The 125041-nt window shown below is 41.2% G+C and overlaps 1 protein-coding gene across 5 annotated transcripts; it reads left to right on the top strand.

The window, feature by feature from the left end:
* The first annotated feature begins 30473 nt into the window (after nucleotides 1–30473).
* Nucleotides 30474–123463, top strand: STAT4 (signal transducer and activator of transcription 4). Of its 5 annotated transcripts, none has more exons than XM_046019319.1 (24): nucleotides 30474–31296; nucleotides 34623–34751; nucleotides 36217–36361; nucleotides 85008–85106; nucleotides 87294–87386; nucleotides 88280–88358; nucleotides 91537–91622; nucleotides 93489–93640; nucleotides 95462–95620; nucleotides 96349–96441; nucleotides 99559–99618; nucleotides 99921–99938; nucleotides 100025–100118; nucleotides 101954–101998; nucleotides 111712–111795; nucleotides 113312–113410; nucleotides 116010–116145; nucleotides 118311–118360; nucleotides 118821–118915; nucleotides 119212–119348; nucleotides 119676–119867; nucleotides 121166–121232; nucleotides 121613–121721; nucleotides 123207–123463. In XM_046019319.1, the coding sequence occupies exons 2-24, from the start codon at nucleotides 34624–34626 to the stop codon at nucleotides 123231–123233; spliced, it is 2247 nt and encodes a 748-aa protein (XP_045875275.1). In that variant the 5' UTR covers nucleotides 30474–31296; nucleotide 34623; the 3' UTR covers nucleotides 123234–123463. The 5 variants fall into 5 exon arrangements, with proteins under 5 accessions (XP_045875275.1, XP_045875276.1, XP_045875274.1 ...); XM_046019317.1 differs by having other exon boundaries at nucleotides 30475–31829; XM_046019320.1 differs by lacking the exon at nucleotides 34623–34751 and having other exon boundaries at nucleotides 30474–31829.
* Nucleotides 123464–125041: the final 1578 nt, after the last annotated feature.

Genomic DNA, 125041 nt, shown 5'->3' with positions numbered 1-125041 from the left:
AGATGTTTGCTCAAGGCTGAGCAGCCGATGTGTTTGTGGTGCAGCTCTCTGGCTCCCTGGGCCGTGACCCATCCTGCGGTGTCTCCTCACTCCCGGTGTGAGCTCTCTCTCCCCCTGCCATTCTGCCCTAGAGTGAAGTGTTAACACATAAAATTCCGCCTCAGGTCGTGTTTTCTGGGGAACCCAGGCGAAGGCAGCTGTACCCTCAGGAGAGAGCTCTGGGCCCCCATCTATGGTGGTGATCTGGTGTCGCTCATCTCTGGCAGGCCTTGGTGTCACAGTCGCTAAAACACTCACCTGCATCTAACTGGTATGTGGTGTAGGGAGAAGCGCGATCAGGGTGTGTCAAGCGGCTGCTGTACCTCATCGATAAAGGAGAAATGTTGATTACGATCGTCTTGCCGGACGGCTGCTTTTGACGGCATTGGAAGATTTGCAACAAGGAATGAGCAGGCTCTGAGAAGCTAACTGCCCAGTGACAGCGTGCTGAGAACCAGAGGGCTCCCAAGGCAGCGTCTGAAACCCTCTTGCCTCCTGCGGCTGCAGGGCAGACGAGGAAGAAAATCGTGTCCAGGCTCTCTTGGTCTGGGGGGCAAATCTACGAACAAGACAAAACGCAGAGCCTCCACAAGTTCCATGTCAAAGGGAGGGCTCTGGGAGGGACCCGTAAGGAGGACCTGTGAGGAGGACATCTGAGGGGACAGGCCTGATGGAGGTGAATGTGTGAATGTCCCCGCCCCTCCCGGCTATCGGAATCAGCCTGCCTCCCTTCTTAGAGCAGAAAGACTCCTACGCACCCTGAGACAAGCAGTGCGCTCATCTGAGGTCTTATGGGATGATACTTGTCCCCCAGATCTGCCCATTGTCTCCAGGCTGACAATCATGGTTGACATCTCACAGCGATCTGGCCAGGGGGATGTCTGACCTACAGGGACTGCTGGTGATGGGTGGTCATGACCTTGCCAGGAGTGGGATGGATAGATTGCCAGTAGACTGTGGGATTCTCTCTCTCACTTGATCTAACTGTATTCATATACAGAAGGAAGGGCCAGTGGCCCTGTGGCCCAGAGGAAGAAAGGATTTGTCACCAGTCCAGGCTGCAGTGAAAGCTAACCTGCCTCTCAGGCCATAGGACTAATCTGGTTAGAAGGTTCTAAAGGTGTCTGTGGGTAAGAATATTGTGTAGCGCCTCTTAAACGTCTCATGAGAAGAATCATAATATGGATCCTGAAGATTTTGGAATAAAGCCATAGCTTTTGTAGGAGAGAACAAGTCGCACTTAGAAAAATAGCATGACGCGGGTCACACATAAAAATTTAGTCCTCATCGTGGAACACCAAGTGACCATGAGCCACAGCCGCGCGCCACAAGCTGAGTGCCGTCAGACCCGAGTCGATGGCCACGTGGCTGTGACATCGATCCGCTCCGAAATGGAAGGGAGACATTCAGGATTAGACTGAAGTCAGCCCAGAACCCCCGAGTAAATTACGGAGACAAGTGGCCCTGGTTCGCATCCCCTACCCCTGTTGTGCCGGCATCTTTCCTTGAACCTGCATTTCTGGCATCGCTGGGGAACCCCACGGCCAACTGAGAGGGGCAGAAAGAACTCGGGTGCGGCTGGTGTGATATGTTGGTTCTAGCCAGGAGCAAACCGCTGTTGTATGGCCCAAAACCCCCACTCAAGGCTGCCCTGGACAGCAAGTGGTTAAAAGAAAGCTTCCTGTGGGCAGATTTCAGAGCACAGGCCAACGCTAGTGAAGGAGAAGTGGCCCGAGGAAAGGGTATATACTGATCCCTGAGCAGTGGAAAATGACTGGACGAGATGGTCAGTGCTTACAAGGAACAAGGACGAAGAGGAGGCAGGAATGGCCGCAGAACGTCCGCACAGCCTGGGGGAGCGGACAGAGCCCACAGATCCGTTATGGCATGTTAGACCCTCCTAGAGATAACTGTCCTTTTTCCTTTTTCTAGAGACCGCCTATCTCATACGCAGTTTTCCAGAGCCAGGCAGACAATGAAGGGCGTTCAGCTTCTCCCTGAGTCGTCCACTGGTTTCGCCGTGGGGCCGGGAAGCCGTGGTGGCAACGATGGAAACTAAGCGTGGATCCAAACCCACGGGCTCCCTCTCGCCGAGGCTAGTCTAGCTGCTGCCGCTTCTGAATTCCCTCCTTTGGGGATCAGAGAGCAATGCTGAGCCTTTGACCCCGCCTCAACTGGGAAGGGTAACCCGGCGCCAGCTAAGTCACATCCCACCCCTTCCCCCTCAGTAAGAGCAGCGACTCACCCCTGCCTAAGATGATGCCCCGGAACAGTTCGCCTTCCCGCCCGCACTACCTCTGTCAGCACTGCGGTCTGAAGGACCCGCAGAACGTCTGCTCTACTCGCGCAGAGGGACATTCCCTCAGAGCAAAGGACGCATTTTACAGCAAAGGAAGTACAGCAACAGTCGCGTGACTGTATCGCGCACTCGTTTTAGAACGCGTTCTGTCACTCAGAAACAACAAGCTTGACCGAACAGCGGAGTGGCCGATAGAAGTCTTCTGAAGGAAGAAGGCACTAGTAAAAGGACAACAACCGTGGGCTGGGTCCTTCACGGTGTAATTGCTCAGATGGATGGATAGATAGATATCCCATATGGTGCAGGATTAGCCCTGTTCCACCATCAATCCAAGTGACCCACAAGTAGAATTGTAGAATTTGAGTTTCTCATCCCCACAAACTTAATCTCTGCTAATTTAGAGGTCTCCGGTCTCAGGGCCACAAGTTTCACTGAACTGGGGGCTACAATGGCCACCTGGCCCCACTGGGCTCCATATATCAGTGAACCTACAAGGGACAAGAGAAGGACTTTTAAAAGAATTGACTCATGCAATTATGGAGATACAAATTCAAAATCTGCAGCAGGGCAGCCTGGCAGGGTGGAGATCCAGGAAAGAATTGCAACTTGAGTCCAAAGGCAGTCTGTTGGCAAAATTCCTTTTTCATCAGAGGTCAGAGGATGTCTGTCATTTTCCTTTTAAGAACTTCAACTGATTGGACAAGCCCCCCCGCCCAATATGGAGCATAGTATGTTTTATTCCCAAAGTCTACCCATTTAAATGTTAATCTCATCTAAAAAATGCCTTCCTGAAAACACCTAGAATAATGTTTGACCAAATATTTGGGTACCATGACCTAGCCAAATGAAATAGAATTAACCATCTCAAAGAGTAAGTAAATACTCAAACACATTTAAATGGATTATAAAGTTGTCTCTTTGCATTGAGACAGTGAACGTATTTATTGATTCTGCAACATAAATGCTTTGACTTGGTTGTTTAAGGCTATATTTAATATACGTAAGAGTGATATATTCTCTGTGAACCCCAAAGCAGGGTCTGGCTCTAAGAATGGTCAATGAATGCCTTAAAGTTTTGTGATGCGTTGGGGTTCGAAGGTGGTCAATTTGTCCTGGTTTCCCAGTACATTCTCAGTTTTGGTGCTAAAACCGCACTTCTTCAGAGACTCCCCAGAACACCAGTCCCCACAGTGTGCTGGGCTTAAACTCCCTTACTTCCCAGAAGGAAGGAGGACTTAGGGGTGGCTTGTGCTGACCATAAAATAATTTACATCTGACAGTGTGTGAGTTACTTTACGAAGCTTCCCACTTCCTCCTTGGAAAGAGGACCAGCAGAGGGACGTTGCCTCTGGGCGACTTAACCATTTATGGGGCTAACTGGGGACATCACGAAGGACAGTCTCTCATCCAAAGGTTTTGCTTCCGTGGCTCTGAGGACAAAAGTCAGGACCCCCCTAAGGAGGTGGCTGCCCAGGTGTTAGGCATTAAACCGGACCGGTGATTGGTCCTGCCCTCCCCTAGGTCCTAGGGGCCCCAGTGACAACACAGCGGTGGGTCTGCCAGGGGGCCAGAGACTTGCAACAGAGACACATCATGCCACCTTGGCAAAGACACACTCCGTCACCCACACACGGCATCTGACTGCTTCCCCGATCTGTGGGCTTGAATGGTATGTGGAACAATGTTCAAGATTCTAAAAATTATGGTGAGCCACAGAGGTCCTGCATTTGGGGAAAACAGTTGAGAAGAGAGATGGGAGGATGTTGGCCTCTCGTTGATCTCCCACCGGCAGGGGCCCTGAGCAACTGCCCTTTCATTGACTTTACATTCTGGGTGCCCACACCGGCTTTTGTTTAATGACAATAGTCTCTAGATTGCTAAGCCGCTTGAGAAGAACAAACCTATGAGATATACCCATACAGATACGATTATGAGTATTTTAAACCATTGGAGTGCTGAAGTGACCCTATGAGGCAGTATCTTGAACCGCACCAACATTTGTGTCTTTTTCTCTCATTTCTAAACCAGCATTCCGCCGTCCCCTGCCTTGCTTACGTGTAGGGCTGGGAATTTGCATGGTTAGTTTTCGTTCCAGCTCTGCTGTTTTCTAGCAGAGACAAAGACAGAGATGGAGAGTCGCAGAGAACGACGGGGGTAGACAGAGAGATGGGACAGAGGAGGAGAGAGGGAGAGACTGCGGGAGACCAACTGGCAGAGAGCCGGAGAGCAGGGGCGCGAGAAGACCCTCCCTCAGCACAGCTGTCAACACCCAGGCCCCCGGACCAGAAACCTCTCCACACTTCTCCCTCTTCACTGAGCCCAGTCAGTCCCACCTCGGAAACAGCCTCTGAAATGGCTTTTCCCCAAGAATCCTGTTGCCACCGCCTTCGTCCCAGCCTCCACCAGCGCTTGCTGAGACCTCGGCAAAGTGGTCAGTCTGGCCTCTTGCCCTCTCAAACCCACCTGCCCGGGGCTATCCCCAAACTGTTGCTAATCACACCACCTCCTCTCTGGATGAAGCCACAAGCCTTCCCCGATTCGGCCAATATGCTTTCCCACGTGTACAAGGTCCGCCCTCCTACGGATCTCACACCCCTTCCAAGCAAATCAGGCCCTTGTCTTTGTAAATGCAGTTTCCTCTCATGTTTGCAGCAATCATCCACTTGGCCTTCAAAACCCAGCTCAAAAATCACCTCCGTGAGGCCTTTTCACCTCCTTCGGACACTGGGAGCCTATTACAAAGCTCCTACCTTCCCCGTTAGACCATGAACTCTTCAAAGAGAAGTACTCTTTTCTTCTTCTTTTCTTTTTTTTTTAAAGATTATTTATGTTATGCTGAAAATAAACAAATTAAAAAAAAAGATTATTTATTTATTTGAGAGACAGAGCAGAGTGAGCGAGAACATGAGTGGCGGGGAGAGGCAGAAGGAGAAGCAGCCTCCCCACTGAAGAGGGAGCCCCATGGGACTCCATCGCAGGCGCCTGGGATCATGACCTGAGTCAAAGGCAGACACCTAACCGACTGAGCCTCCAGGCGCCCCGAGAAGGACTCTTTCCCACTGATCTCTGGTTTCCCGGGCACAGGAGTCACTCCATGAGTGTGTTGTCAGTGACTGAATTTGCGGAAATGCAGGTAATGGAGAGCCAGAGTGATAGAGCCAGCCCTGTGCAGCACTTGGAGTCCCCGGACGGTGCTGCTGGATTTTCTGTGTCTTATCTTCATCTGCGCTTACATCCGCGGAGCCTCTGGAGGGCCCCATCAGGTTCTCCCCAAAGCTCCTTGGAAACCTCAACAGAGAAGTCTCTGGAAGTGATAGTTCTGGGATGCAAAGAGCCAGTTAGGTGAAGCTGCCTTTCGTCCCTACAGGGATTTGGATGGCCTAGATGCTCAGAAGAGCAGTTTTCTTCCTTTTTACCTGGAATCCTAAGAAAATGCCTAAAGGAAATATGAAAGCTTAATTTTGAAAAGGGAGAAGACGGAAATGTGAATGAATCATTCTTCATGACCTGAGACACTTTTGGTCTTCAATAAAGCTTTGGGGGAGCTGTGGGGAGGAAATCCGAGTACAATCAATGCTGTAAACAATCCTTCTGATGCAGAAACACACCTAGAGTGATTTCTGACCAGCAGATTTTGCATAACTATACAAAACTGATTTTGCATATTTTATCCCCTCTGACGGTGATGACAGAACAAGATTTTTCTCACTACAGGAAGCTCAGTGGCATGCATCAGGGCAATTAACTTGGAAGTTTCTAGTGGATAAGCATGATTCTGGGGCCTATTGAATGTCAATTCAAGGACTCTCATGAATCCCAGTTCTTCCATCGGCTAGAAAAAATACTTGAAAATTTTGAATTGTGTGCTAAATGTTTTCAATTTGCTCGTGACTCCCACTTGAGTCACTTGGCAATCGATGGAAAATGAGTAGGGGCAGATCTCTGCCGGCTGAAACGAGAAAGGCTAGTCTGGGCAGAGCGTTCTGTAGGGAGCAGATCTGAGTGTAAGCCAACTTTTTAAAATCCTCGTTCTTGTAAACTAGCTCATGGCCTCTCTGTAAGGGGGAGGAGACTGGAGAGGTACATATTTGCCATCTGGAGTGGACTGCGCAATTCGTCTAGAAACCTGCATCACTGTGAACTTGAAATTAATCACGGTGATGAACAAGGAGAACATGCCGGGGCAGAAAGGTCAGTTTCATTTGATAAGAACGGAGCACATGGTCTAGCTGGGAATGTGCTGACATTCATTACCTTCTGGAAAGTTCTACACAACTTCTCCCTCTGGAGAGGATTCCTGGGAAAGACAAGAGTTCCCTGTGAGGTAATAACAATGAGAACTGGCTCCAAACCCTGGCTTTGGGGGTGTTCAGAATCACGACCGTCCTCACACCATCAGATGCTGCCCTTTCCCTTCTGGGAGAGGAGACGTCTCTCCATCCACACCCAAGAGGTTTCCTGTGTTTGCTCAAAGCATGTCAGAAGTAGAAGGTCTAGTGTGTTATCAAGCACCGAAGCTGGAGCTGTTGACTACCAAACGCGCGGCTCTCATGTGGCAGCTCTCTGCTCCGTTGTTCAGCAGCGCGCAGGGCTGGTCACTCCACTAACTGCGTCTCCTGCTTTGCCTTGGGAAACTAAGAGCAGATCTGGCTTAAACGCCAAGCAGGCAGAGCCACGTTCATTGGGTTTTGGTTGTTGCTGTTATTTGTTTTTGAAAGAGGTGTGGACAGGAGTGGGGCGGGCATCTGAAGTGTGCTTTCGTGTCTTCGGGAAACAGGTACCCATCCCTAGAAAAGACATTTCCTTCAAAGTGTGCAAGAACTCCCCACTGTTTCAACCTAGCTCTTGAAACTGAAATGTTTGGGGAACAGTAGAAATATGTCAAGCAATCAGAGACTGCAGGGGGTGAGTCCTGATTGAATTCCTTGCTTTAGGAAGGCCACAGTCCGAAGTTTCCTTTTGCAGTGACGCAGCCTGGAAGTAGGTATGTGGGTGAGTCTAAGTCCTTGTACTTCCCTGCTTCTGTGTCTTAGAACCCTCATTCACAGATCCTACTCTCGTGTCTCTGAAGATGGCTTTTGAATCTGTGTGTGCCGAGGAATTGGCATTAAACAGGACTGGGTTAAAATCACAACTTTGCCCCTTCACTGCTGTTTGACTTTAAGTTACTTGAACCCTCTGATGCCCAGTCTCCTCGTCTATAATACGGGGATAATGATAACTATCTTGCAGGGATTATTTTAAGATTAAATGAGATTATGCTACTTTCCGTATTTGGATAATACACACAACTACCTTAAAGTAAAATAATTACGGGGCACCTAGGTGGCTCAGTCAGCTAAGCATGCAACTCTCAGCTTTGGCTCAGGTCATGATTTCAGGGTTGTGAGTTCGAGCCTCAAGTTGGGCTCTATGCTCAGCAGAGAGTCTGCTTGACATTCTCTCCCCCTCCTTCCCTCTCTGCCCCTCTCCTGCTCATGCTCGTTCTCTCTCTCTCAAATAAAGAAATAAAGTCTTAATGTAAAATAATTACGTGAACCGCACTGTTTGCTCAAATTACTCTTATCATCGTGCTACTTCAGTGTGCACATATAAAACTAGATTAAAATTCCTCCGGATAGGGCGCCTGGGTGGCTCAGTGGGTTAAGCCGCTGCCTTCGGCTCAGGTCATGATCTCAGGGTCCTGGGATCGAGTCCCACATCGGGCTCCTCTGCTCGGCAGGGAGCCTGCTTCCTCCTCTCTCTCTGCCTGCCTCTCTGCCTGCTTGTGATCTCTCTCTGTCAAATAAATAAATAAAATATTAAAAAAAAAAAAAAATTCCTCCGGATATATGCTCCTCCCTACTTTCCACCAGGTACAACACAAATGTTTAGAATGAAATTTAAATGAAAATATAATCTATAGAATTCAAATTAACTACACAAATTTAGTAAAATGGAGACTTTGCTGAAATTAAGTGCATTTACAGTGTGAACTTGACACAGGTAAGCAAAGGTCCATTTGAGTTCAGCGAGGCTGTGTCCCAGGAATTCAGCGTCCCAGGAATTTGGTCATGCGCAGAAAGCTCCCTCAGCCTCTTTGCTGTGACCTGATGGGTGGCCAGGCATTGCTTCGTCCCTGTCCAAGACTATTGTTTGGGCTAAAGGGGGATCTTATTTACCCAGCTCCCTACAAGCTCCCTACAAGCCCAGGCAGGGCCGCTGGGGACCCTACCAGGCCAAGCTCAGCCAGAGGGAAATTTCGTCTTGGTGCTCAGTTGTGAAGAGTCTTGTAGACACTCACTCCTGAGCAAGCTGAGGGACTCACACCCTCTAAAACGCACCAAGAACCTTCAAAAGAGGAGCTATATGTTAGCTTTATCTTTTAGGAGATTCACTTTGGTGGAAGTTTTGAGGATGGGTTGGAGTGGCTGAGAATGAAGTTAGGGGAGGACAGTCGGGCCATCGAAACACTCCAAACTCACGACCTTGACATTAAAAAAAAAAAAAAAACCAGCACTCACGCTCACTGGCTTTATCCACTTCTGTTTGCTGATAGGAAGCTTTTGTTCCTGCCAGTACGCCTCACGTTACCTGCCTGAACACAGTGTTTTTCTGTCCATTCGGCTTGTACTCACACCTTCCCCTTCACTTAGAATGTGCTTTCCCAGTCCTCACGAGAAATCCCAACCCGCCATTTAGGGTCCATCTTCTCCACCCAGTCTTCTCTGGATTGTTCGAATTACCTGATACGCGCCAGAGATTACCCATATGGAGGTATTTTGGTTCAACAGTAGCATTTGTCTCTTCCAGCAGTTGGGGTCAAATGTGATGGCAGAGATATGTCCTGCACAAGGTGGCATCCACGTGGTGTTAGCTCATTACAGCTCATTGCTTTCTCGTGGCTCACAGGGATTTATTGAATTAATGGGGGTATATAAACCACCCGCTGATTTATCTTATGGACACCTGCGTACGGCTGTAAGGAAGCTATTTAGTAACTACTTAAAATGTTTTACGTTAAGTTCATAATGAAAAGTGAATTCCCTTAAGCTTGTCAGAGATCTTTAAATAAAGCTTATCCGATGAGTGATTATGCAAGAGAACACGGACAATAGTGAAAAGCCACAGAAAGTGAGCGAGAGAGAGAGAGAGAGAGAAACAGGGTTGTAAGAATAACGGTTTGCTGATTTATAAGAAAGGTAAAAACAGAAGTGAACAGTGAAAAGTCTAACATAATCTTTCCTCCATATTTTTTTTCATGTTTGTTTTGCTCCTGACTGTGAAAGAAAACAAAAACAGAATTGTGGATAAAAGACAGCACTTTTAGCTGGTAAAAGCAGAACACTTGTTGGCGACCTGTTAAAACTTTATGAAGCAACACGTTTTAAAAAACCAGAAATCTGGGATTTGCAGACAAGGCTGGAGTGATACTCTCAACTGTAAGATTAAAAAAAAGGTAAAAAAAGGAGCCAAGTTGTGATTAAAAGAGCTGTTTAAGACACTGATTTTTCTTTGAATTTTTTTGTCCTAGCTTGTATCAGATCTTCCAAGGAATGGAAAAAGTAATCAAGACTTAGCTACATGCTGTTTTCTTTGGTAATCTTTAGAATAGAATAGTCAGTACTGATGAGATCATCATCCCGTCTCCCTGATGCAGCCGGTCTTGCTGGGGAAAACCTCACCAACTGTTTGTCATTTTTATTTTCTCTGCACGTATTAAGGCACCTTGCAAAAACAAGGCATTTGACAAGTGTTTGGTGAGTGAGTGAGTGAGTGAGTGAGTGAGTGACTAAGTCATCGAGCGACACCCCTTTGTCTCAAAGGAACTGAACAATCCCCCTAGGCCCCTGTTTGAGGACTCAGTGTTTTAAGGACAGACACTGGCATAGCATCTTTGACTGTCTTAACACCCTTGGTTTGAGACCCCCGGCACAAGTGTGTCCCCAGCTCTGGTCTCCACCTTCTTTACTCTGAACTTGAGAGCACGGCCTTGCCGCAGCTTCTCTGGCTTGGCTGTGGGATTTGCATCGCCAGTCCCAGCTCTGATACAAAGCTGTAATTTGCCCCATCATTTGTCAATAGATTAAAATATTAGATTGGTCTGGAGGAAAAGGTAGTTCATGTAAAGTCCATACCTCGTTCTAGTTATATTATTCACTGTGGCAATTTTTTCCCTTGCTGTACAAGTTGAGCTCACAGGTCTTTAATTTTCAGAACGAAACTTTTTCCCTTTTATTACACAACCATTTTGTGTTGGCTGTCTTCCCGGGGCCCTGGCACTTCCTCAGTCCGCCGCAAAATGTTAAAGAATAACAGATGTAACCCAGCAAAACTTCGACCGATTCTGCAAGTTCACTGTGAAGTAAGTCATACTCCTTGTAGCTTTGAATACAGCTTCTTTGTAAACAACCTTCTGTCAGTTTCCGGTTCTTTCTCTGGGCCCTCTGTCCTTACTTCTGTATTGATACAGTATCTATCTATCTATATCAAAATTCTGTATTGATACTCTATCAATCGGGCAATACACGGTTGCTTCTGATAGAAATTCATCTGCAAGTTGCTTCAGGGGGAAAAGGAAGGGACTAGTTCCCTAGGTGAAGTGGGAGGTCCAGGGGTCAGGGGTCCAGAGCTTTGGACACAGCTAGACCCAGGGACACATGCTGTCTTTATTCAGTAACATCTTCTGTAGACAGGAGAAGAGGCCACTGCAAATTCCAGGCTTCCGTGGTCCTTACCGCTCACCATTCCTGAGAGAGAGAGAGAGAGAGAGAGCGCGAGCGAGCGAGCCCTGCCTGGGGTCCCACCATGGGTCCAAGGGCCTAGGTCGCTCTGAGGAATAAAACATTGCCGGGGGCGACTTCTGTGTTCTTCACAACAAAGCCCCCAGGGAAGCGGGAATCTCACAGTCAGTCCGGATAGTCCTGCTCCGCCCCCTCTCTCGGCTGTTATAAAACCCACTTTGAGAATTTAAGTTAACTATATATTTGAACTTAAAATAAACCTAGGAACAAGGCAGACTCTCCAGTTGATATAAAGACCAAAGCCTCCGGATGAGAAACCAGGCATGGCAGCGGGGCTATCGAGTAAACTCAGGTGAACAAACAAGGCAGAAACAATAGCGCTTCCCAAGCCAGAATTTAGACAATGCAGACAGTCAGCGAAGGGGAAAGACTGTCCAGACAGGAGGCCTCTCTAGGACCCTTCCTCTGTGCTGGCCTTGCCAAGGCGTTCTGGGTGGTAACCTGACCTTGAGTGCTGCGCAGACATCATCTACAAGAGTTCATTACCTCCCACCAGACAACATTAACGCTATTGGTTATCTGCAAGAAAAGAGCAGCCCGGGATTGGAAGCTGCCATTGACGGAGTTAAGGAGGGCACGAGCCAGCTACACCACCTTCCGTGCTCGGTCCGGATTGCCGGAGGAGACAACGAAGTCAGTGTAGCTCTTACTACTTGGCCATTTGCCTTAAATAGAGTGTTAGATTCCCTATCTGGGGATTCTGCCCTTTGCTGGAAAGACGAGTTGACTGGGTGATCTAATTGCTTTCTCTCCTGTTGCCAACCACGGTATGAAATCCACTGTTCTCATTACTGAGCAATACCGAGTGGATTTCTCTGGGCACAGCACAGGAAGCTGGGAATGTACGGGGGAGAGAGACTTCGGCTATGATGTCCGCTTTTATTTTAGTTTAAACATTCTTAGAGGGTAGCCCAGGTAAGCCAGACATCCTGTTTACAACGGGGCAGTATTGCAGAGTGTGGGCGAGAAGAGGACAATGCGCCTACGTAGGGGTTACCACGGTGCGCTCACGTCAGCTTCCTGCTCCATCCGACACTCACACGCTTCCCCACCCCATGCTGCAGACCGAACGCCGCTGAAGAGGGGGTTTGAGTATCTCTTCGGTACATGGATGTCCGTGTTTATGGGAGCGAATGTTATTTTGTGTAATAAATGATTATGAATTATTTATATCACAACAGTCCTTGCTAAAGATCAGTACTTCTCTTGTAATTTCCTTGTGAATTTTTCTACCCCTTGTCACAAATAAGGATGGGAACTCAGAGGCCTTGCCTTTATATAAGAAATCAATGGGATTTTTAGAGAAACTTCTCTGGAGTAAACCAGCCAGCCAACCAACCACTAAGCAACAGTGACTCTAGAATTTCTCCAAAGACGGAACTTAGAAGTGGCAGCTTATTTGGAAGGGACAGCCAGAGGACGTGTCTGGAAGGTGCATGTGCGTTCGGAGTACCCCGTCTTTATTTAGATGACACATGTTGGCAGGTGACACGGCGCAGGCTGTGGAGAGGCAAGAGATACCGGATATCTTGGCATTCCTGCACTGGGCAAACTTGACAAACCTAAACAAATAAAGTGCAAAGAAAGGTTTTATCTCCATTGACCAAATTCCTGGCTCAGATCTCACCTAGATAGGAATCTAACAACGTCACCACTCAGGTATTCAGGTTAAGCAAAGCCAAGAACAAATCGCTGTAGTCTCTGGACCTAAGTATTATTGTTGGGTTCCCCTCTCCCTACTCCCGCATCCATCCTGCTGTGAAACGCCATCTAACACGTTGGCCAGGCCATAGAGCAAGTCAGCCAGTTTATTAATTCTGTAAACCCAGTGACATCTCAGGGGCAAGACCATTATACAATCCCAAATGACAAAAGCCTAGGGAAAAGCACGTCTCTGGCTTGGACGCGAGAGCAGCTCAGAAGCCCATGCTCAGGCTCCCTGCGAGTTGGCGTCCCCGTGAGAACAGCGCCCTCTGGTGTCGATTAACGGTCCAGCCGCCAAACCAAGGGGAAGAAGAGCTTTGCAACTTGCCAACCCAGATTTATGTCCTTAGAAGAGCACTTTTCCACTAAAAACTGTGTTGTTCCCAGCGTACTAGACTGTCCCCCTTTGCTCTAACCTAGCATAAAACTACGCAGGAATTTGGTAGTCCACACAGAAAGATGCCGGCAGGCAGTAGCCTGACAGGTAAGACACGCATTTCTCGCTCTCATCAGCGATTAGAGAAGTCAAACAATTCTTAAGAGAAAGATAATGGCAAACCCTTCATTTTTAAGATTTAGCTCATTATTTCCACTCAGTGGAGCGACATACATAGGTTCGCCTTCCGTGGGTCTATGCAGGTGTCTCATTTAGTTTAGCTTACTTTAGTGGCTTTTGGGCTGCACAGTCCTCGGTAATTTCAATCGATGGAAGAAAGAAGGATTTATCCTTCTCATGACAGTTTTTGCACAAATCACTTGTTTGTTACAGGTGGTTATTTGCTTTGGGGATTTTTTTTTTTCTTATAACAAGGAATTCTGAGCTGGGGAAGTTCCGCTAGAGACATTTTCTGTAGAGGTGAGTCCTAAGGGTCCCCCTTTCCCCAGTTTCTAGGTAAGGATATGTATGAAATATTGGTGATAAAACTAAACACGATGCCAAAGTTCCAACCAATTAAGTCTGCATCTGGTTCCCTCATTCCATTAGGAAGATCAAAGTGATGAATGAGAAGAGGAGAGAAAGTAGCTGTTTTCGCTCACACCTTCCAAAAGACTTGCGTTCATCTTGTCTTGCTATATAGAGCAATGTTTGCCTTCACTCCCCTCTGACTCCCCCTTCTCATTCTCTCCTCTTTTGGGGACTCCTGAGAGATCACGTAGCTAGCGCATACCAGGGTTTAGGGCTGGGAAGTCGTGCTTTAGGACGAGATGGAACATGAGGCCCATTCATGTCTACAGACGGGCATTATTTGCTTAGGGCAGTATAAGTCGACCCTGTGTTTTGTGAGATGTAGATGGAGATGTGAGTTAAATTTTTAAAATATGCCAACAATTGAGATTCATTTTTTTCCCTAAAAATCTTGATTTGCAGCTTCTCCTGAAAGATTTTCCAGAGGAAAAAGATTTTCAGGTACCTGTTAGAAAAGTTCTCCACAAGCCCCTTGTCTGCCTGTTCCAGGAGGCCTCTAGTCCCCAGCACCGGCTTTGAGACATCCTTCACTGGACGGTGTCTGTTAACAAAGAGATGACTTGATGCTGATGTTGAACGTCAGAGAGGTTCTATCCAAAGCCTTATCCACTCTGGCTTTCTCACCTACTTTGCTCCCCCCAAACCATAAAATTCCATTTCATTCTGCCTCTCCCCAGTCTTTCTTTCCACAGCAGCCCAGTAGAGCAATGTTTGTGGCTCAGATGCTGCACCTTCTAAGATCTCCCCCGATTTTTTTCCCTAGTGACGCCAGCACTGCAGAATTGGCGTCAGAGGTATAGAAGTAATTGTATCGTGACTCCTTGGAAGGGAGATACGAAGCTCCCACCCAGGACCTCAAATGCCCCACAAAGCAACTTAGAATTAGGAGAAAGCATCTCTTCCTCCAATTGGATGAGGCCTTGCATAGAGCTCATGTCCTTGAAATGGGAGCAGTTTAAACTTCCCTCCTCACTCATCCTCCTAACCAGGCACCTTTGGGCAGTGAACAAACTGAACAACTGTTCCCAGATGTCCTGGTACCAACTAACCTTGTTTATCATGACCTGCCCAAGGCATCTTTTCTCTTGTTCAGGTTATTTTCCTCACTGTCTGGAAGGATGCCAGGCTTGATTCTCTATCAGTTTCTTAGCTTCTTTAGGCAGGCAGAACATCCTTGCCGTTCTCCTTACCCAAAACACTCTTTCACCCTTCACTCTTTCTGTGAAACATATCGCCTTTATTTTCTGACTTCAACTCATTTTGGCCTTTAACTCTTCTGAATTCCTGTAACATTTACACTTCGTACTATAGGTCAGCTGAGCACTCATAGTTTCATATGCTTATTTTATCTTCCCTGCCAATTTGGTATATCCTCAGGAAGATTCTTCCCAAAATCCTTATTGTGATCAGCACCTGGTAGGAGCTCGGTAAATATTTCATACCGGATTGAGTAGATTTCCAAACAAATATATAGCTCTGGCCCTTAAAAGAGTGTCTGGGGATTTCTGCTTTGAACATGATGGATTTAACAGGGATTAGAGTTGCCAGATACAACCCAAGAAGCCCCATTAAATTTGAATCTCAGACACATTTGTGCTGTAAGTATGTGTCATCCACATACTAATAAATACTTGCTGTTGATTCGATGTTCAGATTTAACTGGGAGTCTTGTTTTATTTCTTGAAATCTGGCAGCCCTCCCAGGGGTGGATTTACCCTTCTACATTAAACAAGTTAAAAAAAGAAAACATAAAAATATATGAAACAATGGTTTTCGGGCATCCGCAAACAGAGGTAGTGTAAGAGAATGGTCTCCGAAAGAAGTAAAGAAATCAGTCCATCTGGGGCACCTGGGTGGCTCAGTGGGTTAAAGCCTCTGCCTTCAGCTCAGGTCATGATCCCAGGGTCTTGGGATTGAGCCCCACATTGGGCTCTCTGCTCAGCGGGGAGCCTGCTTCCTCCTCTCTCTCTGCTTGTCTCTCTGCCTACTTGTGATCTCTATCTGTCAAATAAATAAAAAAAAAGAATCTTAAAAAAAAAAAAAAGAAATCAGTCCATCTTTCTGCTCCCTCTTACGTTCTGGAGAAAGTTTCCATGGTTCAGCACAGGATGAGGGAACTCAAGCATTGCTTGGCAGTGTCCCAAGATGAGAAGACAGAGTTGAAAGTCTGGGGAAGGCACGTTGACTAAAATTCACAGGGCAGAGCAGCAGAGAAGAGACAGAGGAAGACGAGGGGAGTCCCTCGATTCTTCTGCTGAGTACTGATGAGTGCATGTGTGTGAGGGAACTATCCAAAGCCAGGGATAAAACCACTAGAAAGGAGTGGGTAGAACATCTAGAGCTCATGTAGACCTAAATATAGTACATATTCTCAACAACCAGAGTACAGGAAGCTTATTATACACAAGGAAGGCAGAAATCATTAAATTGGGTGAAAAAGTAAGACCCAATTATATGCTCCTATGGGAAGCCCACACCAAATATAAAATAAATAAAGTGAAAAGTAAAATATTGGGAAAATGATATATTCACTAACTTGAATCAAAGAAAGCTGAAATGGATATATAAGTGTAAAACAAATTGAGTTTAGAACAAAAAATATTATCATAGTTAAAAAGGGTCATTTCATAATCACACACATTGATGAAGAATCATCAGTTGGACAAAAGAATCCTAATGTTTATGCACTTAAACATAAAGCCTCAAAATACTTGAAACAAAAAGTGATGGAAGTGAAGAAAAATTCAGGATTATAGCTGAAGATTTCAACACTCCTCTGATCATAAGAATTGAATAAATAACCTAAAATCCAGAGTGAAACAAAAAAACTGACTAACACTTTCAACCAACTTTATCTAATTAATATTGACAGAACATGCTACCCAACGGCCAAAGAGAACATATTCTTTTAGGTGATCATAAACATTGACCAAGATAGGCCATATTCTGTGCCATAAAACAAGATCAACTAATTTAAAGTAATTCAAATAATAAAAAAAGCATATTTTCCAACCACAGTAGAGTTAAGTTAAAATAAATAAGAAGATACCTAGAAAAATCCCCAAATACTTGGACACTAAGTGACACATTTCTAAAACCAAAGTCAAACCCATACATCATAGAAGGAATCACAAGGGAAATCAGAAAATATTTCGAAGAAAATGAATGAAAATTAAACTCTAATATATCAAAATTTGTGGGATACAGCTAACTCTATGCTAAAGAGGAAATATAGACATGCGTATGTTAGAAAAATCAATGACCTAAGCTTCTATCTTAAACCATATGAGAAAGAAAAACAAATTGAAATCAAAGTTAGCAGAAGGAAATAATAAAGGCAAGAGCAGAAATCAATGACACAAAAAGCAGAAAAACAATAGAGAAAATCAATGAAACCAAAAGCTTATTCTTTCAGAAGATCAATAAAATTGATAAACTTCTGGTCAGATTGTCCTGGAAAAAAGAAAGCCACAAATTACCAGTATAAGACTGAGAGGATAGACATTACTAAAGATAATTAAGAGAATAAAAAGAATTAAAATAATAAAAATAGAATATTATCAACTTTATGCCTACAAATATAACTATTTAGATGAAGTGGATAAATTCTTTGAATAAAACAAGCCATCAAGCTTGCTCAAAGGGAAATGGGTAACCAGAATAGTTTTCTGTCAAAGAAATTAAGAGAGTAGATCCTAATAGTCCTCATTGCAAAAAAAAAAAAAAAAAAAAGAAAGAAATTTTAGTTATGCGTGGGGATGGATGTTAACTAGACTTATTATGAAGATCATTTTAGCAATATATACAAATATAAAATCATTATGTTATATGCCTGACACTAAGATAATGTTATATGTCAATTATAACTCAGTAAGAAAAAAGAAATTGAATTTGCAAGGATAAAATTCCCCATTAAGAAAATTTCAAGCAGAGATAGTTTTATTGGTGAATTCTTTCAAATTTAAGGGAGAAGTAATACTAATTCTATACAATCTCTTCTAGAAAATTGAAGAGGAAGACCACTTCTCAACATATTCTGAGACCAGCATTGCTCTAATAACAAAATGAAACAGACATGGGAAAAGAAAGCTATAGACCAGTATCTCTCATAAAAATAGAGCTGAAAATCCTTTTAAAATAATAGCAAATTAAATCTGGCAATACATACAAAGGAATATACATCACAACAAAATGGGGTTTATTCCAAGAATCTAAGACAAGTTTAACACTTGAAAATCAATGTAATTCATCATATTACCAGGCTAAATAAGAAAAAACATATGGTCATATCAACAGATGTAAAAAACAAACAAACAAAAAAGCTAACAAAAACCCCACCTGTATTTCCATACTTGTTCATGATAAAAATTCTAAAAAAAAACCCCACAAACAAAAAGTAAGGAATAGAAGTGACCTTCCTTTGCCTAATAAAGAGTAAGTTTGAAAAACTTATAGTTAATGTACTTATGGTGAGACTGAATGCTTTCCTCCTAAGATCAAGAACAAGGCAAAGATGTGTTCTCTCATCACTCCTGTTCAACATTGCACTAGAAGACCTAGCTAGTGTAATAAGACAGGAAAGAGAAATAAAGCATATACAGACTGGAAAGGAAGAAATAAAACAGTTTCACAGAAATAAAACATGTTCACAGATGTATGCTGATAATCCCAAAGAATCTACTAAAATCCTCTGGAACTAAGAGGGGAGTTTAGCAAGGTCACAAAATATATTGTCAACATACAAAAGTTCACAGCAATGAACAATGAGAATTTACAGTTTTTTAAAAAACCATAAAAAGTAACTTGATATGGATCTAACAAAAATGTTTAGGACTTATATACAAAATATTAATGAAAGAAACCAAAGAAGACCTAAGTAAATGGAAAGATATACCACACCTCTTTCTTTCATTTCCTTCAATATGACCACAATAAAAACCATACCTGTCATTCTGGAGCCTGAAAAAGAGGAGGTATACAATAGAGACAAAAGATAATTTGATATAGATCATTAAACATGGGCCATTTGAGTCCACCAGTAGAAACTTTTTACTGAGCCCCTTTGCTCCTCACAAGTTTTGTGCCATGTTTTCTTCCATCTCCCGTTTTCTCCTCCTCTTTAGCTCCCTTTGTAGCTTTCTCTTTCCCTTCCATTCTTCTTTCTCCGCTATGTGCTCCACATTCCTGGTTTCTATTTATGTCTTTAAATGGAGCCCTTTAGCTGTCTTTTTTGCTTTCTCTTACTACTTCAATCAGCTTACCCAAGGTTTTTTCCTAAGCAAAGATTGTTCTCTCCCTAAAATATTTGAGACAGAGAGAGAGACAGAGAGAGAGAAAGATGGAAAGAAACTCTCCTTTACCCTCTTCAACTTGGTGTTCAGATAGAGTTGATGTACATTAAATCATTATATTGACTTTATATAATCATTTATAAACCTATAAATGTGAGATATTATTATAATTATCAAGGGTAGTGACAATCTTAGTGAGAATGAAGTGCCTGGACAAGGCAGGTCATCTAAAAGAGTCCTCCTCAGTACTGAATACGGTAATGAGGCACTCTGTCATCCGTCTGTCAGTTCCATAAACATTTTAAAATTAATATATAATGTATTATTTATTCAGGGGTCCAGGTCTGTGATTCATCACTCTTACACAGTTCACAGCACTCACCAAAGCACATATCCTCCTCAATGTCCATCACCCAGCCATGCTATCCCTCCCACCTGCCTCTCCTCCAGCAACCCTCAGTTTGTTTCCTGAGATTAAGATTCTCTTATGGTTTGTCTCCCTCCTCAGTCCCATTTTGTTTCATTTTTCCCTCCCTTCCCCACACAGCCCCCTGCCCTGACTCTTAAGTTCCTCATATCAGAGAGAGCATATGATAGTTCTCTTTCTCTGATTGACTTATTTCTCTTAGCATAATAACCTCTAGTTCCATCCACATCATTGCAAATGGCAAGATTTCATTTTTTATGGCTGCATAGTATTCCATATATATATATATTATGATAGAATATAATATAATAGGTATTATATTTATATATATATATTTATATATATATAAAATATGCGCCACATCTTCTTTAGCCATTCATCTGTTGATGTACATCTAGGTTCTTTCCATAGTTTGGCTATTGTGGACATTGCTGCTATAAACATTCGGGTGCATGCCCTTTCAGATCACTACATTTTTATCTTTAGGTTAGACACCCAGTAGTGCGATTGCTGGATCATAGGGTAGCTCTATTTTCATCTTTTTGAGGAACCTCCATGCTGTTTTCCAGAGTGGCTGCACCAGCTTGCATTCCCACCAACAGCGTAGGAGGGTTCTGCTTTCTCCACATCTTTGTCAACCACTGTCATTTTGACTGATTAATTTTAGCCGTTCTGACTGGTGTGAGGTGGTATGTCACTGTGGTTTTGATTTGTATCTCCCTGATGCCAAGTGATGTGGAGCACTTTTTCATGTGTCTGTTGGCCATCTGAATGTCTTCTTTGCAGAAATGTCATTCATGTGTTCTGCCCATTTATTGATTGGATTATTTGTTCTTTGAGTGTTGAGTTTGGTAAGTTCTTTAAAGATTTTGGATACTAGCCCTTTATCTGATACATTATTTGTAAATCTTCTCCCATTCTGTCTGTTATCTTTTGGTTTTGTTGACTGTTTCCTTTGCTGTGCAAAAGCTTTTGATCTTGATGAAGTCCCAATAGTTCATTTTTGCCCTTGCTTCCCTTTCCCTTGATGACGTTTCTAGGAAGAAATTGCTCCCACTAAGGTCAAAGAGGTTGCTGCCTGTGTTCTCCTCAAGGATTTTGATGGATTCCTGTCTCACATTGGGGTCTGTCATTCCTTTTGAGTCCATTTTTGTATGTAGTATAAGGAATTGGTCCTGTTTCATTCTTCTTTTCATGTGGCTGTCCAATTTTCCCCACACCATTTATTGAAGAGGCTGTCTTTTTTCCATTGGACATTCTTTTCTGCTTTGATGAAGATTAGTTGACTGTAGAGTTGAGGGTCTATTTCTGGGCTCTCTATTCTGTTCCATTGATCTCTTTGTCCGTTTTGTGCCAATACCGTACTGTCTTGATGATTACAGTTTTGTAATAGAGCTTGAAGTCTGGAATTGCAATGTCACCAACTTTGGTTTTCTTTTTCAAAATTCTTCTGGGTATTTGGGGTCTTTTCTGGTTCAATATAAATTTTAGGATTATTTGTTACATTTCCTTGAAAAAAGTTGATGGTATTTTGATAGGGATTACATTAAATGCATAGATTTCTCTAGGTGGCATAGACATTTTCACAGTATTTGTTCTTCCAATCCACAAGCATGGAACATTTTTCCATTTCTTTGTGTGTTCCTCAATTTCTTTCATGAGTACTTTATAGTTTTCTGAGTATAGATTCTTTGCCCCTTTGGTTAGGTTTATTCCTAGGTATCTTATGGTTTTTAGTGCAATTGTAAATGGGATCGACTCCTTAGTTTCTCTTTCTTCTGTCTTGTTGTTGGTGTATAGAAATGCAACTGATTTCTGTGCATTGATTTTATATTCTGATGCTTTACTGAATTCCTGTATGAGTTCTTGCAGTTTTGGTGTGGTCTTTTGGGTTTTCCACATAAAGTACCATATCATCTGCAAAGAGTGAGAGTTGACTTCTTTTTTGCCTGTTCAGATGCTCTTTCTTTTTGCTGTCTGATTGCTGAGGCTAGGACTTCTAAGTACTGTGTTGAATAGCAGTGGTGATCGTGGACATCCCTGCCGTGTTCTTGACCTTAGGGGAAAAGCTCTCAGTTTTTCCTCATTGAGAATGATATGCGCTGTGGGTTTTTCATAGATGGTTTTAATGATATTGAGGTATGTAACCTCTATCCCTATACTTTGAAGGGTTTTGATCAAGAAATGATGCTGTACTTTGTCAAATGCTTTTTCAGTGACTATTGAGAGTATCATATGGTTCTTGTTCTTTCTTTTATTAATTATTGTATCACATTGATTGATTTGCAGATGTTGAACCAACCTTGCAGCCCAGGAATAAATCGCACTTGGTCATGATGAAGAATCTTCTTAATGTATTGTTGGATCCTATTGGCTAGTATTTTGGTGAAAGTTTTTACATCCATGTTCATCAGGGACATTGCTCTGTAAATTTTTTTTTTTTTTTTTTTTTTTTGATGGGGTCTTTGTCTGGTTTTGGGATCAAAGTAATGCTGGCCTCATAAAATGAGTTTGGAAGTTTTCCTTCCATTTCCATTTTTTGGAACAGTTTCAGAAGAACAGGTATTAATTCTTCTTTAAATGTTTGGTAGAATTCCCCTGGGAGGCCGTCTGGCCCTGGGTTCTTGTTTGTTGGGAGATTTTTAATGACTGCTTCAATCTCCGTACCAGTTTAAGGTCTCTTCAGGTTTTCTATTTCTTACTGGTTCAGTTTTGGTAGTTTACACGTCTCTAGAAATGCATCCATTTCTTCCAGATTGTCAAATTTGCTGGCATGTGTTGCTCATAATATGTTCTTAAAATTGTTTGTATTTCTTTGGTGTTGGTTGTGATCTCTCCTCTTGCATTCATGAATTTGGGTCCTCTCTCTTTTCTTTTTGATAAGTCTGGCTAGGGGTTTATCAATCTTACTAATTCTTTCAAAGAACCAGCTCCTAGTTTTGTTGATCTGTTCTACTGTTCTTTTGGTTTCTATTTCATTGATTTCTGCTCTGATCTTTATTCTCTTCTCCTGCTGGGTTTAGGCTTTCATTGCTGTTCTTTCTCCAGCTCCTTTAGGTGTAGGGTTAGGTTGTGTATTGACCTTTCTTGTTTCTTGAGAAAGTTTGTATTGCTATATACTTTCTTCTCAGAACCGCCTTTGCTGTGTCCCAAGGATTTTGAACAGTTGTGTCTTCATTTTCATTTGTTTCATGAATTTTTTAAAGTCTTCTTTAATTTCTGGTTGACCCATTCATTCTTTAGTAAGATACTCTTTAGTCTCCATGTATTTGAGTTTTTTCCAACTTTCCTCTTGTGGTTGAGATCTAGTTTCAAAGCATTGTGGTCTGAAAATATGCACGGAATGATCCCAATCTTTTGGTACTTGCTGAGATCTGATTTGTGACCCAGGATGTGATTTATTCTGGAGAATGTTCCATGAGCACTAGAGAAGAATGTGTATTCTGTTGCTTTGGGATGGAATGTTCTAAATAGATCTGTGATGTCCATCTGGTCCAGTGTGTCATCTAAAGCCTTTATTTCCTTGTTGTTCTTGTGCTTGGATGATCTGTCCATTTCAGTGAGGGGGTATGTTAAAGTCCCCTACTATTATTGTATTATTGTCTATGTGTTTCTTTGATTTTGTTATTAATTGGTTTATAGTTGGCTGCTCCCATGTTAGGGGCATAGATATTTAAAATTGTTATATCTTCTTGTTAGACACACCCTTTAAGTATGATGTAGTGTCCTTCCTCATCTCTTATTATAGTTTTTGACTTAAAATCTAATTTATCTGATATAAGGATTGCCACCCATTTCTTTTGATGTCCATTAGCATGGTAAATATTTTTCCACCCCTTCACTTTAAATCTGGGGGTGTGTCTTTGGGTCTAAAATGAATTTCTTGCAGACAGCATATCGATGGGTCTTGTTTTTTTATCCATTCTGATACCCTGTGTTTTTGATTGGAGTATTTAGCCCATTTACATTCAGGGTAACTACTGAAAGATATGAATTTAGTGCCATTGTATTGCCTGTAAGGTGACTGTTACTGTATATTGACTCTCTTCCTTTCTTGTCTATGTTGCTTTTAGGTTTTCTCTTTGCTTAAAGGACCCCTTTCAATATTTCCTGTAGGGCTGGTTTGGTGTTTGCAAATTCTTTTAGTTTTTGTTGTCCTGGAAGCTTTTTATCTCTCCTTCTATTTTCAGTGACACCCTAGCTGGATATAGTATTCGTGGCTGCATGTTTTTCTCTTTTAGTACTCTGAATATATCTTGCCAGTCCTTTCTAGCCTACCAGGTCTCTGTGGATAGGTCTGCTGACAATCTCATATTTCTACCATTGTATGTTACAGAGCTCTTGTCCTGAGCTGCTTTCAAGATTTTCTCTTTGTCACTGAGACTTTTTAAGTTTTACTGTTAGATGACAGGGTGTTGACCTATTTTTATTGATTTTGAGGGGGATTCTCTGGAATCCTCCTGGATTTTGATACTTGTTCCCTTCCCCCAAATAGGAAAGTTCTCTACTATAATTTGCTCCAATATACCTTCGGTCCCCTTCTCTCTTTTTTATTCTGGGATCCCAATTCTGAACGCTAGTTCTGACATCTTACTAATGTCCATCTTGATTAGGGCTTGTTCTTTTCTTTTGAGGTGAGTTTTTTAGCCATGTCATCTTATCCAGAGAAGAATTGATGTATGAAAGGAGAAAATACTGACAGTGTAGCAACAACCCCAGAAAAATATACAGTAACCAAATCAGAAGAAACCCAAAACTAGGGAGAGAAAAAAGGGGAAAAATATAGATAGATAGATAGGTAGATAGATAGATATAGATATAGATGATTAGACTGGTGAATAGAACAGAGACACACAGTTGATTTTGTGTGTATTTTGTTCCATTAGAAGAAACTGCCTCCAAAAATTTTTTAAAAAGAAAAACTTATATATATTAAAAAATAAGGGTAACCACGATGGGGGATGGAATATGACTGTAAAGATAAAAATTTAAAAAGATTTAAAAAAAATTGAGAAGAAGTTGGTTGAAAAAAGAAAAAGAAAAAAAAAGGAGAGACTTTGATCAGGTTGGAGACAAGAACAAAGCCATATGCTAGATTTAGGGCATGTTTTGATCTGTTAGAAGAAACTCTTATCCCAAAATTTTAAACAAAGAAAACTTATATGTATACAAAAATAAGTTAAATACAATGAAGGGATAGAATATGACTGTAACAATGAAAATTTTAAAAAGATTTTTAAAAAGGTATTGATAAGCTAAAATAGTTTTTAAAAAGGTTAAAATAAGAAATAGGAGAAATTTTTAAAAACAGAATAAGAAAAAATAAAATAAAAAAATTAACTTTGGAAGACTAAAGAATCATGGGGAAAAAGCCATGAGTTTTATGTGTTATATTCCCCTAGCTCTGAAGTTTTGCAGTTCTTATTGATGGTGAACTTGGTCTTGGTTGACTGTTCTTGCTGATTTTCTGGGGGAAGAGCCTGTTGCAGTGATTCTCAAATACCTTTGCCCAAGGTGGAATTGCACTGCCCTTGCCAGGGGCCAGACTAAGTAATCTGCTTGGTTTGGATCTGGCAGCTTTTGTTCCCTGAACACTTTCCATACAGCTTTGGAGGACAGGAATGAAGATGGCAGCCTCCCAGTCTCCAGCCCTAGAGGAGTCGAGAGCTCGAGGCCTCACTCCTCAGCGCAGCCTCAGAGAAAAGCAGTCAATCCCTCCCCTCTCCCTGGTCTCTGGCCATGCTCTGAGCTCACCCGGCCTGTGACCGAGTGTTTCTATCTCTGGTGCATGGCCCTGTTTTGAGTCTCCTAATCCAGGAGAATCCTGCAGTATGCTCCTGTGCCACGCCCCCCCCTCCCCAGGGGAAGATGAGTCTCCCCAGATCTGCCACTTGTGGGGTCCCTGTTTGAAGAGCAGTGGCACGACTGTGCGGGGGATCACAGTTTATGGCAACCGTGAGTTGAGAGCCCATTCCTCGGCTTTCCATTCCATTCCATTCCATTCGTCTTTAAGCCGGCTTCCCCACTCTGCTACCTGGAAGCTCTGCCACACTTGGAAACCCCCAGTCTTTCTGTGACCCCAAGGGACCTGAGACTGCACTGTCCCCGAGAAGGCTCCATCCCCCACGTAGCCTCTAGAGGGATGTCCCTCAGTGGAGCAGACTTCTATAAGTTCTGATCTGTGCTCCTGCTCTTTCACCACTTGGCAGGAGCTGGCCCCTCCCCCCACCATCTCTCTTCCCATCTATCACCTCATATTCACTTCTCTGCACATCCTACTTTCCAGAAAGTGGTCACTTATCTGCTCCTAGAATGGCTGCTCTTCTTCTCTTGGATGTCTTGTTGTGTTTGTAGGTGTTTGAAACGGTTTGATAACTATCTGGCTAAACTCCTGGGATGCCACAATATTGAGGTCTCCTGCTCCTCGCTATCTTGCTCCTCCCCCTCTCCACAAACATTTCTTGAATGGCTATTGTGCTGAAATACAGAGAAAAATAACATTCAGTTCTGATCCACTAAATATTCAATTCTGAAAGAGACCAACATATGAAAAATACATAAATGAAATAGGGTGGTTAACCGACGAGAAGCATGGAATTTTTTTGGAAGAGTCTGCAATTCAAATATCCTAGCTTGCTGTTGAACCTCATTTCTTAATTTGTGGCTCAGCAGAAACGGCCATCGTATACACAGTGTAAGCAAGATGCTCTAAACCACAGAATTTGCTAAATGCTCTGGAACTCTGTTGGCCATGTGGCCACCATCACGACACATGCCAGACTTCTAAATTCATGGCTAACTGTCCATATGTCTCAAGGGAAAGCTGGAGAATTGGAGTATATCATCATCTTGAATTAATAGATTATACAATGAGTCTCTCTATTTTGGAATTCATGTTTAGATCATTAAACTTACTTATTCCATAGCTCTCTTGAGACATTTATTGCTTTTCTTATATAAGCAGATAAGATTTTTAGTAAAGTCAAAAGGTTCCAAGTGTTTCTGGAGCCAGACGGTCCTGAATTTGACTCTGAACCTGCTCCTTACCATCTGATTGCCATCACCAAGCCCCTGTAGCCTCATTAATCCCAATCTCTTTGTCTGTCAGTTAGAAATAAGAATGATACTGAATGCCATGGAGCACGGTGAAGACTAAGTAAAACACTGCATGTAAATCCCAGCACTTTCTCTGGCATGGAGTTAGAGGGGAAAGAGCTATGGTTAGTGGGAAGAATGTTGTTTTATAAATTGCAATTGTCCTGAGGTGGCAGTAGAGGGAGCACAGTCATTGGAAACTGGAGCTGAGGATACGAACAAGATAGATACTTAAAGCCATTTGTAGAAGATGTCGACCCTGTTCTGCTGGGCTGGAGGAACCCGCACTCAGATGAGCTAAGACCCACACCAGACTGTCTTGTCCTAATTATCCTTTCTAGTATAGAAACTAACATACACTACAGTAAAGTTCAGTGTGTCTTTCTGTATGGACAGGTTCCCTCCATCCAGCACCAAACACTAACTCCACCTAGTTTCCGTAGGACGCATTAGAGAGGAAGCTCAGATGGAATCAGTAAGGTGCTTCCACAAAAATGAAAACGAACAAATGTTTACACTCTTTGTCCAAGAACTGGGAGAAAGTGGAGCTGGCTTACAACGGGCATCAGGAAAGCCATAGCCTCTTCTCTTCTCTCCCTGACTCCCACACAAGCAGCTGGGCTTAGACGTGGTAGAACAAGCAGTCAAGATCTGCCTGAATCCTCACTGCCTCTGACACACAGACGTGAACCTGCCTCTCTCACTTGACTCTCTTCGTCTCCACTTGGGTACAGTGAGGAGAGAAGGTCATTTTCAAAGTTCCTCACAACTGGTTATTATTATTCTATTAATAGCAGCTATTACTGAATATTTTCCTTTATCTCATTCCTTCCTTAGCTCTTGGAATTTTCATGTGGGATGTAATATCCCATTTTGACAGAATTGGGAGTTCAGAGAGGTTAGGTAGCTGATCCGACTTTGTACAGCTAGAAAGTGACATGATCAGACTTAGAATCTATATTTGTGCCAGTCTATAATCTGATATTTCTCTGTTAAGATGAAGCAAAAAAAAATTAGAAATAAGGATTTAACTAGGGCAAATGGGACATCAATTACAGGAGGAGAATCTACTGTACACTTTTGAGTTTGGCAAACTGGGGATTTTGCCTCAGCATGCTTTTCTCTGGTTTTCTTCCTCTTCCCTCCTTTCTCCTTCTTCTCCTTCCTCCTCCTTCTTCTCTATTCCCCAACGCTTCTTCTTTGTTTTTGACTCTAAGGGACTCATGAGGCCAAGGTTAATGTAGGGCCAAGAAACTGGGAACCTGGCTGTTTAGACTTGATTCTAAAAAGAAAAGTAAAGTGGACATAGAGATACCTGTTCTTAGAAGCCTGGATTAGTTCAAGAATCAGGAAGGTAGGCAGAGGTTTAAGGGAGATGCTTCACCCAAGGAAAAAAGTGTTCATTTGGGCACAAAATCCCTCATGATATACCACTGCACAAACTGATAATGGTGGATAGGATAGGGTAGACAAAGCAGAGGTTACAAAGATGTCTGCAGATTCTGGGGTGTAGTCTCCAAGACTTTTTTTTAAGGAAAGGCCCTCTGTCTGTGAAAATAAAACTATTGTTATAATAATGTTTTGCCTTTTCACTCTGTCGACATTTGCACTGATGGTACCAAAGCCAGGATGGGTAATGTTGGTGCCTCAGTGTGAACCAAGGCAGTGATGGCAGATTATTCTAGAAGTTATTGTACTCTTCACCACCACACACGTTAAACTGTTTAAATGCCAGTTTAACTTAATAATATTCTCAATGAAGCGGGGAAATTAATTTTATTAAAATTTAAATTAATGTTCCCGTAATATTCTGTCATGAGAATGAGAAGTATATGAGAAGAAAATGAGAACGTCGAGGTACGACGACTGTCTCAAAGAAAAACCCTTGTGTGATCGAGTGTCACAGAACATCTTCTTATTAGAAGAATGACTCAACAAACTGTGGTTATCCAAGTCTGGATATCTGGAAGACATTTTCCTAAAAAGGAACAGGGTATGACTGTAATTTCAGGGAAAACACTTGGCAATGTCTGTTTCCAATAATAATATTGGAGTTTTCAAGCAAAAATCAGAATTTGCAAAACTTGCATCCTCCTTCTGAGCTTAACAATTTCCCAATACTTAAAAATACGTTTCTAATGAGATCCATGGTAATATTAGCTGATAGGATTTTCTGATTTGTACGACGAAGGGTGTCAGCGTTTAGAAGACCTGCGTAATCTAGTAGTCATGTTTTCCAAATAACCAGGGTGTGATATTATAAAATCACGTGTGGGTAAAATTTCCATTTAAAATACAAGATATGCCAACAGATTTTAATGTAACACTGTAAGGTTTGCCGATGGAGTTTCACATTCCACAGTGCACCAACCCTTAAAAAACTACCACTTGTTGAATTTTGCTGTCGTGTTGAAGAAGGATATCCACATTACCTACAGAGGCTATTAAAATGCTCCACCTTTTCCAATTATGTATCTGTGTGAGTCCAGATTTTCTTCAAATACTTCAAATATTTCTTCAAAAACCAAACAATTGCAAAAGATAAATGCAGAAGCAGATAGAAGAATCCAGCTATCTTTTCTCAACGTATACATTAGAGAGCTTTAAAAATGTAAATCTGTGCCACTTGTTCTGAATTTTTAAATTTTTTAAAAAATTTAACAAAAAAAATTGTTTAAGATTTATTTACTTAGGTTATCTCTACACCCAACAGGGGGCTCAAACTCAACTCTGAGATCAAAAGTCACGTGCTCCACCGACAGAGCCAGCCAGGTGCCCCCCTCACTAATTTTTTATGTTAGAAATACGGTTTTATTTTTCATTTAAAATGGTTTATTTAAACACATGATGGGTTTATGATTATAATTTTTAATGAATAAACATTTCCATTCTTCTCTTCAGATTTAGTTTTAATAGAGTAAATATGAATTTAATATAGAATAATAATACACAAAAATTCTTTGTAGTTGTCAACAATTTTTAAGAGGATAAAGGTGTCATGAGATTGGTTTGAACACTGCTGAGGGAGTTCTGAGGTGAGGGCCTTAAAAGGAAGAAGTGAACCAAGTCTCTACTTTGTACAACAGGCTCTCAACAGTTGAGTACAATGATGATAAAGACAAGCAAAACCAGTATGACTAACACTAGAAGGCAGGAAGTGAAAAGTGCTAAATGAGTGGTCGAGATCTGCGCTAGGAGGGTAGCCACCAGCCGCAGGAGGCTACTGGGCATCTGAAATGCGGCTAGGCCAAAAGGAGATTTCCTGAAAGTGCCAATGACACACCAGACTTCAAAGATTACGTATGAAATAAGGAAAGCAAAGCATCTCATTAAGAATTTTTATATTGATTATATGCTGAAATGTTAACATTCTGTATTATTGGGTTATTGATAGTATTGAAATTAATTTTACCTGTTCCCTTTACCTTTTTTGATGTAGCTGCTGGAAACCTTAAACCTGTGGCTTGCATTTTATTTTTCTTGGACAGCTCTAGTTTGGATGGGAAGTGTGATGAGAATTCAGAGCGGGGAAAACTTGCTGTGGGTTGGGGTCATGGGTGAAATCTTCACCAAGGATAAGGAATTCAAAAAAATAAAGACAAATTGAAAAACAGAGTCTTAACTATAGAGAACAAACAGAGTAACCAGAAGGAAGGTGGGGGGGGGGGGTGGTGAAAAAGAGGAAGTCCGGATTAAGAGTGCAGTTATCTCCCGGAGCACTGAGTAACATACAGAGTTGTTGCCTTGTTCACTCACTCATATATTCTGTGAAACCAAGGTAATGCTGTATGTTAACTACACTGGAATTGAAATTAAATTCACTTTAGAAAAAAAGAGGGTTAGGATTTCAGTAAATAGACAATGAGGGGGGGCAGTTGAAGGGAGCATCAACACTGAAATAGGAGAGGTTTTTCCAGGGAGCACGACAAGACAAGTGGGTCTACCTGGGATCGGGGCTCCTGGGTAGGGAGTGCGGGTGGGCAGAAGGGGTTGTGAGGAGAGATTTCAGGTAGGTTGGGGCCAGATTGTACCCAAGTTTGAGTGCCGAGAATCTGGACTGTTTCGGGACAGACTGCTTCCCCAGAGAAAACCAGACTCAGCTTTCCTTAGGTGGGGACGGGCAGCAGAAGCTCCTGGGAACTGCCCAGAAGGCAAGCCGCAGACCAGGCCTGCGTGACCCGGGAGGAGTGACGCGGAGTGTGACTTCGGAGCGGACAGACTTGTGTTTGCGCACTGGGGGGCAGGGGCGGTGAACGCGAGCCGGAGGTCAGAGCTGGCGGTGGGGGGAGGAGAGCCCGCGAAGCGCAGGGCGGCCGGCCGGTCCGAGAGCGGGGAGGCCTCCACCCGGGCCTGCTGCTGGGGACTCACGCACGAGCAGGTCGCGTCCTTGTCTCTGCCCCGCTCAGTCTATCGTCCTTCGCTTTTATCTGTATTTTCCGCACATTGGGTAGATCGTGTGTCGCGGGTGAGGACGGAGCTCGGAGCAGATGCGACGAAAAGCCCACCAGGGAGGGCGGGCCAAGCCGCTGCGACCGGGCTGCGAAGCTGACTCCGGCCACCTCCCCGCGTGCCCCCGCCGTGTCCTCGGGTCGGAAAGAGGCGCTGGACCAGCTGAGACGAAGGTCCCTCGGGCTCTGCGGTTCTCGAACAGGCCCGGGTCACAAGGGGCTGAGAGGCCCCGCGGCAACCAGGTGCGCGGCGGCGCGCGCGGCGGACGGAGCGTGCGGGGCGCGCGGGGCCCGGCGTGACGCCCGCGGCCGGCCCGAACCTCCCGCGAGTCTGTCCTGCTCCCCGCGAGCCGCCCCTGCACGACCCGAGAGTTTGGTGTTCGGGTCCGGCGCCCCGTCCCTCCAGGGGGAGAGGACCTGGGAGCAGGAGGCGGGGAGCTCCGGGCACGTAAGTCCCCGGGGTGGTCTCAGCTGCGGCTCCCGGAAAAGGGGGGGGTGTCCCCCCGCCGCCCGCCGCCCGGGGCCACCCGCAGGCCCGCGACCGACGCGCCCTGCGCAGGGGCTCGGGCCGGGGTCACCGCTGCCCCGCGCGTCCCGCTCGGGGAGGGGCGGGACCCGACCCCGTGAAGTCCCGGGACTCTGGCTGTGACGCACAGGAAAGCCTCCCGTGGGAGGGACATGCAAATGCGCCACGACAATGGCGTCAGCGGCTCCCGCGGGACGGTGAGGGCGACTCCGACTCGGGGCCGGACGCCGACGGGACGCCGCGGAGCCAGGTAAGGGGCGGCCCCCGCCTGGAGTCGCTTCCCGGCCGCGCTGTGCGGGCCGCGGGGCCGCGCCGGGACGGTCGCTGCGCCCTGGGTCGCTGCGCGCGGCGGGTCCTCCGCGGCCCCGAGGGCACGAGGTCACGGACGCCCCGGCGCAGGCGGCGCAGGTGGCGCAGGTGTTGGGGACACTCGGCGCTCAGCCCCCGGATCCGCGGCGGGAGGGACGCCGGTGGCGACGCGGACGCGTGTCCCCGGGAAGGGACTCCCGCGTCTCAGGCGGCTCCTCGGCGCCGCGGGCCGGGCCACGGACGGGGCGCCTGGGTCCGGAGAACCCCGGAGCTGGGGTGGCCGGTGGCTGCGGCTTGGATGAGGAGGAGGGACACTGAGGGCATGTCCCCTCCTGTGCAAGCCACAGAGCCCGCGTGGCCCCGTCAGCTCCCAGACGGCAGGACAAAATGCTCCTTTACCTCGGGCCGGACGTTCAACGACGACAGACAGGCGCCCGGTGTCCAAAGACACGCGCTGTCGCCTTCCTGTGGTGGGAGGAGTGGCCCGGACAGGGGGCCCCCGCAGAGCGCAAGGAAGGGAGAGGAAGGACTAAAGGCCTTTCTAGAGGCTTCAACAGAGAGGAGGGCCCTGGGCTGCGCCCCTTCCCCTTCCCGGCTTCAGCCTCAGGTTTGGCTCTCTGGGAGGGGGACCCTGGTCCTGGGAGTAATGAACCGAACTCTGGGACACGTTCCGTCCAGTTACTTCTCAGTGGGAAAATAGATTTTCATCTGAATCACAGCGAGGATTTCAGAAAAATAGCGATCATGACTGTAGTGGTGTTTCGGCTCGTGTGCTCTCGCTGTTGTGGAGAACAGGTGGACAGGGATGCCCCAGGACTGTGTCCCAGTAGCCTGGGACCAATGGTCCGATTCTGTGTGATCTACAAGGACAGGCAGATGCCCATGGGGACAGGTGGATGCATCATCTGCAAAGAGGCTGAGTCTGTTTTCGGAGACCTCAGCTCCGTCCTTAGGAGCCATGCATCTTGGGTACCAGTCATTTTGCTTACTTGTTCCTCGGATTTTTTCTCATTTTTAAAGTTGGGGTAAAACTAATCTCCGCCTGCCCTACACACAGCCACATCAGAATTGCCGCTCACTTAACAAGCACTTGCTGAGAGAGACACAATATGCCGAGAATGCGGCATGTACAGGTCTTCAAGATATCAAGTGAAATGAAAATAAAACTTTCTTTTCCCGGTTTCTTTCTTTTAGCAAAACGTTCCTCTGTAGCTTCAGATCAGGGAGAGTGTGCCCCAGGATGGTTCCATTTGAAACCTGAGGATGTGAACTACACGAAATCGGTTATCGTGCCCTTCTGTAGGCAAAGGGAAATCTGAACTTACCTACAAGATAGGCCGAGATATTAGGGTGATTCATCGTGTAAAAGTTTTGTTCCTTTATCTAAAATTGCTGATAAAACTATCAGAACTTTGACTTTGGAAAAAATAAAATACTCTAACTTCAAGATGTCGTATTCATCTCCCTGAGTTTAGAAATGTCTAAAGCTTCTAACTGGTGAGAGTAGGATAAGGTGGGGAAACACATACTTTTGTTTTTTCGTGAGTGCCTCTGCCAAACCTAGTGTGGTTTCCTCCTCAGTTAACCTGAGGGTTTAACCGCTGTCAGTCACACACCAGAAACTAATTAAAAGTCGGCCTTAAGGGGCACCTGGGTGGCTCAGTCAGTTGAGCAGCTGCCTTCAGCTCAGGTCATAATCCCAAGGCCCTGGGATCGAGCCCCGCTTACTGTTCCCTGCTCGGTGGGGAACCTGCTTCTCCCTCTCCCACTCCCCTGCTTGTGTTCTCTCTCTCTCTGTCTCTCTCTCCATCAAATAAATATATAAATATTTTTTTAAAAGTCGCCCTTAAAAGCTCTGCCCAGTCATAGTGGATCATCACACAGAGAAATATAAATATGTATGGATTCAGAGAGATTTCAAGCTGAAAGAATTAGAGCCCACAGAAATGCGTACATGAAACTCTTCATAAAGCTAAGACCAAATTTGGCTGGAGTATGACTCGGGAAGCCAGACAACTCTGAAACAGAAAAACGATGGGCGGTTGGATGGATGAGGTGTGCTCCTCACACAGAAGGTCTACTGAGGGTCTGAGAAGGCACAGTTTGCCTTCAGGTTGCTCAAAGTCAAGAGTGCAGAGGGAACAAGGAGTAAGAAAGGAGTTTGTTGAGAACACAGATTCGTGCAACAGATCGGAGGGGTTGGGGGGATGAACGCTTTCTGGAGAAAGTTCTGGAGTTCCTGTTAGAGCAAAGCAGGACATGCTTAGGGGATAGAGAACTTTTTTCCCCTTGATTAGTTATGACTTAGGAAAAAACTGAGGATGCTTTATCTTTGGATTGAAAACATCTTCTCTTTACTGTTTTCTTATATAAGGTGACTATAAAAGAAAAATTTTTTTAGTTACTTAACTAATGGACAACACTGTCTTTGTTTGAAACCTAAGGGAGGGGTGCCTGGGTGGCTTAGTCAGTCAAGCATCTGCCTCAGGCTCAGACCATGATCCCAGGTTCCTGAGATCGAACCCCACATCTGGCTCCCTGCTCAGTGGGGAGTCTGGTTCTCCCTCCCCCTCTGCCTCTCCCCTGCTTGTGCTCACTCTTGTCATGTCTCTCTCTCTCTCTCCCTCACTCTCTGTCAAATAAATAAAATCTTTCAAAAATAATCTATGGGAGAAAAACGTACCACCATTATGAACATTATTTTTAAACTCTAATTCTACCTCTTCGTTTATAGCATGTCTCAGTGGAATCAAGTCCAACAATTAGAAATCAAATTTTTGGAGCAAGTAGATCAATTCTATGATGACAACTTTCCTATGGAAATTCGACATCTGTTGGCTCAATGGATTGAAAATCAAGACTGGTAGGAGCAAGCACTATTGTCTTTTCCCTAGAGGTTGATGTACAAATGCTTTATACTCTCTCTTTGTGAATTCATACTTTCATCTGCTTTTGACTCCGGAGATGCGTTCTTTCAGATAAAGAATTTTCTTCAAGCATTTGGAAAACTTCTTCAAAGGTAGAGAATCCTTGTTCTTTCTGGTTTCATCTGTTGTAGATGAAAACTAAATGCTTCTGGGCTTTGGTTTGTTGGTAAGCCCAAATCCCAGTCATTTCTAAATATTAAAAAGCCATGAGGCGCCTGGGTGGCTCAGTGGGTTAAGCCTCTGCCTTTGGCTCAGGTCATGATCTCAGAGTCCCAGGATCAGGGAGCCTGCTTCCCCCACTCTCTCTGCCTGCCTCTCTGCCTACTTGTGATCTCTGTCTGTCAAATAAATAAATACAATCTTTAAAAAAAGCCACAAAATGAACCTATTGTTTAATCTCAGTTTTCAATTTATAGTCTCAATGTAAATATTTTTTCTTACTGTGTTTTAAAATCATTCTTTAAACACTGTTTACCTTGTACGATTAATTTTTTTGTTTTGAATAGTCCTCTCTCTTACTGTGATAAAATATACATAACATAACATTTGCCATTTTAACCATTTGTTATAAACGGTGCACAGTTGCGGGGCATCATGCACATTTCCCTTGTTGCACAACCATCACCCCCGTCTGTCTCCAGAACTTTTTTACCTCCTCAAACTGAAACTCTGCCCTCATTAGCCAAGAGCTCTTCACTCTCTACCCCAGGCCTGGCAACCACCATTCTCCTTTCTGTGTCTTTGCCTGTGACTACTCCAGGCACTTCACGTCCATGCAGTCACACAATGTGTGTGCTTCTGTGGCTGAAGTATTTCACTTACCATGTTTTTTCAAGATTCATTCCTGTAGCGTGAATCAGAATTTCCTTCTCTTTTTAAGGCCGAATGATGTTCTATTGTAGATGTGCTACATTTTGTTTATTTGTCTGCCAATTAACATTGGAATCGTTCCTACCTTGTGGCCATTGTGAATAAAACTAATATGAACGCTGATGTACAAATATCCCTTCAAGGTCTTGCCTTTAATTCTTTCGAAGATCTACCCAGAAGGGGAACTGCTGTGTGTAATTTTCTGCTTATATTTTTGAAAACTCTCCATCCTGTTTTCTACAGTGGCTGTGGAAGGGGTCCCAGTCTCTCCACACCCTCACCAACACTTGTCGTGTAGGCTTGTCAGTAAATGCCATTTGAAGGGGTTTGAAGTGGTAGCTCACGTTTTGACTTGCGTTTTCCCCAATGATTAGTGATGTTGAGTCTACTTTGATGTGTACAATTTAATTTGTAAAATCCCTTAAATTCTTGTCACTGTGGAATAGATCGATCTCTTTTAAAATTTGTATGGTAAAGTAGTAGACATTTTACCGAGTTGTTTCCTGCTGTGCGGTAACTTCTGTTTTTTAGGGAGGTGGCTTCCAACAATGAAACCATGGCAACAATTCTTCTTCAAAACTTGCTAATACAACTGGATGAACAGTTAGGTCGCGTTTCCAAAGAGAAAAACCTGCTCTTGATACACAATCTGAAAAGAATTAGGAAAGTTCTTCAGGTGAGAATGCATTCTGTTTTTTCAAAAATGTTTTGATTTATGTGCCTTAAACTCAGCTAAAAAGTCAAATATGTACCCTTATATTATTTTCAATTCAGATTTAAGAGGGAAAATTTATCATTTTATGCTCTATTTTATCTTATTAATTCATGTTTGTTTTTCATGAAATTTTGGACCGAAATACACCGTACATGGGAGGAATGGGAGGACGTGTGTGATTTTCTTGTGACCGTTGACTGGTTATGTTCAAATCTGACAATGCTGAAACAAGGATTTCAAAGATTGTATGTTCACGGCTCGTCCTCTCTTGCCTTCTCTCTCAAGTAACAGCTTAGTTGGTATGGTCCCATCTTAGACGGAGGCCTCAGTGTTGTATGTATCCTTCTGGATTTGGCTCACATCTTACCTCCTCCAAAAGATTCCTTGATACTCTCTGGCCCCTGGCTCTAGGTCTCCAGCCTCTCGCTCTCCCAAAGTTCCCCCAGGCACAGCTCTTCCGTCTGCCGTCTGTGTTCTCACAACATCTGCAACACCTCTGTACCGTGGCACTTAGTGTAGCCTTCATCGGTGGATTTCTTTGTGTGTGTCTTCTCCTCCAAACTGGGACTTTAATATTCAGCTTTGAATTCCCAGCGCCCGCCACAAGACTGGATATGTAGTGGAGTGTCATATTCATGGACTACAGGGATGAATGAATGAATGGGAGTGAAACAAGGATCTAGACAACTAAGGGCAGGCTAATACTGAGTTAACTCAGAGGCGCTAACAGGCATACTGAAGTCTGAACGTGAATTGCTGTTATTTCCTGAGTGTCTATCCAGTGTATTAGACAACAGGAAAAGCGCACGTGCCATCTCTCAGTGAGGCATTCTTAAAATCCCAAAGTTATAATGAACACATTTTTAGAAAATTTTACCTAGACTATCATAGAAGGGTGCTGGAAGTTACTAGCATTTGTGGGAGGGAAATATATGTTGTTTTTCCTACTGTATGAATTGCACTGAGCTGTTTTTGCCCTTGTAATCCCCTACAGATTTGCAAAACACGTGGCCCAGGTAGAATAGCTTGTTGCCAACAAAACGGGATTTTTCACAGCATAAAGCAGTCTCTTACAGAGATAAGACGTTTAACCTTGGCTTCATTAGCTTAGGGCTCCGATCAATAAACTTAAAACAACGGTGGGCTATTGCTCCTCACAAGTCAAATGTGAGTAAGTCCTTGCCTGTTTGAGAGCCCGTGACTAAGCATGGCTGTTATAGTTTTACCTGGTTGAAAAAGAATAAAAATAAAATAAATACGTTTGTGACATGAAAATTCCACGAAATTCAAATTTTTGTATTTTAGCAGAACACAGCCACGCCCCTTCATTTACATATGGACTCGACTCCGGCTGCTTTTGCGGTCTAGTGGCAGAGATTGGCCTCCAAAGCCTAAAATAAAAATGTGTGTGTGTGTGTATTGTGTGCTCTGTGTGTGTGTGCGTTTGAGTCATTGTTAGCTGGTCTAAAAGCAAAGGTCCTGAGGTCACTGGGCTGGAGGGACGCAGATGGGTAAAATGAATGACGCATGGTATCTGGAAATTCTGAAGTTTAAAATTTTCAAAATGAGACCTTGGGCAATCACTTCATCTTTCTCAATGCTCCCATCTTTTCGTGTAAGTGGGAATGAGCCGTATTTATTTTGGGGGATTCTAAGGAAGGCTGGAGTTTTTATTCTGGCAAAAAAAAAAAAAAAGTAGGCTTCCAATAAATGGTTTTTATTGTTGATGGAGACAAGAACAGGATTTTCTTAGGCGAAATCAAGGGTAAACTTACAGCGCATTTTGGTTGGGGGGGTGGAGATAAGATTTTGAGGGAGTTCAAGAACCGGCAGTACCTTTTATTCACATTTTGGCTCCAGCAAAAGCTCTTCTGTGTTTGTCCCTGGCCCTCCATCATCTTCTCTCTGCAGACCCTTCCCAGCAAACTGCCCCAAGTCCTCGACATCTTCGCCCCAGAAGAACAGACCACCTAGTCCCAAACTACCAAACTCACTCTTCAAAGGCTCTGAGCCTCTCTCCATGGCTAAGGACGCAGTGCCTTCCCTCTCACGCCAGCCCAGCTCCCAGTCCTTCCTGGAGGACCTGTGCATGTCCCAGCGCCTCAAGGAAATCTTCACCCTCCTTCACGGAGCGTGGGTTGCAAGATAACCAGCATCTCCTTTGTGCTGGATGTATCTAAGCAGGTCACGCTCTTTGAAGTGAAAGCCTGACCTCCTTTTTTGACCTCCCTACTCCCTCCCATACCCACTGTGGTTCTCCTGCAAAGGAGGAACTCAAAAAACAGTTTGGTTGCTTAAGATATTTTGAACTAACCAAAGAGTTGCTCTTTCCTTCATTTTATAAGCTATATTTCTCGGGTATTTGTATTAATTCAGAATACAATAAAAAATAGTAATAGAGAACATTGTCAACTATGGTTGTAGACCTAAACAAACCTGCATTTTATGTTCTTTTTAATATAGCATATTCCCACTATTGTTTATTTTTTTAATGTCTTTTTGATAAAACAACATCTCCTGCTTACCCAAGAATTAAAAGAGAAAAAAAACCTCCTATCAAAAGACTGTTGACACTGCGCTTGTCTGGTTTGAACGTTTTCATCCTCTGAGATTTTAAATGCAATCCGTGTTAACTATTATAGCACAAAAGAGCAAGCAATACAGTTCCAGGGGAATTAAACCAGTGTAAAGCAGATTTATTTTAGTTCTTTACAGAGCAGCTGAGGTCTCCAGTTTCAATATTGTACTTTACTCTGAGGTGGGGAGCGGTTGAACACTGATGTCCAGCTCACCTTTGCCCCTTTAAGGGGAGGCAGGGTCAGGTCAAGGCCAGGAGCAAGGACTGCTTCAGGCTGAATCCTGACTCTTGGAAGCACATGCCGTACAACCCAGGGCAAGATGTGTACACTCTCTTGCCTCAGTTTCCTCAGCAGTGGGAGCAGAATCACACTTGGATATTACCCAGGGGTGTTAGAAGCATTAAAAAATTCTAAAGAATGTGGTAAGCTTAGGAATTACTAAAAAGAAACACCTGCCCTAGATATTGCAAGAATGCTATGCCTTATTCTTGGGCTTGTTTTTCTTTTTTAAACCAATAGACTGTTTTTCTTTCTTTTTTTTTTTTTTTTGAAGATTCTGTGTTTTTGTTTGTTTGTTTTGTTTTGTTTTGGACAGAGACACAGAGAGGGAGGAAACACAAGTAGGGGGAGTGGGAGAGGGAGAAGCAGGCTTCCTGCCGAGCAGGGAGCCAGATGTGGGGCTCATTCCAGGACCCTGGGATCATGACCTGAGCTGAAGGCAGATGCTTACCGACTGAGCCACCTAGGTGCCCCTAAACCACTAGACTATTTTTTTAGAGCAGTTTTGGATTTATAGAAAAGTTGAGCAAAGGTACAGAAAGTTTCCTTATACTCCCACTCTACCTGCCTCTCCCCAGTGTCCCCTATTAGAAACATCTTGCATTACTGTAGTACATTGGTTACAATTGATGAACCTGTTGTGATTCATTGTTTTTTTTAATTTGTTTATGTTAACAGGCTCTATTCTTTTGTTGTTGTTGTTGTTTATTTTCAGCGTAACAGTGTTCATTGTTTTTGCACCACACCCAGTGCTCCATGCAGTACGTGCCCTCCCTATTACCCCCCACCTGGCTCTTCAACCTCCCACCCCCCATCCCCCCGCCCGTTCAAAACCCTCTGGTTGTTTTCCAGAGTCCATAGTCTGTCATGGTTCATCTCCCCTTCCAGTTTCCCTCAACTCCCTCTCCTCTCCATCTCCCCATGTCCTCCATGTTATTTGTTATGCTCCACAAATAAGTGAGACCATATGATACTTGACTCTCTCTGCTTGACTTATTTCGCTCAGCATAATCTCTTCCAGTCCCATCCATGTTGCTACAAAAGTTGTGTATTCATCCTTTCTGATGGAGGCATAATACTCCATCGTGTATATGGACCACATCTTCCTTATCCATTCATCCGTTGAAGGGCATCTTGGTTCTTTCCACAGTTTGGCGACCTTGGCCATTGCTGCTATGAACATTGGGGTACAGATGGCTCTTCTTTTCACTGTATCTTTGGGGTAAATATTATTATTAACTTATTACATGAAGGCTTTCTCTTGGTGCTGTCCACTTCTATGGGTTTTGACAAATGCATGATGTCATATACCCAGCATTTCAGGTTTACTGCCCTAAAACCTCCTCTGCTCTACTAGTTCATCCTTCCCTTCCTTACCCCAAACTCCTGGCAACCACCGATCTTTTTAGTTTTTCTCTGTTCTGCTTCTTCCAGACTGTCATATAGTTGGAACCATACAATTTAGAGACTTTTCAGATTGCCTTTTTTCACTTAATAATATGCTTTTAAGCACGTCTCCTTGTAACTTGAGAGCTCATTTCTTATATTACTGAACAATATTCTCCTGTATGTATGTACTATAGTTTGTTGATCCATTTTTAGCAATTATGAATAAAACTGATATTAACATTCATGTGCAGATTTTTGGGTGGGCATGAGTTTTCAGCCCACTTGGGTAAATACCTAGGATCTTGATTGCTAGATCTTTGTTCTTGGGCTTTCTATCACAAGACTCCTCCTTATTCATCTTCCTCACTGTATCTTTCCCTGCTAAGGCTGCTGTAAATACAATTGATTAGGTAGATTTGAAATAAGAGACGTTTACTTCTCACAGTTCTGGAGGCAAGGAAGTTCAAGGTGCTGGCAGATTTGGTGTCTGATTCAGCTTTCTGGCTCAGAGACAGCTGTCTTTTCACAGGACCTCACATGGCACAGTGGGGAGAGAACTCTCTAGGTTTTCTTCTATAAAGATGCTAATGCCATTCATGAGAGCTCTACCCTTATGACTTAATCACCTCCCAGAGGTTTCACTCCTAATAGCATCACATGAGGGGTTAGGACTTCAACATATGAATTAAGGAGACACAAATATGCAGTTTATAAGAACTTTCTTCTTTCTCCCTCAGAATGACATTTAAAAAATTAAAATGGGGGCACTGGGGTGGCTCAGCTGGTTAAGCGTCTGATTCTTGATTTTGGCTCAGGTCATGATCTCTGGGTCATGGGCTTGAGCCCTATGTTGTGAAAATTTTTTCTCTTCTCTCTCTGTTCTTCCCTCCCCATGTATGTATGTGGGCACTCTCTAAAACAATAATAATAATAATTAAAACTGCACATATTCATAATAAAAAATTAAAGTAATACAGAAAAAAAGGCAAAGACCATATGAGAGAATCCAAAATCTACTGCCTACATATAACAACATTAGTATTTCGTGAATGTCATTCCAGATATCTATACATACATATGCAAATGGAAGACTGGCTGTTGACACTTTGTACCCAGTGGTTACCAGAATCTTAGAGTCTCCTGTGCCCCCTCTCCAACTCCACTCTGCTTTCTTCCCATCCAAAGTAACCACAAATCTAATTTTTGCATTTATCCATCTCTTCGTTTTTGTTATAGTTTTACCGCATATGTGGGTAAACATAGTGTATACATTTGCAAGTCACTGAATCTTACATAAATGGGATCAAAGTATATTTATTCTTGATAATTTTCTTTCTTCACTTAATCTTGTTCCTAATATCGATCCAGGTTGATCTGTATAGCAGCAGTTTATTCATTTTCATTGCTACATAATATTCCATTTTGTGAAGATATCGTGACTTATCCATTGTACTGTCAATGTGCATGTGGGTTACTTCTAGTATTCATTCACTATTTGAAACAATGTTGGACTGATGTTGGACTGAACGTTCTTGTGTGTGCTGCCTGGTGCATGAAACATGCATGAAATTCTCTAGGATCAATACCTAGGAATGGAATTGCTGAATCATGGAGTATGTACATCTCTACTTGAACTAGGTAATGCCAATATTGTTTTCCAAAATGGTGATACCAATTTACACTCTCCTATTTGGGTAAGAGCCCTGGCTCCATATCTTTGTGCATACTTGTAGAGGTCATATATCACATACCAATCTGGGGGTGTATCTGTCTTACTTCTTCAGTTTAATTTTTTCTTCTTTTTCTAACTACTTTATTCAACTGCTTTATTTATTTTAAGCCTTTCTTTTTTTTCTTATAAATGAATTTATATACTTTTAAGAAGTACTTTATGTACTTTAATATGTAGTCTTTTTACTGTTCATTTTGAAATAGTCCATAATTTCAGTATTGACTTATAATTTCTAGATAAATTTAAAAACTTTTCAAACAAAAATGCATAGAAATGCTAGATAAAATAGAACAAACTTTTAACTGCATAGGTAAGCTCATCACATTAGAAGAAATTATAGAACAAAAAAAATTTTTTTAACTGCAAGTAGGAGCTGTACTGGAGACCGTCATACATTCTTGGATTCTAGAAATACAGATCTCAAGCATGAAGGACACCAGAAGGAAAGAAAAGATCCCAAAAGTAACAAGAGAGAACAGATTTATTACCTACACAGAAATGAGAGGCAAACAAAGCCAATTTAAAACAGAAACGAGAGAAGAGTAGAAAAAATTTCTCCACAGAGCTGGCATAAAATATCCCTCAACTTAAAATTCTATACCCAGCTAAACTATTATGCAAGATTGAAAATTCACCACATAGATGTTACTGAAGGAAATTGAACACAGATGTTATGCATGCATGGTAAAATTTCAAAAGTATCACTACAAGTGAAAATAGAGTGCAGAAGAAATTAAAAGAATTAAAAAAATTAGAACCTGTAAAAAAAATTGAAAGCATAAAATGAGGTATCAGAAAAAATCCAAATAATGTCTACTAAGTGGACAAAACTCAACAGTTATTAGACAAATTGTGGATTGCATCTAAAGTATGAAATAACAAGAGATGATGAGATCAAAGAGGTGTGTGAGAGCTGTCTTGTAGAGAAGCTTGGGGGAGCCTTAGTAAGGAATCCAAATCTTATTCTGAGTGTAATGGGAAGCCATTGACAGGTTTGAGCAGGGGTATAACATCAACTTCTCTCTGATTTAAAAAGTTCACTCCAGGGACACCTGGGTGACTCAGTGGGTTGGGCCTCTGCCTTTGGCTCAGGTCATGATCCTGGGGTCCTGGAATCAAGCCCCGCATTGGGCGCTGTGCTCAGCAGGGAGCCTGCTTCTCCCTCTCTCTCTGCCTGCCTCTCTGCCTACTTCTGCCTACTTGTGATTTCTCTCTCTGTCAAATAAATAAATAAATATTTACTATGTCGAGGGAGTATGGATACAAGACAATGTTGGTGAACCAAATTTTAAAAAACCAACTTAAAATATCCTTCTTCAACCCACTTACTGTTTTTTATCTTGAAATTTGTGGTGTAGTTTTCTTTTGTTACAATTTTCCAAGTGGCAAATGAATTCATCTGTTCATTTTCATACTTTTTGTGTTACTTTGTGCTGGGCTTGTCTTTTATGAATATTATATAGCAATCTTATTATTCGGTCAGCAAATATTGAATAAGTCCTTGCTCTGTTACTGGTCACATTTTAAGCACTAGTGATGTTATTGGAGGAAGTCATGAAGCTCACAGTCTAAACAATTCACACCTCCTATGTTCTGGTTTTTAACTTAGAGGAACTTCTGTGGCCATTCCTCAAAAACTAGTGTTTGGCAAATAAGGGAAAGCAGGCGTCAGCAAGCTTGTCTGATAATAGAAAAAAATTCTCCATCAATTAGAAGGCTGTGTTCAGGGTTTTGGCATTAACTCTGTGGTTAACAATCCCACAACCCACGAGGCATTTTTCACCAACCAGGGTAACTATTCTGTTAATAAGTGTTTTAGACCCTGTGGGTGAGGGGGCACTTGCAAGTGTAGCCACATCTCACAAGTTCTGCTCTCTGCTTCGCCATGGCCTCTTCCTCAAAGGGTTTCTCGTTTGGGTTTGCCTGAGCAATAATATGGGCTAGAGCTGAAAGCTCCTCAGAAGTTGAGAGGATGATGAGTTCCTTCTCACCCAGGCTGCAAAAATCCTATAACTGGCCCCTAGTACCAGGTGAAGTGAGATTTTTGACTTGACAAGGTAGAGGATTAGAAAAGTTTTTGCAGGAGGAAGAGAGGGGGGAAAATTGCTTTAACTGCTGATCTGCTCTGAATTTGCCAGATCTTACCTTCTCACTCCTGCTACTTTCTCAGTTCACTCCTCTTCCTTCCCCTCTGTATACCACACGTAAAGAGACATGAAGGGGTGACCTCAACCTCTGACCTGAAAACAACCCGGTGTCGCCAGTTGGTGTTAACTCTGAAAGGGCTGAGTGGAGGGTTCAACCATTCACGTCATCTGCTGCCCATGGCGGGAGCCAGTTTGGCGTTCACTCTCAGTTCTTTCCCCAAGTCCCCTGCACACACACCCCAGCTCCGTTTCCATCTGAGCTAATGACCGCGAGCTAGTATCACAATGCTTCTATCTCAGAAACCTGGAGACCTGCAGATTGTGCTGTTGAAGCTGGAGAGGGAATTATTTGTTGAGGTTTTGGGGGCTGCGGAAGTTGGAATAGTCAACCGAAGATGGATGGTGTGCATTGCCATCCCTCATCCTGTGTGCTTGACACTAAAACGGAATTCAGCATGACCAACCCAAGATCCTACCCACTGAAAGTCCATTCATGAATCCTTTCTCTTCTCTTATCCAAGGCTTTCTCTTCTCTTATCCAAGGTTTCCCAGATTGGTCTCCCTCCTTACTGTCTTTCTCTACCAGTTTATTACTTGAGTCCATAGTGATTCATCCTTTCTCTGAATTCTACTTCTCTTTGAAGTGTATTCCAGAGCTTCTTTATGTAATAATGACTTTGTGTCTAGTGCACATTATGTTTTTTTTATTCTGAATGACAATTTGAGTTTTTGAGAGTGAGGTTCATATAATTTGCTTTGGGGTATACTGTATCTATTCCATAGATGTTTGTTGACTGAATATTGGCTTCGTCCTATGAATTTTAACATCAGGCTCTATTGATTGCTGAACATACAAGGTAAGGAGGACATAGATGTTCAAAAAGCTTGCAATTTAGAATGGAGACAAAAGTACAAATAAATATTTATAATGCAGTGGGATAAGCACCATGAGAGAAGTATCTACAATCATAATTGGCAAAGTTGGGAACATTTAAGCTGTTTCTAGAAGGATGATTCAGGACTGTGAAGAGAAGAGAAGGGAAGAAAGGGAATCATATATGGAGAAGGAAAAAAAAAACTCATGTAGGAACATGAGAGAATGCCTGTTTTCAAACCAGCTAGGCATTCAGAGCATTAAGAGGAGGGTATATGAGCGTCTTGAGAGCCACGCTGAGCGTTTGGGACTTCTGCAATGGGGAGCAATCCAAGGTTTTTAAGCCAAAATGTGGCGTAAATATGTTTTCACTGAAAACATATCCAGAGCTAGTTTTCTGTCTAGGACGACCTGCCCCTTATCTAATATAGGCAAAGAAGTATTAGATAATTCTCCTAAGGTTGAAAGTATTTTCTTTTCTCATTCCTGCCCCTATATTTCCTTTCCTCGAATCATTTGACTTTAGAGAACTGAGCCAGAGACGGGAAACATTTTATTTTTCTTAACACACAAACTACCTGTCATGGGCCAAAGGTAAACAAAAACTAAACTGTTTAGATGATGAGAGGTCAAGTCCAACGCTTGGTTTGGGAAACTGGATGTCCACATGATCTGTCCAGGAGCTGACATGGGAACTCCATGTGGCTTGTGACTCCACTGGTCTGAGGGACGATAGCAGAAGTTTAGAGAGGAGCTGCCAATCCCAGAGTAAGCAGCCGCGACCAGGAAGGAAGATGGATTCCTACAGCCTATAGTGTGATGACTGACCATGCCACTGGGAAAGTGGTTGAGACACAGATGTTAGCTGAGAAAGAGGATATGAGGATGTCTCGAGTCACATGTTGACTTTTATTATCCCATGGTTTGCTGGGAGTGTCGTGGTGGTTGTGAAGAAAAAATTGGGCAGATATTCATTTTAAAAGTAGGAGAATTGTGTCATTCTGCCAACAGGTTTTGTGTGTGGTTTTTTTTTAAGTTTTCTATTTTAGTTAGTTGTCCCTATCACATGAAGATGAATGCCCACAGAAAAGCTGTCTGTTCTGGTCTAAATCCATTGTGATCTGGAAGCTTTCCAAAAAGATACTTAACCAAAACCAAGACAGTTCATAAAACTTGTTACTGCAAACATTTGCTTTTTGAAACACTTTTACGTACATTCCGTGGAAGATGGTGTAATAAACAAAAGCATGCAGATTGGGACAAAACAAATCCACTTCTCAACAGTTAGACACCAATTGTCAGCTTCAAACTAATTGACGTTTGTATTTTAAGTTGTTGTTTGTGTAATGATCAAGTAGATATCTGAACTTAGTAGATAACTCATTTTAGTTTATAGACATTGAGTGATTGCCTTTAACTGATCCAACCCCCCTCACAGGCATCCATTTTAACTTACCAATGAAATGTTCATAATTGGAAAAGAAGCTGGTTTTCACACTAAGCCACCACACACCGTCCATGCTTCCATTACTGCCTTTTCCAGAGATGACTGAAAGACAAAAGATTTGCCCAAATGATACCTATCTCTCCCTCTATTTTTTTCCCCCAAAATGAGGATCCAAAGCCAAGTACTGGCACATGGTTGAACTTCAGCACTCTCTTACCATAATCTTCTGGTTGGCTACTTTCATCGAGAACATAGATCTTATTCTCAGCTGCTGAGTGGGCTCCTAAGTGTACCATGAAGAACTAATGTGGTACAGATAGCCAAGAAGTATGTTGGTGGCTAAAAAATGAGAAGAGTCTTTGTCTGGTTTCAAGAAAGTTCCTGTTTTCTTTCATCTAATCTGTGATCTCCGCCTCAGTGGAAAGATATGGGAATGAGAAACAGAAATAGTTAGCAGCCTTTCATACTTACCAGGTTCTTGTAACTTACCTCATATCTGTGGGGTTCACTTCGGAAAAAAAAGAATATCTCACTGGTTCTCTGTGGCTCAACACACCATCAGCTCATCACATCATCTCCTTTAGATTCTTGTATTTTTTCCCCGGACAATAAAAAGTCTTTCCAGAGAACGAGGTAGAGATAGAGACAGAGAGAGAGACTTGATGGGAACAATGTGGAGGATAATGTGGGAGAGGTAGAAACAGGGGCATGGGGACGTTTAGACATTATTGCAGCCGTTGAAACAGGATACTGGGCTGTGACAGAAAGAAAATGGGCTGGAGTTGTGAGGTCATTTGGTCAAAGAACTGACAGGTAATGAGTGAACAGATATGAAACAGATCTGAAATAAGTGAGAAAGAAGAGATGACTGGCCGTGTTAGTTTGGGTTATCATGTGGATATTGACGTGTAATGAAGACTGGGTTTGGGAAGGGATTTGGGAAAGCAAGATAAGTTTTGTCAATTCTAAGCGGAGTGCAGCAGGAAGTTAATGGGAAGTGACTGGAAGTAATGTGTCTACGTTCTTAACTGTCTCTTCCACAAGACTGAGAGCTACTTAAGCACATTCATCTTTTCATCTCCAGTGCTTAACGCAGAGCCCAAGACATAGTAGGGCTCATGGTCTCATTTAATAAATGAAGAGTGAGCTGACATGGAAAAATGACTATTGCCTATTGCAGTGAGTATCGCTAACGAAACATCGCAAATGTCATGTCATTATTGGAAATGTAATTTAGAGCCCATACGTGAAATTCAGATGATAAGATTTCTTGTTGAAATCACCACTTTCTAAAAATACTTTATGTTAATTTTTCACATATGTTTAGGTTATGTGGTTCATCTGTGAGTTTTTTCAAATTGCTACAAATCTCCAAAAAGTTTTCCAATATATTTATAAAAAAAAAATTCTTGTAAGTGGGTCCATGCAGCTCAAACTCCTGTTTTTCAAGGGCCAATGATACATTTATTCGGGTCTTTCATGTTCTTCAAATGCTGCTTTTAAGCTTCCCATAAAATCACAGTGTATCTTTCCCTAAATTTATCCCTGGAGATATATGCACCCCTGTGTTTATTGCAGCATTATTTAAATAGCCTAACCATGGGAGCAGTCCCAGTGTCCATTGATAGATGAATGAATAAAGAAGACGTGGCAAATATATATAAATTAGGTAAATATATGCTATGTTTACATAATTTATATATAATCTATTATATGTAATAATTTATATTATTATATATTATGTGTTATATGTAACATATATAATACATATATATAAATGTATATAAAAATATACCATGTACACCACATAAATTATGTATAAATATATACTATATACACACAATGAAATATTATACAGCCATAAAAAAGAATGAAATCTTGCCATTTGCAACATGATAGATGAAGCTAGAGAGTATAATGATAAGCCAGTCAGAGAAAGAAAACCATATCATTTTCACTCATATGTGGAATGTAAGAAACAAAACAAAGGGGAAACAAAGGGAAAGACAAATCAGAAACACACTCTTAACTGTAGAGAACAAACAGATGGCCACCAGAGAGGAGGTGAGGGGGAGTGGATGAAACAGGTGAGCGGGATTAGGAGGACACTTGCGGTGGGCACTGGGTGATGTATGGAACTGCGGAATCACTACATTGTACACCTGACATGAACATAGCCCTGTATGTTAACTATCCTGGAATTTTTTTTAAATCAGTAATGGGAGTCAAAAGATAGAAACTTCCTATAAAATGAATGAATAAATAGGAATTCTTATAAATCAAGCCATGGTAATGTAAAAAAAACTTTTTGCATTTTAGTGCTGTTTTGAGGGATATTTTTTCTATTACATTTACGATATGGTTATTGCTTGTCAATAGGAATACTACTGATGTCTGAATACAGATCTTCCTGAACTCTCTTATTGATTCCAGCTTCATGCAGACTCTCTTTTATTTTCTCCAGACTATCATATCTGCAATAAGGAGAGATTTATTCTCTTTCAAGGTTCATGCTTATTTCTTTTTCTTCTCTTACTGATTAAGAATTCCATTACAATATTGAAGTGAAAGTCAACAGGTGAAATGTTTTACTAACGTAATGCTTGCTGTAGGTTTATGATCTTAAGGAAATTCCTTTATAATCCTGGTTTACAGAGATTTTTAGAACTCTTGATGAATATCACATTTTATCCAGTGATTTTCCTGCATCTATTAAGATAATTACATACTTCTCTCTTTTAATCTACACATAATGTGTGTGGCATAGATTTTCTCCTATTGAACAATTGTTCTGTTCCTGAGATAAAGTCTCTGGTTTTTATACACTGTCAAATGACTTGTTAATAGTTTATCTAGGATTCATATCTAACTGCAGATACATCCTTTGTTTTTTTTCCCTGTCCTTGTCTGGTTTTGCTTTCAAGGTTACACTAACCTTATAAAATGAGTTGGAAGTATTACCTCTTTTGTTCTCCAAAGTCAAGTTACCAGATGGGATACTAAACACAAACTAGTTTTTTTCTTTATATATTGTAAGAAATGTAGATATATTTTAAATTATGTACATTTAAGGTGTACGGCCTGATGATTTGATATACCTCACATAATGGAATGCAATACTATGTCAAGCTTCCTTACATAGTTAACATTTTTGCGTGTGTGACAAGAGCACCTGAAATCTACTCTTTTAGTGTATTTCCAATATTCAGTACAGTATTACTAGCTATAGTCCTCCTGCTGCCCATTATATCTCCAGTCTTGTCCATCCCCCACGGCTGAAAGTTCGCACCCTTCACCAGCATCTCTCATTCCCTGTTAACCATGCCCCAGTCTCTGGTAACCACATGAAACATCCATTTATTTAGGTCTTTAATTTCTCTCGGCAGTGTTTTACAGTGTTCTTACGTAGATCGTTCACTTCTTAGAGGCATACCATAATTTTTTTTTTTTTTTTTTTTTTTTTTTTTTTTTTTTTGGCATACCATAATTTAACCAGTCCCGTAGCCACGGGCCTTTAGTTTCCAATGCTTACTCCATTTCATCTTATAAGCGCAATGAAATTCAAAACCCCACATCTAACTTTTGTTTGTCATGTTTAAGTGCTACAACTGGAATCTAACACCACTCGTTCTCCCCTCCTACATTCTCATCTACAAGCAAGAAATCAAAGAGCAAGAAGGGCCCTCAGAGTGTCCCATCTTTTGGGTCTTGAAACCACAGATGAACCACCTCAATCTGTTTCCTGTTATTTAAAATCTCTAGGGTAGGGTCATCAGGAAAGGGCTCCTTTTGTCACTCTGGTGTTAATTACACCCATTTTCCCATTTTTCACTTACCAGCCAACAGAAGAACTTCCCGGTGAATCGCAGAATATCTGGTTCTCATTTTTAAAACTAGTTCTTTCTGCATTAGAAGAGAAAATCTGTATTTGGGGGACTATTAATATCCTATGTCTGTGGCTGTTTATAAGTCTTTTTAGCTCTACATACAGGTCCTAATCTCCAACCTTGCCAATCAATTAATAAGCGTGTATTGGTTGGTAAACTGCTCTATACAAGACCTTGTAATGAGTGCTGTTTCAGATCTCTCAGAGCCAACTTTTGTAAGCTGCCGAACCTCAAACCACACAAGTCCAGAGCCATGCAGACCGTTATCTCTGAGTTCCTTAGATTGTCTTTTTGCTAATGCAGGTTAATATCATACCAACCAATTTTTTGAAAAGATTTATTTATTTATTGGAGGGAGAGAAAGTGCAAGTGGGGAGGGGCAAAGGGGAAGAATCTCCTGCAGACCCCCACTGAGGGCAGAGACTGACCCTGGGGCTAGATCTCATGACCCTGAGATCGTGACCCTGAGGTCACCAGCCATGAGATCATGACCTGAGCCGAAACCAAGACTCAGACGCTCGACCCAGTGAGCCACCCAGCTGCCCTATACTAACCAATTTTTAAAGAACTTTATTTCTTACTACAAAGGTGATCTAATAAAGTTTAGAAAATAAAAGATAAATAAAAAGGAAAAAAACTCATCCGTAATCCCGTCTTTAACTGCTAACCGCTGTTAGCACTGTATTTCCTGCCGATATTTCTACTTACATATATATTTCAACTTATTTTAAAAATTAATATTGTGGAAAAAAAATTAATATTGTTTTACTCACCTCCTTCTGAAGCTTAATGCATTCACTTAAATGATCAAACAACCATGGAATGGCATTCTATGTCATGAAATATTCTTTTTCAACATCATTTGTATTCTCCTATTAATTGGACACTTATTTTTCCCAGTTTTTCACTAATATAAACAAGTGAAGGACACCTACCTCTTGTCAAAAACCCATTCATGTTTATGAGTATTCTGTTAGGACAGTGGTTTTTTTGTTTTGTTTTGTTTTGTTTTAGGACGTTGGGTCTTAACTCCATGCATCAAAATGACCTATAGAGTTGTTTTTATTTTGTTTAAGATTTTATTTATTTCTTACTTGAGAGAGAGACAGAGAGAGAGCATGAGCTGGGAGAGGGGCAGAGGGAGGAGCAGGCTCCCCACTGAATGCGGAGCCCAACACAGGGCTCCACCTTGGGGCTGTATCCCAGGACCCTGAGACCATGACCTGAGCTGCAGTCGGACGCCTAACTGACTCAGCTACCAAGGGGACCCTGTAGACTTCTTTCAGTACTGGTATCCGCTGTTGACAGGAGTGTAAACTGATGTGTTAGTGAGGAGAACACTAGTTACCGGATTAAAGAACAGACAACAGGATTTTATCTATCATGCAGATTACAGTCTAATGTTTGGTTATTGTGTGGCTAAGAATATCTTATTCTTTCCCTTTTCGTTGAGATTCAAGGATCCAAGTTCCTTCCATAGTGTAGCTCAGCTTTTCCAAAGGGGACTGGCTGTCTTTGTAGGTAGACAGGAGATAAAGAGAAAGAGCATGGAGTCACGGCCATATCTGGGATTCCTTGGCCTAGAAATGACAGGTTCTATCTGCCTTCCATTAAAAAGAGCTAGATGCGTGCCTCCTGTCACAAGCAGGGAATGGTAAAAAATGTAATTTCTGAACAGGCTGCCGTTTCTCACTTCCAAGGGCTTACTGCATCCCGTCAGAAGAAGGAGTTTTCATGGACAGTTAGATTTGTCTGCTACATTTGGTAAAAACAATTTTGGAAAGCAGTTTGTTAATATCAAAGTTTGATGGGACAGCTTCATTTCTGAATGTTTATCCTACAGAAATTCTCACACGGGCAAACAGAAGGATATCCATTCAAGAATGTTTATGTTTATGTTATTTATAATAAGAAAAATGAGAAAATTATCTCAGATGTCCAGCTTGAAATGTCCACAATGGTTAAATGCATTGAATTATTTCCATGCATGCAATAACTATTAAAACATTAGATCTGTATATTCTGAAATGGAAGGTTGACAATAACGTATGTTATTGAGTGGAAAAACAGAAAATATGTCCAGTGTGATTGCCCACGGGGAGTGAGGGAAGAAAGTGGAGGATAGGACCTCTCACCAATTTTTTAAAACCTTTTTATTACTTGAAATTTTTTTTTAAAAAAAAAGCCCAAATTACATCAGCATTTTCAAAACAGAGATTCCCAGATCTTACCCAAATCTACAGAATCAGCATCTCCAAGGAGTGGGACCCAGAAATGTGTATGTAGTTCATAAAAGCCTCACAAACAATTCTGATAAATTGCCAGGGTTCAGGCCACAGCCTTAAGATAGATTTCTAAAAGTGGAATTACTATGTCAAAGGATATGAAAAATGTGACGGCTTTGATAAGAATTGCCAATTTGTCCTTTAGTAATGTACTGACTCACATTCCCACTAGCAGTGTGTAAAAGCTCATTCCATCATCAACACTGAGTGGTACAAGGTGTTTTAATCCTTGCCAGTTTGATAAATGAAAAATGGCTTATCTGATTTATTTAGACATAAGCACTAGTTTGTGCATTTGGTTCTCTTTGGGGCATGTGCTATCCCATCTCTCTTCCTCTTGAATTGTGTTAATGTTAACACAAGTTAATATCTTAATGTTTCATTAAATAAGTTAATGTTTCATTATAACAGTCATTTAGGGAACTGGTATACAAATGTAGATTTTGAGCTGCCTACTCCCAGTTCTGACGGAGCAGGTCAAGGATAGGGTTTGGGAATATGGGCAGGAGACTTTAGATCAGAGCGTTTACAAAGGAGAGATGCACCCCAAGCAGAAACATCAGAAGAAAAGGGAATTATGGTGCACTTAGAATATAGGTGATTCATATCCCTAGAATCGACCCTTCACTCACGGCTTGCCCTGCCCTCTGCCCAGGACTAGGCTCCCCTGACTTCCCCCACATCCACCAAGCTCCAGCCTTATTCTCTCCATGTGTCATTAAAATTCACATCGATTTCTCTGCCTCTGCACTCCCCCAGCCCTGGGTGTCCACACAGCTCATCCTGACCCTCAATCACAGGCTGCAGTTACTTTCGATAGATGAGAACCGACTTACAGTAATAAAGATACAGTCTAATGAAAGCCGGAGAAGTATTATTTCAAGACAGAAAGAAATGCCCCAGGATAGGCTGGAAAATAATCCTACAATAAATTACTTTTGTGTTGACACTAAATTAGAAGCAAGAGCAACTCTATAGAAGTCGTCACTGAAGTCGCATAGCCTGAAAGAATTAGAAACAAGTGCTTCTCTGTCAAACGAAGCAGAGGCCACTTTTTATCTTCCAAACTGGCAGAGATTAAAAACCTTTGGTACCACTCAGGGATGGCTGTGGATTGAGCAACCCAGGTGATTCTTGTGATCAGATCAGTTTGGGAACGAATACCCCTCCGCCAGTGTTCTCAGCTTTGTCTGCTTATTAGAATCATCAGACACAGGGGCGCCTGGATGGCTCAGTGGGTTGAGCCTCTGCCTTCGGCTCAGGTCATGATCTCAGAGTCCTGGGATCGAGCCCCGTATTGGGCTCTCTGCTTGGAGGGGAGCCTGCTTCCCCCCCTTCCCCGTTGCTGCCTGCTGCTCTGTCTACTTGAGATCTCTGTCTCTCTGTCAAATAAATAAAGAAGTAAAATCATGAGACACGCCTTGAAAAATCAGCCGTGCTCAGCCCCATCCCAGAGATTCTGTTTCAATTGGGATTTTTTTTTTTTTTAAAGCTTCCCTGGTGATTAGAATGTGTAGCTAAGACTGAGTCTCATTGTCCAAAGGAATATGCCAAAAACAAACAAACAAAATCTTGTGTAGATCTTACATCGAGTTCATTATTCTTTGCCACTTTAAGAGGAGGGGATATAGGAGTTGCTTTTCTAGAGGAAGTAACGGATTTCCAAAGACTGATTTACTATCTCCCTCAAATCTCTTGTCATTTGTGAGACGTTTGAGTCGATTTCTTTTCATTTATCCAGTCACTCAGTCACTCAGCAAGTGTGCACTGAGCGAATTCTCTGCCAGGAGCACTGCTGATGTTGGGGATACTGCCCTCATGACGTGTGTGATCTACCCAAGTGGAAATTCAGTAATTGCAAGTAGTTACCCCGGAGCCCGCTCTGTGAGTAGGCGTCCATGGTGTCCTGCTTTCACCACGAAAGTTAACCATCATGGGCCATTTTTAAAACATGCCACCTTTGTCTAAGTTGAATATCATGAGCTTGAAAAAAACTTTCTTATGAGGATATTCCTTCTAATTTAATGTAAATCTGCAATCATTTTATTAGAAGATAATTTTCTAAGCTACTCAGGGGTATTTGTTTCGAACCTGAAGTAACATTTCTGAATTTATCGGGCTATTTTTTGTAAAGATTGAGCTGATTCTTCTTTACATAAGCTTTAGATCGCAAAGTAATCGTATGGCAACAAGACCGACTCCCGAGGGGCTTGTGAATCCAATTTGGGATGTATTGAGTGCTATGATCCTGTAGAGCAGGGTGGTGCCAGGTCACAGGTCGAAAAGCGTTGTGGCATCAGACTGTTTCCTCCTTGTCAGCACCATTGGACAGTGGGCACCTGTCATCTTCACTTCACCTCGGGAATGAAATCAGTGGAAGGAAAACATAAAGACTTCCATTCTGTCAGTTACGGCCCTTACGGCAGGGTTAGGAGCAGAGTATTCCAAGCACGTGAATTTTTCTGATGATGCAACAACGTTCAGACGTTTTCCATGACCGTACATTCATTCGAACCACAGGTTTCATGAACACAGGCTCATTAGTCCCATCTGACGAATCCCTTACTCCTGTGAGAATTAAGCAGCCCTGGAGAATGGACGCAGTCTTATCTGACCTTTTCACGTAGCGCTGCTTCACTTAGCAATACAGGACCTGGCATAGACTCAGAGGACGGTTTTAGACGCCCGCCCCCCCCCCCCAGTCCCAAGAACTGGTGTATATTGCTGACTATATTTCTGGCATAACATGTGTAAGAAAACACCAAATTCATCAAGAGCTTCTTCGCTCTCTGTGCATTGGTAGGACATTGTTATTTCCGAGGACTGAGATCATGTACTCACCCAGACTCCAAAACACTAAATGCGGGCTAAAATCCTTGCTGGAAACATGGAGCTGGAAGCCACTGAACCGTTGCTCCACTGGCAGCATGCTGCATTCCATGCACAGATGAATAAGGACCACATGAGACACAATAGAAATGGCCTGTAGGCTTCTGGGGAGTCCGATAAATTGCCATCAAGCCCAAATCCAAAGCAGGCGTTTCAAAAACAGTGGAACTTCCAAGGTGTTGAAGCAGGTGGACAGGTTCCAGCCTGCACAAAAGCACCAGGCGGAGGGCCGTGTGGGGGACCCCCCTCTTAGAAAACTATGTGTCCTGCCGCTAGACTGCTGAGGCCGCTTTCCGGGAGTCACACTGAGTCATTACATGGACTAACCGCTGCCTTGGTTTTCTTTAATTTCCTGTCTGCCTGTGAGCCCAACAAGCTCTCTTCCTCAGCTGAGATACAGCCAGTTTCTTGATCCCTTGGCTCAGGATTGCTTATAAAACTGACCGCCATCGTGAGGCACTACATGGCCACAGCTAGGAGGGCACTGCTTGGAAGAAGGGAAAGTCCAGTATTCCAGCAGCTACTCCAGAGGCCGTCGGAGGGCATCACTGAGGTCAGGACGTGTGAGCCCCTCCGACGTCAGGCCTGTGTATGCATCTCTCCGAAATGGCTTCACCAGCTTACTGAAAGCTGGAAGGATGGACATGCTGTTGTTGCCTCAGGTGGAGGAGGCTGTGTTCAAATGCTTTTAGGAATTCAAATAAGCACTAGGTGAAAACACATAAGTAAAAGGAAGCCCTCCTTTGTGCTTGGCTTGGCAGGAAATCTAGAGTTCAATCTGACCTTTAAAAAAAATGCCCTTTCTGTCATCCTGCTTGAAGTCATGAAAACAAAACAAAACAAAACAAACAAAGGACACAACACAGATTAAATCCAACTCCACCTTCAGAGCCCAGATCAAATCACACTTTCTCATTGAATCAATTCCTAACCTCGAAGAAGAATAATTTTCTTTTCTGAGCTTTGAACAAAAGTTTTGTTCACACCACTCATAAAGCAGACATCTCATGGCTGCTTACACATCAACGTTTTGTATTAGACTGCGAGTTTCTGAGAGCCAACAGCCAGGAATCACTTTGACAAATGGGCTCTTTGTGAACCGATTTTTGATGAATTCACCTGCAGGTAGAATTTTATTTCATTCAACTTCGTCTCCCTAATACCTAGCATAATCTCTGGCCTACAGCAGAGGCTCCGTAAGTGTTGGTGGAATTGAAAAACAGATACATATTTTTCTCTTTATAAAAGTAATGCATTTCCATGTTTGTTGACAAAAATAAACTCAAAGTATGGAGTCTAGAGGGGAAAAAATCAATGAATTTACCTTTTCAAGCACACAGACTAATGTACTTCAACATATCAGTTCTGAGAACAAAAGGTAACAAAGTAACAGTAGCAGCTATGACGACACAGAAGCCAAGACCCAGGACGTTTAGCCCAGGAGGGTGGGAACCTACATTTCACCCACCCAACAACACAGTACGGCTGCCCAACTGAATTGGAAATAGAATTGCATCCTCTTCCATTTTTGTATTTGCTGTCTCCCCAAGAAATCCCCTAATCTCTGTATCCCTTAATGCCAGTGACCCTATGGCAGGTGAAAGATTGTGGCGGGAGAGCCCTGGGGCTTTGACTGCCAACGGAAATGATGTCACATGTGATGAGGTATGTCAGGATGGCGTTCTCACTAGAACTGACTTCATATTTCTAATAAATGTTCAGCTGAAAAATATGCAGAGAATGGAAAACACGAATTATGCAACTGAAAGTTGTGATTTCCTGTGCAACTTTATGGAGGAGGTGAGAACAGAACAGTAAGAGAGAAACTACTCTTAAATCCTTCTTTGTTTAAAGTATTGTTTCTTCTTTTAGTCTCCCCTCTATGTCTACTGTCCTCAGAGTCTACTACATGGTCTGTTTGTTACATTGTGTGTTTAAGCATCTTAGAGAAGCAACATTTTAGATATGGAAAGGACCTTAGACAAAGTGAATGAGTGTGTGTGTGTGTGTGTGTGTGTGTGTGTGTGTGTGTTTAGGGAAAGGCACGTCTTCTTGGCATATAGCCTCATTACCATGACTTTGATTATGACTTCAGGCTATACATTTTTCTAAGTTTTATGTCTTACTCAGCTTTAAAAATTGTATTAGCAGCTCAGCATTGAGCACAACACCACTTAAGGCTTGAGGTTTTCATGACTTTCACTGAGAATTATTCCCCCATGCCTGTTGTGATTCTGTTGGGTAAACTAAGTCTGAAGCGCAGAGTCGTAAAACAACTGTGGCCCGAGCTAAATCAGTAACAGCAGCTTCCTCTCTGTATGTTACACCTTTACTCAGACCACAGCTTTCTTAAGAAATGATGCATTTTAAACACCAGATGTGATAACTAGAACTTCGAGAGGAACCTCCTCCTGTCTATGGTAGTTTGAGCAGAAGGGAGAAGCATGTAAAAAATGATATGCATGACAACATTTTCTCTATATAAATCACTTTCTCTGTTTTAAAAGACCTGTAACATTCTCTGCTGCTCTTGAATAAACTTCCTCTGTGAAAAAGTTACTTTCTAAAAAATTCCCACAGATTTTCATGATACAGGTTCTTGTGATTATTTTTCTCTATACTATTTCTCTGGTCATTTTGCTGAAATTCCAATTTGGGGCGCTCTGTCAATTTTATCTAAAGCTTATTTGATATCTTTGCAAACAACAAAAGACCAAAGGTGGCACCTCTTGCCTTCCTCCATCTCCCTGTGGAGCGAAAAGTTTCCTAGCTTTTCTTAAACCAATTCAGCCTCACTCAGATCTGGCTACCTCAGGCAAGCTTCTGAGTATTGTTTATATTAAAAAAACCTTCTTTATTGTACAAATTCAACACTTTCCCTCAAGTTCAATAAATTTTAAATAAGTTTTTGTCTCCCATGCCTCAGGCCCCTACCATAGTTCTTAAGGGTAAAGGAACAACTACAGTATAGGTTCTCTAAAAGAAGCTCAGGTTCAAAAACGGGAAGGATGGAGGAGATGGTGCTTGTTTGTTTCTCAGCACCCAGGTCAGCGCCCGGCAATAGTTGTTGTCCAGGACAAACTGATGGACTAAGCAAAGGAATGAATGAGCGGCATCAGTGATGTCTGACAGCGGTGCCTCTGAGTGTTGGGATAGGATCTCCGGAAACATAGGTGTGGGCAGGTGTTACACCTGGGCAAAACCTTGTATGCAAACCACAGACATGGAAAAGCAGTTGGGGGACACTTAAAGCCTGGGTCAGGTGATTGTGGGCATCCTTGACCCACTCCCTTGAGCCATGGGAAAATGGGCCTGAACAATGGAGAATCATGGGAGCTGGCGGTAGGGTGCGGGGCAAAAGACTGTTTTCCTTACTCTCCGTTCTGCTATGGGACTAGAAATTGTGTGTTCAGTCGGGGTTACAGAATAACTATTAACTACTCTGAAGAAATGTCCTTAAATTTTCCTTCCGTGGTCTGTGCAAAGAGCCCTAGGTCTGAAGCCAAGTATCTTTATTCCACTTTCAATGCCACCTTCATTAGCTGTTGACCTTGTTCTCCCTCTGCCTCAGTTCTCTTAGCTGGAGAATGGGGGTAATGATAACACTTACCTCACCTGGTTGGTAAAAATAGGATGGAAAAGTGACAACAGTAATAGCAAAAGTTTCATTTTTCATAGATGGATGCATTGTTTCTTTTGAGTTCATCATTATCCTACATGTACGTGCATTGAGCCGCATGATCTGTTTATGTCAAAAACATATCTCCCTACATATGCACGTGTGTGTCTCAGAATAATGGTGAGCACTCAGTGTATGCGGGGCTTACTGTGCTCACTACTTTCTTTAGGTCATTCAAGCCTCACAACTCTGTGAGGTCATTACTACTGTTTCCTCCATTTTACAGGTGAGAAAATTGAGGCTTGCAAAGGTCATGTAGCTAAGAGGTGTGACAAGATACAATCTCAGTTTTTCTGAATCTAGACTCTGTCTTGATTCTTGACTCAAGTCAAGAATTACACATGTAGATGATTTCTCCAAATTTTGTCTTTCTATTTCTCTGAAAAAATACAGTCTATGATCATTTTAACAACTTTATCAAGATATAATGATCTACAATAAACACTTATTTAAAGTGTGCAAGTTGACAAGTTTTGACATAAGTATCCACCCATGAAACCATTACCACAATCAAGAAAATGAACATATCCGTCACTCCTAAAAGTTTCCTTGGACGCTTTGTTATCTGTCCCCCTGTTCCTCCTGGCCCTGTGTCCTACCCTTAGGCCACCATTTTGCTCACTAAAGATGAGTTTGCCTTTTCTAGAATTTTAATATAAATTGAATCCCACATTTTAGGAACCTTCATAACAGGCTCCTTCACTCATCATTTTTTGGAGATTTATCCATATTTCTTCATGTATCAACAGTTCATTCCTTTTTTTACTGAGTAGTGTTCCATTGTATGGATGTACTGAAACTTGTTTGTTTATGAAAATTTTTATTAATTCTCTATACCCTAGAATATGCAAGAATTAAAAACACCAATTACTTTCTTAAACAGTATTCTGTTACTTTGTTTATATTTATTTTAATATTGTTGTACACATTTTCCTGAAATATTAAGTAAGTATCCGAATGGAAAAGGAATGAGATAGGCAGTTAAGATAGGAGAGATGAGGGGATGGATAAAAAGTATATCCCAGGGGTGCCTGGGTGGCTCAGTGGGTTAAAGCCTCTGTCTTTGGCTCAGGTCATGATCTCAGGGTCCTGGGATTGAGCCCCGAGTTGGGCTCTCTGCTCAGCGGGGAATCTGCTTTCCCCTCTCTCTCTCTCTGCCTGTCTCTCTGCCTACTTGTGAATTTTCTCTCTGTCACATAAATAAAAAATTTTAAAAAAATTATCCCAGTTGTAATATCACTGCAGTCTTTATATATATATATATATAGAGAGAGAGAGAGAGAGAGAGATCTATATATATAAAGATTTTATTTATTTGACAGAGAGAGAGCGCGTGCATGAGTGGGGGGGGCAGCAGGAAGAGGCAGAGGGAGAATCAGTCTCCCCAACTGAGCAGAGCATCCGACTGTGGGACTCGATCCCAGGACCCTGGGATCAAGACCTGAGCTGAAGGCAGACGCTTAACTGACTGAGCCACCTAGGCGCCCCTCACTGCAGTTTTTTTTTTTTAAACCATAGGTTAATTTTGTAATTTTCCTCTTATATGAATGCATATAAAATCCGTATTTTTGCATTCTGTGTGTAAAGTTCTATAAGTGGAATATTATATTTAAAATTAAAGTAACCCAATCTGGTGCTGTAAACTATAAAAACTCACTCGGTGGTATGGGGCTTCAGAGTTGTGTCCAGTGACATTCATGTGTCTTGTCTTCAGCGGTACCCTTTTATGGGGTCAGTAAGCTCTTGCAGCTTAGGTACAAGCAGACCATGAAAAAATACTTTAAAGACAGACAGACGACTCTTTTTTCAGACTTGCAGATCGCAGGTCCATAGGACACTTGGCTCTGGATGGTGTGGCAGAAAGACCCGTGAATGTCACGTGAGCTGGGGTCTGGCTCCCCCGGCCTCACATTCCCTGTTTGTTGAATGAGAACAAGGAGGAGGGCTGTGTTGGAAGAAAGCATTGCAGAACACATGGTACATAGAAGATATTTATAAATGGTGTTTCCCCTCCCTGCCCCTTCTAAGTCCTTTTTCCTTAACACTTCTCTAAGCTTCCAGGAAATATAAGGGCTTTGTTAAATAAATGCCCGCGGGGGCTTTTTCTTCGTAGCGCTGGTGTCGGACCAGATCCGTGGCTGTGCAGACTGAGGGGGAGAAGGGATTGTGTCACGGCCTTGTCCCCATGAGAAGATGAAGGAGAGTCTCCCCGGGGCCCCAGGCTGCGGTGCGGCTGGTGTTAGATCCTCGGTGGGAGACGACAGCACAGATTGGAAACGAAGGTTCGATGATCGTGGCCTTTCCTTGTGATGGGACCCTTGGGGGATGTGCGTGTTACTAAGGACCACTTAGTAGCTAGAGGATTGGCACACCCTCGGTCAGGAAACCGAATACCTTGCCACCTTGCCACTGTGAGAAGCACAGGAGAGTTTCCAGGGGGTCCATCAGGAGACCCTGTGGGACTTGAAATGCACAGAAACTTGACCGTGTTGAGTGAGAAAGAGCAAATGGCAAAGTTGTTTCCAACACCAGCAGGTTCGCCCTGGCACCGTTCCTGGGTCTGCACTGGGGCCATTTCCACCAGTGGTTTGTTCTGTGAGCGACAGCCCTGCGCTGCGTGCCCTGGGCCGCCACTATCTGTCCTCTGTCCACGCCTCCTCCCCTCCCAGCGGGGGGCGCCAGGAACAAAAGCCAGAGTGGGAGCTCGCAGTGACCCCGTAAGGCCAACTGTGGGGTTGTTTGGGAGAGATGGAGTGAGACGGGGGAAAGAACAGGACGGAAACGTTTTAAGAACCACTGGGAGAGGAGGGACCCAGTGCCATCGAAAAGTTAAACAACAGAGAATGTGTTTAAATGTCTCCCTCCCCCGTTACAGAGAGAGTTCTGGAGGGGCACGGAAGCCTGGTCCGAGTTCCAGGTCGGCCTCTGACAAGGTAAATGACCCAGGCGACCCAGGGAGGCCCTCTGCCTCGAGGACGCGCAGTTCTCCTATCCGTGAGCTCGTGCTTCACAGTACCTGTCGGGCCCAAAATTGCTTGGAAGAGAACGAACCGGGATCAGTGAGGACAGACACACCAAACCCAGAACTTCACAGAGAGACAGTTTTCAGTGATCCTTGTGGCATGAACGCCTGAAGGAGGACTCTTCCTCTTTGACAGGCAAAGGGAAAATATTCTGGCTTCCCTCCTTCTCTCTCAAAAAATATTTAATCATACTTCATGTTTCTATGAAAAGCTCGAATTTTCATCAAAGCTACTAGAATTCCCTTTCAGCCTCTGTTCTTTATTCATAAGATGGAGACAGTTCCCCCTGCCCCTCAGGAGCGCCTCCCCAGGCCGAGAGAACCCCGGGAAGTCCGTGACAGGACTCAGCAAACTCCGGGTGCTCCGGTGCTCAACTAAGAACGCTCCTTTCCTCAGCGACAGAAACACGCTCTCACATTGCTAAAACTCGCCAGTGTGTGAATAATTCAGATAGGTAGAGTGTCTGATAAATAGGAAAGTAAACAAAGCTAATATTTTTGTCATTTTCCATTTGAAACCCGGAGGTTTCTGTTTTTGCCAAATGGAAAAAGATGCGTCGTGCTTGCAGTTGTATTTTCCCACATAGTTTAGTAGACATGGAAAATTCAATTAAGAAAGATGGTTTTGTTAGCGAGTCTCTATCAAATTTTTAAGGGCAACTACCCCGTTTTAGAATTTTAGGGGAGTTTCCATCAGTGAATCGCACTTGTTTTGGCTGTGACCTTTTGGCTGGTTGAAACCTGTCAGGTCTGACCACAGAATCATGGTCCCAGGGCACATGTTTGCTCCCTCTAACCTATTCATCACCCATATTTTGCTGATGCTGCCCAAAAGATTTCCTTTTGTTTAAGTGAGAAAAATTCATCTGCTTAGCTTTAAATAACTTGCACGCATGAATTTAAGTGAAACAAACCATAGTTCACCTGCCCCACGTGGTCTTCCCTCTCCGCCTCCGGCTCTTCATTCCACAACGACTGACGTGTCCTAACACTCTAAAATCAGTCTCTGCGCCTGTTTCTCCAAGTAACACGTAAGTGAAAAACATACATTTCCCAGAGGATATTCATCTAGAACAATACCGTAACTACCATTACATGTATGGCTATGTGTTCTCCATCTTCCCAAATAAGTTCCCTGATGTCTGGTTGTGTCTCTTTAAGTTCAGCAATGAACAATCTCTTTATTTCAACCTTGGTATGGCTTCATAAATTGAAGGATTACTTTTTGGGGAACATGGAAATGACCTCTTTTTGTAAAGTATGGTCATTAACAAAGAGACATTCTATAGAAACTGGAGCTCTTCAGCCTGTAGAAATTTGGGGGATTTCCCCACATAATAAGCACTTGCTGGAAAACCAAGCTGCCGTGATTCTCTTCCTGTGGCCATCCAGTAGAACAGCAGGAAGGGATGGTAACACCTGGATTGAAACCTTGAAAAACAAATCATGTTTTGAATACTTTCACTTAGCCTGGGTAAACTGAAGCCACACACAGTGACCTTAAGAAAAAATACATCAAAACCACAACATGGCAAAAAAATGTAAAAGCAATAGCATAATGTTACATGCACATGCGTTCGTGAGTCAGATTGCCTAGGTTGCCTCCTGGCTCTGGTTGACCAGCTAAGTCCTTCTTAGTCCCTCTGTTCCTTGCTCTCCTTATCTTCCCCATCAAATGGGAGAGCGAAGTGCTGTGCCCTCATCACTGGATTGCTGGAGAGCTAGAGCACAAAATGCCTATAGAGCACGGTTCCTGGCCTTCATAAAGCCCTTAGTAAATATTCCTTCATATACAGCATCTAGAACTGAAGATAAGTGACATGTTTCTTTAAGACTGGGAGCAGGCAAGCACCTGGATGGCTCAGTTGGTTAAGCGACTGCCTTCGGCTCAGGTCATGATCCTGGAGTCCCAGGATCGAGTCCCACTTCGGGCTTCCTGCTCCGTCTCCTTCTCCTGCTCACCTCTCTCCTCCCATGCTCTCTCTCTCTCATTCTCTCTCTCGCTCTCTCTAATAAATAAATTTAAAAAAAAAGATTGGTAGCAGGCAGAAAAATTACAAGGAATAAGGATGATTTGATGGGTTTCAGCCCATAAACTGGTTTTCAGCATATATTGAGACCAACACACCGGGTTTAGCCCTGGGGATAAGAGGATGACCGTCACTGCAAAGAGATCAAAAGAACAAGAAGTTAAATCTCTGAAGCTTTTAAACATTTTTCATCTTAGTGACCTCCCCGGACACTACATTAAAAAAGCGTATATTTTGTCCAGTCGCAAGTTTCTACTGCTGAGGTTGAATGTAGAGATGTATTTAAATTCAGTAAAACACCGACTGGTATCAACTCCAGGATCGCTTGTCCCGACTCGCTGGGTATGTCCCCGAGCACTGACATGTCGCGTTTTCAGACAGCAACATCCTCGCGCAGTTCAGTTCTCTCGATCTTTCTCACCCAGAGGGTTCCAGGAGGGCCCCCACAGAAAAATGAGCGTTTTCCACATTCTGTGCTGTGCTTCACAGGATCTGGTCTAATTCAAATGCGGGGCACAGGCGCGCTGTCACAGGGGTGCAGTTTCGCTCTGGTCTTGAAGGATGTGTGTGTATTTTGCCTAAAATGATTTGTTGACTCGTGTGTACTTTTTTTCAGAAAGCTCCTTGAATTGGACACATTTTAATTTTTTTTCTAAGCAGCCAGTAAACCATGAAACTTAAACAGAATTAGGCATGTGTTTTGATTTGTCTTCTGCTCTGCCAAGTTGGAAGAGTTCCCAGTACCAAGTGATTTATTTGCAAACAAAACTGCAAAAGCGCAAATGAGACCCCAGGGGTTATGAGTTCTCTTGTAATATCTGTGTTCTGATGGATGGCTAATTACTTTTGGCTTGAGACAGGTTGATAGCAAAACAAAAATTAAGAGACCTAGCATTCTAACGCCATTTAATCCAGCTCTGAGTGTTACCAATGATTCCATTGAGGCCACAGTGACCTGACTGAAATCCTCTGCCAGTAACAGAAAGCCGATCATCCGACCATCTTCCTCCTGCTCTTTCTCCCACAATTTGCACAGGAAACACCAATGATACACCCACAGACTCAGACCATCACAAGCCCCCCACGCTGACGCCAGCACTACCCCTCTCCAGAAGTTAGCGGAGATTTATTGTCCATTCATGTCTACGAGCGAGGTTCATTAAACACTATATTTAGAAACAAGGAACAACCTAAATGTCTATAAGAGGAAAATGGTTCCACAGATTTTGCCTGGGGAGATAATCTAGTAGTTTAACCTTATTTAACACCATGTTTTTGAAGACTATATAATGAAATGGAAAAATAATTCTGGTGTGTTATTTACTAAATGAAAACTGTAGAATACACACTTACATCTCAATTTTACATCATACTATACATATCTTTAAAATAATTTTAAAAATCTGGAAGGAAAAACATAAAAATGTTAATGATGCTTATCTTTAGTGGGTAAAATTTGGGATGATTTTTATATCTCTATGTATACTTTTCCTATGTTTTATATATTTTATTCATTGGATATGGTTATATTTATAATCTGGAAGATGAAGAGTTCTATCTCAAGCAATCCAATGTATTCATCATCAACTGGAAGAAGGGAGCTGTACAAACTATATTTTTTTCTTTTAAAGAATATGTCAGCATGAATACGATGCATAATATATGTGCCATCCACTCATAACTTTGGCTTGGGTAGGAAAGTGTGAAGGCTTTGGCTTTTATTTTGAAATGAGAACCACCAGACAGCTTTGGTAGATGAGTGGCTTGACCCAACTTAGATTTTAACAAGATTGCTCCGGTGACCATGTTTAGCCAGGCCAAAGAAGGATGGTAGTGGTAGACAAGGTAGTGAGAGGAGGTATTTCAGCTCGTTATACATTACAGAGTTAGAGCTTGGATTTTAAAAAGTATTTTCCCACAACTATTCTTTATTGTGTGGTGATTTAAATATGTCTTATATATATATATTTTATAAACCAAGTCTGCTTTTACCTTTCCTTTTCCGACACCTGCTCCCTACTCACAGTTGCTCTGTCTCCATGGAGGATAACCAAGGTTTCAGATGATGAATTTCAAAGATTCATCAAGGCAAATAGATTGAAATTAAAAATTCAAAAGCATAATAGGAAAAGAAGGAGATGGTACCTAAGACCAGAAGTGTTTCTCAGGAGAGAAAAAGAGAAACTGGAGTAGAATTAAATTTGTGTTGGACACAGGAAAGGATAGAATTGATACCACAAATAATAAATGGGCAACGTGGAAGGCACACTTGAAGCACACAATGTAGGGAAGTGCAGGAAAATAGTATATGGAAATCAGAGGCAGAAGGCCCAACACACAAGTAATTAAATAGACCAAAACAAATGAAACAAAAGTAACAATCAAAAATATATTCTGGAGGCATCTGGCTGGCTCAGTCGGTAGGGCATGCAACTCTTGATCTCTTGATCTCAGGGCTATGAGTTTAGAGGGACTATGGTTAGAGGGACTACTTAAAACAAAACAAAACAAAACATATATGTATGGAATATAGCATATAAATATATATGGGATGTAGTGTGTGTGTGTGTGTGTGTGTATACTCTAGAAGAATACTTTTCTGGGTTGCCAAAACAACAACAACAACAACACCCAAACAAACAAAAAAAAAACCACCTGAAGGTAGAGTATGGAGATTTAATGAAGTTCTGCTACATCCCCTATTCTGACATGGAATTTCAAAAGCTTGCCTTTTACTCCAGAACTAGAAATGAGGTCTCAATCACAATGTCATGCAGCCGTGGTGTCTTGTGATGAGTGCAAGTGAAAATGGCAGAATTAGAGAAGGAGCCCCTGGGAATTGTGCATAACCCGCCCACACTCTCAATGCCACAACGCACAGGGAGAGAGCAGGTCTGAAGGTGAACGCACCCACCAGTGGCTACAGTGGAAACACAGTGGAGAACCACTATGTGCAAAAACAACTTCTGATAAAATCAAAGGTTATTGCTAGAAGCATGTCAAACTATCTGGTCACCTTCCAAAAATAATGGAGAATGTGAAAGGAAAGAAGTATGGATTGCATAGTGCAAGACAGGCAAAGGAAGGAGAAAGGCAGGTGACAAAGTAAAACGAAATCTATTAAATGCAGCAATGAATCCAACTGGGTTAAGCTCTCTTTAAAAACAAGAAGATTTTCACTTCGAATCCAGACAGAAAATTCAATAACACACTATTTACAAGCAACCCCTAAAATGAGGCTTCCGAAGAGTTAAGTGAAAGTCAAGGCAAAGATCTATCCAGCAGATGCAGACAGAAGGAAAGCACAGTCACTATGTATGATGTGATAATAACATAAAATAGAAATGAGATCAAATAGCTGACTTTTCTTTAGCATTAAGGACATATGACATCTCATTTAATCCTCACGGTGGTGAGAGGTTGTTAGGCAGTGTCAAATTCCAGTCCAAAAGCAGTCATCAGGACAAATATGATATGACTGTAAGAGACAATTTTAAATGAGCATCTACCATTCACAGGTCAGTATGCAACAAAGCATTTTGAATCAACACGTGAAGCAGAAGTTATAATAAGCGCAAGATATGAGATACGTCAAGTAGTCACGGGACACTTCAAGACAATTTTCTCCATTTCTGACTTACCAAATAGGCAAAAACAAATGAACAAGATCTAAGTGCTATCATTTAGTGAAGTCAGTTTAACAATATTTCACAGCATTTTAATGGTGAAAATTGCAAATCTAAATGTCAACAGTGGAGAATTTATTAAAAGAATCAGACTAGGACTAGGATAACCATTTAACAGCTATTAAAATGATATTATAGATGGATATTGCACAGTTAAAATGCTAAAGAAATGATATTGTATATGTTTAATGACATTATTATCAATTAAATGGTAAAGCAGATACATAATGGGATGTGCTCTGAATTTTATTTTTTTAAAGTGTGTGTAAACGTATGTAAATGTACACACAGAGAAAATAAACTGGGCACATCAAAATATTGACATCAGTTATCTCTCGATGTTGTGATTATGGGTGATTGTATTTTCTCACTGGTTTTTCCCACTTGAAAATTCTCTTCAAAGGGTATTTTGCCTCTGCAATCAGAGAAAAACATAAATGACCTTTGTTTAATGATTGAGTGTGATCTTACAAACATCCCACTCGATTCCCACAACCAAGGAGAGAAAGGGTACAGATTTTACAGGGGATGAAATCAAGGCTCAGAGAGGTAATGTAGCTTCTTTTTTTTTTTTTTTTTTTTTAATGTCATAGTAAGTGGCTGGACAGGGGTAAAACCCTGACTTCTGACCTCAAATTCTAAGGACTTTCCAGGACATTCTTCTGGGTAAACCATGTCTCCACAAAGGCCTTGTACAAATGCTGCTGGCTCAGTATGTCAAATGACTGAGATCCTGAGGTAATAAAATAGAGAAACCTATTCAGTTAATAGGATTTTGCGTCCAAGCCGATAGGAGAGAGTGGCTGTATTTAATTAGCTCTACGTGAGCAGGAAACCAAGGGAATGAGATCCCATGTATTGATGGAAGCCGGAAGTGGAAATAGTCATGGAAGCCAGAGCTGGTCAGCTTCACAGTCTTTGTCACCAAGGGACAAATTCCACCTGGTTAGCATCTTTCCTAGAGGTGCCCTGATAGAAAAAGATGCTCTAAACATAAAGATGTTAGTGTGGCTTGCGTTGTAGGCCAGGCTAAAGACCAGTTGAAGTGTCACCCTGGGTGCCTGGAAGCCAAAAGGAGGATTCATTGTTACAGAACTGGGTCTGCGACCTGGCTTCCTGTTCATGGTTGAGTGATAGCTCATTCGTGCCCTCACTTCCCATTATTTATGGACAACTAGCATTTTCTCAATTTCCTTTCTCTCAGTCGCTGGATAGGTTGTATTGATACTTCTGCTGTAGTTCAAAATAGATTGCAGATTTTTGTTCAATGTATACCTTACAGGGCCACTTTGAGGGTTGCTTTGTACATGTCAGCAATCTTCAGAGAATGGTTATATTTCTTCATATTGGAATGATTTTTCCGATTTTGCTTTAGGAGTTCTAATTTTCACCCAATGCGTAAATTAATAAAAGTTTTTACTAATGGAATTTTTGTTGGGAGAATAGTTTTTACATTTCTTCCCAACTGCTTAATAATACAAATCTTTGTAAATATTCAAACAATGAAAAGTCTGACACTAAAAATCCCCTGAAATTCCATCAAAATAAGATAACCACAATGAACATTTTGGTCACTGCCTTCTCATACCTTTACTGAGTACACACTCATATAATTTACCATAAATTAGGTATTATATATATGCTGCTTTTTTATTGTAAACTTTTTTCTTTTTTTCCCCTTTTCTCCATCCATGCCATGACCTCCAAAGATATCATTGATAACCAATGGGTGTTCCTCCATACCTATTCCTGATTACTTAAATAAAATGGGAAAATGTACAATTTATCCCCATTTGTATCATGTGTGTGTCTATGGAATTTTGTAAATGGGAAAGTCGAGATTTTGTCATTTACAAAAATGAAGTTTTATTATTCATTTTTCTGCTTTCCAAAGTTTACATAAAGGAATCTCTATATTTTAATGGTAACAAATTTTCCGTGGTGTGGATGTGCCCCAGTTTATTGAGCCATTCCTGTTAGGTGGGCAAACACTTTACCTCCGGGTTTTCTCGATCATAAACGGTGTTGTAACAAATAACCTTGTGCATGCATTCTTATGGGCTCATGCTCTTCTTTTTGTGGGCTAGATTCCTAGAAATGGGCTTGCTAGGGAAAGGCATAAGTATTTTAAATTTCAGGAGGTAGCGTCAGATTGCTTTCCAAATAGGTTGTAAAATTTACATTTCCCTCAGTACAGAGTATGGGGCTCCTCTGCCCCGTAGCTCCATTAACAGTAGGTATTTTCTTTTTTTCATTTTTGCCTACCTGATGGTTGAGAAATAATGTATCTCTTTCTATCTTACATGTGCTTCTCTCTGACTGGGCTGGGCATTCTTTCTTACATTTATTGGTTATTTGGATGTCTTCTGTCATTCTCCTATTTGCTTTGTTCTCTTGGGCTTTCTCATCAATCAAAGGATTCTTGATATATTAGGAATAAACCCATGCTTACATGGTCAATTCATCTATGACAAAGGAGGCAAAAATATACAGTGGAGAAAAGACCGTATTTTCAATAAATGTTGGGAAAACTGGACAGCCGCATACAAAAGAATGAAATGGAACCACTTTCTTACACCATACACAAAAATACAAAATGTATGAAAGACCTAAATGTGAGACCTGAAACCATAAAATTCTGAGAAGAACACATAGGCAGTAATTTCTTTGACATCAACTAAAAAAATTTTTTTAGTTATGTCTCCTGAGGCGAGGGAAACAAAAGCAAAACTAAACTATTGGGACTACATCACAATAAAAAGCTTTTTCGCAGCAAAGGAAACCTCCAACATGACAATGTACTGAATGGAAGAAGATACTTGCAAATGATAAATCTGATACTGGGTTAGCAGCCAAAATATATAAAGGGCTTATAGAACTCAACACTGAAAAAACAAATAAATCCAATTTGAAAATGGGCAGAGGACCCTAGTAGACATGTTTCCAAAGAAGACATAGAGAAGGTAACAGATGCATGAAAAGATGCTCAACATCACTAGTTATCAGGGAAATGGAAATCAAACCCACAATGAGGTATCACCCCACACCTGTCAAGAAACAAGTGTTGGTGAGGATGTGGAGAAAAAGGAAGCCTTGTGCAGTGTTGTGGGAATGTGATTTGGTGCAGCCACAATGGGAAACAGTGTGGAGGTTCTTCAAAAAATGAAAATGAGAAGTACAATACAATCCAGTAATTTCACTACAAAGAGAATGAGAACACTAATTCAAAAGGATGTACACACCTCTGTGTACTGCAGCATCGGTCATAAATGCCAAGATATGGAAGCAACCGGTGTGTCCATCCATAGATGAATGGATAAAGAAGAAGTGGTGTAAATAGACAGTGGAATATTATGCAGCCATTAAAAAGGAATGAGATCTTGCCATTTGCCACAATGTGGATGGACCTAGAGGGTATAATGTTAAGTGAAACAAGTCAGAGAAAGAAAGATAAATACCACATGATTTCAGTCACATGTGGAATTTAAGAAACAAAACAAATGAACAAAGTAAAAAAAAAAAGACAAAAAAACCTCAGACTGTTAAATAGAGAATAAACTGGTGGTTGCCAAAGGCATGTGTGTGGGTGGATAGATAGATACATATATACATACATACATACTATTGTGATGAGTGCTGAAAAATGCATAGAATCGTTGAAACATTATACTGTACACTTGAAACTAATATAACATTATGCTAATTATACTTCAATAAAAAATGTTTAGTATTTTTAAAAGTATCTTTCAGGGTAAATAGCTCTTTCATATGAGTTACTGATATTTTCCTTAGTCTGTCATATGTCTTTTGGCTTTATGATATCTTTTTCCATACAAAAATTATCCAAATATACTGAAAAACCCATCTTTTTAAATATAGTTTCTGGGGATCCTACTGTGGTTAAAAGTCTCCCAACTCTTGAATTATGTGTGTTTTCCTAAATTTTATTCTAGCATTTAAAAAAAATTAAGTCTTCAATCTAGATAGAATTCTTCTCAGAGATACCCAACTTTCTTTTCTGGATCGATACAGGCTGGTATACCAGACAGATTTTTTTTTTAAAATAATCATTTTTCTCCCACTGAACTGAGATACCACCTTTCATATGTTAATTTTCTCATGATTATTTTCCACCACACTCTGGTATATTCTACTAATTAGTTATATGTCAGTACTATTGATTTTAATGAATATTTATGATTTAGAAATACTGTACACTCCATAGTATATGGGAAGTCCTCCTCCCCCCAACATGGAGACAATGACCTGGTGGTTAATTGATTGGAAGCACGCACTGGTGTCCGATTGAATCCTGGCTTCAAGTTACTTCACATCTCTCAGTTAACCTATCTGTAAATTGGGATGATAATATTTATTACAAACAGTTGTTGTGAGGATTAAATGAAGCAAAACAAACAAAAAAAAAACACTTAGAAAACTTCCTGACATATTTTAAGCACTAAAAAATTAGCCTTTACAGTTTCTTAACTGTTGTGCAACATTTCTTTCGTATGAACGTTATTGACCCTTCCCTTCAACCTAAACCCTCTGAAAGCAACTCTTCTAGGTCTTAATTCAATTACATTAAATGTATTTTGGGACATCTAACATTTTGGGACAATTAACATTTTTATGATACTATGTATCACATCCTGGAATTCTGGTATGTTTATCCTATGTTATGTTTTTAATTTATGCACTCTTAGATCTCATTGATCTTTTTTCATTTTTATTTTTTAAAAATTTTAGTTATTAGAGATAGTGCATACACAAGCTGGGGGAACAGCCAGCAGAGGGAGAAGGAGAAGCAGGCTCCCTGCTGAGCAAGGAGCCAGACGTGGTCTTGATTCCAGGACCCCAGGATCATGACCTGAGTCGAAGGCAGACATTTAACTGACTGAGCTACCCAGTCACCCCTTAGATCTCATTTATAGTCTTCAATCTGATGCTAGTTTATTTCAGATGACTTGAACATTTCTTGTTAAATTTATTCCTAAGTTTTAAAAATTATTCTTCTTATTATTCTGATTGTAACATTTCCCCCATTTCCAGTTCTAGAGGGTTATTGCCAGTGTAGGAAAAAAACATGTCATCTTGTTTATTCATTCTAGAACATTTTAACAGTCTCTTGTTTTTGCTGTGCATACAGTTATATCATCAGCACAGAGATGTGTGTATACCTTCTTTACCAAGATTGACATTTAATATTCCATTTTCCTGTCTTTATAGTCTAGTCTAAATACTCTGTAATTGTGACAATGATGTATCCTTGTTATCACAAGAGAAGTGGCAGGATGACCCAAGGATCTCACCAGACATAAGCCCAGGACACTGATTCCTTTACCATCAATAAAAGATGTGTCTTACCATACAGAAAGCAGGAGATTCAGCTTGGGTATGAACCCATTCATGGAAAGTCCTCATGGTTCACGTCTCCCCAGGGCAGCCTCACCACCAATGATACTGGTCAACCAGGGTGAGGATCCCATCAGACCTTTGAGAAGCAACATTGCCGTCTCCTAAAGTATTTCATACCTGCTGTCCTCTTCCAAGTGCTCTCAAGACTCTGGTTTCATCTTCCAGGCTACTAGGGACACGTGACTAATAAAAACTCCAGGAGGATTTAAAGACAGAGGCTTAGGGGTGCCTGGGTGGCTCAGCCAGTTGAACGTCCCACTCTTGATTTCGGCTCAGGTCATGATCTCAGGGTCGTGAGATCCGGCCCCACCTCAGGCTTTGTGCTCAAGTAGGGAGCCTGCTTAAGGCACTCTCTCCCTCTCCCTCTGCCCCTCGCACCCCCTCAAAAAAATAAATACATGAATAAGATAAAATAAAAATAAATTTTAAAAAAAAAGAAAGAGGCCTTTACAAACACAGAGATTGAGTAATAGGCTTTTTCTATTATTATCTCAGTTCGGAGTTTAATTTTGTCACCTCATCATTTGATCTTTCAACATACATTTACAAAGTTCCTGGAAAGGGACACCTCTTTCAGGATTAATCTTGAAGAAGACCAAGCCCCACTTTTGAAAGATACGGAGTCTAGATGGGGAATCAGACACAGAACTAAATAACTGCCTTGTGAGAGGCTTTACAATACAAGTAGATATCAGGATGTGTGCAGGGTCTGGAATTTTATCCTCCTTTCAAGCTAACAAGTGAGCTTTTTGTTTTCATAGGTGTTAAAAAGAGACATGTCTCTGGACCAGAGACAGCAACTTGATTATTCACAGCAAAAGCAGGGGTCTGAGCTTCATGTTTATCTGCGTCGGTTCCCCCACCTGCCCCGAGTCCTGGGGTGAAGCCCTGGGCCCGTCATGGTTGTCTGCACACTCAGTGGATTGTATTACAGGAGAACACCCAACTTGAGGAATTCCCTGTTTTTATAGGTAGGCAAAGCAAGCCCGCTCTTTACCTAGGACAACCAAGACCGTGTCTAAGGTTGCTTGCCGGAAATACAACCCTGAAAGATGAGTAAAGAATGGCCGGGGTCTTGCCATCTTGCCATTTCCAGCAAGATCATGCAGGGACACCCAGGGTCCATGTGGCATAACTGCCAGAGGTATTAAGACCCCCGTTGTCTCAGGAAGTGATTTAATAATCTTCTAATCAAATATATGCTCACTTTCTATTGGTTTGTTTACTTTTCCCCTGTGGCTAGCTACCTTGAGGTTTCAATAAAGCATGGTTAGTCCTTGAAGAGATTTATCATTGAAGCTATTATAATTTCCAGGGAAAATAAAATTAAATGCAGCTGTGGCTCAAGGGGGTTGGTTAAATAAAGAAGGAATGCATTTTTTGAAATGCAGTAATGATTTGGCATGGTCATCTTTTATAGAATAAATACATCTAGATTTGAAGGGTTTCTTCTACCTAACTTCCCATTTCTATGACTTTCCACAAATGACATAACCTCTGGGCTTCCTATGTACCTTTCAGGTTATTGTCAGCATTAAAAACAAAGCTTATGAAGTCCCCTGAATACAATGGGTATTCAGTAAATGGCAGGTTCTATTATTGTTATGTTCAAACATATAAATGGTAAGTAGAGTTTGTTAACATCTATCTTGTGTTCTTCCTGTCATTTTGAGTGAAGCAGTTCATTTATCTCTTAATTACAAGGCTGTGAATTCCCAAGAAGCATTGAATTTAAGTCATCATAATTATCTAAGCGCCTCTTTTTCTCCAGCTTTCAAAGTTTCAAAACCAACAGTCAATGTTTTAAAAAAAACCTTTCCATAAATCAAGCAAAGAGAAAGATCTGACATGAAGTATGTATGTATAATTTATCATTCTTGTTTAATTTTAATCATAAAAGTAACACATGCTCAAAATTTTCAAAAATTCTAATAATGCCAAATAATTGAGGTAAAAGTGAAAATTTCCATTCCCCCAGTCCCATTTCCCTGAGGATAATCATTAGAGTTTGATGTGTTCCTCCAGGTTTTTCCTATGTGTACAAAGAGTAGTGTTAATTATTTTCTTCCAAAGATTGTATGAATTATGCTCAGGTGAAAGCACTATATTATTATATCTAATCGCTAGCTTGTGGGTTTTTTTTTTATTCAAAGCAGCTTTTAGTGTGTTTATGTTCATGCACAAGTTAGTCCTAAAGAAATGACAAGAAAGTCCCGACTCTTTAACGTTCTGAAAGCCCCAAATACATAGTCTTCCTTTTTCTGGAGTATTTTATTCATGTAAATATATTTTCTCAAGCATAACACAGTCCTCATTGTCTTTATAATCAGAATTTTCATTCATTTCTGTGAAACCAATAGGAAGATTTTTATCTTCTATTTGACTTACCTTTTGTGAGCTTTAAACTTTCCTAATATCCCCAAGAGGCAACAAGAAAACTCCTATGTTTATAGAGTGCTTTACAAGTTACAAAGCTCTTCCTCAAACATCTGCCATGCTTTTCTGGTGACTCTATGATAAGGGTTAAGCATTATTATCTCAACTGACTAATAGGACTATTAAAGTAATGAAGGTTAAAAAGTGATTTGCCAAAAAAAAAAAAAAGTGATTTGCCTCAGGTCACACAGCCAGTACAGGTCACACAACTAGTACAACCACAAACCCAGGTCCCTCAGTTTATTAGAGAGCTCTCTGGCTCCTTTGCAGAGCAATTGTCCAGAATGAGTTGAGCCTTCACAGATGTAGAACATGGCTCAAGAAATATACTCGGAATTTGTAGAGGACATTCTTGATTCCTTTAAGTGTTTTCTTTTCATTGAAAAAATAAGCTAAGACAAGCTTTATATACCTGCAGATAATTTTTAGCTAGTTTTTTTTTTTTAGGATGGATGTATAATTATCAGCATAAATAGAAATAAGGCGTTGATCATTTCTATCCAAGGAGACTGTATACCTCACTACTCTGTTATCAAGACAATCTTTGTGGTGATGAGTGGATTCAAAACTAACTGAACAAGAAAGGCAGACAACTCTATTCATTTGAATTTTTTCATTCCTGGCAAGAGAAATAGCATAAGGATATGTGAGAACTATGACTTCAATAAGATGATTAAAAAATAGGCTTGATTTTTTTTTTTTTAGAGCAGTCTTAAGTTTACCGAAAAACTGAGTGGAAAGTACAGAGAGTTCCCGTCTACTCCCTTAGCCTCCCCTCACCTCTGCCAGAGAGTTTCCCCTGTCATTAGTATCTTGCATTCAGAGTGGCGTGTTTGTTACAGCTGATGAATCAATAATACATTATCATTAAAGTCTATTGTGTACGTTAGGGTTCACTCTTTGTATTACACAGTTCTGTGGGTCTTACATGCAGAGTCCTATATCCATCATTACAGTCTCCTTTAGAAAAGTTTTTCTGCCCTAAAATCCCGTGTTCCACCTATTCATCCCTTATTCCCTCCCTGCTCCCCAACTCTTCGCAACCACTGATCCTTTTTCTATCTCCATAGTTTTGCCGTAGAGTACATGGCCTTTTAACGTTGGCTTATTTCATTTAGCAATGGTTTTAAGTTTCCTCTTTGTGTAGCTCGATAACTCATTTCATTTTGTCACTGAATAATAATCCACCATACCGATGGACCAGTTTCTTTATCCATTCACCTACTGAAGGATATTCTGGTTGCTTCTAAGTTTTGATGGTTATGAATAAAGTGGCTGTAAACTTTGTGTGCTGGTTTTGGTGTGAGCATAAGTTTCTAATTCATTTGGGCAAATATCTAGGAGCGTGATTGCTGGATTATATGATAGGAGTATGATTAACTTTGTAAGAAGCTGTCAAACTATCTTCCAAAGTGGCTATACTACGTGAAAGTTCCTGCTACGCCAGTTCCTCATCTTTATTTGGTATAGTGTGTTTTGGATTTAACCTTTCCAACAGATGCATAGTGGTATCTCACAGTGGTTTTCATTATCATGAAAGATAATTTTTTAAATCTATTAGATTCATCTTCCTACATCTAAATCAGCCTTAAGACAACTAAATCAGCTCATGTTCAAATTAGTGGGGAGGTTTTTACACCATAAACATATTCTTATGATTCTAGTGAGGAAATACTAGGTAGAAGCCATGAAGAAAAACCATGTGCTCAGAATAAAGGGAAGGAAATCAGCGGAGAACATATTGTCAAGTAGAAATTGGCCAGTGTGTTTGGCACTGGTGTGGAGCAAGGATAAAAATGATTTAACAGCAGTATTTGGGATGATAAAAGGGAAGAGAGTTAATTGGCAACCAAAAGTGTGTAGTAGATTGCAGATTGCCAATAAAAATATGAACGAAAACATTTGACTCCGTAATTGGAGACAACTGCTTCATAACCAAGATTCCGTAGAAGAAGAAATGTCAACATTTGAGCATAGTGTGGTTGTAGGTAGTTAAAACTAATGAGAAGTCAAGATTTCTCTCATTGATGTTGGGAGAAGAGCTGATACAGCAGAGGCAGGCGATGCTCTGCCCATATCCCCTTGGCCTTCATCATTTTATTATATGTGCTGCCGAAGCGAGCACGGCCTTCATCATTTTAGTTCAATGTGGTGGAGTGTCAGCATTTACGTTTCTTTTGCTAATGGAGCTAATGAAGACAAGAATTGGTGTAGAAATACCTTATTTCCTTGAGGTGCCTGCGTGGCTCGGATGGTTAAGCGTCTGCCTTCGGCTCAGGTCCTGATCTCAAGGTCCTGGGATCGGAGCCCCGCGCCCAGCTCTCAGCTCAGTGGGGAGTCTGCGTCTCCCTCTTGTGCTTGTGCTCTCTCTCTCTCTCAAGTGAATGCATAAAATCTTAAAAAAAATAAAATAAACAACTCCATTTCCCGAAACCCTTATGTAGACAGGTCTGTCACATGTTTTTTTACTGGCTCCCAGCCCATCTTAGCCACTGACTTGAAAACACCCCCTTTTCCAGATTCCTCTTTTTCTTTGTCTCATTTACCCTCCGTCCCATAACTGTGCACTGGAATTCCTATTTCAGGATCAGCTTCTGGAGGAACCCAAGCTCAGACAGTTGTTGGTTACATGTTTCTTTAGAATCCCGCTGATTACTACTGCGTCTCTCATTCAAGCCTACCCTGAACCTTCTCCCTGTGTCTGTCCAGGGACCTATTGCTCTCATCCTGCAGTTGCCAAGTCACTGCAGCCAGGAAACAACATCTGATCATTCTTGCACAATGCAGAGGAAATTAATTAAATATAGTGTTAATGCTTCCTCATGTGTTTGCATTTTAAAGGGGATCCTTGGAGAAAGAACTCAAAGGAGTGAATGTCTAGTTGTGAATTCTGATTCTGTGCCCTCTGAATGGAGGAGATTCTTTTGAGCAAGACTTCTCACATCCTTTACCTCTGATTCTGGTACTCTCTGGACCATTTGGGAGAAAAAAAAGCAGATGAACTTTTCCCTCTTTAGTGATGAGTCAAAATTAGAAATTAGATGGAAGGGCAGAAGAAGAGGAATTTGCAGGAAAGCCAAAGAATTTAGCATAAAGCAGCAGCAAGAACAAAACATCATATTTACTAATTCTAAGACACCTTTTTTCAGCATTTTAATCTCTGAAATGAAATTGCATCGTATAATCAATAGCATCTCTTACTTATTGTGGCAAACACAATGTCCTTGTCATTGCCTGTGATGTGAAATTGGGTCACAGCTCTTCGTGTTGTTGTCACTTCCGCTGAATGATGTGCACTGTTGGCATAGCATATGTTGAGTTTAATTTGCTGTTTCAAGCGTCGTCAATATAATAGTGCTTTGGGCTTGAAACAAACAGCTATCATGTATGCAGAATGGGGTGGGAACGGATCAGCAGGGTATAAATTTGATATTTGTTAGGCAAATTATTTGTCACTGGATAGATGATCCTAAATTCCATATTTTCATGGAAAATACCAGTAAAGTGCTTTACAGGATGTAAGAAAGGAAGAAAGATGCACATGGGCAGAAGTTGTGTAATATTTTATTAGTGAGAGTCATGCAAAAGGATTGCCTGTCATACACAAAGCAACAGTGGCAAGAGAAATTGCCAAATTCCTCACAATAGGTGAATGAAATCTCAGTGTGGCAGGAAGCTAGAGTGAATGAATCATGCATTGCAAGGAATTATCTTGAAGATGTGTGATATCCATTTATCAGAAATTTCCTGCTGATTTGGAACAGAATGCATTTAACTTCCAGCATGATGCCATTGCAGACAAAGTTCAATATGTGTCCAGTCAAATAAGCAATGACTGAGATGGGAATTTGCTTTCTCTGAGGAGACAGAATTACACTGTCGATGCAAACAGATCTTTAAAGGGATCAAGAGTATGAGTTTGAGTTATGACAAGCACTGTGTCACTGAAATCTTATACCTGCCAATTGCTGAAGTTACTGCCATATTTAATTTAATTTAAGCAATGTCCAAGATGAAGAACTTCTTCAAGGATATTATTGGGAGTGGACCAAAAGGGCATGGATAATGGTTGAATGGATAGAGGACTGGTTAGAAGGCTTCTGGAAGAGACATCTAGAACCTACCATATTTTCTAGTCCTCAGTGACTTGATGAACATGTCTCTGAGCCGTTAAATAATAATTTCATCTAAATGTATAGTGATATGGTTGTTAATCATGATGACATGACTAGGCCGGTACAGTCCCTCCACGTTTCTGTCAGCAAACCATTTGAGGACCATTTGCAGGAGTGTGAGTCCTGGTTCTTGCCTGAGAATTTTCTATTAAGAACTTCTGGTAAGGTCAAGAAAGCGACAGTATCGAAACTTACAGGATGGAGACAGTAGATCTGCATACTTCGAAGAAATGCTAGCTCACCGATTCCTGATGTCCCAGAGGACATTATTTTATGGAAAAACATGAATTCCAATGAGTCTAATTTGAAAAGAGTTTCAGAAAATTTGAATTCTAAGTATGTGCAGGAGTTTCAGGAATACATTAACAAATTTACTTCACATGTATTTACCCTTTTTATGTATGCATAGTACTGCTATGTGATTTTAAATATTTATATCTCCTTAGAAACAAATCCCACCCTTTCAGTAAGTATAAGATAAAAATTCCAAGTGATAAAAAGCATTATGTCATAGTTTATATTTTTGCTTCAAAGCTAAGAGCATCGTTAAAGTTCAGTTCATGGAGGGGTCGCCTGGGTGGCTCAGTGGGTTAGGCCTCTGCCTTTGGCTCAGGTCATGATCTCAGGGTCGTGGGATCGAGCCCCGCATCAGGCTCTCTGCTCAGCGGGGAGCCTGCTTCCTCCTCTCTCTCTGCCTGCCTCTCTGCCTGCTTGTGATCTCTATCTGTCAAATAAATAAATAAATAAAAATCTTAAAAAAAAAATAAAGTTCAGTTCATGGAAGTGGAAGCTTTGACTCGCTAGCAGTATGTAAGTCTGTGTGTAACAGCACCACAAGCAGCAAAATCCACAGAACAGATTTTAATATACCTCTTCCAATGACTTGTAAAATTAATCAGGAAAAAATCCACAAGGAGGCAGAAATTTGAAAAAACAATGAACAAATGGGGTAATGAGCCTGTATAAGACATTTGCACTGAACAGACTTTGCGTTCTCCACGAGCTTATGAAAGGTCCGGAACCTGGGCCACAGAGCAAGTCTCAGTGGTTGAAGTCACTCAGAACATCTATTCTGATGAAGATGTTTAAATCTATTAAAAAAACATCGGTCTGGGTGGCTCAGTCGGCTAAGCACCTGATTCTGGTATTGGCTCAGGTCATGGTCTCAGGGTCATTAAGATGGAGCCCTACATCGGGCTCCGTGCTGGGCGTGGATCCTGCTTAATATTCTCTCTCTCCCTCTCCCTCTGCCCATAATGCCCCACTCAAGCACTCACTCTCTCTCTCTCTTTCTCTCTAAAATAAAATAAATAAATAAAATCCTTTTTTAAAAATTGGTTAAAAAAACAGAGAAGTAGAAAACCCCTATGTTTGGAAATTAACCAATGCATTTCTAAATAAGACTTAGGATGAATTTAAAACTCCGATGGAAGTTAGATGTTAGATAAAGGAGAAAATGTTACCAATATGCCCACAAGATATGATTTGCATATGTAGAAAATTCAAGAGAGTCTACAGATAAATTGTTAGAATTGTTAAGAGATATTAAAAACACATTAGAGTCAATAAGAGTTTAGCAAACTTTCTAGTTTCAAAATCAATATATGGGTGTCAAATATATTTCTACATGCCAGCACAAACAATTAGGAAAGAAAGACACTATTTATTCTGTTGTCAAAATACCAGTTATATGGAAATAAATCTAACGAAAAATGTGTAAGATCCCCATAGATAATTATAATGCTTAATAGAGAGACATTAGAGAAGACCCCAATAAATGGATTAGAATGCAATTATAAAGATGCCAAGTTCCCAAAATGTATCTAAAGATAGAGTGCCATTCAGATTCTCAGCATGGTTATGTACGTGTGCAGGCTGACAAGCTTGTCTTAAAGTTTATATGGAAATGCAAAGAAATTTACTCTAGTTGACATCAAAATTTATTATAAAGGTCTAGTAATTAAAATAGGCTGTTGACAAAACAGAGATATAATTTTAAGATGGAATGGAGTCCAGAAGCAAACCCATCCACATGTGGACCTTGACTTATGAAAGAAGTGGCCCAATAGAGCCTGGTGAAAAAACAGAATGTTCAATAAATATCGTCAGAGCTGTGTATGCATACAGAATATGTGAAAAAGACCACTCATTATTCTCAGGCTCCAAGTGAGTTACAGTCAAAGACATCACCATAAAGATTTAGCAAGAAAAAAAAACCACAAACCTCTATGACTGCAGGTTAGGGAAAGATTTTGTAAGTCATAAAAAGCACTAACCATAAAGGGAAGAACGAATAAATTTGACTTCACTAAAATAGAAACTTCTACTCATTGCCATTTGGGAAAAGACAAGCCACAGGGTAGAAGATATAAGCACTACACATGCATGAGACAAGACAGACACAACAGAAAATGTACAGTTTTCCTCTCTCGGCTGTTCTCGCCCTCCTACCAACTCACACTTGGGGTGTTTTGTTTTGTTTAGGTTTGGTTTTGGTTTTGGCTGCTTTTTTTTTTTTTTGAGTTTCATATACGTGGTAACTGAAAGGTGAACATGAGTACATCTTTGATATTTACAAAAATAAAAAGCACTAATTTGGTTTTGAATCTATAAGGATCAATTTTCTGTAAGCAGTCTTTGTCTCCTACATTTAAGGGAGGGACTCGGGAAAAATGCACAAAGGAAGTAAAAAGATAAGCCTAGATGGACACGTCGGCGCTGGGTGCTCTGGACAAGGGAGAAGAATGAATAGTTTAGCCTGCTAAGACGTGAGGGGAAGCTGAATCTGAAAGGGAAGGTAAACAGTGCAAGTAGAAAAGGAAAATGAACATGTGCACAACGGAGCTGAGAACTGTAGAAAGATGGTATCTGCGTGATCATGGAAAAGCTCCTGTAATGGTGAGAAAAACAAGGACAAATAGTGGTGATTCTCGGGGTCTTAGAGGAACTCCAGATCTTGGACGGGAGGGAAGAGGAGTTTTCAAATTTACACAAGTAACAGAGCCTCCAAAGGAGCCCCAGAAGAAACTATTTTTAACAAGGGAATATTTACAAAATAAGGGCAAAATGAGAAGACATCGTTTTTCTTGGGAAGTTGAATGGAAGGGATATGGAAAACATCAGTAGATAGGAAAATTAACAACAGGAACAAATTCTAACTAGAGAGAATCTGAAATTGTCAGCATGCAGAAATGGGAAATTTGGTATCTCTGCTTAATAAAAAGGATCATTTTAATTTCTGTACCTTATGAGCTTCTGTCAATTCATTTTTATTTTTTGGAGCTTTCTGATTTAAGAGGGAAAACAGAGTTTTGAAGCCTGTAGAATATGGAGGAGCAGGAACTCAGAAACTTGGTGTTGATACTCTCGTTTTACAAATAGAAGTCCTAATTAATGTGCATCATCAAATAAAATTGTGGCAGCAGTGAACGTCATAAAAATGTTTACAACCTCATTTCTTCCCTTGAACGACCCTTTGGTTTGTCAATCTGTATATACTCTTCCTTTTGATTCATTGTTAATTTTCCTCTCTTTATGGGTGATATTTTATTGTTTCTCTTACTGACCCGTTTGACCATTTCGTAGATTATTAGCCTGTCTTTCAGAGAGGAGAGGACAGGAGAGGGGAGGGAAACCAAGTAAATGTGTTTGTCTACACTTACTAAGCTTCCTGTTTACCCCGGCTTGGAAAGGCTCAATTAACAAAGACACTTAACACTACTGACTAAAAGGATGGTGGTGGATGTTGGGATTAGCCCTATAAACCAAGACAACTGAAACACCTAAAGGGTCTTGGCAGGTGAGGTAAATTAGTGCCTGGGGTTCTCAGTGCTGGACACGATGGCAGCTGTGGGCAGTACCTGCTCCTCCTGAAGGGATTACAGGATGTGACTTACGCAGCGCACCTGACACCTGAATCAAACCCACAGGCTGCCAGTCTCCAATGTCCGCACCATTTGCATGGGTAATAAAAAATGTATATGCTTAGGGGCGCCTGGGGGGCTCAGTGGGTTAAGCCGCTGCCTTCGGCTCAGGTCATGATCTCAGGGTCCTGGATCGAGTCTCGCATCGGGCTCTCTGCTCTGCAGGGAGCCTGCTTCCCTCTCACTCTCTCTGCCTGCCTCTCTGCCTACTTATGATCTCTCTCTGTCAAATAAATAAATAAAATCTTTAAAAAAATGTATATGCTTAGATGTGAGAAAAATATTGTTGCTGAAATGTGTGTAGCCTCGCTCTAGTAAATTGGTATAGTTATAAGCTAGCCGACATAAGCAACACCAAACAGGGACCACAAGAATGCTCTAAGTATACCATCAAGTACAGAGTTAACATTGAACAGCTGGGACCACCCTGGTTCCTCATGATTTACAAAGAAGTAACTCTTTTACCTACAACCTATCCTAAGCCTAAAATAAATGGATCCTCCCGAGTCTGTCAGGGCCTTTTCTACAGAGGTGTTCGAGAATTATTTTTAATTGACTCCGCAGGAGTTGCACAATACAAGTTTCTGTGGCTGTGGAAGACATTGTTGAAACAAATCCCAAATAATTGCACATATTTTTTGAGGGATTATTTTTTATTTACGAGTAGTGATGTTTTCCTATGATGTTTATATTTAAGCTTTTGTGTTTGTTTTTGCTCGCTTTTTTCCAGGGAAAATTTCATGGCAATCCAATGCACGTAGCTGTGGTTATTTCAAACTGTTTAAGGGAAGAGAGGAGAATCTTGGCTGCAGCCAATATGCCCGTTCAGGTAATATTTTCTGAACTTGTGGTCTTGTTACCGCCTTGAACTCAATTTTTCTGGAACAGAAATTCTTATCTTCTTCCCAGCCGTTACCTATGTTAATGGTGCCACTATCCTTCAATACACTTGGAATCAAGGTCTTTGAGTCATTCCTTTTCTCTGCCTCCATACTGAGATAATTACCAAGGCTTTCTGGAGTTTGTTTCTGGAATCCTATCTTCACATTCTTTTCTGTTTCTCTTAGTTACACTCTGGTCCGTGGTCTTACAGTATCAGTTGAGGAATGAAGTTCACTGCCTCCTAGCTGAAGTCCCAGCTCCATTTGGACTTTGCTTCCCTCAGCATGATTGTCCTCAGGAATTGATCTTTGTCAAAACCTTCTATGGCTCTGGACTTCCTGCTCCGCACCACTCTGAAACTACACACACAAAATTTTATCTGATAGAAATTCCATAAATACTTGCCTATTGTTTCCATGTACTTTGCCCTGCCATATTTTAGATTATATTTTGTCATACTGTCCTCAATGAATTCAGAGCTTCCATCAAAGAAAGACTAATAGAGGGAATCAACTAAGTCCTTGGGAATACTTTTTCAGTTAGTCCTTATAAAAGGGAAGGGTATGTAAATAATCAATTTCTAGATGATGTTCTCCATGACTTAGTAAATCATATACTATATGTATATCAATACTATACTTATTTTTAAAGGTCCCAGAAAAATAACTTTTTTTGAGCTGACAAGAATTTTTAGACTTAGCTGTTTTCACATTATGGCTGTTTTTGGAGAAATATGGAATTTTAATAATTTGCCCCTCTTATTTTTTAGATAAAGGATATTTTTAATTTAAAATATAAGGTATAGTGCTTCTAAAGTAAATTTAGTTTGATTCCGTACATTCTGTGTAAAAATTAAGATGGTATCACTACTAACACATGATATTCTCATATGTATATTCTCAGCTATCTTTTTCTATCCCTCTTTTCCTCAGTCTTTTTAGTGTGTGTGTGGGGTGGAGGGGTGTTGTCTTCAAATATCAGGTATCAGTCAAATTAGAAACTACATACAATCTGCCAGTACAACATACTACCACAAGAGAAGCACTGGTGTGTGAATTTTAAAACTTCAAACCAATATACAAATATATACAATATACAATATACAAAAAAATATATACAAAACTTCAAACCAGTATACAAATATACAAATATATGTATATACAATATACAAACAAATACACAAATATATAAACCCATATATATGGGAGGGGGGGTTGTAACTATTTTCCTATCTGAAGATTGCAGTGTAATTGGAAGAACACTTGACTGGTAGCCAAGAAGTTCTGCTTGAGGTTCCACCACTGGTTTGCTTAGTCAAGTCATCAGGCTTTCCAAACCGTAGCTCTTCACCCAACTCTAAGGCGAAGGGGTTGCCGACATTCTAACTCTCATCTTCGGTATCTATGTGGCTTGATATCTAAGGAACACATCAGTGTCTCTGTATCTAAGGAACACAGTGTTCGATTATTTGAATGGCCAAGAAATGGTGCATGGAAAGGTTGGTTAGCCTTTCTATTTAACTTGGCTAATATTTTTAGATATTCTTTAGCGAACAACCTTTGTTCCAGTGTAAAAGTAAATCTCATCCCAGCAGAGTCAACATCCCTAATTCTGAATTTAAGTCCAATTTAATGTAGCTTCACTATACTCATTTTTAAATTACATGTATTCATTTTAGGGAATTTCAAAAATAACATAGGTCTGTTATAGAAAATTAGGAAAGAAAGTTTAAGCCATAAAGTCATCTGTAATTTCACTTACCTATTGATAATGTTTTGGTGTGTGTGTTCTTCCAATCATATGTACTTGAGTTTACATATCTATGCATATATATATGTATATATATATATATATATATATATATATACACACACACATATATATACACACATATATATGTAAGGAAGAGGGCTCATAAATGTATGGTGTTTTTATAACTTGCTCTATTTCTTAACAACGTAATGCTACTTTAAATGTCATTAAATATTTTTTTCTAAATTATTCTTTTTAATGGCTGTATAGTATTCCATATCCTACAAATCCAAGCCTCAGTTCAAAGTGTACCACATATACTACATTTATCATAAGCTTGTTTTATTAACATCACTGAAATTTCAAGACATTCTTTCTCCAGGGTCCTCTGGAGAAATCCTTACAAAGTTCTTCAGTTTCAGAAAAGCAGAGGAAAGTGGAACACAAAGTGGCTGCCATTAAAAATAGTGTACAGGTGAGTGATCTCACAGAAACCTAGCAAGGCTAGCTGTGGCCCCCAGACATCTAACTGTGCCCAAAGTTAGCTCTTACAGAAATCACAGGACAATCTGATAATAAAATAACTCTCTCTCATGCACTGTTTTCATATTAGAAAAGGTTTCTTGGGGGGAAGCTTTTCAGCTTCAGTTTATTGGAGACTGGGCCTACCCACCAAACTCCAAGCCTCTAAACCTTTACACTGTAAATCTCTGCATCTTCATCTGTAAACGTGCGGATGACCACCATCACAGGATTGCTGGGAAGGACTGCATAGGATAGTCTAAGATAAGCCGTTAGCCCAGATCTTGGCACGTAGTACCTGTTATGAGCAGAGAGACATCACCAGGTTTGGAGAGAAGAGCAAAGTGAAATCTCAAAATAAAAACAAATAGGACATATAGAGGAAGCATAGATATTTCTCTAAGAAGCAGAGAAGGGATAAAAATGTAGACTGAATTACCATAAATCACAGCAGATTAGAATAGGGACTTTAAGTGAAAAGATAATTGGTACATTCATGCAGAGTTGTATGGAACTAAAAGAGAAAAGGTATCCATAGTCTCCTGCCAAAAAAGACATCTGTAGCATCATTTGGAACTGAATGAGAAATAATAGGCAAGATGCTGTGAGATTTCCAAATGATCAGGAAGAGCAAATGGAAAAGCAGATTTAGCCTAGTTCTTGTTCTTCGGGGCTATTCAGCCTTCATGGCCGTTAGCCTTTAGAAATGTAGGCTCTGAAAGCTTGGGCCAGCCCATGACTGGAGGCCAGAAGCTCCAAACAGTGTCCTTTGAAAGACTGATGATGATGTTTTGCTGACACGCTTAATTAGAACAACAGAGTGAGTGTGTTTTCTTTTGTAAAAAGATGACAGAACAAGACACCAAGTATTTAGAAGACCTGCAAGATGAATTTGACTACAGGTACAAAACAATTCAGATGATGGGTAAGTTTTTACTTTGTCTTTAATTCTTCTTAGGACATAAAGACGACATGACTGAGATTTCCCTTCATACTGACAAAGTTGATAAATTGATCTGTTTCCCTAAGGGAAGTTCTCTTGCTTTCGTCCTGAAGAGAGAGTGCGGGGGAGGAGTGTTTTGCTTCCTCCTTTTCTTCCCATATAAATGTGTGTTTCTTTACCAACCAATTCAAAATAAATGGTAAAGCTCATGAGAAATCATTCCTACTTGGGCACACATCTCCGAAAACTAAAAACATTCTCCTGTAGAATCAAAATATCATTATCACAACTAAGAAAAGTAATGATAGTTGCCTAGTATAATCAGGAAATTACTAACGTCATACTTACGTGGATTTTTTTAAATATAATTTTTAAGATCAACTGGCTGGCTCAGGTGACCGAGCCCGCGACTCTTCATCTCAGTTCATGAGTTTAAGCCCCACACTACTTTTAAATAAGATTTTAAAAATTATAAGTAGCAATGTGATTCACTATAGGAAATTTGGAAAAAGAAAAGGGAATTAAAAAATAAAGAATCATGAAAAATTCCACTATCTGCTGAAAAACGGTCAAAGTGTTAGTACATCTCCTTCCATCCTTTCTCCTATACACTTAAATACATACATATCTATTTATTTACCCAAAAAAACCCTGAAATAATCCTGTACATAGTTTTGTGTATTGCATTCTTAAGTTTTAAGTATTTTCTCATATCATAAAAAATCTCCAAAGACATAATTTCAGTAATTGTATAAATGTCAAAATGTAAGGAAACTGCAATTGTTTGACTCAATCTTTGTGATTAGACATTGAGTTTGTTTACAAGTAGATTTTTTTAAAAAATGGGAAGAAAAGGAGAAGAAATGGAAAGAAAGAATGAGAATATTTACAGGGTCTAAAATTTATAAGTAACAGGATTGATCTTTTGAAGTGTGTTGCCATTCGTGGGACGGAGAAATTCCGATTAGACCGAGATTAGCTAATAGGGTCGTACCAGTGTTCATTTGCTGGCTACGATACTTGCACTATGCCTGCGTAAGATAGTAGAAGAAGCCGGATAAAGGGCAGATGGGAACTCTACTCTTTTTGCAACGCTTTTGTAATTCTAAACTTATTTAAAAATAATTTTTAAAAACAATTGGGATAGAAATATCTTATTTTCAGAAGCATCTTTAATCATTGAAATGTTAACATTTACCTGGAAGGAAGTGTGGATGATTGTGACCAAGTGCTTAACGTTCACCTCAGATTTAAAAGTGAGGATATTAGGTTAGGAATCTTGCTTGGCGTTGGTGAGGGTGATGTGCTCTCCTGGCATCTTCAGGATGTACTGACGCCCGTGAAATGACATTTAAAATGTTAGTAGTTGTAGAACACCTTGGTGGCTCAGTCAGTTAAGTGACCAACTCTTGATTTTGGCTCAGATCGTGATCTCGGGGTCACGCGCATTGGGCTCAGCACTCAGAGCAGAGTGAGCTTGTTCCTCTCCCTTCCCCTCTCTCCCTTCCCCCACTCTCTGTCTTAAATAAATAATAATCCTTAATAATAAGGATTAATAGGGGCGCCTGGGTGGCTCAGTGGGTTAAGCCTCTGCCTTCGACTCAGGTCTTGATCCCAGGGTCCTGGGATTGAGCCCTGCATCAGGTTCTCTGCTCTCTGCTCAGCGGGGAGCCTGCTTCCTCCTCTTTCTCTGCCTGCCTCTCTGCCTACTTGTGATCTCTGTCTGTCAAATAAATAAATAAAATCTTCTAAAAAATAAAAATAATAATAAAGATTAATAATTTAATCCTTAATCCTTTAATGATCCTTAAATGTTCATAGTTGCTTCTGTGTGGAATTTTTCCCTTCAGAAAAACGGCACAAACATGGGTTCCTCAGATTATCAGAGGGGTCCGTGATCCTAAAAAGGTTTAGAACTGCCAATTTCACCAAGCACTAAAGTCCATTGAAAGCCGTCTCACCCCAAATCTCATATGTGAACCACCAATTTAAGAAGTAAAATATAAACAAATATATTAAACAATAAAATCTTTGGACTTAACACGTGACAATTAGAGTCACATTACTGTGATCAGTGCTCGTGAGCATTGAGAAGACTGAAAATGCTCATTCTGTCACTAATGTCAACAAGTATTTATTTGGTTGACTTTAAGAGAAATGAAATGTTAAGTGAAATAAAAGACACATGGGAAACAAGTTATATCTTGCTGGTGAAGACTGAAAATTATTAGCTAATGAAGTTTTGAGTTTATAAAAGGCTATATGAGCCAGATTTTACTACAGGTGGGATGCAGGAATTTGCAAATTTGTGAATTAATACAACCAGGAATGATTTCCCAGAGGTCAGGGCTGTTTTGTGGAGAAGTCTGGCCCAGTGTTCTTTTGGGGCCTCTCTTTCCCAGTTACTTAAGTGAGACCGGCATTTCCAACCTTCATTCTTCATAGACAGGAGGGTTGGTATAAATAATCACTTGCTATATACCAGTAAATTTAAAGATTCAAGCTAAAATACACAACGTTTAATCCACATCTCCCATTTAAGAGGCTAAACCATTTGGGTTTTTCAGTCAGAGATTTTTCTTTGCAATTTTTTCCTACTTCTAGTTTTACTGTGAGGCGAGACCATACTGCAAAAGAAAAAAAGGGGGGGTGAGCAAAAGATTGAGTCTTTATTAGTTCATGAGAGTAAATGGATACAACTGCAAGCCCTCCAGGCAGTTTTCTGTAATTCCTGGAGAAAAAGTAGAGCAGGAACGGTAGGTAAAGGGATCCGGAGGAATCAAATATGATTTAATAGTGGGCACAAAGAAGTCCCTTTCCCTACTTAGGCCAACTAGCTAGGGTTATTGTCCGTATAGAGGTATCTAAAAAGGAATGCGTTTCAAAAACCTCTTTAGCCCTCTCCCACCCCAAACCGGAGCATGGTGTGAAGACTGGTCTTCTGTCAAGGTCTTTAAGATAGAGATCTCCTCCCTGGCTTGCTTGGAGGTGCCCCTTCCTGGCAGATGAGCAAACAGGGACATATTCCAAGCTCTCCCAAGGGCACCTTCAGTCTCTCGTATCGTAGGACTTACGGACGGGGACTGCAGCAGTGTTGGCTTTCGGGACAGAGAGCTTCGCCTTGGAGAGGGCTCACAATCTCGTCTCTTTTCCTTCACAGACCAGGGGGACAAGAACAACGCCCTCATGAATCAGGAAGTTTTGACCCTGCAAGAAATGCTTAACAGTCTCGACTTCAAGAGAAAGGTTAGTGAAGAACGTTAACTTGGCCTTTTGCCTACTGTTCTTTTCCTGTATCTGCTCCCACTGAAAAGAATCAAGCTCTTGGATTCATTCAGGCCTATGTAAGCTGAACGATGAACGGCGGTGTTTCTAGAAGAGTGCCCCACTGTTGGCAGTGCTGCCGTTCCCAGCTCACGGAGCAGGCCTTCTTGCTTCATGCAGTGCGTGCCGTGCGTTCCCTGTAGCTACCACTGACTTCGAGGCGAACATCTTACCCAGTTTTTACTTGCCCCTGTTTCAGACATGACCATTTTAGTTTCTGTACTTAATATGCTGATAGGGGTTCTACTACATGTATAATTAAAATATTCCTTGGCAGCCACTAAAATTTTGTTAGAAAAATCAGTGTTCCAGTTTCCATGCTGAAAAATGGCCTAATGCTAAGTAATTGAATAGATTTCAGGATAGGTCATCAACAACCGAACATATTCAATCTAAGCTCCTTTCAAGGAGCAGAGAAAGCTTTTTCTGGCTCAATGAAATATTTTAAAAGAGGGGAATCATTTCTATTTCAGCTTTCTATCTCTCCTTGAAATAAATGCAGCTGAAATTTGAGCAGTCACTAATAAGTCAAGAGTTTATTTCTAGAAGTTCAGCTTCATTTGTTGTGTAGGAATTTGTGTGAGCATAAATAAATGTAAATTTATTTTCACCCTACGTTATAAACTTCAACAGTTAGAAATCAGATTTTTAAAATGCAAATAATTAATCCAAGATAGGCTTAGTGCATTAATGCATAATGAATGTATGCTCTGTGTTTTGTGCATACTAAGAAATGCTTAGAAATAAGATTTTAAGACAGAAGGAACTTCAGAAATTATTTGGTCCAGTCACTTCATTGTATAGATCAGAAGACCAAGTTCCAGCAAAGTTAAGTGGTTTATCCAAATTCACATAGCTTGTCACAAAACCGGATAAGAATTCACACCTTCTAATCCTTAGGCCTTTCAAAATTAAACTTCTCCCCTATGCCTTCCTCAACCCAGATAAATTATTTTTTTAAGGATTTTATGTATTTATTTGATGGAGAGACAGTGAGAGAGGAAACAGAAGCAGGGGGAGTGGGACAGGGAGAAGCAGCCTTCCTGTCATATAGGGATCCCGATGTGGGGCTCGATCCAGGACCCTGGGATCATGATCCGAGCTAAAGACTGAGTCACCCAGGCACCCCCAGATAAAGTCCTTAAAAAACTTAGAAAGGCTCAAATTTTAATCAGTACATTTTAGAATAAATGCATATATTTCTAAGAATATAAATTTAATTTATGTCTTTTTGAAAAGTAGAGATATGGCTGTATGACTAGAAGATTCAATATTGTCACAGGAGTTATAAATTCAATGTATCTGAACTTATATTAGATGATATTAAATGATATTATGGGATAGTATGAGATTGTTAGCTGTGATCATGCGGCTTCCTTTAATAACATTATTTATTTATAATAATTTCAAATTGAGGGGCACCTGGGTGGCTCAATGGGTGAAGCCTCTGCCTTCGGCTCAGGTCATGATCTCAGGGTCCTGGGATCGAGCCCGCATCAGGATCTCTGCTCAACGTGGAGCCTGCTCCCCACGCCCCCGCCTGCCTCTCTGCCTACTTGTGATCTCTGTCTCTCAAATAAATAAAATCTTTAAAAGAAAAAATTCCAAATTGGAAGTTGGAAAAGGCAGTGCTCTGATAAATAGAAGGTAGTGTTTGATCAAATATTTGGTGAGAAGGTTGACCTAGACTTTATCCCCGAGGTCTGACAAATAGTTTCGTGGGTTGAATTCTGAGCGACTTTGGTCGCATCTCATGAAAGTCTTTTCAGCAGTCACCTCTGTGTTTAGGAAGCGCTCGGGAAGATGACACAAATAGTCGAGGAGACGGACGCGCTGGTGAGCAGCGCGCTGACGGAGGAGCTGCGGGACTGGAAGAGGCGGCAGCAGATCGCCTGCATCGGGGGGCCGCTGCACAGCGGGCTCGACCAGCTTCAGAACTGGTACGACGAACCGCCTTTAGTTTCTCGTGAAAACCACAGGAAGTACGAAGCTTCAGCGTCACTCAGCCAGAGAAGGCAGGCTGAGACCAAAACGTCAATTCATTCAGCTTATCGATGGTTTATTAGCAGCTGGGAACGACAGTGGGGAACGAGGAGATGCAGATATATTTTTACTTTTATTCCCTTGGGGCCAAAAATAAAGCATCTCTAGAAATCTATAGCATGCATGTGAATTGCTTAATGCTCTCACATAATATACTAACCTTAAAAGAGTCCAGTGAATTTTTGATTTCCCATCCAAGTACTAACCAGGCCCGACCCTGCTTAGCTTCCGAGATCAGACGAGATCGGGCACATTCAGGGTGGTATGGCCGTAGACTCCAGTGAATTTTTGAAACCAGCAATGAACACAATGTCCTTTCTATAAGGGCATAAGAAGCACTAGCTCCAAAAGCTTGAGAAAAGATATCTCAGTTTTTAAAGGCATATCTTAAGAAGTTGGAGTTAAACATTAGTTTTGTGTTTTCAGGAGCGTGATGTATTTTTGTATTTAAACGAAAAATCTCAAGTGGCTTCTACTCCACCACATCCCCTACGTGTGCTCGTGTGCGATCCTATAGTTACTCTCCCTTGTATTACAAGAGAAAATGTAGGTACGGTTTTCCTCATCAATGCAAAATCAAAGTATTTGACTGAAAGAACACTTAGGAAAAAAATAATGAAGAAGAAGGAAAACGTTCAGTTGAAATCTAAAATGCTTTCAAAGACTGCAAGTCAATACGGTGGGAATCTGTCCTAACTGGGGCCTCTTGCGATGTGAGCTCTGCCCTGCCGGGCCTGCTTCCCAAGAACAGTAAGGACCTGGGCTCTTTCTAAAACCTACTGATTGCCCTTGGGGAGATGCTTTGATTCTCTAACCTCTCTGTAATAATAAGCAGTAATATACATAATAAAAATAAAATATAATGCTAAAAATAAAATAATAACAAAAGAAGCAATCAAGAACTTGGCCCATGAAAGTGCTTATACCAAAAACAGCGGGCAGCGGGCAGCGGGCAGGTCTTCCCGCAGGACTATGTGGGGAGTAAACTTTTACGTAGAAAGAGCTGCTGTCAGGGCCCGATGGACTTACCAGGTCTGTCCAGACATCCCGCTGCCTCTCTAGTTGACGGTGGCTTGGGTGTCCGTTACAGACTGTCTCTTCCCTAGACTTTGGGCCCAAGTTCCCACCTCCATTTCTGAGGCGATATCACCACATGGTGAGTCAGACTCTGAGCCCATACATTTCTCCAGACGGATCATTTTTGGTTAATACTTAGGATTTGTAAAACACACCTTGGCGGAGGGAGTCCATTTCTTACTGGTTTTTTTCCTTTGGTATTCTTACACCTAACACCCCTCACATCGTGTATCTTTAAAGTTTTAAATTTGTTCTTTTTTACCCATTAATGAAGACCACATTAATTAACAAGTACCACATCGTTAACATCTATATGCTTAACAGACTTTTAAACGAACATTAAAAGGGATTTGGTTCCTGATGTTCACAAAATTTTATCGATGATGTCTATAACTATGGGTACAAATGACAAAACATTGGAAATATTTTCCATTTCCCGTGTGCCATGCATCTTAGAGGGAAAAATGGATTAGGGAAGCAAACATAAAGAACTGCCAATAACCTTTAATGAAATTAAGTGAATGATTCTCTTAATTGAATAATTATTTAATAATTTATTGCTTGCTAATGTGGTTAACAGTTAAAATGGTAGATTGGTAGGGGGGGAAGCTGGCCGCTGATTGTCCTTTGCTGTTCGATAGCTTTACACTGTTGGCAGAAAGTCTGTTCCAGCTCAGAAGGCAACTGGAGAAATTAGAGGAACAGTCGACTAAAATGACTTATGAAGGGGACCCCATTCCCTTGCAAAGAGCACATCTGCTAGAAAGAGTCACCTTCCTGATCTACAACCTTTTTAAGAAGTAAGTCAGTTTAAATGCGTCACGGCAGCCTCAGTCCTGTGGAGCTGTAGCTGGCGGGGGTTTCGGTGTTAAGGGGAAGGAAGGTGGGGACGTGTTAAACAGTGGGCCTCAGTCAGGGTAGAGTGAATAAAGCTTCAGAGAGTTCCAGAAACATTTCTGCTCTTCACTATTTATTCAACACTTCTCCCAAAAACTGACTGAGTTTTCTATGTGCCAAGGATGACATCCAGCTGAAGTTCATTTTTCACATTTTAGAAAAGAAGATTTCAGTGATTTCTTCTTAAGTACATATCCAAGAAATGAGGGGTAGAGGCCATGTTTATGTGCATAAGCTCAGCTAAAGAAAAAAAAAAAAAGAACAGTACCACGTACCAGAAATTCTAATATCCAGTTCAAAGATGGCATGAAATTAACTTTCTACTTTCTGTTTAGTATGATAAAAATAGGTTTTATTCTCGGCTCAAGTATAACAATTAAGAATTACTTACTGTTGTTTATTAAGGGACAATCTTTAGTCATTTTTTCCAATCTTTAGGCATTTTTTCCATCTCCTGGTAATTATTTATGAGAAGTCTTTGGAAAGATTTGAGCTTAACGGAGGTTTGAATATCTTATACGTGTAGAAAATTTGGATTTTTTAAGAGGACAGCATCCTGTTTCTCTGTGGTTTTCAGCCTGTCGATATTTTCAATACTTTCAAATGACGTGCTTTATTTCCTTTAATCTAGCTCATTTGTGGTTGAACGACAGCCGTGCATGCCAACCCACCCGCAGAGACCCATGGTGCTTAAAACTCTTATTCAGTTCACTGTAAAGCTAAGGTAGGCAGAACGTGCTCTATCTTTTCCTTTGCGGAGCCGCAGCCACTGCATAAATCGTGCCAGTTTCTCAGAGTGCCTTTCACTCCGCTCTTGTGTGTTAAGCGCCTCCTGCCTGCCCAGCACTGAGCTATGGTAGATGCCCTCAGAAATGTTAATATGAGGGCCCCGCTTGGAAAGAATATGACAGTAAAGATGAAGACATGAGGGATATTAGCATGAAAGGAAGGAATCGCAGTGTCTGTCATTGTGGAATCGGTTGCTGGAAAGACTAACTTGGGAGAAGGCTAGAGAGTCTGGAGAAGTCTTTGTGGTCCCTTGGAGGAAGGATCTTGGGGGAGAAGCAAAGAGGGGAAGATGAGTGGGACTGTAGGAGAGTGAGACTACAGAAATAATGACTTCCTGGGTCTGTTTTGCAAGATGTGAAACAGGAGAAGTAGAATTGAGTAGACGGGGGCAGAATATGGAAGACTTTGAATATCTTACCCAGGAAATACAAGTGGCACATTCTTCGCCTGTGATTGCCCAGCAACTAGTCTATAGGAATTTCCATGAAAACTCTCCATGCTGTAATCTGCCATGTATCCTACTATGTACCTGATTTAAAGACCTATGACTTTCATACGATGGTTGCTTTGTCTATGCATTTGATCCTTTCCATTAGCATGAGTAACCAAAACGTATCATTTTCCCTAATGACACTCAAAATCATGAATTTGAGCTTGAACTTTCAAAAATTTTCATCATACATCAATCTCTAAGGCCCTCAAGCTTTAAATTCCTAATCACTGAGTCACATTTGACCAAGACAAGAGGGGATGATGCTGTGGTAGATAGTGATTTAGGGCCCCACGATAGGTTCCTGATCCCCTGTCACTAGCAGAACTTTATTTTATTTTATTCATTTCCATTTTATTGAGATGTAATTGACATACAGGACTATAGAAATTAAAGCTGTACAGTGGAATGACTTGGATTATATAAACTACAAAATGATTACTACAAAAAGTTTAGCTAACATCCGTCACCTCAGAACTCCATTTTTAAAGGGAAAGCATTTTCCTTCAGTTTGCATTTTTTTTATTTTTTTTTAAGATTTTATTTATTTATTTGACAGAGAGAGAGATCACAAGTAAGCAGAGAGGCAGGCAGAGAGAGAGGAGGAAGCAGGCTCCCCGCAGAGCAGAGAGCCCAATGCGGGGCTCGATCCCAGGACCCTGAGATCATGACCTGAGCCGAAGGCAGCGGCTTAATCCACTGAGCCACCCAGGCGCCCCACTTCAGTTTGCATTTTAAATACGTCACATGAAATTCTTAATCGTTTCCTTTGCATGAAGTCTGAAGCAAGACTTAAGAACCAGGAACAAAAGCCAGAAGCCATGTTCCCTTTTAAAATATCATGAGTTTCAAGAGTTGTTCATTCTTTATCCCCACATCTCTCTATAACCCAGAAGATAGTAATACTAAAGGGAAATAGAATAAGAGGGGTGGTGGGCATCCTAGTTTTTCTGGAGGCACCCCCATAGGTGATATACTAAGTCTAAGATGCTCTCCGGGATGAAAAAGGAGATGAGCAGAGATTGCTCAGCCAGGAGTTCCAAGTGGAAGAGGCCCCCAAATGGGCATCACCTTGCATGTTCTTCGAACTGATGACTGGGGCATTGACCAGTAGTCCCCCTTTTACTGTTCCTGCTTTCCTCTTCCACCTGTCTGTTGGGTCTCTGTCCTTCTTCTCTGTACCTTGTTCTCCACTGTCTTGGTAGATGATCTTAGTATTCATTGATAGATGACTTAGTATTCAAGATTTCCCCTAAAGCCCCTTCCTACCACAGCATTCCATCTCCTATTTCAAAGGGAGGGGTGATAAATGGAACTCCCTTTAGTCAACAGCATCTTCTGGTGACTCGGATCCTGAAGTACGATCCTTCCTGCCCTAATTCATGTGACCTTTTCACCCCTCACTGCTAACAGCTACACGCATGATATTCCAAACCCTAAAACCAATCCTGTGCTTCATATAGGATTTTTAAGGAACCTTGGTTGCATTCTACCCACACTTTTGTTTGGGCTGTCCTCTGTGATTGTATCTCTCTCATGCCCATCAGTTGCTTATCACCGTTCTCCATAGTCCATCTTCTCTGTTGAGCTGGGCGGCTGCTTCTCCTGTGTAGCCACGTCCGCACTTCCTTCCCCACTCTTCACTACGCCAGTTCCCTGGTACCTAGGGCTGTGCTGGGTGTCGACGAGGTGCTCAACACATGCTGAGTGAATGAATGAGGCTTGAGATGAGTGAATGAGTGATTGAATTAATATCTGTGAAACTGGACTGAACCCCGAAAGAGGGTATATCAAAGACTACAAATCAAGGGAGTTGGGAAAGCAAAGAATAAAGGAGGAGTTTTATTTACCAGAAGAAGAAATTAAGGGATTTTTATTCTGATCGTTAGTCACTTCTTTGTTTGAAGTTGGATCTTTTTTAGTTATGAACATTTTTGCTGTTACTTTCATTGTGTATTTAAAGATTGCAAATGCATTTGAATTGGAATTTTTCACATTCCGCAAGAGGTCTGGTCTTTCTCAGTGTTTTTACCATAAAACAGCGGTCATCAAAATATTTAGTTTTTTGAAACTTAAAATTTGTTATGATATGAGAATAAAATGTAGCCATATTAATTAACTTGCAAAGAATTTTTCTTATATTTTTACCTTTAACCCAAATGTGGGCTTTAACCAAAATGTATAGCTGTTTTCTGACCTAGCCAATGTATTATCCAACGCACATCAACTGAAAATACTTTTCAGATGTCTGTCAGGATGATGTTAAGTGGCTGCTGTCAATATCAGTAATGTGACAAACTAAAAAAGAATCGGACCTTTTTGTTCTTAATTATTTTCATGTATTTTAATTCCAGGATAGTATATGGTGTTATATTAGTTTCAGGTGTGCAACATAGTGATGCAACAATGAGGTGGACATTTTAAAACACACTAACATATAACTAGAAATAACCTAAATTTTATTTATATATATGACATAAATATATTTAAATATTTAAATATAAAAAGGCTCTTAACACTATTCATTTTTGCCTCTGATTCTTTATTTATGTGTCTTTTCAGACTACTAATAAAATTGCCAGAACTAAACTATCAGGTAAAGGTGAAAGCATCAATTGACAAGTAAGTTTCTAATTTCATTTTGAAATGTGAAAATGTGAGACTTTTAAAAAAGAACTTCATTTTTATAGAATGATTTTGAACTTTTCAATGTATTTCTCTAACATTACATATCAATGTACTTCAAATATTTGACTTTGAAGTTCAAACATTTAATAGAACTCCAATGAAGACTTACTTTAAAAAATTTTACTATAAAGTCTTGAAAATTTATGACTTTATTATACTACCCTCTAAAGTATAAAAGACTGTTTTTACTAGATCTATAAAATAGCTCATTTTAAGGAATCTTCTTGGTTTTACAGGAACGTTTCAACTCTAAGGTAAGAAATTTATTTTAGAATTTTTTTGCTGGTCTCATAAATATATTTTATCTGAGACCATGTAAATAGCTAAGATTTTCCCCCAGCAATCGAAGATTTGTCCTTTGTGGAACTCATGTCAAAGCCATGTCCATCGAAGAATCTTCTAATGGGAGTCTCTCAGTAGAATTTCGACATTTGGTGAGTTCCAATTACACAAGCTTCTCCCCCTCCCCAAATCAGATACATCTTTACAAATAGGCCTTATAATTCAATGCATTTTGGGTCTGGGGGGTTTCTTATATGTGATTAAGGGCCATATTGAGAAATAAAACATGCCATCATTGCAGAATTAAAAATGGAACAGAAAGAACATGGAACCTTAACTCAGAAGTCTGAGTTCTCACCATTGGTGATACAGTACCTTGACCTAGTATCTAGACAGCAATTGGTCTGTATATTTTGATAAAGATGACAGATAATTGGTCTTATAACAGATAGGCATTCCTGATTGATTTTTTACTTTTTAAAATCTCCTCAAGACATGATATCCAGCAACAATGTGTCTGGCGGAAAGTGCTTTCACTTTAGGAGGAGCTTGAGGAAGTAGGATGTTCCCGGGTATGGCAGTCACATACGGTCTACTTTGGCATGTCTAGAAAGCTTCTAACCCAGCCTCACCCTGTTGCCTCTTGCTTTTACCACTTCCTCTTAACCTAGAGTTCCCTTCCTGCTTTCTTTCTAATTCTTTGTATGCTTCTTAGATTTCCAAAGACTCTACCGCTTTCTTGCCAGATGCATGTTACTTCTGGTTTATTAGCACTTATAAGTACCTCACCTGGGTGCCGGGGCACCACCGAATCAGCCCCAAAGGGTCTTTCTAAAAGATAAAGTGCAGGTGAATAGGTAGCTGCATGTACCAATTAGCTGGTTTTTTTGTTTTGATTTTGTGTTTGTTTGATCTTTAGTATTGAAGAGTACATTTCTTTTTAACCAAATCCCTCCAGTGTGAGACGGATGAAGTGTAGTGACAAATCCCGGTTATGCATCCTTATAACTAGCTCTCTTTTTGCTCACATCCGATTTCTATCCTTGAGAAAATTTCAGTAATGGACAATGTTTGCTAATAAGTAAAGCTGCAAGAGACCCTTAACTTAGAGATGTCTGTCTCTCAAAAAAAGTCACGTGGAAAAGAACAAGGGACATACGAAAAAGTGGTTGGGTCTTTCTTCCAGCAGGTGTAATATATAAATTAACAAAATCTTACTTTTTACAGTCCTCTTCTAATTGCAAAGCATTTTTAAATGTATTATCTTTTGCATAATAACTTTAATTGATTTTTAATACAAAACTAAATGCAGAAAATCAGAGAGGCAAAAATTTAAAAATTAAAAATCATCTGTATCTCACTACCTTGTAACACTATTAACTACTTTTGTTTTTATTCTTTTACATACATACATGTGTATATTCTTTTCAAGTGGGATCAGACTGTACACACTATATACACTTGTCCGCCTTTTTCTTTAAATTAAGTAATCTGTATCCTGAACATTCTTGTGTCACTAAGTCTCTAATGCATTTAGTAGCTTCCTGTACCATGGGACACTGTCCTATCATTTGTTTACCCAGTCCTCTGTGCTGGCCTCCGTTTCACAGGGACTGAGAGTCAGTCATCACAGCTTAGCTCGGACGCTACCTTCCAGGTACAAAGGAGTGCTGAGTAGACGATAAACATCACAGCATGATTTCCTCTTTCCAAAATGTTGGCTGAAAAACACAGTCTTAAGAGTATTTCAACTTGTTCATTTATCTCCATGAAAGTCTCTAAAGTGGCGTCCCATGAGCTGAAACAGAGCTGCTTTCTGTTGAATCTGGGCAACCATGTTAGGTTTCCATGAATTAGGAGGCATCGGGTTACTGTTTTAAAAAAAGACAACATTGTGGCCAAGAAAATCACTATAATAGGTACGAACAACTCGATATTTGATTGATAATGCTTCTCCGTCTAAATTGTGTTATTCTTTTTTGCAAAGCAACCGAAGGAAATGAAGTCCTGTGCTGGAGGCAAAGGAAATGAGGTACAGAATGTTTTCTACCAGATCATTTTTTAAGGAAATAGCCTTATAATCTCTTATTTTTTTTAAAGCTGCCCTTTATAGTTTTATAGAAAGTCACATTTGTGTTTCTCTGGTTACAAATTAAAGCTTGAGAATTGCAGACAGGATAAGAAATTTTGTCTTAAAAAGGAGAAGACCAGAAATTGCATATAAAAAGACCTTGGAGCACCTGGGTGGCTCAGTTGTTAGGCGTCTGCCTTCAGCTTGGGTCATGATCCCAGGGTCCTGGGATCGAGCCCCACGTCAGACTCCCTGCTTCAGTGGGAAGGAGAGGGAGTCTGATTCTTCTTCTCCCTCTGCCCCCTCCCGCTTTAATGCTCTGTCTCTCTGTCTCAAATAAATGAAAAAAAAAAAAATACTAATAGCACCCTCTTAAAAGAACAACTATTAACATCTTGGTTCACATCATTCTAGACCTTTATCTATGTATATATTATTTTTATATATACATATATAACGATTGTTTCATAACCTGCTTTTTTCCCCTCATAACAATGTAAAGTGAACAGCTTTCCATAACCTTAATACTTATGGAGAGCAGCACTCAAAGCGGCGCCCACATTGCATTTTACAGGTGTGCCATAAATCTCGAGTCAGTCCTGCACTATCACAAGATGCTTTAAAATCACTCATTTGAGGCACATCTCAAACTTCATGACCTATGATGTGAAAATCGCGGGTGAAAAACAGCCCCATTAATTTATGGTATCACTTTGCCCGTATACGTAAGGTTTGCATCCCATTTGATGAACGGATTAACAGCACACATGGATGTGGTCCAAGTGTTTGCATTTGAGTCAGTAAATGATAGAGCGGTCAAATCCTGGATTGAAAGTGGCCTTGGAGATCATCTGTTTCATTGGCCTAGATTGCTAGGACCCGGTTGGAATTAGAAAACGTGGGTTTGAGTCCATTCTGACAGTGACTGAAAATGTGATCCTTTGCAAATGGTCTGATGGAGAAATATCCTATGTTTTTCCTCTAACAGATCAGGGTAGTAGCACCCAACGCGCTCTGCTCAAAGACGCGGTGTGTGTAGGGTCATCTACACAAGGCTGTTAGAAAGCAGGGAGACTTATTTCTGGTGTGGTTGGTATGGATTTATTCTCCTGGCTTTACAGTCACTGCTGCGAAGAGAAATCTCTTTGAATTATCTGGAAAGAAAAAGCACTTTATAAACCCAGCATTCAACTGCGATCTATCTAGCCCTCCCCACAAAACCACAAAGATTGACCACAATATTTAGTGCTCTACATTTCCCCTTCCAAGAATTCTCGATTCCCTTAATTGTATCTTAAAGGGCATTTGCCAAATATCACAGCCACAGCAAAGATGAGCTAAGCCTTCCTTTCAGAGTGCAGCCTTGGTTTAGGGCCAAGCAGCAAACAGGTCTCTACCGCCTGATATCACGGAGGCAGAGCTTTTGAGTTTAAGGAAATTCTCATAAACCAAATAAGTAGGAATTACTGTTCCCACCTCATAGAAATCCATAAAGATTTTCCCAATTTTCTAATTGAAACATTAGCGCATTATAAATAAAAAGTCATTTCATGCATCTCACTGCAATTTTGGCCAGAGCTGCGAACATTTCATGCAGCGTCACGTCCCCGAACAGTATTTGCTAAGTCTGAAGAGACTAAACACGGTGCTTCTGAGCTGTTCCTCAGTAAAACAGATCAAATGGTAATAAATGTAAAGAGCTCGGCTTCTCCAACACATTGTCGTCTTTATGAACGTAAAACCAGAGTCTTTACTGGGGCTTCCCTAGAGCAGAACTCTCCGTAAATCACCTTCCACTATATGATAACCAAGCAAAGTCTCATCGACAGTGTCTACTTACATTACTCTGAATGTATTTCCTCTTATTTTCTGATTAATAACAAAATGGTGCAGTCGTGTCAGAATGATTTTATTCTTCCCCTTTTCCCCTACCTAAGTTGGCCCCCTCGGATTTTATCTTAAGCTGTTCCTTGAGCTCCCCCTACTGATAGAATCGTAGTATGATGCCTAGGTACGTGGAAAACTCCACAGATGGGAGAGTTGTTTCATGTAATACAGAACTACTGAAAACTCAAAAAACATATGAAGTGAGCTCAGAAAGATAGCAAAGAAATCAGGGGCTTGGCCAGGCAGTAGGAGCGATCAAAAGAAGTCCAGAAGAAGCTCGGGGAAGATCTAGCGGTGAGGTAGAGTTCATAAAGTCACGGGGCCAGAGATGGTGGTAACCGAAATGTCAGGAGAACAGGAAGCTGGGACGTGATAGCTCATTTTCAGATTTCAGATGGAAGTCGTCGCTTATCTGAGCACCCACAGCGGGAGTTCACAGCCCGATAAGAATGGATTTAACAAACGCCCCGTGGCATTAGCCACATGCTGGGCAGCAGGAGCTTCATTGGCGCTGATATATGGAATTCTTGTGACAGTGCTATGAAGTAGGGACTGTTCGTGCACTTATTTTAGGCAGGGAAACTGAGGCACAGACTGGTCAGGCCAAGACTCCAGCCATGGCAGTCTGGCTCCCACGTCCATACTCTTGGCCACTGTGCGGTGCTGTGTCTGGGATCATAAAACCCATGCGGAGAGACACCGCCCGACCTCCTCCTGCCCAGCACCTCAGTGCACTCCCTCGGTTTGCGGGGATTCCTAGAAGCGGGGGTCTTTGCGACTGTGCGGGTAGCCTCTCGTCTTTTCTTCTGCCCTCCAGCTGCTGCTCGTACTGTTCCCACTTTGCCCCCGACTCAGAGATCCCATCGCTAGCCTACACCAGAATCCTTATGAAGTCTAAAGAAACTGAAAATAATGCTTTCTCAGGAAAATTTGTTGACCTCTCCCTCGTCTCCTCCGTGTGTCAGTTGGGGTTGGAAATAGCACCGTGCTGGGGGTACAGCTCTGGCCAAAATTGCAGTGACATGCATGAAATGACTTTTTGCAGGCAGCTGACCTCGTGGGAGCCGCGTACCCTCACCAACTCCCCAGCATGGGGATCGGGTTGACCCGCGCTTACAGGCTGGTTTAGAGGACCAGATGAGATGGTGTGTGGGAGAGTTGGCCGCGCTGCGCTGGGCAGGCATCTGCTTTGGCTCCACTTCCCAGGCTGCCCCTTTGTAAAGAAACGTATTCACACACGTGGGGAAAGATCGGTAAAGATGGTCCCTGACTTGCGACAAAGTGCTGAGGCTTCCCCTTCTCTCCCCACCTGCCAAAGCGCGTGGCTGGAGATGGTCCCTTTCCAGGGCCCCTGAGCACGTCCTCCTCTGGCTCCAGGTCCTTGAGACCTCAAAGCACCATTATGTACATGTAGACCCTTTTTATAGGATCACATGTCTTGGGTTCCTACTACCACCCCACCCCATCCGATACACACACACACACACACACACACACACACACATACACACACACACAGATGGGCCCGCTTAGTTCCACTTTTGTGGTTGTCAGAGCTCAGACTGGATCCTTACTAACTGATTGAGAACATACAAAAATCTCATGAATCATAGTTTCCCTAGGGGCGCCTTCCTGACTCTCCCTAGCACTCCCTAGCCAGTGCCCTTTGACTCACATTACCCACAAAGAGGTGGTCGGTTAGGATGTGCAGGGGGCCCTGGCTGTCGGGCTGGTGAAGGGAGGAAGTTGCATCAGACCCATTCTGTCCCAGAGCAACCACAGATCTGCCCTAGGAGCCAGGTCTGGATTTGGGGGTGGGAGGTTGGTGAAAGGTGGAGCTCTGGGACCCCACCCCTGTTTCAATCAAGACAGCTTTATTTTATGTATTTTACAGTTTGGAACCCCGGTCATGAATTTCTTTTCAAGAATATGTTTCAGGGTTAAAAAACATATGTAAACCATTGGATTTAGGCCGTTTCTGAAGCTTTTTTGACTAAGGTTCTGTAATCTGTGAAAGTGCAACATAGAGTACGGTCTTTGCCTTTTGTTTTTTTTTTTAAGGAACTTAATTCTAATAATTTGCTTTGGCATTTCACAACCCCCCATGGAAATCTGTGAACGTGCTGTCACAATCAAGGTTAGCCACTACTGCCTCTTTGTCCCACCTTCGTCCTTTCCTTGAAAGAGCCACCCCGAAGACACAATCCCATCACTACTAAATGGCCAAACCTGGAAGGCGTCAGGCGGTCCCTATAGAATAAACATTCCCAGGAAGCAGGCTTTCCCTGCGGTCTTTCTCAGGCAAAAAGGTGGCTGGAGAGTCATTGTTGAAATGTGGAAACTGTTTGCACAGGCAGACTGGTACGGCAGCCTCTGGAGTTCGCTCCTCATCATTGCGCGGTCACTGACCAGCGACGGCTCTCGCCGCAGACTGCGGGGTTGGGTAATTTTGCTTACGTGGTGGGAAGTCACGAAAGCACAAAGGAGCTATTAGCAAAACCTAGGCGACTTGGGTTCGCAGAACAAAATAGCCAAACAGATGTTCTTTCCAGGTTCTCTGTTCTCAAACACAGATAAACGACTCACGTGCCAACCAGCCCAGGCGTTTTCGCAGAAAGTTGATTTCCCTCTGAACAGTTCAGGGAGTGGCAACGCTTTTTAAAAGAGATGTCGATACAAGAATAACACTAAAAATGTAGACTATTTATGGGACACCCCCCATGGAGTCCCCTCATTCAATGACTTGAGAATTCGTTGTCAGTCTCCGTTTATTTCCTACGATTCTGTGATTGAGGTCTATCTCTCCTGGGACTGTACCACTATTTCCCTCTTTTATCACTGTTTCCCAGCATCTAACCCAGTGTCTAGCACGTGATAGGTATTCAACAAATATTCATTCAGTGACTTGGTTACTATTGTTAGTTGTTTTCTACTCCATGCAACATTATCAGAGATTCCAGCTTGTTAAGGGATGAGCGAGGAGGGGCACCTGGGTGGCTCTGGTGATTAAGCGTCCAGCTCTGGGCTTCAGCTCAGGTCATGATCTCCGGGTCCTGGGAGCCAGCGCTCCTTGGGGCTCTGCGCTCAGTGGGGAACCTGCTTGTTCCTCTCCTCTGCTCCGCCCCCCCCCCCACTTGTGTGTGCTCCTCTCTCAAATAAATAAATAAAATTTTTTTTAAAAAAGTGAGCAAAGAACTTAGATGAAAATTAGCCTTATCCCAGTCGTATTTTCTTTCTTTCTTTCTTTTTTAAGAGAGATAACCCAGGAAACAGACTTTTTTTGTAAGGTTTTATTCATTTCGATGAGAGAGAGAGAGAGAGAAAGGGAGAGCACGAGAGGAGAGAAAGTCAGAGGGAGTAGCAGACTCCCGGTGGAGCTGGGAGCCCGATGCGGTGCTCCATCCCGATACTCTGGGATCATGACCTGAGCTGAAGGCAGTTGCCTAACCAAATGAGCCACCCAGGCGCCCCCTAGTTGTATTTTCCTTTTTTTTTTTTTTTTAGCAACTTTTTTTTTCCATTTTATTTATTTTTTCAGCGTAACAGTATTCATTCTTTTTGCACAACACCCAGTGCTCCATGCAACACGTGCCCTCCCCATTACCCACCACCTGTTAGTTGTATTTTCTTAACAGAGGTTTCCTCTGAAGTCGAAAGCCGTAACTATTTGCTAACATATTCTAGATTTCCACGGTGTATTATTAGGCATTGAGCAGAGGAAAGGAAAAAGAATGGTGACATCTATACCTACTAAAGACCGTGTGTATTTTTTTTCCAGGAGCCTGGTCAGGTAGTTCTGCCAATTTCCAGTTTCTTAGCATATTATCCCATGCGTGGTTTTCTCTACAAGTATGATGAAGTCAATCCATTTACATTATTCAGTGGCATATAATAAAAATATCATAAATATGGGTATTTTAAATCTATAATCATCTCACATGATGGCTTTTAAACACAGCCATGAACGCTGCATCTTATCTGTGATCGTTTCCCCAGTCTACAAAGAATGGATCCTGGGAATGAGAAATTGAATATTGTCCCTGGCTTGGACCACACTCAGAAAGTAATAAAGACCATGACCTATGGCCATGTGAGCTTTGAATGTTAATGACGCTTCCTTTTGTCAGAGCTGCTTTTCTCCAGGCATGAGTATTATAGTCAGCGTCCTTGATTTCGTTCTAAATGTGTCTCACAACTGCACCAGGGGCTTTAGGTAACCATTAGGTATTAGTTTGAGGGGCGCCTGGGTGGCTCAGTTGGCCAGACATCTGACTTCCACTCAGGTCATGATCTCAGGGTCCTGGGATTGAACCCCGCGTTGGACTTCACACTCAGTGGGGAGTTTGCTTGAAGATTCTCTCTCTCTGCCCCTTCCCCTGATCTCTCTCAAATAAATAAAAAATCTTAAAAATACAAAAGAAATTAGTTTGTGTCACTGAGGAGACCTCTCACCATCCACATTCCAGTTCAGTGACGTGTAACTAAATCATGTAGTCTTCTTCCAAAGTTAAGGGACAACTCTGAGTGTCATTGCTCTGTCTCTGGAGTCCTGGTTTCTCACACTTTGGTGGGGAACACACAGGTGACCTGACACAAAGATCTAAGGAAATTATCCATCGTGAATAATTACATGTGTGTTATTTGTATAAATTAAACCATAGAGGCTAATATGGCTGGGACCTCACACTCCAAAAGACCCCCTTCAACTGTCCTCCAGCTATGGCCTTCCCCACAGAGGGGGATGTCTGTGAGGTCAAGGCAGTGTGCTTTCCCAGAGCCCCAAGCACAGACAGCACCATCGGTGCAAACATTTCCAGGCACAAGCCGAAGCCTCTGGGCCACACTGGTCAGTGAGGCCCCGCACAGAGGTGGAGGACAGGGGGTGGGCAATGGTCCAGAATGGCCTTGATCTCTCCAAGCCACGATGTTCCACTGGAACTTTGAGTAGTTAAAAACCTGGCCAGTTGGGTCATATGAAAGCTTAGATGTCAAGGCAGGAAACTATACCATACTTTAACAATTGTTAACTTGACTTATAATGGTTAAATGTTTAGAAACATGGTATGTAGGTTTCTATCTGTGTGCTTGTCTCAGGCTTCTTAAACCTTCTGTGCAGACTTATATCATCCTGTCCACCATTGAACTTAGTGGGAATGTGAAAGACACTCACTAGTGAACGTGAAATTATGGAGTCTTCATTTGTCTCAGGGTTTGCATAGTGGAAGCATCCTATAGGGCGGTGAGATTTTCTGTTTTGAAAATGTGGGGTTTGCTCACCTTGGTGCCTAAACCCAAGCTGACTACTTCATCTCATGCTCACCTGAAGAAACAGAAATTTATTTATTTCAGTATGGGAGGGGTTGGGGGGCTGCATGTTTTGTGTGTTGGATGTACTGGGAATAATTTTAGGGGTGGTCTAAGGGAATTTCAAGCAAAATTTCCATTAGCATAACTTTCTACTAAGCCAGCAAGAAGCATTACCACTCTAGTGACTCGCTACCTCAAGTCAATGTAAGGCACCAACAGTGATCTAACCCAAGGGAGAGAGGACTCATTAATTCTCTCCTTCCTTCTCAGGAACAAACCCTAAGTTTAACATTCCTCATTGTCAGTGAAGTCGTCCTCACACAATTGTCCTTCATATCATCCTATTAGAACCAGTTTTATCATTTGAAATTTAATACAAGTAGATTCCAACTTGATATTAATGCATACTCAATATTAGGTCATTTCTCCTAGGGTTGACTCTGCTGCCCCCAACGCCACACTGACTTTTCTAGTCTCAATAATTCTTCTTCCATAGATTCCCATAGGCCTTATTTTTTAACACTGTCTAAGCCTTCAGGGTGCCTGGGTGGCTCAGTTGGTTAAGTGTCCAGCTCTTGATTTCAGATCTTGATCTCAGGGTTGTTAGTTCAAACTCCACGCTGGGCTCTCTGCTGGGCAAGGAGACTACTTAAAATTATATATAAATAAATTTAAAAATAAAATTGTTTAATCTTTCTCCATCATCTCCAAATTTTCCACATCTCTTTTGAAACTAAACACAATGTGGATAAAGCACACGGACACTCATTGTCTCCAAATTCCACCCGAAGCTCTTCTTCAAATGCAGACTCGTTCTTGGCTTGGGATGAGACCAGAGATCCAGTTTTTCTAACCAGTTTTTAGATGCTGGTAATGCTGCTCGTCCTGGGCACATAGCAAGGTGCCGTAAGACTTCATTAGAGAAAAACGGCAATTTCTGTCCCACTCCTTCCCATCCCAAACCTACTTTCCAGAGATGATCATTTTTTGAGTCTTACATGCTAATATTATGCCAATATCACACTAATGTTTCTTGATTTTTAAAAAGTTTATATATTTAGCTCCTGAATTCTTTCTATAAAAGAAAACTGTGGCTCTTTTATACCAGCTTTCTGTACTATAAATTTCCCCCATCTTCACAATATCATTATAGAACATATTTTGGTTTAGTCAGCGTTAATGTTAGTATGAATATATAAAAATTATTAACAGCTGAACCCTATGTCATAGTATAATTGCATTTCCATTCTTGCATTACTTCCAATTTCCCCTGGATTTATTAGTTGCCTTAATTTCATTTTATTCAATCTATTTATTTTATGTAACTGTCACTAATGTCGCCCAAAACTTTTCTTCAAAACTTGAAAATTTCTTCTTTCTTTTTAACAAGATTTTTAAAAAATATTTATTTATCTATTTATTTGAGAAAGACAGGTTGCACAATGAGGGGAGGAAGAGAGGGAGAGAGACAAACAGACTCTGTGCTGAGCAGGGAGCCCAGTGTGGGGCTCAGTCTCACAACTCTAAGATCATGACCTGAGCTGAAATCAAGAGTCAGATGCTTAACTGGCTGGGCCACCCAGACACCCTGAAACTTGGAAACATCTTGCAATATGGTCAAACAGGTCAATCTGAGTTTTTTGTTTTTTCCCTTTTTGGCAACATCCCCCAGGAACCCTCCATCTCTTCCTATAATTTGGGTTGATTGCCCTCTGATTCTGATGCACAATTTATTTTTATTTTTTAGTTCTTAAAAAATACTTCATTTCACTTTTTAAACAAATTCATTATCACACTGACTTGTTTCTGTTATATCTATAGACATATGCCTTGCTTTTATTAATAGTCTGTAACCCCGAAGGACTAATTTTTAAAAATTAAAAATAAAGAATTATTGGTCTGCATTTAAACTGATGAAAATTTGCAGGAATTTTAAAAGTCAGAAATTACCTTGTTAGGGAGACAAAAATCATTCTTTTGTGGAAATAAGATTTCCCATCCAAGTACTAACCAGGCCCGACCCTGCTTAGCTTCCGAGATCAGACGAGATCGGGCGCGTTCAGGGTGGTATGGCCGTAGACGGAAATAAGATTTCTCACTCTGTATATACTCTAAATAACTTTATTTTAAAATGTTTTATTTATTTATTTAACAGAGAGAGACATAGAGATCACAAGTAGGCAGAGCAGCAGGCAGAGAGAGAGAGGGGGACGCAGGCTCCCCGCTGAGCAGAGAGCCTGATGTGGGGCTCGATCCCAGGACACTGAGATCATGACCTGAGCTGAAGGCAGAGGTTTAACCCACTGAGCCACCCAGGTGCCCCTCTAAATAACTTTTTTAAATAATAAGAGGGAATATCCCATAATAGAGAATGTTTGGGGTATTTACTTTAAGACTTTGTTAATTTTTATAGAAGCAGGCCTAATAAGAGATAGCAGGAGTACATTTGTAAGTTAACAATTGATTTCTTTCTTCCTTAGGGTTGTCACATGGTGACTGAAGAGCTTCATTCTATAACCTTCGAAACACAGATCTGCCTCTATGGCCTGACCATAGATTTGGAGGTAGGCGTCAATCAAGTATTTACTAATAATATATTCAGTCATTGACTGGCATTTATAGATGAAAGCTGAGTCTTTTCTGGGTTTTAGTACATTCCCTATTTATCATTTTTGTTTAGAATTTTGTTTAGAAACTTTAGTTTAGGAAACCAATATGTCAGATAGTTACTAATTAGTCAACATTCTACTATTAGAATGTATACTATTCTGGTTTAATACAGTGATCAAATCTCATGGGCATTATCAGTTGAATATCTGCTGAATAGTTGGTTGCCCAGAGTGCATGTTTGTTGGCTCATTTTCTGGGATCTTCTGAGTCATGAGTAGTTCGTGGAAAGCCTAAAGAGAATTAAGTATCCTTAAACCATGTCACTTAACAATATATTTTCCAAAAATTTAACTTGTCCATGAAATCCCTCAGAACGAAAGCTTTTTTAATGTAATGAGTAAAGACAAATGATAGGAACATTAACGATACACTGTTTTGATCCTCTTCTAACAGTCACTATTGTACTCAAAGGAGAAATAAAGAAATTTTGAGGATTAAACTGGACATGACTATGAGCTCCTTGAAGGCAAGGCATCATGACTTTGTCACTCCATTAGCCATGACATGGTGCCTGGCCCATAGCAGAGGCTCAACACAGGTCAAATCAGTGAATGGCTGGTGCATGAAGGAACAGTTTACAGCCCTGAATATGATACTGTTTGTGGGATGTATTGGTTTAGAGTTCTGCTTTTCCTTTTTTACTGTAATGAGTGGAAATATGTAAAAATTGTCCATAAATGCCTTCCTCATCACTTCTTCCCACACTTCTGTTTCTGTTTCCATGAGCTGTTAACTGAGGGATCTCGCTGTCCACAGAAATCCAACCACTGTTACTGAGAAGGGACTAATGTAGGTTGATTGCATTTTCACCCTGGTCTGTGAAAGCCTGTTTGTTCCATGAAGCTGAGGACAACAGTCCCAGCCCTGCTAAGCTGAGTTCCACAGCAGACCGGGCCGCTGACTTTCTCATAAAGCCTGCGACATTGCTTCCCTCCCCATCTTCTGCAGTGAAAACGCCCATGTCTACCACTGACGTTAATTAGATGTCAGATCATAAATGGAATATGTTGATCCATTTCATAGATAAATTAAAATTAAATTAATTCCTTATCGTAACTTACTAAGAGTACAGCCACAAAATCAATACAAGTTCTAATTAGTTGCTCTATGTGATATAAGTGTAAACATTTGTGCGATGTTGAGGGAAAACACTGGAGAAGCTAAGTGACCGAGCACTCCGAGAGGATTCCCGTTTTTATGGCTTCTTCCATCCCTACAGCTTGATTCATATGTGCTCAGAAAATTCCTGTTCCTTCACAAGTCATTTTAGTAACCAGGGCAGGGAAGACACCAGGATTAAAGGAGTAGAGCTGGCTTGAGCTGGCCCTTTAGGGGACAGAATCAAGAATAAAGTCAGCGCAAGGTGAACTACCTGTAATAACAGTGCTTTTTTTTTTTTTTTTAAACCAGACCAGCTCGTTACCTGTGGTGATGATTTCCAATGTCAGTCAGTTACCTAATGCTTGGGCATCCATCATTTGGTACAATGTGTCAACCAGTGATTCGCAGGTAGAGTCTCTGTACCTATCTCTCCTCCTTTAATTCTATTTGATTTGTTTTATTGTCAAAAAACCCATCTGAATCAAAAGACATACGTATATGACTTTGAATACATATTTTATGTATATATATTATATTATATATACGAAATTTGGCATGTCTTTGTAGGTTGTTTTCTTCCAGAACTCCAATATATTTAATATTTAGTTGCATGAATCCTCTCTCATATTATATTTAAAGTGATGTGTTTTGACGTACTTGGACGCCGGAAGAATTCCGGCTGCAAAACTGACGGACGGGCCGGGATTTGTTACTTCTGTGGGTCCTATCCGCTCCCAGCAATGTGCCTCACAGAGAGTTCTAGCACCACCCGGTGGCTCTGTTAACGGGACTGTGGGGAGACTTCTTGGTCTGGAATTTAATGTCTGGCTGCTGTGTTTACCTCCTTAACTTCTTCTGGCCATACCTCCACACAGACTTTTCTACGAAGGCAGAAAATTAGTTCCCAAATAAATGACTAGAATATCATCCAGTGTTGCCTAACTACCCTCGGACTATACAAATTTTCAAGCTGATGATAGATTTAATCCGCTCTAGGCCCAAATTGAGTTTTAATGCCATCTGGTGGTTATTTGAGACATTGATCAAAAATTGGCTGCAAGTTACAAAGCTAGCTGAAAACAGATGCTCTTCTTAAAAGACATCCAGGGAAGAGAGTGACAAGAAAAGATGAGTCAGCCCTTCCCCTTGTTCCCTCTTACAGAATCTCTGTGTGTTGTCTTGGAAACACAAGACCTAGAGAAAACAGGTCAAATATAAATAACATTTCTTCTTAATTCAAAGCAAATATTCACTGTTCAGGGAAAAAATTTTTTTTACCTTAGGTCCTAGCAAAATAAGAACAGACGTGATGAGTTAGCTCTGAGTATTTTTCCTTCTTTAAAAAATGTACCCAATAATGAAACAACGTGGAAGATGACTTGGCCTGATTCCTTCTCATCCTCCCTAGCCCTGGCATCCGAGACAGATGAATTGCAGAGAGGAAGGCTGCATAGGGTGCGTGGTGGGTCACTTCCTCACAGGCTGCAGTGAGTGCGGGGCTCGCTAGAGAAGTTATCCTGCCTCAAAACCAAGAAAAGCCTACAGCCCTGGAATGAAGTGCCATTCCCCACTAGGAGCTACACATGTTCAGAGCTTCTCGTTCAGCTCCAAGGTGGAGGAGGAAAGATGGGTCACTCTCTGTCCCCGAGTGCGGCACTGTTGCACTCGGCGTCCCTCAGCATCCTTCTTCTGTCAGAAAGCCACCGGAGGGGCGCCGGGGGGCTCAGTGGGTTAAGCCGCTGCCTTCGGCTCAGGTCATGATCTCAGGGTCCTGGGATCGAGTCCCGTGTCAGGCTCTCTGCTCAGCGGGGAGCCTGCTTCCCTCTCTCTCTCTCTCTCTCTCTCTCTGCCTGCCTCTCCATCTACTTGTGATCTCTCTCTGTCAAATAAATAAATAAAATCTTTAAAAAAAAAAAAAAAGAAAGCCACTGGAGTTGTCACACGAGCCATCCCAGACTCCGCTTGCTCCTGGATGAGGAACATGGGCAGCAGGTCATGTACAGCTTACAGTGGAGATGCACGGAGTCCAACATAACACCGAACTCTAGTTTCTCTTCTTCATGCTCTTCTGCTTCAAGACCCAAGTCCCCAGACCTCAGTTAGGTTCTATGCCGTTTGGTCATTTATCCAGACACAGTTCTCTGATTCAGGGGAAACAGCTTCTCTAGAAATTCTCTCCATTCCTCCCCTTCCTATCTCCCACTTCCTGTTGGAGGCTGTATCGTCTTTTATTCCCACCTTCTGAAATCTCGTGGATTGGTTCCTTTTCTTGCTGCCCGATGTAGTTTATGCTTCTCCCTGTACTGCACTACGTTACCCAATTCTTCCCTCCTCCTGTCTTTAAAACATCTTTCTTGGCTTTCACACCTTCTGCTTTCCAGTAATCTAAAAGGAAGTCTTCTCTTTCACTCTTGTTGACCCAGTTTCTGGTACGAGCAATCTGATTTGCAGTTAGTCAGACAGAAGGTTCTCTTGTCCAGAACGAAGAGAAAGACACTATACTGTTCACAAAATAGGACTCAGGTTAATTATGAGTTCACATTGTAGGGTCACCTACGTTAGCCCGAGGCTTAGCTTTTTGTGCTTTGGGATTCTTTGTTTGGTCAAAGTATAACTTGTACCAATCCATGATAAACTAATTAAATAACTCAATATAGGTTTTGCTTAAGATTGATATATTTCAGAAAAGAATATTTGCCCAGTGATTTGTTGGACAGTATTATAAGTACTTGTATGAATTGATTGATAGCCCATAATCCAAGGAAAGTTACGAAATGCCCAATGATTCCTTCAAGGATAAGATGGAGCCATATATTTTATTGGACCCAAGGGTTAAGGAACTCTTTAGGAAAATCAGTGTCAGTTAAAAAGCACATCAGAGATGAAGTGATATTTCGTATATTAACTTAGATTGGCCTAAAGAGTTTAAAACAGGCATTTTGGATACTGAATTATAGTGTGTTCAATGTGATTAATGACTATGATCATCATTACGACTCTATTTCAGAACTTGGTTTTCTTTAATAACCCTCCATCTGCCACTTTGAGTCAGCTCCTGGAAGTGATGAGCTGGCAGTTTTCATCGTATGTCGGCCGTGGCCTTAACTCAGATCAGCTCAATATGTTAGCAGAGAAACTTACAGGTGAGAGTGGGTGGATATGGGAGACTGCCCTCTGTTTGGGGTCCTCAAGCACTTTAAAGAGCCATGTGATATTACTACTATTATTAATAATAATGATAGTCACAATTTATTGAGTGCCCACTGTATTGCCAAGCACAGAGCTAAATGTTATGTTGTCTTTCTTGGGAAAGGGTAACTCATTATTCCATCCATTTTATAGATGGGGATACTGAAATTCAGAGGTTAAGTGACTTACCATGCCTGTGTGGCTAGTACATAGCAAAGCTAAGACACAGACCAGGCCTGTCCAGTTCCAAAGCCCCTTCTTTTCCATTCTGCTTTCCAGTCTCTGGGGTGTTTGATGCCATTTCCACTGAGTGTGATGTGAAGCCTTAATGGTGCTTTGACTTTCCTACTAATATCACAATGGTCCTTTTTTTTAAATTTCTTTTCTTTTTTTATTTATTTCCAGCGTAACAGTGTTCATTGTTTTTGCACCACACCCAGTACTCCATGCAACACGTGCCCTCCCTATTACCCACCACCTGGTTCCCCAACTTCCCACCCCCGGCCCCTTCAAACCCTCTGGTTGTTTTTCAGAGTCCATAGTCTCTCGTGGTTTGCCTCCTTGTGGGGGGTTCATCTCCCCTTCCAGTTTCCCTCAACTCCCTCTCCTCTCCATCTCCCCATGTCCTCCATGTTCTTTGTTATGCTCCACAAATAAGTGAGACCATATGATACTTGACTCTCTCTGCTTGACTTATTTCACTCAGCATAATCTCTTCCAGTCCCGTCCATGTTGCTACAAAAGTTGGGTATTCGTCCTTTCTGATGGAGGCATAATACTCCATCGTGTATAATATCACAGTGGTCCTTAACCAACTCGACAATAGCTGATTTCAGGACTGGGGAATTTAATAGAAATTAAAAGCCACCCGGACAATACTTAATTCTCCATATCAAGAAAATTTCAGTTTTGACTAACATGTTTCAAGTTTGCAAAATAGAATCATTGGTACTTCCTGCAGTGACTGTAGTTGAAAGATTTTTCCAAAATAATTTCAAAAGATACTTATATTTCAGTAAATCTGGGGTGAACATAGTTACCACCAAAAAAGAGTTGAGATGGCATGTGTATACAACTCTAGTCAAAGTAGGGCCACGGAGGCATTTGAACATCAGCAGTGAACTCGTGTGCGATTTGCCCGGTGAGGCTGTGTTGCCACTATCTGATCCACAGATATTTAAATCAGATCTTTGGGGAATATTTAAAAATTTAGTTAATGTGAACTTATTTAGTTTATAAACTGCAATGGTAGGCATATTTGTTGAGTGAATAAAGTTTTTAATATGTAAGATAGATAGCAGCCATGTCCTTCCAGATCTTTAGGGAATTATCCTTATGAGCATAATTTCCTTAAAAATGTAGATAGAAACTCTTGTGCCCTTTCATTGCCCTGGATCAGAGTAGCCAATGGCTTCTTATTGCCCAATGGATCTCGAGTTCATTCTTTTCCTATTAGTAATTAGGATTCCTGGTGATCTGGCTATATCTAACTTATATAAATTTGTTTTATGTTTATTTACCAACATCAGGCCGCTCTTGCTGTCTCCTATATAAGCTGTGTTCATGTCCACTATGTTTCATCCTTCATTATTCTTACTAGAGTGTGGTTTCCTCTTCCTTCTTCTCTGATAATTTATTTCATATCTATTCATGGGGACCTGGCCCTAGATACTCACCCTCTTTCTAAAGTCTTCTTAGCTCCTCCATTGAAAATAATATTTTCTTAGAAAATACATTTCATGGTATCTTAACATTTTTACTGTTTCTAGCATTAAATACACTGCAAACCCATAACAGGTGCTTAAGAAATTTTTGAAAGGGGCTGGGTAAAGTCCTAATTGTGCACCTTGTGGCACCTGGATGGCTCAGTTGATTCAGCGTCTGCCTTTGGCTCAGGTCATGATCCCAGGGTCCTAGGATCGAGTCCCACACTGGGCTCCCTGCTAGGCAGGGAGTCTGCTTCTCCCTCTCCCTCTACCTGCCTCTCTGCCTATTTCTGCTCTCTATTTCTCTGTCAAATAAACAAATAAAATCTTTTAAAAATAAGTAAATAAATTGAGCACCAAAGTGAGAAGTCTAATTGTTTAATAAAAATCTTGTTCTTTTCTTTTTTTTTTAGTCCAGTCTAGCTACAATGATGGTCATCTCACCTGGGCCAAGTTCTGCAAGGTACAAATAGGGGAACAAAATATTATTCAGAAAAAAAATTTTAAGTAGTGTTTCTTTTTCAGCCTCCACATCATAATCTGGGATTTTGAGGGTTTCCTGGATGCAGTTATTTTTTTTTTTTTAAACTCTAAACTGTTGTCTTATGTTTAAAGGAAGTATTTTGAGCTGCCTGGATGGCTCAATCAGTTGGGCAACCAACTCTTGGTTTCTGCTCAGGTCATGAGCTTCGGGTCCTGGGATAAAGCCCTGCATCAGATCAGGCTCCCTATTCAGTGGGGAGTCTGCTTCAGGATTTTCTCTCTCCCTCCACCCCTCCCCCCTCTGGCTTTCTTTCTCTAAAATACATAAACATTTTTAAAAAGTTTAAAGGAAGTATTTCATTGAAAAGTGGAATTTGAATTATTGTATCAACACTACTGTTAAAATAATCATTGTCCTGACATGTTTTTTATTACAATAGGAACACTTACCTGGTAAATCATTTACCTTTTGGACATGGCTTGAAGCAATATTAGATCTAATTAAGAAACACATTCTTCCTCTTTGGATAGATGGGTGAGTTACAGGCTATATTTTCCATGTGAGTTCATTAGGTTCTTATTTTTAAGCTGTTGTTTTTTTTCCTTTTTCTTTTCTTTTTAAGCATGTTTATTGATGGGGGGTGGGGAATAGTTCAGTTTCTTACATTCCTCACAGAGTACTGATATTTACTTTAATCTTACAGGAGTATTTCATTGACTTTTTAATATATTCAGACCGAATTTAGGTCTGTTCTATGTAAATGAAATAAATACAAATGTAATAAATTGCAGTGTTTGGTCAGATACAACTGTGCATTGTTCTATTTTTAGGTATGTCATGGGCTTTGTTAGCAAAGAGAAGGAGCGCCTCTTGTTAAAGGATAAAATGCCTGGAACCTTTTTGTTACGATTTAGCGAAAGCCACCTCGGAGGGATAACTTTCACCTGGGTCGACCATTCTGAAAATGGTACCTGCGCACCGTTGCTCACACATTGGGTTTGGCTCTCGGTATTTCCGTTTTCAGAAGTGTGTAGCATGGTGTTCTGCTTTTCACGTGTCCAGGGGGCTGAATGCTGGTTGTTACAGCTGTCCCAGAAGAGAGTCCCACGGATTTCTCACGGCCTGTGCGGGTGTCCTCTCCAGCATGGCAGGCAGCGCTGCCCGCACGGCGGGGAAGGGCCGGCCTTGTTCGAGAGCCAGGGACGTGGAGATGATGCGGGCAGGAAGAATGGGCCCACAGATGCCTGCAGGAGCCTGAGTGTCCCCCCCACACCCCCCCTTTCTGTCTCTCCAGGAGAAGTGCGATTCCACTCTGTGGAGCCCTACAACAAAGGCCGGTTGTCCGCTCTGCCGTTCGCCGACATCCTTCGAGACTACAAAGTTATTATGGCTGAAAACATTCCCGAAAACCCTCTGAAGTACCTTTATCCTGACATTCCCAAAGACAAAGCCTTCGGTAAACACTACAGCTCCCAGCCATGCGAAGGTTAGGTTCTTTCTGTTCGCCTGTTTTCGTCAGCTTTTAGCAAATAACCTCGTATTGCAGTAAAGTAAACGAAGTTCCTCTTTCGATGTTTACTTTGACTGTCATAAGCCATAGGGCGTCTGTGGCGGTCAAGGCCTTAAAAACGAAGTAGGGTGTCAACAGTTCCTGAAGAGGGACATCTGGGCGGTCCATCCTGAGTAGTCAGTGCCCATAGGTCGTGGGGCCGTGGCGCTGACTCACGGCTGCCTGCAGAGCTCCGGCTTCCCCCCTACAATGGGAGTGGGGCTAACTTCACATCTGTGACTGGGAGAGGAAAAGGAAGAGGAGGCAATGATTAGAGAGCTGTCAAGAGTTATGGAAGGCGCCTGAGTGGCTCAGTGGGTTAAGCCTCTGCCTTCGGCTCAGGTGCTAATCCCAGGGTTATAGGATTGAGCCCCGCATCAGGCTCTCTGCTCAGTGGGAAGCCTGCTTCCTCCTCTCTCTCTGCCTGCTTGTGATCTCTGTCAAATAAATAAATAAAAACTTATTAAAAAAGAGTTATGGGAGTCTGTTTTCTGCAAAGGAAACCGGAGGTTTATAAGCTTTACATTTTTTGCCTCACTGTAGTCTCATGATTGCGCTTGGGCAGTTTGCTTGCCAGGGAGGGGGCGAGGGGGTCCCCGCTTCTTTCTCCACCTGCTGGCCTGCCGGTAAGTCTGGACACACCCCCTTTGCTGGTTGTATCCTAAGGGGCTAAAATAATACCCGACCAAAAGAAGCATTTGGTAAATATTTGTTAAATACATGAAGAATATAACTAAAATTACCTACATAATTGTAATGTAAGTTTACCATTCTGTATCTCCAATGCAAGCGTACACAATCCGTTAAAAATGCTCATCCATAGCAACTGAATCTCTGAGCCCCATCTTGCGGAATAGCCTACAACTGTCACCCACAGACGCTGACCTGCTCTACCCTACTGAGTTACAATAAATCCCCCAATACGCAAATCAATCAAATATAATCAAACTTAAACATAACACTGAACACAGGTCATATAGTTGACTCCCACTTTTTCTCACGCATTTTGGAGACAATGATGTGTAAAGTCAGATTAGGCCTGCCAGGAGGTTTTTCTCTTCTTACACGTTTTATGTTCATTTCAAATACTGTTTCATCTATTCAACTATAAATTTTTGTGAGTCACTAAAAAATCATAATCTCCCTCTTCTTTTTAACATTAGTTATATTTTTCTAGACTTTAAAAAATTTATTAGTAATATTGATAACATTTTTCTCCTGCCTTTCTTTTTCAGTTTCAAGACCAACAGAAAGGGGGGACAAAGGTTATGTTCCATCTGTTTTTATACCCATCTCAACAATGTAAGTAACCTTAGCCGCATGTAAAATATCTCTTACTGAATTTTTCTTTTTTAAAAAAAAGCACTTATACATGAAATTTTAGGATAGAGCTGAGTACCGATATACCTGATGATAAAGCATTTTAATGTTCAATGTCCCATTTGCTCTAATACATAAAGCTAGTCTTCAGGAAGCACCATGGTCTACCGTGACTGGAATTATAAAGTTGCCTTTTTAGATGTCATATATCCTAGAGTACGCTGAATGATCTGATTTCAAACCATGAATTAGGCATCTCAGAGAAACAAATAGATGAGGCCCTAGAAATGAGTTCCTGACACCGTGTCATCTGAAACTGTCATTTTTAATCCTTTTCAACATGTACTTCGTTATCTCTTTAGCCGAAGTGATTCAACTGAACCACGTTCTCCATCAGATCTTCTTCCCATGTCTCCAAGCGTCTACGCCGTGCTGAGAGAAAACCTGAGTCCCACAACAATCGAAACTGCAGTATGTTCCCTTTCTTTTCCGTTGCTCGTCAAGGGCGCTCCTAATGAAGCACTTGTGGGCCGTTAATCAAAGGGGTTGACGTTCCTCCTGAGAAGTGAGAAAACGCTTTTGTTGGACCAAATCCCTGAGCATAACTCTGGGTGTGTCTGTATGTTCCTGCAGGCCGCTGATATGGGCACTGAAAACAGACACCTTCGTCCATTTGAACTGCTTTAAGTTCTCTCCACAAAAGCCATCAAGGGCAAAGAATTCCTCTTCCTCACTCATGTACACTTTGTCCCTACTTCTACCGTCGGCCGCACCACCCCCCACCACTCTCCTGTGTTAATAGACAATATACATTAGTCAATATTTATAAGCCTATAAAGTTCAATATTTATTTTAGTTCGAGAATCACAAATTCCAATTTTCTTTATTAATTTTTACCTGCATTATTAGTCCTATCCCAGGAACTTCTTCAAGTAGCACGTGAATTAGTCAGTAGCAGCGTAATAATACTCTCCTGAGAACTTAATCACAATCTTAAATAATGTGATAAGGATACATTGTATCTATTATTATTCCTCAATACCATCAAGTGATTCAGTTTACATTCAGATGAACATATGAGAATAACAGAATCCTGAGCCCCAAGAAATTTGTATGTTGGGTGTGAGGGAGGAATATTTTGACTTTACTCTTAAAGATTCCTTTGGCTGATCGAAGATTTAAATTGACACGAGACAGATTAATAAGGAAAATCAAATAATTAATAACTAAGTAAAGTACTAACAGGGGGGCCGTAAGAAAATGACGCCCACAGACAAGCAGTTGAGGCTTGTACGCCATTCTGAGCTAAGAAGAAGGGGCAGGGATCTGGGGCTTCAAAGGGACTGAAGACAATTCACAGGAAGATGAAAAAGAGGAAATATTTCATAAACAAATGTTTGCTGGGCCATACAGAAACAATGGGGCACAGAGAAGAATTTTAACAAACAAACTTTGAGTTCCTCCCTGTCTACCACACCTCATTCATATTATACCGTAGTTATCTATGGCGATAACTCCCTTCCTGGAGCCAGATTCTCTGTCTAAATTCTTTTAGCCAGTTAGGGGGAAGGTCAAAATCTCTTCCTGAGCTTTTTGTTTCTTAAAAATAATCAGCCTAAAATAATTTACATGCTAAAAAGACACATTTGGGGTGGCAAATTTTGTTCCTCTACACAGATTATAAAGTTTTAGTCCTCTCAAAGTTTTCCAGGGATGGGGAAACCCAGTCCCCTTTGACAGCTTATTCCAATGTTCGTTGTCTTAAATCATTTAGTTATAAGAAAACTTTTGCTACATTTTTCACACATTTTCTCAGCACATTTTTGTGGGATGAAATTTGTGAATGCTTACTAGTTAAATGGTAGAAAGATTGTGAAGTATTTAGTAGACGAAAAGGTGTTTACCTAAAAAAAAACAGCAGTTTCCTCAAAAGTCATTTTCATTTTCCAATTTTAGATGAAGTCTCCGTATTCTGCTGAATGACAGGAGAAATTCTGGACACTCAAAAGAAGGAAGCAAATGAAAAAGCTTAATGACTGATCTTTGCCAACAATCATACTTATTTCTTCAGCTTTGTACATACCAGTTTCCAGGAAATGGTTGAAGTCTGAAGCTCTCCTCTCAGCGGCATGACACCACCAACTGGGAATGTCCTGACTGAAATGCTAAAAACCAAAGCTTCGGATAAACTTGCAAGATAAGACACTTTAAGAAACCAGTGTTAATATAACATTAACAAAAAATTCATTTGTGTTTGTTTCATTTTTGACTTTGTTTCTCACATGTTACTTATGCTTTGGGCTGTAGAAGGATTAATTGTTAAGATTTCAGAATAGGTCATGAATGACAAAGTCACACCTACATCACTCAAAACCCAGCAAGAAGACCTGAGAGAAAAGCCAAATAAGCTAATATCCTGAGTTCTAGCAGGTGAAAGCCATCACGCTGGATTTCAGACATTCTTCCCTCTGGAGAACCCTCTCTAACTCCCTCGACCACTCTTTTGTCCCTGAAGCAAGCCAAACAGAAGCTAATGTTTAATGGGAAAGATTTCTAAAGAACAGAAGGTCTGAACATAACCTGCCTCCTCAGAGAGATGCCATCTTACCAATGGCATCTTCTACGCCCACTCACATGCGCCCAATTGGATCCTCTATTGTTCCCCCAGAGGCAAACTCTGCACCTGTCCCAAGGCCAGTTCCCTTATTCCTTTGCAAGCTCCTGATAGTAGTCTCTCTCTCTTTTTTTAAAGATTTTATTTATTTGAGAAAGAGAGCAAGAGAGGGGGAGAAGCAGACTCCCCACCGAGCAGAGAGCCTGACGTGGGGCTCAATCCCAGGACCCTGAGATCGTGACCTGAGCCACAGGCAGGCACTTAACCAACTGAGTCACCCAGGTGCCCTTCAGATAGTACTCTTAAGGTCAAGATGTCTGTTACCGGGCTAACTTGAGGTGCATTCTACCAATGCCCTCCTCCACGTGCCCAATTTTCTGCAATTCAAATATATCAATTGGCAGCAAAAGTAGAGGAAATAACCATAAACCTGGTTTAAAGTTACTATATCTTGATGGTATTTTGAATTATAAAGTGATTATTATAGTTTTATCTTTAAAAAGGTAATCTCCTACCAGGATAACTCAAATAATGGGATTTAGAAGCCAAAGAAGGTTGCAGAAGCTTTTCGTTCCCTGGAAGTATGATGTACTCTTCTTTTTTTTTTTTAATTTCATTTTTCTTTATTTGATACTTAACAAATAATGTATTATGCTTTGATGAAAATCCAAATATTTGCTGGTAATTTCACAGTGCAGGATTGAAGTAAAAAGAATAATTTGTAAAGTGCCTCCTGGAAGAATGGGAGCTAAAATGTTATTTTTTAATTATAGCTAAAAGTATTCCTATTAACTTAAGCAACAACAAGAATAATATTGAAGGAAAGCTTTTACATCGTTGTGACCAAAGATCACAAGTATGACTTTGTGAAAATACATGACTTATAGGAACATGGGATAAATGATGCCTTTCCAGCCCTAGTGATGCTCAACTTCAAAGCTAAAAGAAAAGTATGATGTACTCTTACTCAGCAGGATTTTTAAAACTTCTCAGTATAGAGCCTGGTAGCAGAATGCCAAGGTTTCGTGTGTGATCTCAACCACCACTGTTATTTGAGGGCAGACAATGCGAGGACCTCTGCACTGCGCGCCTTCTAACAGAGGCAGAGGCCGTGTCAGAGTAAGAGTTCAGTAAGTGGCTGTTTGCACTTAGATTCAGAAAATCGAAACCAAGTTCT

The sequence above is a fragment of the Meles meles genome, chromosome 9 (assembly GCF_922984935.1).
Source record: "Meles meles chromosome 9, mMelMel3.1 paternal haplotype, whole genome shotgun sequence".
In the NCBI taxonomy this organism is placed as follows: Eukaryota; Metazoa; Chordata; class Mammalia; order Carnivora; family Mustelidae; genus Meles; species Meles meles.
This window is presented reverse-complemented; position numbering and strand designations above follow the sequence as displayed.

Bases quoted from the DNA above. Each gene is read 5' to 3' on its own strand.
- STAT4 (XM_046019317.1), top strand. From the start codon at position 31,732: ATGCAAATGCGCCACGACAATGGCGTCAGCGGCTCCCGCGGGACGGTG. The intron at 101,999-111,711 runs GTACAGAATGTT...TTTCTTCCTTAG, and splicing joins CTGGAGGCAAAGGAAATGAG to GGTTGTCACATGGTGACTGA. The intron at 113,411-116,009 runs GTAGAGTCTCTG...ACTCTATTTCAG, and splicing joins TGTCAACCAGTGATTCGCAG to AACTTGGTTTTCTTTAATAA.